At 33.1% G+C, this 144,179-nt stretch overlaps 7 protein-coding genes and 4 pseudogenes across 9 annotated transcripts; 3 read left to right on the top strand and 8 right to left on the bottom strand.

The window, feature by feature from the left end:
- Positions 1-2,361: 2,361 nt before the first annotated feature.
- On the bottom strand, positions 2,362-2,931 carry LOC110815838 (uncharacterized). Its single transcript, XM_022043795.1, has one exon. It carries the CDS (start codon positions 2,929-2,931, stop codon positions 2,362-2,364), a length of 570 nt encoding a protein of 189 aa, XP_021899487.1.
- A 5,780-nt stretch (positions 2,932-8,711) lies between these two features.
- LOC110815839 (transcriptional regulator SUPERMAN-like) lies at positions 8,712-9,846 on the bottom strand. Its single transcript, XM_088214651.1, has 2 exons — positions 9,263-9,846; positions 8,712-9,133 (listed from the first exon to the last, which is right to left on the bottom strand). Exons 1-2 carry the CDS (start codon positions 9,537-9,539, stop codon positions 8,886-8,888), a joined length of 525 nt encoding a protein of 174 aa, XP_088070777.1. The 5' UTR covers positions 9,540-9,846; the 3' UTR covers positions 8,712-8,885.
- A 14,690-nt stretch (positions 9,847-24,536) lies between these two features.
- Positions 24,537-26,297, bottom strand: LOC110815840 (serine/threonine-protein kinase BLUS1 pseudogene; annotated as a pseudogene).
- A 1,106-nt stretch (positions 26,298-27,403) lies between these two features.
- Positions 27,404-28,996, top strand: LOC110815841 (serine/threonine-protein kinase BLUS1-like). Its single transcript, XM_022043798.2, has one exon. The coding sequence runs from the start codon at positions 27,564-27,566 to the stop codon at positions 28,743-28,745; it is 1,182 nt and encodes a 393-aa protein (XP_021899490.2). The 5' UTR covers positions 27,404-27,563; the 3' UTR covers positions 28,746-28,996.
- Positions 28,997-37,885: 8,889 nt separating this feature from the next.
- Positions 37,886-39,516, bottom strand: LOC110815902 (serine/threonine-protein kinase BLUS1 pseudogene; annotated as a pseudogene).
- Positions 39,517-48,676: 9,160 nt separating this feature from the next.
- Positions 48,677-50,307, bottom strand: LOC110815843 (serine/threonine-protein kinase BLUS1 pseudogene; annotated as a pseudogene).
- A 3,430-nt stretch (positions 50,308-53,737) lies between these two features.
- LOC110815878 (serine/threonine-protein kinase BLUS1 pseudogene) lies at positions 53,738-55,904 on the bottom strand (annotated as a pseudogene).
- A 1,488-nt stretch (positions 55,905-57,392) lies between these two features.
- On the bottom strand, positions 57,393-65,264 carry LOC110815844 (quillaic acid 3-O-glycosyltransferase CSL1-like). The gene is given in 7 exon segments (XM_022043800.2): positions 57,393-57,908; positions 58,012-58,359; positions 58,473-58,636; positions 61,043-61,142; positions 61,234-61,446; positions 61,527-61,658; positions 64,707-65,264. Coding segments are annotated over 7 exon segments (2,031 nt in total).
- A 10,922-nt stretch (positions 65,265-76,186) lies between these two features.
- Positions 76,187-85,689, bottom strand: LOC110815816 (FHA domain-containing protein At4g14490). The gene is made up of 2 exons (XM_022043769.2): positions 84,368-85,689; positions 76,187-76,658 (listed from the first exon to the last, which is right to left on the bottom strand). Exon 1 carries the CDS (start codon positions 85,582-85,584, stop codon positions 84,391-84,393), a length of 1,194 nt encoding a protein of 397 aa, XP_021899461.1. The 5' UTR covers positions 85,585-85,689; the 3' UTR covers positions 76,187-76,658; positions 84,368-84,390.
- A 5,411-nt stretch (positions 85,690-91,100) lies between these two features.
- On the top strand, positions 91,101-104,208 carry LOC110815845 (TNF receptor-associated factor homolog 1a-like). 3 transcript variants are annotated; one of them, XM_088215218.1, is made up of 13 exons: positions 91,101-91,237; positions 92,188-92,410; positions 93,363-93,474; positions 94,740-94,828; positions 94,924-94,992; positions 95,068-95,197; positions 95,352-95,510; positions 96,509-96,857; positions 98,946-99,058; positions 100,060-100,210; positions 101,463-101,935; positions 102,016-102,214; positions 102,666-104,208. In XM_088215218.1, exons 2-13 carry the CDS (start codon positions 92,233-92,235, stop codon positions 104,037-104,039), a joined length of 3,396 nt encoding a protein of 1,131 aa, XP_088071344.1. In that variant the 5' UTR covers positions 91,101-91,237; positions 92,188-92,232; the 3' UTR covers positions 104,040-104,208. The 3 variants fall into 3 exon arrangements, with proteins under 3 accessions (XP_088071344.1, XP_088071342.1, XP_088071343.1); XM_088215216.1 differs by lacking the exon at positions 91,101-91,237 and adding an exon at positions 91,254-91,443; XM_088215217.1 differs by lacking the exon at positions 91,101-91,237 and adding an exon at positions 91,891-92,047.
- Positions 104,209-126,466: 22,258 nt separating this feature from the next.
- LOC110815873 (Tetratricopeptide repeat (TPR)-like superfamily protein) lies at positions 126,467-142,763 on the top strand. The gene is made up of 8 exons (XM_088215215.1): positions 126,467-126,762; positions 138,865-138,958; positions 139,030-139,080; positions 139,185-139,358; positions 139,497-139,676; positions 139,920-140,039; positions 141,374-141,507; positions 142,131-142,763. The coding sequence occupies exons 1-8, from the start codon at positions 126,614-126,616 to the stop codon at positions 142,201-142,203; spliced, it is 975 nt and encodes a 324-aa protein (XP_088071341.1). The 5' UTR covers positions 126,467-126,613; the 3' UTR covers positions 142,204-142,763.
- Positions 142,764-144,179: the final 1,416 nt, after the last annotated feature.

Raw genomic sequence — 144,179 nt, 5'->3', positions numbered from 1 at the left:
GAGGTTATTTATACCCATCTGCTTTTGATCTGGATCGTCCATCGCTTTTGATCTGGACCGTCAGATCGCGATTAAATAGGGAGTGAATCTGTACCGTTCATCTTGATTCAATCTGGGCTGTCCGTGCGCGATTCAATCTGAGCCGTCTATGTGCGCAGGAACGGACCTCAGCCGTTCGATCGCGGACATGCGGATCGCCCACGTGGCTCCCCCTCGCATGGCCTCTCGCGTTAATGCCTCTGCCACTTGGCACGTTCTGATTGGTCGGGGCTGCTGACCGGACATCCGACGTAGTGTAATTTTTTTAAATTACGTTTTGACCCCTGGTTTTTAATTTTTTTTTCAAAAATATTTTCAAAACCCAAATTTTTACTCATTTTTTTCAAAATTATTTTTAATTTAATCATTATCGAATTTTTTCCATTTTTTTATTAAAATAAAATAAATAATAATTATATTAAAAAAATAAAAAAAAATAAGAAAAAATAAAATGTTGGGTGTTACAAGATATATGTGTAGATTATTATTATTGTTATTGTTACAAGGAGATTAATAATATGTGTTACGTCCATAATATAGTTCAAAAACAAATGGAACTCTTAACAGGAACTTATCAGCCATTCGCACACTAGCAGTAGCTGGTACGCGTGACTAGAAAACATGAACAAACCTATAGAGACTGTGAAGCAAAACATAAGAAGGTGCATATTTTTGGCCACAAATATATACAGAAATAAAATAAAATATATATCCTTGTATATGATGAGTACAATAATGTCTCTCACTTCTTAATTTTTTTTATCTTATGATTTTTTTTAAAAGATAATTTTAAAATAAAATAATTAACGAAATAACTAACATAAATTATTATGATTTATTTTCCAACCATTTTTTTACATATATTAATTAAGACATTGTTAAATCATCAGTCTTCTTAATTTACTAGTAATTTTGCTTGATCAAAATGATAACACTTCAAAGCTTATAGCACATGGAATTGATGTCGATGAATTTATTAATATATTAGATTTTAATTACTTTAGATAACTTAGTAAATAATTAATTAGTTAGGCAAAATAATTCTAGAAAACTAAACACTGTGTAAATTATCTGATTATTATTAATACCAGTTTGATGAAGTCAGAGGTTTAATTGAAAAGGGACATCGCACATGGAATTGGTGAAAACAATTCAGAGAAAAAGAAAAGGAAAAGGAAAAATATATTTGTAGCATATATAATGGGAAAGTAATCCCAAGCATATCTGCACTTTCTCCAAATAAACACCATATCCGCCTCACTGCAATCCCATTTTTAGCATATATATTATCCACATTAGTTCTAAATTAACCCCTCTATATATATTAAAACCAACAGATTAAAGCATATATACATACATACATATAATATATAACAGAAATATGTTAAAAGAACGAACCATTCCTATGGTTAATCTATTATTATTATTGTTAAATACTATTAGTACTATGAGCTAGGGAGGATTTACATGCAACATTAAGATATATATATATATACACATATATCTACCTAGTTCAGTAATTAGGGTTTTCTTGAACAAGAACTGAAATTTTGAAAGAACAAAACAAAGAAATATGAAAATATAAAGAAGGAAATAGAAATCCTGCAGTACACCTGTTATATTTAAATCTGAAGCATTATCTTTAATTTATAATTTGCATTCAAAAGAGATGCATTGTTAAGAAGTACTGATATATAGAGAGAAAAAAGAAATTGCATGAAACTCTTTACAGAAAAAATGTTAGAAATATGATATTAACTAAAGCTATGAAGTACATATATATATATATATATGCATGAAATTCTTAAGTACAATTCGTAGAAATAAATCAATAGACATAATTAAGCTAATTAGATGTATACAAATACATAGATCCCCTGCTGGTTTTAATTTGGCTTCTATTATAATCTATATATATATATATGTATATATACATACACACACATCACATTAATGGACATACCTCGGATGAGCTCAAGAAATTGCTATGTCTCTACTTTGTACAAGAATTCTGTTAGACTGATCATATGTAAGAAACAAGCACTATATACTTTTCTTTAATTTTTTTCTTAACCATGCATCTGCAGGCTTCAATCTCAAATATACATATAGAATATCCATAAGAATATATATATATATATATATCTACTGCATGCTTTACTTCATAAACAAATTCCACTTTTGCCTCATCAATCAAATATATCTACCATACCTTCAATTAAACTGGCACCGATTTCATCTCTGTAAAACCGAAACATATATTTTATTCGTGCCATCTATATATATATATATATGAAGTGGTCATGATTAGTGGACAGATTCTCAAGGATCATGACCGAGTCGAAGCTCCAAATCCAAATCATCTTCTTGCATAATTCCCCTCGCTACTTGATCATTGTAAGGCTGATAATTGGAACCTAGCTGCAAACTCAAATTAGAGCCCCAACGCTGTTCATTCAGGCTGGAATTAGAATCGTTTGACGTTTGTGCTCCCAAAAACTTACGATCGGTATTTTCAACATGTGGATGGTTAGGGCTAGAAAAAGGAGGCTGAAAATACATGTTGTAATTCCTTTGACCCTCAAGAACTGGTGGGTAGTTTTTTGTGGCGTATTCAGTTGAAAATGAAGTACAACTAGGGTTTGTGTGATCATCGGTGCTGCGTCTGGTGGAAATTAGTGAAGAAGAATTAGCAGTGGTTTGCTTCGCCTTGGCTCTATCTTTACGGTGAATGTTCATGTGGCCGCCTAAGGCCTGCGCGTTGGTGAAGCCTCTCTTGCAAAAGGTGCACTCATAGGAGCGTCTTGTTGCAGGACTACCCGCCATCTCTTCCTTCAGATTATCATTCCCCTCACTCGAATAATCCGGGCTTTCTTCTCTCCCTGAATCCATTATACACCAGATTGTTTTCTTTTCCAAATGGCTAAGAAGAATTCTAATTTCTTAGTAGAAAAAGATTTAAAAATAAGATGAAAGATGATGACGAGTACAGAGAAAAACAAATGGGGTATTAGAGAAGGGTTATATAGATAGGAGAAGGTGTATATGTGGGATTCAGAAAAAGACGATTACAAGACATTGTGACTTAGGATTAAGGGTTTATTAACTATTTTGTCTTTTTTCTTAAGGATTTTTCCCTTGGAATCGGCTCTTTGATGTATCCATTTCTTCTTTTTTTTTTTCTTCTCTCTCTCTACCAATTTTAATATACTTATAACTTACATATGCAATGATCATCTAGTCATTAGCTTAAAAAATGTCTTCTCTTGAATAAAATTTGTTAACCTTCATGTTATGCAAATACATACATCTTTCACGAGTGTGAAACCATTTTTCACATGTCACATCAACATTCTCATGAATTAATTCTCATGTTTAGAGATGTGTGTAAGTACTCCAAAATGGTAATGGTGTACATCATTAGTTTGATTTTTTTAAGATGTGAACACAAAATCTCACATTGATGAAGGAGATATCTTTGCTGCAGGCACAATTGTTTGAGAGATATTGTCTTCTTTCCTAGGTTTAAGGTTTCCAAAAACAAGGAAATCAATTATGATTCTCCATATTTTCGAAATATACCCATTAAGTAATTCGTTTGTTTATATTGTATACCCTTTTTTCTTTTTGTGAAATTGAAAGAGAGAGAGAGAGAGAGAGAGAGAGAGAGAGAGAGAGATACAATTATATGGTCTGCGGGACGTAGTATGAACGGATTGATTTCATGCTTATTTTTAGCAAGTTTTTTAAAAAAGTATATACATATATGTACATGCATATTACTATCTCTAACTCAACTGACGCATGCTAGCTAGCTACTTAATTTTTAGTGTCCTATATGCATATAAATATTTCATATCTGCACAATATACCTTAATATAATTCTTTTTCATTTGACATAAATTAATTAAGCTAGCGCAAATACATGAGTTACTTTTGCTCTACCTTAATTAATATATATGTACGTAATCAAATTGATGAAAGTCCCGAAAAAAAAAAAAAAAAGAAGCACCAAAAGGGTGGGTATAGTTGATGAAGAAGAGAACAAATTGATGTAACACAAACTAGTACATTTGTTTAATAAATAATATGTCAAGAATCACAAACATACCATATGTCTTCTAGTGTAGAAATTGATTATGTGATTATATAAATATTAGCTGGTTAATTATAATCAATATATATATTTGGTTCCATAGACGGCCAACATTCAGGACGCGTTTTGACAAGACTCAGCAGCTTTGACTGTGTCTTTGAAAAAGTCTTGTTCGTGGGAACCTTCCTTGAAGATAAATTGTAATTGCAGCTTAATACACATAATTAATGTCAATTAATTATGTGATGAATGTAAGAAAGGCGTCAATGACAACAACGCAAGTGCTGTACTTTCTTAGTTATACCCATTGAGCTGCTAGTTCATTTTTTTGGTTCCTACGATTTGTACCCAGAAATCAAGACTCATTAATTTACTTCCTTATACACACACACACACACACATATATATATATAAGAATACTTGGTTAGCTTAGCTTAGCTTTGAGCCATATTTTGATGTTGAAGTAAGGAGGTCCATGTCCACAAAGCCCAATTAATGCATCACTTTTTTCTTCATTCCTTTTACAGATTTATTTATAAATACACAAGTTTTGGGCCTGGATTTGTGTAGCATGAAAATTTCAAAGCTATTCTTTGTTTTAGTTTCTAAATTTTGTACGTATTTATGTATGTTCTCATTTATCAGATTCAATATATAAAAATTTTATATTTGTGAAATAACAAAAACATAATTATAACAGTTTTTTTTTCTTTTCTTTTTGGTTGATTAGAAGGGTTGTTTGTACTAAGTTTTCTCATTTTTCTTTAGGTTTATTTAATCATTAATAAAATTTTAAGATCTTTACCTGATCTAAAAAATAAAAATAAAAACTAAAAAACGATTTTATATTACAATAAGTAAAAAATGATGAGTAGAATAATACAAATTATAAGCAAAAAATAGTCTATATATACATATGTAAATATATATGATGCTATTCCATTGAGTCTTAATACTATCAACCAACTCTCGTCTATGACACGAATGTATATATATTCGCTAAAGGATATTTCAAATAATAAATAGTATATATAAGTGAACGTATGGATGGGGCCAGTGACTAGGTGCTTTGCAAGGTAAATAATGACAGATTATAGGAATCTGATTCATTGTAAAAATTTGGAGGGTTTAACTAGAATGTATTTTTATAGTTGAGCAATCTATTTTAGTGTTAAGATCTAAGATTTAAGATTATGAATAGTATGACGTATCACATTTTAATGTCTGATTAAATTCACGCCTTAAAATTTTAGTATATTGCTGTTTGATATTCGAGGTGCTCCTAAATTCTCTTATGCAATTGTTCTTCCCAACTATTTCCATTCAAGTAATTAAAGTATTGAACAGAAATACCTATTTTAGTATACGAAAAAAATTAAAAATTATTTTTATTGCTTAAATTAAATATAATTATATAATTTTATTCTATTAAGTAATTAAAAATATTGTTGAAAGTTTATGTAACAAAGTATTGGAAGAAAAAAATTAAAAAAATACACAAAAAATAGCTAAAACATAAGTTAAAAACTAAAAAAAAAGGGATAATGACACATAAAAATGGGATATGTCTCTCGTGTATTTATTGCCCTTATTATGAACACTTAATCCGTAGCTAATAACAATCTCTTCTTTTATATGGAACTCTTTATGTTCAATAATTATTCTCTAATCTTGGGATGTGAATCAAGACTAGTTATAGTCTATAATCATGTTACATTACTGCTTAATTTCTAACTTTATATTGTGATTAACTAGAATGATAAAATATGTATTTTATTCATGTTGTAACATTAACACATGTGCATAGGTGCATGTAAAACCTCCAAATTATAACAAAAGTATATTTGTAATTTCCAACTTCTCTATCCAATTATTTCTTTATGGAACACAAATCAAATCAGTATAGTAGATGAGAAATCATTTCCAAACATCAAGCATTATATTTAGAAGCTTTTCTTTTGGGTTAGCTTTTAATTTATAATCCATCAACTTACTCTGTAAAAGAAAGATAAATAACTATTACATAATTTACATTCCCCTCAAGACTAGATTACAAACAAGAGATAAAAAAAAAAAAAAAGCAATGTCATGCCGGCCAGAATATGTGGCATCTAACCATAATTGATTAAATGAATGAAATATTCTATTCACAGTAGTTGATCAAAGTGAATACAACATAGAAAGTAATTCTCACTAATTAATTAACAGCTAAAAAACTGTGTGGTTTAATCATTGTCATAGAGAGGGAAAATTTTTAGGAAAGAGGAGAAGGTAAATCACGAAATAGAAAGCATGATGATCTAATTAATGCTCCATTTATCAAGAATATAAATAGATACAGTTGAATGATGGGTTTTAGATGGGACTACTAATATTAATTAATAATTAAATAGTAATTAATTAAAGCAGAAATAATGAAAATTGAAAGGACAAAAGAGGAGGTTTGTGTAAGTATATGGTAAGTGTTTGTGCTGAGGATGTTGGCATTTTAGGAAAGGATTGCGGTGTCTATTCACTGTAATTGTTGAACTGACCAAAACATCTCATTCCTTTTAAGGAAAACCCATCATACCATTTGACGCCCAGACATTGTCGGGAACATGCAAACCATCAGATTTTCGGGAACAGCTCCGAAGACCCACCAAAAATATATTAAAATAAACATGAAGGCAGGCCAGAAATTTCCTCGATCACTTCCCATTACTCTAATATATATATATATATATATATATAATTGACATGCCAATCCAAATATATGTGTGTGTATATACTGTTCCTTGCGTATACTATTTTGTGAACAGAGAAATAACGTGGGTAAATTGATATTTTTTTATTAAAAAAATTGATGAATTAATATAAATGTTCTAATTGTGTATCTTTTTACTAATATAAGTATGGTATTCATACTAATTTCAACTTTAATTTATTTATAAAATTATTGACTTGTAGTATAGTCAATTATTTCAAGATTTTAAATTGATACAAAATAACATATAAGTTATTATTTCTAACTTGACATGAATCATAAAAATTATTTACATTTATTGCTGTATATATAAATATTTTTGGACCTAGGGGTGTTAAGGGTGTAATTTTTAATTTTCCAAATTCATCAATTGATTTGTTTTTTTGTTATTTGATCACAAGCACACAAAAAAAGTGTCATAATTCTATAAATTCAGTCTCGTATTAAATAGTGAATCGTAGTTTAATTAACAAATATATTATTCATACAGTAAAAATTTTTTTCACGTGTAAGTTCATGAAAATTAAAGTGTGAATTTCTTTTTGAGATTAATATTTTTTATAAAAATTGTATAGTAAAATTTAAACTCTAAAATTATAATTTTATCAGTATAATAAATAATAAATATAATTATTTTTATGAAAAACTTAAGTTAACAAAAAAGTTCCTATTTATTATTATTTATAAACTAGCATCCTATAGTATCCGTTTATTTTCCTCTACAATACTGTGTTCTTTTGCTAGTCGTGCTAAAAATAAATAATAGAAATCAAGAATATAGATATATATTTTGAGTGGAAACACAATATAGGTAAAAAGGTTGATTATCGACATGTAAATATATATATATATATATATATATATATGCATATTCTTTATACATATGTATATAACCAGAGGCGGAATTAGCCATTTTAGTGTTGATATAAATCTTGTGAATAAATCATTTCAGTAGTATATATATGATATGAGATATTAAGAGTACATGCAAGCAGTTGCTTTTGAGTTCAGAAGATTGCACTTGCATGGCAACTTTAATTACCATTAAATATTGTTCTTTTGTAACTACATGCACCATAAATTGATTTATATATAAACAAGTAATTGAAAGGACGATATTATGGGCTACATCCCATGATCAGCTGCTTCGCGTTGGGACTTGTTTCCCAATAATTATCTGATACCAGATTGTCAACACACATTATTATAACGCCATATTAATAGATGAATAGAAAATGACTTCTCAAGAAAAGTATGAAACTAGACAATTTTCTTTTCTCTTTTCGTGGATCTTGTTTTCATTTCTTTTCTTTCTAATTAATCAAGTAATCTGCTGCAAACCAATCTGCAGAACTGTGATTTTTGCCCTCCAATCACAATGCTTTTCTATCTAATTAATCAAGTGTTTGTATATATATGTCCTCTTCAGGACCGGGAAGGGAAGGGGTGGTGGAAGGTGAAGAATAAGATTTTTTTCTATCTTTCACTTCCTCTTTGTCGGAAATATATATTTTCAGTTGACACTCACATGTATGTTTGCTATATGTATATATAATAATAATAATATTTGAAAAGTTTTTCTTTCTTTGAGAAGAAACAATGAAGACTAAGACTAAGGGTTTAACGGTTTTAACCCAGCAAGTTCTTCTCACCAATAACATTATTGATAGCTACTTAAAAGAAAGAAAAGTAATATATATATATAGATATATATATGTATTCAATGACCATTAATAAAAGCAATTTGAACGTAAATCTAGGATTTATCATGATCGCTGAAATTTTAAAAGAAAAAAAAGTAAAGACAGTCATAAATGATGCAGTAATCCAGATGACATTACTCTTTTCTTACGAAAATATTATATATATAACAACTAGATCACAAATAGTACTTAAGCATAATCTAAAATCTAAACACAATTACCACAATCAGAAACATACATGCTTATTACTATTGTAATTAACCTACTGAGTGAGGAAGCATTTTTCATCCAATGTGGCTGACTAGTAACCCAATCGGAGCTCTAAATCCAGATCTTCCTTTGAATCAGTAAGCAGGCCAATTTCTAAGTCCAACCTAACAATCTCACCCTTTTTTAGAACATCGCAGCCATCTTGTATGAAACCATGAAGTTCTTTGACCTCAAAAAAGGATTTTGCAGTTTTCGTCTTTGTTAAATCTGAGCCTTCTGGCCCCAGAGGATCAGCCTTGAGTGAACCATCCATGAACCATGCCCTTCCAGTAGGTGCAACTGATGATAAAGAAGAAAGAGGAGGGGAAACCAAGGAAGGCAATGTGCGAGTAAATGGAGGACAACGCAAGGAAGAGGAGGATGAATTAGGGTTAGGGATAAGATTAAGGTTAAGAAAAGTGTACTGACCATCCTCAGAAGGTGATTGTCTAAGTCTGGCTCTATCTCTCCTATGAACATTCATGTGACCTCCAAGAGCTTGAGCAGACTTAAATTCCCTCTTACAGAAGCTACAGGTGTAGGATCTTGGCGGCCATGAAAATCCACCAAGATAATCATCATCTTCATCGCTCCGGTTGTTGCAGATCCATGAATCCATAGGCTCGTTGATGTTGTTTTGGTTGTTGTTGCAGGATCTGATGGCTTTACTACAAACACTCTTGTCATTAAAGCTGTTCCTCTCCATGGGTTCTCTATTTGGGGTCGGTGTCACCTAAGAAGATCAAAAGAAGATACTAACATTCTAGCGCATTTCATATCGTTGAATCAACGTATAAACAAGGAAGAACAAAAACCAAGAGTTCATTCATATTTATGTGTGTGTATATATACATAAGAGTGGTGAGAGAGAAAGCGAAGAGAAAGAATCTGACATGAAAAATGTGGTGATGATTATAAAGAGTCTGATTTTGGTGCCTCTGAAAGGAGAGAATTAAATAAGTGTTGCAGCATATATATATGTGCGTGTGTATATATATGCACACACACAAACACACAATCAGATTCTAAACCTTGAAGCTTGAAATTAAGTCCCATGTGGGAGACTACCCCTATAAAAATATCCCATACTTCCGCTGACTACTTAGCACATTTAGATTCTTGTTCTGACAGGACTAAAACCACCATTTTGCCAAATGAAACTGCATATACGGCATCATTATTAATTATTGGTTAGCCATACATTACTATGAATATATATGGTTATAGATATATGCGTAGTAATAATTACAATTAGCATATCTAACTATCTAATTGTAATTATATGTATCTATCAAAAAGTATGTGTAAGAGTTCCTTCACATCTCTAAAACTCCATCTAAAATTTTTATATTTAACTTTTGAAGGAATTAAAAACTTACTTAGCTCGGCACTGGTCTACTAGTCTTTGATCAAGGATTAGCAACGGTAAAAAAGAAAAAAAAAAAACTATCTTCTGCACTTTAGGATTAATCAATATCAAAGCTAACTCCAACCTCAATAAAAACAAGTTAAAAATAGCTAAAAAAGAAAAAAAAACAGGAGATATTCGATGGGCCAATGAAAATTCACAATCATTATTGATTAAAGGTTAAAAAACCAGGTGATTAATTAATGAGGTATATTGAAAGTGTTGTACATGTCATCATGGTCATAAAACCGAACCACTACACTACTGGACAAGTAGTACTACTACTACAATAAATATGCTCTCCTACAAAATTGACATGCATGCATGATAAAGTAAAATCAAGTCTCAAGAACTTGTGGTATCAATAATTTCAGAATGGTTGAACTTATACGTTTTGTGGTTGAACAGACTTCACTACTTTCAACTCAGAATAACTTCACAGTCTCCATGTTTGGCAGTTCTTCTATATTTTTTGTTTGCAAGGGTGTGTAAACAAAAGCATGCAGCTGGGGATATTTAGGGAAATTATTTTTCTTGACATTTTTAGGTTCTATCATATTAAATCTAGATTAAGTTCTTTTAACCTTTATTATAACATAGTCATGTGGTCAATTGGATATTCATACTTTTTTAAGGTCGTGCATATATTATATGTTGCAACTTCACTTAATTTTTTTTTTTTTTAAATGAAAACATTTGTATATATAATATAAATCATTTATATTTATTTTAATAGGACTATTACCAATCTAGACAGCAACATAATCGGAAAGTTGGAGTAGAAGTGGTCAATTTGAAATTTGAGTAAGAGACATTAAAAAATGTTAATCACTTGCCCTATGGTGATAGCTAACTAATTAAGGTATACGAATTCTAACTATAATAATGTATGAGTGCAACATATATAATCTCGTAAGAGGTATAAAAATTCATATTACAAGCTATAATTGAGCAAAAGAGAACTAAATATATCTAAAATGAAAATTAAAATAAAATGAAAGCAAAAATGAAAGTAGATTTCTATTCTCAAAATTATTCTTTTTCTCATTCCATGTCTTATTCCTGTCACATTGTAAAAAATTAATTTGAACCATTTCTTATTAATTTGAACTATAATATCATATTAAAATTATAAAGAAGTCACAAAAAGCTAAATGAATTTTTTTGTACTTTTTTAATAATCTCAACATGTTATACAATGCTCATATTTATACATGTAAATGTGAAAACTATTATACAGTTAGATAGTCATAGAGTTTGAATTTAATTATGGTAGAAGAGTTGCAATTTAAATAACTTAAGCGAACAAATATATACTATAAAAGAGTCTTGTTTTATGACAAAAATACTATATGAGGATGACACTTAGATTAGAAAGAATTGCTGGGAATCTGAAAAATAGGGTTATGTTTTTACAGCTACGACAATCTCTGTCATAAGCGTGCATGTAAATATCATTTTGCTTCTCCATTTCTAAACATGATCCATTATGATTATGATAAATAATATAATTTATTTTGTACTAATATTAACATCCTTGTTATATGTTCGCATATTAAAGATGTATCTTAAGATATCTTTTATAGAATGACTATTTAGAATATCTATTTTGATGGCCCATTTCGAACTCAATGATAGCACTTAGGTAATTTGTCAATTTAGAAATAAACACTCATAAGATTCTTCCTTAGAGTTACAATAAGGAAAAATATTTTTGTTATACTCTTTGTAGATTTCTAGAAGGCTATATGTTAATAACCTCCATTAGGGAATTTTATGTCTCTCCATAATTTTAGATTTCACTATTCTAGAGAGCTTGCATATTCACTCTTGTTGTTACAAGAAAATAAATGGTAGCTAGACTATAGGTACAATCAAGATTGTACTTTCCTTTAGTTGCTAAAGTCTAGATCCATTTATCTAATTGTTCTTAATAGATAACTTTATTTTATATATTTCAATGATAGTTTGATTATTGAATGCTTTTGTAACAATTCGAACTCCAATATCGGTGGGTACAAATGCTAACACAATATTTTCAACTAGTGAAACAAATAAATATTAAATATATAATGTAACTACACTTTAAAACACATCTCTTGTGATATAATAATTATTTGTTTACAATAACTGAGACATCTAAATTAGTTTATAATATTAAAATAAAAATTAATAAAGTTTTCTTCGTCACCTTCTATTAATCTTGAACTTGTTTTTCACCCCATCTGACCTGGATGAGGGTAAATTGGAGTGAATTTCACGAGTTCAGTAGCAAAAAAGATTCTATGACGTAAACTTACGTACATACATTCACGTAATATATAAAATATAATAATATTTGTAAAAACCCAAAACTAAAAGGGAATAAATTATAAATTGAATACGGAAACGAAATAATAGAGTTAGAATTTTTATTCTTTACACAATAATTTAGAATATCTAGTAGGGCTACCGGAATAACCATTTTAAAAAAATAAACAAATAAATCAAGAAATAAATGAAAAGTAAATAATTAGGTATCCTAAGATGACCTTTATTAGCATTTGAAGGGAGTACGGGTGGTGAACTATTCACAACTCCCTTATCGATTAGGATCTGGATCTTGATCCTCTTGATCTGAAATGATTAATGAAAGGGAGTTAGACTAGCATAGTAAGAATATCACACTACTCACCGATACAGAAATAAAGATTGGTAAAAATCATAAAAACAACTAATGGAGCTCTTAATTTAAGTAAATTCATTTATCATAAGTAAAATAGTTTATTGCATACTTACCGTTTGTGAGATTTATAAAACCGACCTATAGAGATAATAGCTCAACAATATCATAATCTCATATTCAAGTAAGCAAATATAACAATTTTTTTTTATTTGCCTACTGGTATCCATAAGGGTCCATAGATATGTCCCATTACGCGTGAACCCATATTAAAACTTGTCAACTAACCGACAGTCCCCATACCTCGTTTAGTATGAGTGCAAAAAATACCATCTCTCAATACCCCGTCTGTGAAATGGACCGTCTCCATACTCCATTTGGTATGAGTATCAAAAATACCATCCCTCAATACCTCGTCCGGTATGAGAAAAAAATGGGTCGTCTCCATACCCTGTCCAGTATGAGTGCCAAAAATATCAATCATCGATACTCCATCTGGAATGAGGCAACGTTCACGGTAGGGTTTCTTATGTACCCAGTTCGTCCATTATCTCCCAAGATATCTAGTAAGGCTGCCATTCATTCATTCACTTAATCAAATAATTATCATTTACATTCAATTTTTAGTTTTACAATTTAAGTGTAAATCACGCAATCAATTAAAATATGAAAAATAATAATAAATAACCGGTTCTGACTCCATTAATAACCTGTAATTAATTATCAAAAATTTTAAATTTAATAAAATACCGTATTATTTATAATTAGACTTCAATTCCACAACAGAGAATAAGGTGAGGAATTCTTATACGAATCGATGTCTGAAACACTAAACTTTCAGCTGTGCCTACTAGCGGTCCCCAAGTTTTTTAAATTTTTATGCGAATATTGAAAACGCTTCACGTACCTAAAAATATCCCAAAAAATCCAAAATTGGTGTTAAAACTCTTTTCAGGTCAATTTTGGAATTCTTGCACAGCAGCATCGTCGTGTTCTGGTGACGGCACCGCTTCTCGCGGTGGTGATTTGCCTTGAACTGGTTGTTTTTTCTCAGTTTTGGTAGGTTTTGGCCAATTTTATATCCATTAATGCGAAAAAATACGTTAGGGGGCATCGGTTGGCCCAAAAAAATCAAAAAAATAAAAACTTACCAGTGGCATAATTTTTCGGTGTGGCGGATCTGCCTGCTCACCTTCGCAGTTGGACATTTTTCTTCGGTCAACCTGTTGAAAGTAGAATGGTGAATACAATGGTGGAAAAATTGCACTAAATGGAAATAAGGAAGGGGCTAATCGGAGGCGATTTTTAGTTCATTCTACGACGACGTCGCCGGGCTTTACCCGCAGTTTTTAGATCATCTAACAATCCTTTTGCTCTGATTTGGCCATTGGGGTGTTCAAAATAAAATTTCAAGTGAATGAGAGAACTTTTACCTTTTTTGGCGGTCGGAGGTGGCTCCGGCGAGGCGACAGGTGGCGGTCGGCTCCCTTCTCCGGCGACTAGTTCTTTTTCTCCGACGGGGAATTGGTGGCTAGGGTTAAGGTTTGGTGTGAAGTGAGATATTTATACCTGTCTCTCTTAAATCTGGGTCTCGGTCCATTCACCATCTTCAAGAATATCTAGTAAGCCTACTATTCATTCATTCACTTAATAAAATAATTATAGTTTACATTTATATTTCAGTTTCATAATTTAACTTCAAATCACACAATCAATTAAAATAGGACAAACAGTAATAAATAATTGGTTCCGGCTCCATTAGTAACCTGTAATTAATTATTAAAGTTTTTTAAATTTCATAAAATATCGTATTACTTATAATTAGACTTCAATTCTGTAACAGAGAATAAAGTGAGAGATTCTTATACGAATTGGTATCTGAAACACTAAACTTTCAGTTGTGTCTACTAGTGGTCGCCACGTTTCCTAAATTTTTCTGCAGAGATTGAAACATGCTTTACAACCTAAAAATACCAAAAAAAATCTAAAATTAGTGTTAAAATTCTTTTCCGGTCAATTTTGAAATTTCGGCGCAACGGCACTGCCGCTTGCGACAATGATTTGCCTCGGACTAGCTATTTTTAGGCATTTTTGGCTAGTTTCAGCCGGTTTTATACTCATTTTTACAAGAAAATTCGTTAGGGGGGCCTCGGTTAGCCTAAAAAAGTCGAAAAAAAAACTTACAAGCGGCATAATTTTTTAGTGTGGCGGCTCCGCCAGCTCACTTTTGCGGCTAAGTATTTTTCTTCAGTCAACTTGTAGAAAATAGAATGGTGAATACAATGGTAGAAAAATTGTACGAACCGAAAAACGTAAAGGGGCCCATCGGAGGTAATTTTTTATTTTTTTCGCAGCGGCATTGCCAGGCTTTGCCCACAGTTTTTGGGTCATCCAATGATCCTTTTACTCCGATTTGGCTATGGAGGTGTTCAAAATTAAATTTCGAGCGAATAGAAAATTTTTTACCTTCTTTGGCAGTCAGAGGTGGATCCAACGTGACGGTCGGCGGCGATCGGCTCCCTTCTTCGGTGGGGGACTGGCGGCTAGAGTTTGGGTTCGGTATTAAGTGAGATATTTATACCCGTCTTGCTTAAATCTGGGCGTCCGTCCGTTCACCATCTCCCAAGATATCCAGTAAGGCTACCAATCATTCATTAACTTAATCAAGCAATTTTCGTTTACATTTAATTTCTAGTTTTACAATTTAACTGTAAATTATGCACTCAGTTAAAACAGTACAAATAGTAATAAATAACCGATTCCGCATCCATTAGTAACCTGTAATTAATTATCAAAATTTTTTAAATTTCGTAAAATACCGTATTATTTATAATTAGACATTAATTCTATAACAGAAAATAAGGTGATGGATTCTTATACGAAGTGGTGTTCGAAACACTAAACTTTTAGCTGTGCCTACTGGCGGTCCACAGATTTCCTAAATTTTTCTGCGGAGATTGAAACACGCTTCACGTATCTAAAAATACCCCAAAAAAATCTATAATTAGTGTTAAAACTCTTTTTCAAGCAATTTTAGAATTTCAGCACGGCGGCACCGCTGTGCTCGGGCGATGGCACTGCCGTTTGCGACGGTGGTTTTCCTCGGACTGGCCGTTTTTTTGTAAGTTTTTACCAGTTTTTGCTGGTTTTATACCCATCACTGTGAGAAAATATGTTATGGAGTTTCGGTTGGTCGAAAAAAGTTAAAAAATAAAAACTTATCCGCGATAGAATTTGTTGGTACGGCAGCTCCACTGGCTCACCTTCATGGTTATGTGTTTTTTTTTTCAGTCAACCTGTGAAAAAACGGTGAATACAATGGTGAAAAAATAGAACAAAACGGGAATCGGAAAGGGACTCATCGGAGGCAATTTTTAGTTTCTCCTGCGAAAGCGCTGTCGGGCTTTACCCACAATTTCTGGTGTATCCACCTATCTTTTTGCTCCGATTTGGCCATAGGGGTGTTCAAAATTAAATTTCGAGTGAGTAGAAGAATTTTTACCTTTTTTGACTATCGAAGGTGGCTTAGGCGCGACGGTCGGCTCCCTTCTCCGGCGACTGGTTCTTCTTCTCTGGCGGGGGGCTGACGGTTAGTGTAAAGTGAGATATTTATATCCATCTCCCTTAAATCTGTGCCTCAGTCTGTTCATTGTCTCTCAGGATATTTAGTATGACTACTATTCATTCATTCACTTAATCATGCAATTCCCATTTACATTTAATTTTTTATTTTACAATTTAACTGTAAATTATACAATAAGTTAAAACATGACAAAAAGTAATAAATAACCGGTTCCGACTCCATTAGTAACCTGTAATTAATTAATGAAGTTTTCAAAATAGTACAAAATAATAGGTGAGGAATTCTTACACGAATCGGTGTTCGAAACACTAAATTTTCAGCTGTGCGTACTGGCAGTTCTCGAGTTTTCTAAATTTTTATGCGGATATTAAAACATGCTTTACGTACCTAAAAATATCCCAAAAAATCTAAAATTAGTATTAAAACTCTTTTTGAGCCAATTTCAGAATTCCAGCATGGTGGCACCGCGGTGCTCGGGCGATGACACCACTGTCCGTAGCGGTGGTTTGCCTTGAACTGGTGTTTTTCGGCCAGTTTGAACCGATTTCGACGAAATTTATACTTATCCCTACGAGAAAATACATTAGAGGGACTTGGTTGGCCGAAAAAAGTTGAAAAACAAAAACTTACCGGCGGTGAAATTTTTCGGTACAGTGGCCTCGTCAGCTCACCTTTGTGTTTTTGTGTTTTTATTCGGTCAACTTGTAGAAAATAGAATGGTGAATAAAATGGTAAAAAAAATCATACGAAACAAGAATCGGAAAGGGGTTCATCGGAGGCAATTTTTAGTTTTTTCTGCAGTGATGCTGCCGGTCTTTACCCATGATTTTTGGCTCATTCGTCGATTGTTTTACTCCAATTTGGCAATGGGGTGTTCAAAATTAAATTTCGAGTGAATGTGAGAATTTTTACCTTTTTTGGCGGTCAGAGGTGACTCCGGTGCGGCAGGGGCGACGATCGGCTCCCTTCTTCGGCGACTGGTTATTCTTCTCCGGTGGGGGGCTGGTGGCTAGGGTTAGGATTCAATGTGAAGTGAGATATTTATACCCGTCTCCCTTAAATTTGGGCCGTGCATTACGTCTGATATCGATCGTCTGATCGCGTTTAAAGAGAAAACGAATATGCACCGTTCTCGCAATTTGATATGGTCTGTACGATCGCATTTAAAGAGAGAACGAATCTATGTCGTTCGTTGTGTTTAATCGTGACCGTTCGATCGCACCTTAGGAGAGAACGGATCTGGATCGTCCATGCGCGCGAGAACAAATCTGAGCCGTCTGATCACGGATACGTGGATTGCCAGCATGGCCTCCCGCGTGGCACCGAGTCAGCGCGCCTTGCCACGCAGCGCACTCTGGTTCATCGAGCTTCTAACTAAGCGGTCTTACATGGCATATTTTTTTTTAAAATTATGTTTTGACCCTCAGTTTCTAATTTTTCTTTCAAAAATACATATCGAACCTAAATTTTTATCCATTTTTCTTAAAATAATTTTCAATTTTATCCTCTACCTATTTTTTTTCCTAATTTTAAATTAAAGAAAAATTTATAAATTTAAAATTATTTTTTTATATACTTTTTTAATTTTAAAATTAATCTCGGACTAAATTTCGAGGCCGTGTATTACAATATTTATAATTAAGAAAATATTAAACAAAACATCACAATTGAGGTACACAATAAAACAAATGGAGGAGAGGCAAAAATGATCTCCCCATCGCGTGAATATAACACACAATCTCATATTGGTCACAACAGTTGTGATTTGCTAGGTGACTTACTCATAAATACCAACCACGTTTGGATTAGATTTCAAACACTATCCATGTGCAGGTTCACTATATTCGCTGAACTTCAACCACACACATACCATCCCCTTCTCGATTAAGACTAAACGAGAATGTATATAAGGTTCTTGCACTCCACACTCTTTCCAAATCTCTCTTATTTCTAACTCACTTAGTTCACACTTAAGATTTTAATTTCTATGCATAATTAAACATAAACACATACACACACAAAACACACGACATCATCATAAACATAAGAGTTATGCATTTTAAATCACTTTCTGAATTATCCTGTAATAGATCACAAAACAAGCACAAGATCTTTAGACTCTTCACACAACTGTAATAGATCACACAGCAAGTACAATGCATCATACATCTGCACCAGATCACACAGCAAGTGTAGTGTACGTAAATTCTATACACACACACACACTGGTTATACATTTCACATGTATAGCATATGTATACATATTAATACACACATATATAAATATTATAATATAGACATGTACCCTTACTATATGTCTCACACAAAATATATATTTATATTTACACACATACAATCTCTATCAACACATACACACATTCATACTTTAACACGTATACACAATCACATGCAGCATACCATATATATTTATATTTATTCACATATTTTTTCTTATAAGTTATGTTCTTATCAATTCATATTTCATCTATCATATATTTTTATATATATACATATACATACGTAACAACGTAGATATATATATACACTATATAAATACGCACAAATACAAATTAGACACTAATTATATTCATATTATATTACACATATATTTAAACATTTATATATAATGCACTATACATGTACACATTTACATAAATATATAATTTATATAAATGTGTACGGAATATACATAACTCTTATCTATGTTGTAATCGGAAAAGCTTTGAGAATCTTTTTTAGCTCGATTTACGATCATCTCACAAATTCGAATACTATTTAGATAATTTTTCTTATTTATAATAGAAAATACATATATTAAATTATAAATAATTGTAGAAACTATATTACGTGAAATTAGAATTGAATTTTACCTTGTGACACGCGGTCTCAGTCACCAATGTCACCATGCACCATTACTTGCATGTCACTGAATATACCACGCGTGTTGTCGCATGTGACGCACCACCATTATATTTGGTCGCCACACTTCCATTTTTTCTTCCTTCATTTTTTTCTTTTTTTCTCATTTTTTTTCCTTTTCTTTCTTTCGTTTTTTTTTTCTTTTTTTTCTTCTTTTTTTCCCCTTCTTTTTCCCTTTTTTTTCTTATTCTTCCTCCTTTCCTGCAGCTTTTTTTTTTTTTTCTTTCTTTTCTCTTCTTTTTTTTCCTTTTTCGTTTTTTCTTCTTCTTCCTCCTTTCTCGCAGCTTCTCTTCCCTTTTTTTTTCTTCTTTCTTTTTTTTTCTTCTTCTTCTCTCTCTTTTTCTCTCTCTACCTAACCATGACTCTTCTCTTTCTTCTTCTCCTTTTTCTTCCGGTCACGCACCACCACATCGCACAACCCGTGCAACCTTCCTCCTCTTTCTTTCTCATTCAGTTGCGGTGTTGTGCAACACCACGCGACCCATTTCCTCTCTGGATCTCCCTCGCCGTTCCCTTTCTTGGTCGCGACCTTTATCTCTCACTCCTCCCTCTCTCTTCTAGCCACTTGACCCTCTCTTTTCTCTCTGTTTTATTTTATTTTATTATATTATATATATACACACATATATATGTATATGTACATATAACTAGACCTCTTCTTTTGCTTCCAGAGGCGTGTATGCCTCTAGCCTATTCTTTTTTTTGTTTTCTTTTTTTTCTCTTTTTTTTAATTAATTATATATAGATTTTATTATTATAATTTTTTTCTTTTATACCCAACTGGGTATTACAACTTTATCTAGTTGATGCTCATATCATTTTATTATAATATGATCAATAAGTTAGTTTACTAGAATACTACTAGAACTATCTTTAGGTACAGGGACAAGTCCATCTAAGCTAGGAATATAAAGTTCCTTCTAAATTAAGATAGAATCTTAATTACCAATATGAATAAATGATATTTTTCTAATTATATCTCTAATTTTTATAAGACCTTTTTAGGAAAAAGAATTTCCTCTACCCCTTAGTATAGAGTGGAAATTGGCTTGTTTAAATACTTAGCTTTACTTCACTTTACCAAAGGTCATTTCTAATCATTAATCAGTTCCAAATCAATTTGCCAACTAATGCCATATTAAAACATTTTCATGAAAGTTAAACCTCGGAGAGATCGAGGTTTATGAAAATTAGACCAGCTAATCGGAGTAAATCTCCTATTATTCAATTCTTTGTAATTTCACCAAAATCTCGTCGTTAGTTCATCTATATTATCTTAGATTTTTTAGGGAATGATAAATGTAAACAAGTTTTAAGAGGGAATAGAGTTTATGATTAACTTGATTAAAGTAGACATGCTAACATATGAAAGTAACTTACCCTTCCATTCTACAAGCTATGATTTAAATTTGGTTATAAGTCTCTCAAAAGTTTCTTATGTGACTCTACTCTGGAATAATGGGAGACCCAGATACTTTATTTCACTTATAGCATCTTTCAACTTAATAATTCTTTTAAAAGCTTTTTGCTCTTTTTTCTTAATATTTTTGCTGAATATGATAGAAGACTTATGTATTTTCAATTTCTAACCTAACTAGCCACTTGATTGTTCCATACTCTTCATAATTTCTTATAGTTTCTTTTGATTGCAATGACAAAAGATGATTAAATTATCTAGAAATGAAAGATGGGTTACTGAAGTTACATTTCTATCGACCTTAATTCATATGCTAGACTATTGCTCTAGGATCTATTGGCAAGTAAACTAGTAATGAACGTTGGTGTCTACCGCAACAAGATATGCGCAAGATAAATTGTGATGCGTCAGTTAGCATGAGCTAGTGCACAAGTTAAAATGTGGTGTGTAGAGATAACGATAATGTTAATATATTTGTTGGAATGAGGCGGGTGCCAACCTCGAGGACAATTAAAATTGTTGAAGCATAAGTTATGGTGGATGGGATGCAAATTGATACTAGCCTAGGTCTCACATAGATTCATGTTAAGGGAGATTCATAGCATGTTGTTAACCTTTTAAGTTCTCATTTAGCCTTTAACTCTAAGATTAGGTTGCTTGTCGAAGATTTTATTTTTTTTAAAGTTGTTATTATGTTTTGGTCTCAATATCTTGGATTGGTAGAGGTTATAATACAAATGCCCATACCTTTGTATAAAGAACTTTTTGCAAATCCCCATGTTAATTACATTGTACATGATAGTTTCAATAACTTGGATTGCATGATAGTTCTAAACCTGTGTAATTAAATGATGTTGCACCATTTTTCCCTCAAAAAATAAAATATATATGTATTAATTGAATATTTTTTATGTATTAGAGAAAGTTTCAAAAAGTAATTTCTATCTCTTATAATTAAACAAATATTATCTTGTCAAATTTATTACAAAAAGAATTAGATTTACTACATTCAATCAATATTTATTAATTATATTTTGATATTTTGAATGAATGATAAGATCAGAATAATTTTCATAAAATTTGATCTTAATATAATAATTTTCATAGAATTTGATCTTACTCTATAATTTTTGGTATAAAATTTGATATAGAGTTCCAAATTATTTTTAAAATTATAATATAACAACATCATCGTATTGCATATAAGTTCCCATACTACCAATAATAACAATTTACTAAGAAATAAACAAACAAACAAACAAACAAACAAAGTGACTAAAGAATAGTATATTTATAATATAGTTAAATAAATTACTAAGACTATATTTGATTAAGAAAATCCATCGATGTTTTTTGTTATGCAAATAAATAAAGTTATTCTCTAGAGAACCAACAAGATCATTCCTCTATTAAATTTAAATCAAAATTTTTTAAAGTAAAGAAAGTAATTGGATTATCAGTAGAAAGTTAGATAAGTTCATTTTGATCTATAAGAAAAATAATATGAACAAAAAAGAAAAAACATTAAATTAAAAAATAGTAAGAAATGTAAAGTTTATTGATTTTTTTTAGGAAAAATATTCACTCATGAAACTAGTAATTGCAAAGTTTATTGATTTCATAAGTTTGGTTATCTTGAAATTTAAATTAATAAGTAAAAACAATTTTTAATGAATTTTCACAAAACATTAGCATTTATTTAACACGCAAATAGTATTTAAAAATATAAAATTTCTATTAAAAATTAAATATAATAATACCGTGAAACAAATAGCTTGCAAGTATTTTTCTTCTTTCCTAAGTTTCATTAATATAATAAAAAAAAATAGATATATATTTAATAATAAATATTAGTAGCCCCAAAGAAATCCTAATGTGGATCTCAAATTGACCGCAAAAAGCGTCTGCTTATACAATGGCACTTTGTCCTTAACGGAATGCTATCAATGAATGAGGGGACTAAGTGCAATTATTTCTTGAACTACTGCAAATTAGTTAGTATAATTTAGTTTCACTTTTAAAATTAAACATATTTATTAAATTAGAGTATTTAAAATGAGTTAAAAAAATTAGTAGAAGATAAAATTAAAATTATATAATCACATAAAGTGCGATAAAAGTCGACAAACACCAAAATACATAATTAATTACATAATTTTGTCAATAATCAATTATACATATTATTTCTTTAAATGATAAGTGAATTTATTTTGAATTTCCATAACATATATCATAAACTTACAAAAAAAGAATTAACAAAACCATGTTATGTAATTCAGTTACTTATCCTTGAAACGCATAAAAAATCATGACTTTCAATAAAATATATATATATATAAAATATCTTTTTATTTAGTTACATATAGCATATTGTAAGTCATCAATTTGCATCTTTAAATGACGTAATTATATAATTTTATTACATCTAAGATTATAAATTTATTTGTTTCAATAAAGCAGACGAGGGAGGGGATTGAGAAATGTCAGAAGAAGAAGAAGATGAATGTTATTTGAAAAGAAAGATTGATTGGTTGGTATTTTCTAGTGAAAAATAGGGTAAGCTAAGGGAGATAGACAAAAGATACTGCCCCATTTAGCCAAGATCTATTGAAAAACCTATCGCCCAATTAACTGACTTCATCCCATGCTAAATATGGTCTTCATTTTATGTGGTTATACAGCCCAAATTGCAGGGTTTACCCGCAGTGTAACACGTTGCCGTCTCTTCCACTCTTAGGTTTTTTTTCTTATAGAAATTTGAAACCCACCATTACAATCTCAGTTGGGCTTTTATTAATTTTTATATTATACATATATATATATATATATATGTAGCATTTTCTAATTGCTCTACGTTTATATAATTGCTTTATCACGTAGGCTTTTTTCTCTCTTGATGATAAAACATTCTATCAACTTACTAAGAGAAGACAGACCGACCCATCCATCAATCTAAACTAATCATTTCACAGATTAATGTCTTAAAAAGGATGCACTACTTTTTGGGTATTACGAAGGTGAGATTTGCAGTTGGAGGTTTTTAATGGTTGTGCTTAATTTTAAAGACTGACGTCTAAGTCTGAGCCTCAGCTCATGATCCTGATTTTTCTAAAGATTAATTTGTGTATTTTTTTAAAAAAAAAAAAATTGTTGAAATGTATAATATGTAATTATATTAAATTATAGTTATGACAATTTTATTCTTGAAATTTTGAAATTAACAAAAAATTATGTTTGTGGAAGATAAATAATATAGTCTCTAGGAAATAACATAGGTTAATGAAATATATTTATATTCTTCTCAGTATTTTATCTTATAGGATTTAAACTATAATTATACGGTCTCCTATAAAACTAAATTATTACCAAATGAACTTGAAATTTCATATTATCTTAATTTAATAAAATTTCATTCTTTCCTAACTGAATTTATGAAAGTAGTTATTTTGTTGCTAACAGAATAACTATTTGTTGTCTCAGTTTGTTTGTTTGTTTGTTTTTTATTTTTATTTTTTTGTTTTGGGTAATTTATCTCAATAAAGTCAATCTTTAAAATAAAAAACGTAACTCAAGAGTGAAATAATAATCTCAATAAGTCAAGAAGCCCATGGCTTTTGACCAATATCAAAACTAGATGGCCCATTGTTAAACTTCAATTTTAAGCCCAATCACAATTGTTCAAAAAAGGCAACTAGAAAACAAGAGCTCCGAAAATTTTGTGTAATCTCTGATTTGATATAGTCCTCTGTAATCAAAAGTCTTATTCCAAATCTTGTGTAATCAACCAAGATCGACATCCTGAACTAGAAAAAGAAAAAACTAATTTTGATTGTCGAAGAAAAAACAAAAGTTTCAAGTACTACTGGTTGATTCATTTGCAGTAGCAGACATCTGAATCTCGAGAAATTCCTTTTCCATCTCCAAAGCAAAGGTTGTTTCCTTCTCAAACTCCAATTCAATCTTCAACCTCTCTAATCGAGAGGAAAGTACATTAAGTAGATGCGTAAGCTGTTCCTCTCTGATTCTGCTTCCTATCATGCTTTCTAACATTTGTCTCTGATCCTCCAAACTTGCCATCAGTCCCGTTAAACCCCTCATCAGTATTTCTTTATTAACACCGATGCGTAATTCAGTCCCACTAACTGCTCTCTCGCTTCTTCCTTCCTCCTCAATCTCAATATTTTCCGGCACCTTCAAATCATCCACCGGCTCACTTCCCTCAGTCCTTTCTTGGACGAAATCCTCATCGTCCCTTGACTCTTTTGCGAATACTGGGTCGAGCTCCAACCCTTTTTTATTAAAATTCCACCCAATTATTCTTCTTTCGTTGATGGATGGACTCAGTGAATCGTCCTCGTCTTCTCGGTAATCACCAATTCGGTACATGGCCTTCATTTCTTGGAACCGTTCTTCGACGCTAGGCAATTTACTCAGCAAGTTGCACACGAGAAAACCTGCGCCTCTGCAGTTCTTGAAGAAAGAATGCTTCAAGAGCTTATCTGCAGTGGGTCTCTTTTCGGGATCTTGATCAAGACACGAAGCCACCATTTTCTTGAAAGCATTCGAGAACTTCTTGTCTGTCGCGTTCCTTGCTTGATCCCAGAAAGGAAACCGCTTGTTTATGTTGACGGGCAAAGACTGTGAAGACAGAGGAGGTCGTCCATGAGCTAATTCCAGAGCCGTTATGCCAAAAGACCAAATGTCAGCCTTGAAACTGTATCCAGTTTGTATAACCTCAGGCGCAATCCAGTATGGCATCCCGGCCACATCAGTGAATACCATGGACGAAGAAGGCAAGACCAAGGACGAAGTGCCCGACTCGTAAATTGAAGCGGAGACGCTGAAACCAGCGAGCTTGACGGACCCATTTGCGTCCACAAGAATGTTACCGGCCTTGATGTCTCTGTGCAGGTCGCCTTGGTTGTGCAAATGACGCAATGCGTTAAGGGTTTCTTTCAGGACTATTGCAATGCATTTCTCCGGTAGACCGTCCGGGAAGGAAGATGAAATGATGGAGTGGAGCGAACCAGAGGACATGAAGGGCATGACAACCCAAAGATGGCGATCAACGGTGAAAGAACAGAGAGCACTAAGGATATTGGGGTGCGAGAGAAGGGACATGGTCCTGGTTTCACGTGGAATGTCGTCGAGATCAGCTCGAGATCGATCGAGATCAATGGCCTTGACGGCAAGCACAGTTGAGTCCAATGGCAAGCATTTGGCTTTGTAAACCTTGGCACTGGCGCCCACGCCAATTTCGTGGAGGATCTCGTATGCATCTGGGTCTAGTGGGTATTCAGACTTCTTGCGCTCTTCTACTTCTCGATGAGCAATATCTGCAATTCTTGATTTTCTAGAGCACATGGATTAAGGGAGATAAGGTTGAGGATGAAGTCGAAGAGAGAAAAAGAAAAGTGGGAGGGGAAGATAGTATTGTAGTCAGTGATATATCGACGATGCATGAAATGGCAATTGGGCACCAAAATATATAGGAAAAAAAATTAGTTATATGTATGTTAAAGTAGTTATATATTATTTAACAGTTTTTTTTTTTAAATAAATTTTTATTGATCATCTACCTATCGTATCAAAAAGTTAGTTATCGATTAGTTATTTAGTTTAAGTTTTAAAGAAATCAAGAGATTGAAAAAAATAGTCTGTAAGAAAAAGTGTCTCAACCACAAGCTCCCAAAGTTCATGCACTATAAGATCTTTGAATTATTTGAAAAGGGTTGAGACTTGTCATTTTAACATTAACTTTATTAATGTTTATAATATCTATATAAATCTTAAAAATTATATAAGTAAAAAAATTTATACTACAATTTTTCTGAGTTACTCATATGTAGAAGTAGAGGAACATAAGATGATAGAATTTTTTTACGGAATAAAAACGCGATGATTAGGTATATAAAAACGAATGAAAAGTTTAAATACGATTAAATAAAATAAAATGAAGAACTACTGGAAAAATAAGAAAATAATATAATAAATTTGAAACTAAAATTGAAACTCTAATTTAAAAGAGAAAGAAAATTTTAAAATTACGATTGGAATTCTAATTTAAAAGAGAAGTATAATATAAACTTAAATTTTAATAGTTTGAAAATAAAAATTTAAATGGACTTAAATATACAAAATTTTATTAGTTTATATTTTGAAGCTTAAATATATATATTACAAGAAAAAAAAAATCGAATGTGTTAAGTTCAAATGATTGAAACATAATGAGTTTACTATGGTAAAGAAAATAATAAGATTTTAATAAATTTATAGTAAAATATAAATTTAAATAAATATATTATTAATTAATTTTTATCTATTTAAATAAAATTAAAAAAATATTCTTATTTATTGAGAGCTTGTCGTTGAGACGCTTTTTCTTAAAGATTCTTTTTTTTTTTTTTTTTTTCAATCTCTTGATTTCTTTAAGATTTTAACTGAATAACTGGAAAACAACTAACTATTTGATATATTGATATATAGATAAACAGTAAAAAGTTAAAAAATTATTAAATAATATATAACTACTTTCTCTGCATATAAAATTTTCTTCTATATATTTGGTAACCATAGCCAATTGCCATTCACATGCATCCTCTTACGATCTCTCGATATAAATACTATCTTCCCCTCCCAAAGCTCAAAAAAGATCCCCACTTTTCTTTTTCTCTGTTCGACTTCAATCCTCAACCTTATCTCCCCTAATCCATCTTCTCCAAAAGATCAAGAATTGCAGTTATGGCTCATCAAGAACTAGAAGACCCCAAGAAGATTGAATACCCACTAGACCTAGATGCATACGATATCCTCCACGAAATTGGCGTGGGCGTCAGTGCCAAGGTTTACAAAGCAATTTGCTTGCCATTGGACTCAACTGTGGTTGCCATCAAGGCCATTGATCTGGTTCGATCTCGAACTCATCTTGACTACATTAGACGTGAAACAAAGACCATGTCCCTTCACTCCCACCCCAATATCCTCGACGTTCTGTGTTGTTTCACCGTTGATCGCCATCTTTGGGTTGTCATGCCCTTCATGTCCTCCGGTTCCCTCCACTCGATCATTTCTTCTTCCTTCCCCGACGGTCTACCGGAGCAATGCATTGCAATAGTCCTGAAAGAAACCCTTAACGCATTGTCTTATTTCCACAACCAGGGCTGCTTACACAGAGACATCAAGGCCGGGAACATTCTTGTGGACGGAAATGGGTCTGTCAAGCTCGCTGATTTCGGCGTCTCCTCCTCAATTTACGAGTCGGACTATTCGTTCTCAGCATTGCCGTCTTCCGCTGATGTGGCCTGGGTGCCTTACTGGATTGCGCCTGAGGTTATACACTCGCAAACTGGATACAATCTCAAGGCTGAAATTTGGTCTTTTGGCATAACGGCGCTCGAATTAGCTCATGGAAGACCTCCTCTGTCTCGTTTTCTGCCTTCAAAGTCTTTGGTCGTCAACATAACCAAGCGGTTTCCTTTCTCGGATCACGCAAGGAGCAAGACTGGCAAGGAGTTCTCAAAGGCTTTCAGGAACATGGTGGCTTCGTGTCTTAATCAAGATCCAGCCAAGAGACCAACTGCAGATAAGCTCTTGAAGCATTCCTTCTTCAAGAACTGCAGAGGCGCAGATTTCCTCGTGAAAAACTTGCTAAGTGGATTGCCTAGCGTCGAAAAACGGCTCAAGGATATGAAGGCTTCGTACAGAGTTGGTGATCGCCTTGTAGATGAGGACGATTCACTGATTCCAATCACCGAAGAAAGAAGAATAAGTGGTTGGAACTTCGATGAAGAAGGGTTCAAGCTCGACCCAGTATTCCCAACAGAGTCAGGGGACGATGACGATTTCATCCAAATTAGTATTGAGGGAAGTGAGTCGGTGGATGATTGGAAGGAACCAGAACTTTGCTTTTATAGAGACAGATGATAGGAAGCATGATTGGAATTGTGAGCAGAGAGGAACAGCTTATGCATCAACTTAATGAACTTCGCTTTGGAGATGGAACTGCAAATGCATCAACCAGTAGTGCTTGAACTTTCGTTTTTCTTCGATAATCACAATTTGTTTTTTCTTTTTCAAAGTCAGTATGTGAATCATTGTTGATTAGACGAAATTTGAAATAAGACTTCGATTACAGAGGAGTATATTACATCAGACATCAGAGATTCTCATTTTCATTTTTTCCATTTTCGGTGCTCTTCTTCTCTAGTTGTTTTTAGCTGTGTGCGCATTTGATGGGCTACTTTTTGAGAGACCAGATTAAGAAGTTTAACCGTGGGCTTTCTTGACTTAGCCAGCTACTAAATTATCCCCCATCCAACCCAGTATTTATGAAATTATTATTTTACTTTGAGTTATGTTATTTTTAAAGATTCACTTTATTGAGATAAATTCACATGCAGTTCAATTATCGAAGAATAAATTTTATCAAAAAATTATGAAAATGAAGATAATATGAAATTTCAAGTTTAGTTGATAATAATTTGGTTTTATAGGAGAATATATAATTCAATTTATAACCATTAACGTATTACAATAATAAATTCTTCTTCTTTTACCACCGGTTACTTGGTCTTTTAGTATTTAGATGTGCGTCATAATTTTTAAATATCTTATGTGTCTGTCTTCGATTTTAGCCTTTAGTTGCATTTAGTGGATTATATGGTTATATACAATAAAATATTATTTTAATTTTCAATATATATATATATATATAGTTATAAGTTGTTTTCTAATAATTAAAATAAATACCTGTAATTAAATTTAGTGGTTTGATACATGCACATTTAAATTTTCTTAGCCAGCGTTTAGGTTTTGAACTATCCAGATTCCATCAACATTGTAGATATGCATGCATGCAATGAAATAAATAAAGAGAATTGCTCCTACTTTATATATGTTATAATAATTTAAGTTCACACTTGAATGATATTGATATAATTATGGATGGAAGTTTTCTCTATATAATTGTCTTATTTTATTGAATTGAATTTAGGATATAGGCATATTGTCATCTAGCATATACCGATGTGAGCATGGGTAGGCCAAAATGTAGCGCCTCAACTCAATAAGAAAGCGCAAATATACTCATACTATTTTTCATACAATAAGCCCACAAGTCATATAAATGCACAGCTCAAACATTTAATACAAAATCTAACATCTCATATGATATATACAATAGTTATATATACAAAATATAATATTAAAATTTAAGGTTTAACAAAATAGAACGAAAAATTTGAAAATATGAACAAAATATACATGAATTGGAACCCTTTCACAAGTTCTACTCATTCGGCAACGGTACTGATTCTTCTTTCTCATCTGAAAAATATCAAAGTAAAATTTAATGAAATTCACCAAATCAATAAGTATTCTCATTCTTCCAAAATCTAGATCAGACATCATGCAAAAATACACAATATAAGATAAATGTAGTAGTAATATTTTTAATATAAAATTTATTTATAATTTTCACTATTTTTTACCAGAATTTACTTCTTCAATACAAATGTTTCTGACATTATAATTTTACATGTTTCTGACCGAATTTCTCAATTACACTCGAATATCATTTATGGTCTCGAAATATCACCACAAACACTCAAAAGAACATATATACACTTGAAATGTCATTTCTAAGGTTTTATCGCGCGATACCATTTATATCATCGTCGAGGAGAGGCAAAATAGATCCTCTCATCACGTGGATAACATACACATAAAATCTCACATTAGCCATAACAGTTGTGTTTGCTGGGTGACCCACGTTCACAAACACTTATTCACGTCTGAACTAGGTTTCAAACTCTATCCATGTGCAGGTTTACCATACCTGTTGAACTTTAGCCACATATTCCTCTCCTTGATTAAGACTAAACGAAAAATATATCCAGGATCCACACACTAGTCACTCACTTTCGCTCCTTTTCCAATTCCTTATTTATTTCCCTTTTATTCTATTTTCCTTTAAATATATTTAAGTTAATTTGTTTTGTAACCATAATTAATTCATTTTCTACTTTTATTTATTTTCTTACGTTGTTTTCTTTTTTCAACCTTTCACTTTATTGGTGGTTTTTTTTCATTTATAAATTTTATTCCTTATCATACATTCAAACATTTATCAGTTCTTAAATTTTTTGGTTTCCATCTCCTTATGATTTTCAAACAAGTTAAGGCTCATTCGTCATATGTCACATGGTCAAATGAAACCATGTCCAATGATACAAAGACAAGAAAATTGAGTGTCCCAAACTCTTTCCTAGAAGTTCCCACTGCCGGAAGATGTCCAAGTTCTGTTCTTCATCAAGGAATCAAGTCAGTATCTGTTATCTACTAAAATACACACAAATTAAAGAATACACATGTATAGGCTCTTAAAATCCTAATTCGAGTTTGGAATGAGGAAATACTTACCAAAGTTCCTCAAATAGATTGTATTCCATTTGATCGACAGCCTATAATCACAATACATAAACATAATCCGATTTAATTGACGAAAATAAATTTACTAATAGTGGCCGTTTTGAGTAATTACCAACAACAAGCTCGTTCTTTGGTATTCGACGAGCCACCACTTTAGTTTCCTACGTAGGTGTGAGCGATTTATTTTTTAAAATCTATACGTATACACATAAATACGTATTATCATCCATATTTACTAAAATTTCACAACAAAAAAGAAAACCGAAGGTCACCTAATTCGGTTTGGGTGCTGTGAAGGCCGGAACAACCTTAAGTTTTCATATTTATACCACCGGAGATGATTTTTGGTTTTTTTGAGAAGACTCTCACACTCACTGTGGCGAGGTGAGCACTCTAGCTCCTGAAACCTGCACACACACACACATATTAATACCCATTTCCATTAAGAACTCATGCTGAAAAGGAAAAAAAAACTCACTTGGTTCAGGTTCGGTGCCTAAAAAATCTGAAACAGCCTCAGGTTCGATTCATAGCTTTGGGAGAATGGTCTCCTTGGTTCCCCAAGAGCACTCCTCCCTTACTGCAACAGTTAGGTGATTTGGTTTCACACCTACAGCCGGTTAGAGTGAAATACGAAAAGGGAATCTTGAAAAAATGGAAAGGGACGAAACTTACTTGTTTTCGGAACTCCGGCGTCGCGTACAACACAGCTTCAGAATCCACTAGCAATGCGACGTTTCTTGGTCACGGTTCCCTTCCACCTCCGCTATACGTCTCCTTCCTCTTCGGACTCGTTTCCTTCTCTCATTCTTGTTCCCTTGCTCGTCTCTCTCTCTCTCTCTCTCTCTCTCTCTCTCTATCTCGGGCGGTGTTCTCTTCTTTTCCTCGGCCCGACCCTCACTCAACTCGGCTTGCTCTCTCACCCACTCGACTCATCTCTCATCCTCTCTCATTTTCAGCTCTCATTTGCTGAATGAAGAGAAAAATCCTAATTTATTTCTCTAAATACCAATTTTCCTAGCTATCCGATCTTGCAAGATTCAATCTAGGCCTTTTAAGCAGGTGTGATTTCAAGCTGTCGGGTCTCTCAAATAGTGCGATCTTGACCGTCTATTTCTTGATTTCTCTTTGCCCCTCTTCCATTCTTATTTAATTAGGCATTTGACCCTTTTTTTCCCACACATTTTTATTTAGGTCCTTAAAATTTATAAAAAATTCTTAATTTTTAAAATTTCTTTTATTTAAACCCTAAGTTCTAATTTAATTTATTTTATTATAAAATGAAAGTTTTTTTATTTATTTATTTACACATCTTCTATTGGGGACTGTATATTACACAAAAAAAATTTCATAGACCCAAATCGCACCTCGCAAGTTAGTGCCTGTCTGTGGGAGGAAGAGAATCGCAAGCTAAAAGATTCCCACAAAGAGTAGGAATCCCAAAGGACGCCTATTGCCATGCAGACGCAGGTAACATGCACGCGCACGAAACAGAGAAGCCTAACGCGCGTAGGCTAGCCTATAAGAGCATTTGCATGCGCACGCGCATGCAGGGATAGCAAACAAGCACTTGCACTTGCGAGAAAGGAGAATTTAGCCATGAAAAAGGAAAATATTTTTCCCGTGAGTTCCATTCTAAAGAGGAAAGTATTTTGGCCCTTGCTTGTTTCCTAATCCAGATCATTACCAAGGCCTATCCATGAATGTACGCGGAAGTGATTTTAAAGCCCACATGACAACCCGCAAGCTTGAGGATACTCGCAGCTTTAACAAGAGATTCAATTTAGCCCAAGAAGAATCAAGATACAATCCTCTTGGCCTGATCAAGGGTGATTTTTAATTTTATATTTTTATCATTTTCTATTTTTATTTTATATTAAAAATAAATTAATTATTTTAATTAATTTAGTAAAAAAATGAGAGTATATTAATTTTATATATTATTTTTAGGATTTACTTATTTTACTTCATTTGTTATTTTTGTAAACTCTTCATAATTATATAAGAGGATTAGAAAAATAATCCTCCTTTCAATTTTTAATTTATATCTATTCGAAAGTTGTCAAGTTTTATTATTATCATATGGATCATGGCCTTGATCCCCCTTGGCATGCATCACACATGCAACCATGTGTGATTCACACATGTGACTGTATGGATAGGGACAAAAAGAAGTTCACCCATTGCAAAAGGAAACTTCTTCCCAATTGGGATCTTCTCTTAATAATTTTGAAGAATTTGAGTCTCACTTGGTAGAACAGTCACAATAAAGCAAGGAGAAGCCATGGGAGTTACAATTTATACTTTTATAGGAAGAAGACTTGACAAAAGAGGATAAAGTAAAGAAGCTCAATCTCCCCCAAGTGAGAGTTTGTAACGGCCCCAGAAATTTAAATGAAATGTATGTATTAAAAATCTCAAATGCGAAAGCGTAATAAAAATTTGATTAACATCCCTTACACAATAACCAAAACGTACTCAAAACATGAAGGAACAAACTAACTAAAAGAGATACTCGAAATAAGAACTATAAATATAACTATGAAGTCTTTAGGCGTCCCATTCGCCGTCTTCGTGCGGAACGGGCTCGGGAACGACGTCTTCCTGATCTGAAATGGTTAAATAAGGAATGAGCTACACCAGTTCAGTAAAGACAACACTATCTCACCGCCACGGAAGTAAATGTGGGTAGAAAATAAAAATGACCAATGGAGCATAATTTATAACGAACTCGTTTATTAACATAAAAACCTTTACTGTCCACTTACCTCAGTGAGATCCATGAAAATAACATATGAAAGCAATAACATTATCATCATCATGAAATCATATAGACTTTATAATATAACACTTACCATGCCTTTGTATTTCAATCATTGAACAACATATTTTCCTCTTTTACCAGCCTACTAGTATTCATGGGGATCCATAAGGGGTCCCTGCTACCCGTGAACCATTAACATTAATAATCTGATTCCAGAGCCGTCTTCCTACCTCGTCTGGTATAGGCGCCAAAACCATGAATCTCAATACCCCGTCCGGTATGAGGGTGAAACGGGCCGTCCCCATACCCCGTCCGGTATGGGTACCAAAACACATAAGGTTTCCATACCCCGTCCAGTATGAGAGACCACGTTCCCAATAGGTTCCTTACGGACCCAGTCCGTCCACCATCTTCTAGGATATCTAGTCAGGCTGTCCACATTATCTATCTTATTGATCTCAATCATCCAATCATACACAACATGTAAACCAGTAATTGACACCAAACAAGACAACACAGTATCGGGTTCACCATAATACAAACCATAATAAAAGAAACCATAATTCATGCATACGAGACCATAACATAATTACATCAAACATCATGTTACATTTAATACTGAAAATTAGATCAAACAACAACAGACCAACACTGTATCAGACTCGAGCTCTATTAGCAACCTCAATCAATTATACATCTATAAAGTCTTAAAATACCGTTTAATTATTTATTAAGCTTTAATACCGTGATAGAAAATAGGGTGATGGGTCCTTACTTGTTTCGGAGTCTGAAATTGACTCTACAGTGCGCTTACGGGCTGTCCCTAATTTTCTTTAATTTTTCTCGAAAAACTGAAATGCACTACTGGTACCTGCACGTGTCCCAAAAAATTCTAAATCAGACCTAGAGCCCCTTTCGGCCAATATCAAAATTCAGGTCGCCGTGCTCCGGCGACGTCGCTCGCGGCGGCGATCCACATCGAATTGGCCATTTTCGACTGAATTCGGCCACATTTGCATCGGTCCCTGCGATAAAACAACCCTAGGACCCTCGGGGGGCAAAAAAATCACGAAAAATCGAGACTTACCGGCGGCGGTGCTCTCGGGTGCGGCGACTCTTCCAACGGCGGGTGGCGGAGACCGGCTCCTCCGGCGTCTGGTTCTTCTTCTCTGGCGAGGCACTGGCGGCTAGGGTTTTGTGGTCAGGTGTGGGTGGGGTTATTTAGACCCTTTGCCTTTTAATCTCAACCATCCATCAAGATTAAATCTAGACCGTCCGATCACGATTTAATTGGGATTAAATCTGGACCATCCGATCACGATTTAATTGGGATTAAATCTGGACCGTACATCGCGATGCAATCTGGGACGTCCGTATGCGTGAATCTGGGTCGTCCGTGCTCACGTTTGATCTGGACCGTCCGTGCGTGCGGGAACGGATCTGTGCCGTCTGATCGCGCGCACGCGGATCGCCCACGTGGCCCGTCCCGTGTCAGCGTTTCTTTACCACGCGGCATGTCTTGGTTGACCGGGGCTACTGACCGGGCCGCTGACGTGGGTGCTGACGTTGTACAACTTTTCTAAATTGCGTTTTGACCATCGGTTTCCGATTTTCTTTTCAAAAACACCCTCATAATCTAAATTTTTACCCTTTTTTTTTTCTCAAAATCAATTTCAATTAAATCCAAATAATATTTTTACTAAATTTTATTATTATTATTATTTTTATTTTTATTAAATTAAATTAAATAAAAATCTAAAAAATTCAAATATAAAAATAAATAAATAAATAAAAATAATAAGAATAAAATTAAAAATACTTGGGTGTTACTGAGTTCCATCCTGATGAGGAAACTCCTACCCACCAACTTCACCTTCAAAAAAAGATCAAGAAGACTTCCTTTAAAATCAAATTCCAACGAAAAGAAAGAGATTTATGTGGCCACGGAGTCTAATTCAAAAGGAAGAGTTCTTTCACAAAGAAAGACAATTCAAGCACATGGAGAATTCGGCCAAGAGTCAAGGTTCCTAACCAAATTCTTCCACTCCCTTCCTATGCCAACAATGAGTATTTTTTAGTAAGGACTCTTCGAGGAAATTAATTATTTAATTCAAGGACAAGCTAAGTACAACATAAATACTTCAATCTGAATGGGACACTTTGATTGATTCAAGAAAGATGAATTTACGTTTTAATTAAAGTTTAATTATTTTAATTATCATATTAATGTTTCATAGATTAATTTAAATTAAGAAATTTAATTAGAATTTTATTTTTTGAGTTTCATTCAAAAATATAAGGTGACCACCACCCTTCAATTGTAATCGAATTTTGAGATCAATAAAAACTATTTAAGTTTGCCTTACCATTTGCTATTGTGAGTTCTCTTTGACAAGTTGTTTTAAACCATCTTGTTGAGTGAAGGATTGATTATATTTATTAAGGTAACCTCTTATGACGTTTTATCAATTTTCTTTCTTGAGTTGATTTTAACTTATCAAGATAATTTTTATGATATTTTACTCAATTTAATTTATCCCAATTAACTTAATTCACAATCATAACATGATTATTAGGTTAAGTAGGGAGAATTTATTTAGAAATTTAAAATTTCTATTAATGATGTCATATGCAGAGTTTTTAATAGCATTATTGATCATGAATTCGAGATCATGTACTTGAGGCTCAAATTATATGAGTTATCAAATGCATTTTGACAACCAAGAATCGATTGTTCTAAGACATGACTTGGTTATATTTTCCTCTAATTAAGTGATTCCATTTTCATATTCTTTCTTTTATATTTTCTTGAATTTTCTATTAAAACCAAAACATAACTTTTTTCATTAAAATTGAGGACATTAAAGAAAGAGAAAAAGTGTCTTTGTGATGGTAGAGACTTGATTGATGCTAAGAAAATAAGGAGGGTACAGCCTTGGGTGCAAAACATTATTAGTGAAGTAGGTAGAAGAGGCAAAATATAGGGAATTTGACTCAAAATATAATAATCATATGACTAAATAAATTGAAGGAGATTAATAAAAAAGTAATCATAGCAAAGGGTAGAATTGAGTGCCAAGCTAGGGATAGAAGGATAAGTCTCAAATGCCTTTGGGTTAAAGTGGAGAGATACGGATTTCAACATTCTTTTTGGTGTTTACCTCTAATTCTACATTTTCGAAGAATCTAAATCAATATATATATATAATTATTATAAGATAATAACATTATAATTTATTAAAATTCATACACTATAAGATTTGTGAATTATTTGAAATGGGTTGAGAGTCGTCCTCTTTAACATTAACCTTATTAATACTCATAATATTTATATGAATCTCCAAACTTTCAGAAATTATAAGAGTTGAAAATTTTAGTCTACAGCTTCTTGAACTGCTGATATATGAAAATAGAGGAAGATGAGATGGTAGAATTCTTTCACGAAAAGAGAATGTAGGACTTAGCTATATAAAGAAGAATGAGAAGCTTGGGTAATTGAATGAAGCATAATGAAGAACTATTAAAGAAGAAGAAAATTAAAGAAAAAATTTAAATTGGAGTTGAACCCCTAATTTAAAAAGAAAAATATGACATGAATTTAAAATTCAAATAGGTTGAAAAAAAAATCTAATGGAACTTAAATATATATAAAATTTTATTAGTCTAGATTAATGAGCTTAAATAGATAGATCACAAAAAAATCGAATGAGTTCAATTCAAATAACTGAAATATAATGGACTTACTAGGTTTAAAAGAAGAATAGATCATTATTTAATTTGTAGTAATAGATAACAGTATAATTTGACTCAATTCTTCACAAAAAGTAGCCTATCAAACGCACATACAGTTAAAAACAACTAGAAAAGAGGAGCACCGAAAATTTTTTGTAATCTCTGATGTGATATACTCCTATGTAATCAAAGTTCTATTACAAATCTTGTGTAATCAACCAGGATCGACATACTGAATTAGAAAAAGGAAAAAACAAATTGTGATTATCGAAGAAAAAGAAAAGTTCGACTACTACTGGTTGATGCATTTGCAGTAGCAGACATCTGAATCTCGAGAAATTTCAGTTTCATCTCCAAAGCTGAGTTTCTTTCCCTCTCAAACTCCAATTCCATCTTCAACCTCTCAATTCCAAAGCAAAGATCATTAAGTTGATGCATAAGCTGTTCCTAATTCTGTCTATTAACACCAATGTCTGATTCCGTTTCACCAACCTCACTCCCGCTACTTGCTCTCTCGCTTGTTCCTTCCTCCTCAATCACAACACGTCCTGAAAAATTCTCTCCTGGTTCCTTCCGATCATCCACCGACTCACTTCCTTCAGTCGTATCTTGGATGATGAAATTGTTTTCATCATCCCTTGACTCTGCTGCATGTACTGGGTCGAGAACCAACCTTTCTTTATTGAAATTCCACCCACTTATTTTTCTTTCTTCGATGACTAGACTCAGTGGATCGACCTCTTCTAGCACATTACCATCTCTGTACAAGACCTCCATCGCTTTGAACCGATCTTCGATGCTAAGTAATCCACTCAGCAAGTTTTCCGCAAGGAAATCTGCGCCTCCGCAGTTCTTGAAGAAAGAATGCTTCAAGAGCTTATCTACAGTGGGTCTCTTGGCGGGATCTTGATTGAGACACGAAGCCACCATGTTTCTGAAAGCCTCTGAGAACTCCTTGTCAGTCGTGGTCCTTGTTATATCCCAGAAGGGAAACCGCTTGGTTATGTTGATGACCAAAGACTTTGAGGGCGGCAGACGAGACAGAGGAGGTTGTCCATGAGCTAATTCCAGCGCCGTTATGCCAAAAGACCAAATGTCCGCCTTGAAACTGTGTCCAGTTTGCGAGTGTATAAACTCAGGCGCAATCCAGTAAGGCTTAGACGCCGAGGCTGAGGACGAAGAGTCCAACTCGTAAATTGAGGCGGAGACACCGAAATCAGCGAGCTTGACCGACCCATTTCCGTCCACAAGAATGTTTCCTGGCTTGATGTCTCTGTGTAGGTAGCCCTGGTTGTGCAAACAACACAATGCGTTAAGGGTTTCTTTCAGGAATATTGCGATGCATTGCTCTGGTAGACCGTCGGTGAATGAAGAAGAAATGATGGACTGGAGCGAACCGAGGGACATGTAGGGCATGACAACCCAAAGATGGCGATCAACGGTGAAACAACAGAGAGCACTGAGGATATTAGGGTGGGAAAGAAGGGACATGGTCTTGGTTTCCCGTCGAATGTTGTTGAGAACAGCTTGAGATCGATCGAGATCAATGGCCTTGATGGCGACCACAGTTGAGTCCAATGGCAAGCAAATGACTTTGTAAACCTTGACACTGACGCTCTCGCCAATTTCATATAGGATCTTGTATAACTTTGAGTCGAGTGGGAATTCAATCTTCTTGGGGTCTTCTATTTCTTGATGAGGCATGATAACAATTCTTGATTTTTCAGAGAAGATGGCTATGGGTACCAAATATATAGAAGAAAAATTTTATATGCAGAGAAAGTAGTTACATATTCTTGAACCGTTTTTCCTTTTTGTTATTTATTCACAACCCAAGAGTTAGTTGTTCAGTTAAAATTAAAAAAAAAAAAAATTCAAGAGATTGAAAAAAAAATCTTTAAGAATAAGTGCCTCAACTACAAGCACCGAATAAATAAGAATATATATTTTTTTAATTTTATCTAAATATATAATATTATATTATTTATCTGTTATCATAAATTCAGAATTCATTATTTTATTTAACCTACTAGGTTCATTTTGTTTCAATCATTTGAACTAAACTCATTTGATTTCTTTTTTTTTTTTTGATAATGTATATATTTAAGCGATTATATATATATATATATATATATTTAAATTCATTTAAATTTTTATTTTCAGGTTATTGGAATTTAAACTCATGTCCTATTTTTCTTTTAAATTAGAATTTTTATTCAAATTTCGAATTTTTTATTTCTTTTAAATTAAATTTTTAGTTCTAATTTCATATTTATTTTTTTATTTTCTTCTTTTTCAATAATTTTTATAGTAGTCAGAATCTTATATTTATCATTATATAGTCGAATCTTTCATTCTTCTTCCGTAAAAAAATTCTCGCATCTCATGTTAGTAACTTAAGAAGCTGTAGAGTAAATTTTTTAGTTGTTATGCATTTTGAGATTTTAAAGATTTATATGGATATTATGAATATCAATAGAGTTAAATGTTAAAAGGGTAATTTCTCAACCTATGTGTTAAACAATTGAGAGACCTTGTAGTGCATAAATTTTGATAAACTATAATATTCTTATTTATAATAATTTTATATATCCATTATTTATTTAATTAAAATCTTGCAGATTTTAAGAAATTGAAAAAAAATTATAAAAAATTATTCAATTACCAACTTTCAATAACTAAGAACTCCTTATTAATTTTATCTAAATGATGGAAATTAATTAGTAATATATTTTTTAAAAGAAATAAGTAAATATTGTATTATTATCTATTACTATAAATTTAATAACAATCTATTCTTTCTTTTAACCTAATAAGTCCATTATGTTTCAACCATTTGAATTAAACTCATTCGACTCTTTTTAAGATCTATATATTTAAGCACATTAATATAGACTAGTAAGATTTTTAAATTAAGATTTCAGCTACAATTTTAAATTTGTTTTTTCATTTTCTTCTTATTCAATAGTTCTTGATATGCTTTATTTAGAAGTAGTGAGTCTCTTATTCTTCTTTATATAGATAAGTATCTCATTCTTCTTTCTTGAAGAAATTCTACAATCTCATATTCCTCTACTTTTAAAGCTTCAGAGTAAATCTTTCAACTCTAATAATTTTTTATCTTTTGAAAAAAAAAATATATATATATATATATATATATATATATATATTATGAGTATCAATAAGGTTAACGTTAAAATGATAATTCTACACCTATTTCAAACAATCCACATATCTTATAGTGCAATGAACTTTGATAAATTATATTGTAATTACTTATAATAATTATATATATATATTAATTTAGGTTCTTCGAAAATGTAGGATTTGAGGTAAACACCAAAAAAAATGAACTTTGCATTGTCCATTGAAATCCATATCTCTCTGCTAAAACCTAGAGGCCTTTGAGACTTCCCCCTCTATCCTTGGGTCGGTCCTCATTTCTACCCCCTCTGCTATGATTAATTCATTAATCTCCTTCAATCTATTTAATAATATGATTACTACTTTTGAATCAAATTCCCTCTATTTTTGTTTCTTTTTATTTTCTCAGCTTCAATCAAGTTTAAGTTGTTGCAAAGATATTTTTGCTCTTTTTCTTGTTTCTTCCATTTAAGTAAAAAAGATTATGTTTTAATTTTAATTGAGAATCAAAGAAAATATAAAAGGAAAAATATGAAAATGGAATCACTTAATGGAATGAATTTGAAAAATTAGAGGAAAATATAATAAATCATGTCTTGGAATATAAGATTTTTGTTTGTCGAAATGTAAAGGTCCGAAACTTAAATGAAGTGAATTTATAATTTAAATACGGAAGCGAATAATAATATTAGGGTTTACATTCCTTACAAAATAAATTAAAATGCCCAATAGAATTACGAGAATATCACAACTACAATGACTCATAAAAAAGAGCAAATAAATAATTTAAAACAAATAGATAAATGTCCTAAAGATTAACCTCCACTAGCCCTTGAAGGGGTCCGGGAGGTAAACTACTCACAACCTTCTTGTTGATCGAGATCTTGATCTTGGTTCTCTTGATCTGAAATTGTTAATAGAAAAGTGAGCTACACTAACCCAGTAAGAATATCACGCTAGTCACTGACACAGAAAACAAAGGTTGGTAAAAATTATAAAAAAACTAATGTACCCTTTAATTTAAGTAAATTCAATTATCATGAAAAAAACTGTTTATTTCATACTTACCGTTACGAGTTTTTCAAAAATCAACCTATGAAAACCAATATCTATACAACTTTTCAATTTCATGCACAAGTAAACAAGAAACAATAATTTTTCTTTCTTTTCTGCATAATAGTGCCCCTAGGGGTCCGTAGGGATGTCCGCTACGTGTGAAACAAATATCCAAATTTATCAATTAACCGGTCATCCCCATGCCCTGTCCGATAATGAGCACCAAACATTCAATCACCTCGATACCTCGTCCGGTATGAGGGTAAATCATATCCCCTAAACTCTTCCGGTACTGGTCTTTCTGGTCTCGTCCAACTGAGATAATGTTCACGGTAGGGTTCCCTATATACTGGGCTCATTTGCCCTTTCTTAGGATACCCAGTAAGCCTTTCACATAAAGATCTCCATCAATAAAACGAATACCAAACGCATACCAACCTCTCATATCATGTTCACATATTACTTAAACGGTATTTACGCAAAAAATATAATTTCATACCTTAATAATCAAGAAACGTACTTAGGGCCTTTATTTCAACTTAGTCAATCAGAGAAGAATTACATTCAGGCAATCAATAACGAGAAAATAATTAAATATGATCATTTAAATCATACGGCGAAATAATAAGCGATTTAGCCAGTACAGAAAAATAAATAGCCACATAGAGGAGCTTAAAACAATCGTACACTAACCAATTTTTCAGCAAAACTAGTGACCTGTAATTATTATTAGGGTTTTTTTAAATTTTACAAAACACACAACTATCAACTATTAAGTCTTCATTTATCGTAACAGGGAATAAGGTGAGGAATCCTTACTTGTATCAGTGTTTCGAGATGTTATGCTGTCTATTACGCGTCCTAATGGGTCTCGAGTTTCCTGAATTTTTCTGTGAAAATCCAAAATACTCGTCAAAAAATTAAAAATATCCTAAAATCCCCAAATCGGTGTCGAAAATCCTTTTTGGTCAATTTTAAGGTTCCGGTACAGTAGCCTACCGTGCTCCGGCGCTGGCTACGCTGCCCACGATAGCAGTTCACCTCAACTTATCCAATTTTGGCCAATTTTACACATACCCCTGTAGAAAAATATGTTAGGGGGCTTTGGTTAGCCAAAAATTACAAAAAAAAACCAAACCTACCGCCGGGGGAGTCTTTGGGTGCAGCGGCTCCGCCAATTCTCCTTCGCAGCTAGGGTTTCTTATTTAACTAACCTGCACATAAAAGAATAGTGAACACAATAGTCAAAAAATTATGTAAAACGGGAAACGAGAAGGGGCTCATCGGAGGAGTTTTACAGTTTCAGCCGTCGCGACTCTGCCATGCTTTGCCCGTGATTTTTGGCTAACCCACCGTCCTTTTTTATCCGATATGTCATGGAGAGACTCAGAATCAAATTTCGAGCAGGTATGAGAGAATTTTACATTTTTCACTAGTCAGCAGTGGCTCTAGTGCAGCGGCGGCTGGGGGTCGATCTCCTTCTCTAGCAGCTGGCCCTTCTTATATGGTGAAGGCAAGGTTGATGGGGTTAGGATCCCATGCGACACGATATTTTTATACTCATCCCGCATCGATCTGGACCATCTATTCGCTTGACGTGGAGTAAGGAAAGTCGTCCGATAGTTGCCTATTTAGGCCGATTGCGCTGGTAAATCTGGACCATACATCGCAGTTGATCTCGTCCATCCAATCGCACCTAAGGAGGGAACGAATCTAAGTGTTCACGCGCACGAGATCGAACTTGAGATATGGCACCAATGTCAGCGTGTTTTGTCATATGGCATGTTCTGCTTCGTCGAAATTGTTGACTGGATCGTCCCACATAGCTGAATTTTTTTTTTGTGTATTTTGACCCCGTATTTTTAATTTTTCTTTCAAAAATACCATACAAACTCAAATTTTTACCACTTTTTCCAAAATTACTTTCAATTACCTCCTCAACATAATTTTTCTCAAATAATTTAATAAAATTAAATTAAAATAATATTATTAATTATTTTGATCATACAAAAATTGATCCCAAGTTAAATTTCAGGTCCAGGTATTACAACTCTTCTCCCTTAAGAAAACATTTCATACTTACCATTACGAATTTTTCAAAAATCAACTTATGAAAACCAATATCCATACAACTTTTCAATCTCACGCACAAGTGACAAAGAAACGACAATTTTCCTTTTTTTCCTGCTTACTGGTGCCCTTGGGGGTCTATAGAGATATCCCTCTACGCGTGAACCAAATATTCGAATTTATCAACTAAATAATATAACTTCATACCTTAATGACCAAGAAACATACTTAGGGTCTGTATTTTTAACTCAATCAATTAGATAAAAATTAGAATCAGGCAATCAATAACAAAAAAGTAATTAAATGTAATAATTTAAATCATATAGTAAAACAATAAACAATTTTAGGCAGTACAGAAAAATAAATAGCTACATAGACGAGCTTAAGACAATTATACACCAGTTTTTCGGCTCCACTAGTGACCTATAATTATTATTAGAATTTTTTTACTTTTTACCAAACACACAGTTATCAATTATTAAGCCTTCATTTGTCATAATATGGAATAGGGTGAGAGATCATTATTTGGATCGGTGTTTCGAGATGTCCCGCTGTCTACTAGACCTCTTAACGAGTCTCGAGTTTCCTGAATTTTTTTATAGAATCCAAAATACTCGTCACATAACTAAAAGTATCTTAAAACCCCAAATCAGTGTCGAAAACCTCTTTTTGGCAAATTGTAAGGTTCCAGCACAGCGGCATTGCCGTGCTCCGACGCTGACTCCACTGCCAACGGCGGTAGTTTGCCTCAACCTGGCTAGTTTTAGCCGGTTTTGCATGTACTCTTACAAAAAAACTAGTTAAGGGGCCTTAGTTAACCAGAAATCACAAAAAAATGAACCTAGTGGCAGGGGCATCTCCAGGTGCAGCGGCTCCGCCGGTTCTCCTTCGCGGCTAGGGTTTCTTCTTCAGCTAACCTACACAGAAAAGAACAATGAATACAATGGTCGAAAAATTGCATGAAACGGAAAATGGGAAGAGACTCATCGGAGAGATTTTAAGGTTTTGGCTGCGGCAGCTCTACCGGGTTTTACCTACGATTTTTAGCTCACTCATCACCCCTTTTACTCCGATATGGCCATGAGAGGACTCGGAATCGAATTCTTTGTGGGTATGAGAGAATTTTACCTTTTTGGTAGTCGGCGGTAGCTCTGGTGCGGCGGCAGCTAGAGGTTGGTCTCTTTCTCCGACAGTTGGTCTTTCTTCTCCGGCGAGGGTAGGGCGGCTGGGGTTAGAGTTCTCATGCGATGCGATATTTTTATACTCATCCCGCACCGATCTGGGTCGTCCATTCGCGTCAACATGGGTGGAAAAGAAAGAGTCGTCCAATCGTTGTCTATTTAGGTCAATTGCATGGACAAATCTAGACCGTTCATCGTGATTGATCTCGTGTATCCAATCATGCCTAAAGAGGGAACGAATCTAAGTCGTTTACGTGCACATAATAAAACTTGAGTCGTCAGATTGCTGGGCACGTGGATCGCCCGCGTGGCCTCCTTGGTGGTGCCGATGTCAGTGTGTTTTTCCATGCGGTGTGTTCCAGTTTATTGGTGCTGCTGACTGGGCCATCCCATGTGGCCGAATTTGTTTTCTCATTTTAACCCTCAATTTTCAATTTTTCTTTCAAAAACATCATTCGAACGCAAAGTTTTACCTATTTTTCCTAAGATTACTTTTAAATACGTCCTTAACCTATTTTTTCTCAAATAATTTAATAAAATTAAATTAAAATAATATTGTTAATTACTTTTATCACATGAAAATTGATCCCCGATCAAATTTCGGGTCTGGATATTACACGAAATACACTTGATAGCTTGCAAGATCTAAGGCTCAAGTATGTACTAAAGGACAATATGCCTATATTCTAAATTCATATGAGTACAATAAGGCAATTAAATAGAGAAAAATTTCATTCATAACTATATCAATATTATAACGGCCCGAAACTGAAAATGAGATAAAGACATGAATTGAATGCGGAAGTGAAATAATAGAGTTTAGGGTTTACATTCTTTACATAATAATTTAGAATGTCCAATAGGGTTACGGTAATGTCTCCTAAAAGAACAAACGAAAATCAAAAAAATAAACAAAAAATAAATAATTGAGCATCCTAAGACGACCTTCACTAGCTTTTGAAGGAGTGCAGGTGGTGAACTATTTACAACCTTCTTAGTGATCGGGATATGAGTCTTGGTCATCTTGATCTAAAATAGTTAATGAAGGGGTGAGCTACACTAACTCAATAAGAATATCACACTACTCACCGATACAGAAAATGAAGGTTGGTAAAAATAATAAAAAACAACTAATGGAGCTCTTAATTTAAGTAAATTCATTTATCATAAGTAAAATCATTTATTATATATTTACCGTTGCAAGATTTTCAAAACCAACCTATAAAGACAATAGCACAACAACATCATAATCTCATATTCAAGTAAGTAAAAATAATAATTTTTTCTTTTTATTTACCTACTGGTATCCATAGAGGTCTAAAGGGGTGTCTCACTATGTGTGAACCAACATTCAACTTTATCAACCAACCGGTCGTCCCATACCCTGTCGAGTATAAGCGTCCAAAATACCATCCCTCAATACCCCGTCTAGTATGAGGGTGAAACAAGCTATCCCTATACCCCGTTCGATATGAGTGCTAAAAATACCAATCTTCGATACTCCGTCTGGTATAGGGCAATATTCACGATAGGGTTCCCTATGTACCCAGTTCATCCACCATCTATCAAGATATCCAGTAAGGCTAATATTCATTTATTCACTTAATCAATCAATTTTTTATTTATATTTAATTTTCAGTTTTACAATTTAACCGTTAATCAACGCAAGACAAATAATACACGCATCAAGAAAACACAACTGAATCATTTTATTAATTCCAGTATATTATCATGCATTGAAAGCTGTAAAATCAAACAATCGGTTAAACTGGACAATAATAATAAATAACTGGTTCTGACTTCATAAATTACCTGTAATTAATTCTCGAAATTTTCTAAATTATACAAAATACCGTATTATTGATAATTAGACATCAATTCTATAACAGAAAATAAGGTGATGGATTCTTACCCGAATCGGTGTTCGAAATAGTGAACTTTTTACTGCACCTACTGGCAGTCCCCAGATTTTTTGAATTTTTCTGCGGAGATAAAAACACGCTTAACGTACCTAAAAATACCCTAAAAAACTCAAAATCGGCGTTAAAAATATTTTTCAGCCAATTTCGAAATTCCGGCACGGTGGCACCGCCGTGCTCCGGCGATGGTCGGCTCCATTCTTCGGCAACTGGTTCTCCTTTTCTGGCGGGAGGCTGACGGCTAGGGTTTATGTTCGGTGTGAAGTGAGATATTTATACTCGTCTCCCTTAAATCTGGATCATTCATCATATTTGATCTCGACCGTCTGATCGCGTTTAAAGATGAAATGAATCTGAACTGTTCATCGCGATTTGATCTCGACCGTACGATCGCGTGTAATGATGAAACGAATCTGGGTCGTTCATCGCGTTTAATCGCGACCGTCTGATCGCACCTGAGGAGGGAACGGATCAAGACCATCCACATGCACGGGAATGCATCCGGACCATCCGATCGTGGGTACATGAATTGCCAGTGTGCTCTCCTGCGTGGCATTGAGTCAGCGTACCTTGCCACGCGGCGTGCTCCAGTTCGTCGAGGTTACTGACTAGGCAGTCCTACATAGTGCATTTTTTCTTTAATTGTGTTTTGACATCTAATTTCTAATTTTTCTTTCAAAAATACCCTTTGACCCCAAATTTTTATCCATTTTTTTCAAAATTATTTTCAATTTTATCATCTATCTATTTTTTTCTAATTTTACATTAAATAAAAATTTAAAAATTATATTTTTATATATATATTTTTTTAAAAAATTAATTTCAGACTAAATTTCGAACCTAATTATTACAAATATAGTTCAAATATGAACTTAAATTATTAGAACATATATAAAGTATGAGCAGTTCTCTTTATTTCACTCAAAACCTAAAAGCTCTGAAAGCCAATACTAAGTCTGAGCCTCAGCTCATGATCCTGATTTTTCTAAAGATTAATTTGTATATTTTAAAAAAAAAAAAAATTGTTGAAATGTATAATATGTAATTATATTAAATTATAGTTATGACAATTTTATTCTTGAAATTTTGAAATTAACAAAAAATTATGTTTGTGGAAGATAAATAATATAGTCTCTAGGAAATAACATAGGTTAATGAAATATATTTATATTCTTCTCACTAATTCGTATAGTATTTTATCTTATAGGATTTAAACTATAATTATACGGTCTCCTATAAAACTAAATTATTACCAAATGAACTTGAAATTTCATATTATCTTAATTTAATAAAATTTCATTCTTTCCTAACTGAATTTATGAAAGTAGTTATTTTGTTGCTAACAGAATAACTATTTGTTGTCTCAGTTTGTTTGTTTGTTTGTTTTTTATTTTTATTTTTTTGTTTTGGGTAATTTATCTCAATAAAGTCAATCTTTAAAATAAAAAACGTAACTCAAGAGTGAAATAATAATCTCAATAAGTCAAGAAGCCCATGGCTTTTGACCAATATCAAAACTAGATGGCCCATTGTTAAACTTCAATTTTAAGCCCAATCACAATTGTTCAAAAAAGGCAACTAGAAAACAAGAGCTCCGAAAATTTTGTGTAATCTCTGATTTGATATAGTCCTCTGTAATCAAAAGTCTTATTCCAAATCTTGTGTAATCAACCAAGATCGACATCCTGAACTAGAAAAAGAAAAAACTAATTTTGATTGTCGAAGAAAAAACAAAAGTTTCAAGTACTACTGGTTGATTCATTTGCAGTAGCAGACATCTGAATCTCGAGAAATTCCTTTTCCATCTCCAAAGTAAAGGTTGTTTCCTTCTCAAACTCCAATTCAATCTTCAACCTCTCTAATCGAGAGGAAAGTACATTAAGTAGATGCGTAAGCTGTTCCTCTCTGATTCTGCTTCCTATCATGCTTTCTAACATTTGTCTCTGATCCTCCAAACTTGCCATCAGTCCCGTTAAACCCCTCATCAGTATTTCTTTATTAACACCGATGCGTAATTCAGTCCCACTAACTGCTCTCTCGCTTCTTCCTTCCTCCTCAATCTCAATATTTTCCGGCACCTTCAAATCATCCACCGGCTCACTTCCCTCAGTCCTTTCTTGGACGAAATCCTCATCGTCCCTTGACTCTTTTGCGAATACTGGGTCGAGCTCCAACCCTTTTTTATTAAAATTCCACCCAATTATTCTTCTTTCGTTGATGGATGGACTCAGTGAATCGTCCTCGTCTTCTCGGTAATCACCAATTCGGTACATGGCCTTCATTTCTTGGAACCGTTCTTCGACGCTAGGCAATTTACTCAGCAAGTTGCACACGAGAAAACCTGCGCCTCTGCAGTTCTTGAAGAAAGAATGCTTCAAGAGCTTATCTGCAGTGGGTCTCTTTTCGGGATCTTGATCAAGACACGAAGCCACCATTTTCTTGAAAGCATTCGAGAACTTCTTGTCTGTCGCGTTCCTTGCTTGATCCCAGAAAGGAAACCGCTTGTTTATGTTGACGGGCAAAGACTGTGAAGACAGAGGAGGTCGTCCATGAGCTAATTCCAGAGCCGTTATGCCAAAAGACCAAATGTCAGCCTTGAAACTGTATCCAGTTTGTATAACCTCAGGCGCAATCCAGTATGGCATCCCGGCCACATCAGTGAATACCATGGACGAAGAAGGCAAGACCAAGGACGAAGTGCCCGACTCGTAAATTGAAGCGGAGACGCTGAAACCAGCGAGCTTGACGGACCCATTTGCGTCCACAAGAATGTTACCGGCCTTGATGTCTCTGTGCAGGTCGCCTTGGTTGTGCAAATGACGCAATGCGTTAAGGGTTTCTTTCAGGACTATTGCAATGCATTTCTCCGGTAGACCGTCCGGGAAGGAAGATGAAATGATGGAGTGGAGCGAACCAGAGGACATGAAGGGCATGACAACCCAAAGATGGCGATCAACGGTGAAAGAACAGAGAGCACTAAGGATATTGGGGTGCGAGAGAAGGGACATGGTCCTGGTTTCACGTGGAATGTCGTCGAGATCAGCTCGAGATCGATCGAGATCAATGGCCTTGACGGCAAGCACAGTTGAGTCCAATGGCAAGCATTTGGCTAGTGGGTATTCAGACTTCTTGCGCTCTTCTACTTCTCGATGAGCAATATCTGCAATTCTTGATCTTTCAGAGAAGGTGGGTTAGAGGAGATTGAAGACGAAGAGAGAAAAAGAAAAGTGGGGATCTAGGCGGTTTTTTTTCTTGAGCGTTGGGAGGGGAAGATAGTATTATATAGTCGGTGATGTATAGAAAGACCGTTAATGGCAATTGGCTTTATTGGCTACGGCTGCCAAATTAGTTATATATTATATATTCAATTAAAATTAGTTATATATTATTTATATAGAAGAAAGCTTTATGCGCAGGGTGAATTAGTAATATAAATAAATATATATATATATTTGTTTGTTATTTATCTATATATTCAGTCCATTATCGAAAAGTTCATCATCCATCTTTCATTTAATTAATTTTTTTTTTTTAAAAAAAAAAAAAGAGATTGAAAAAAATCTTTATAAAAAATGTCACAACTACAAGCGCCCAATAAATATAATTTTATCTAAATGTAGGAAAATTAATTAATAATATATATTTAAACTAAATAAATAAATAAATACTATACTATTATTTGTTATTATAAATTCATTAAGAATCCATTCTTTTCTTTAACCTAATAAGTCCATTATGTTTTACCCATTTGAATTAAATTCATTCAATTTTTTATTACCTATCTATTTAAGTTCATTACTATAAACTAATAAATTTTTTTTTTATATTTTAGTTCCATTCAAATTTTTATTTTCAGCCTACTGGTATTTTAAGTTCATGTCATATTTCTCTTTTAAATTAGGGTTTTAACTCCAATTTCAAATTTGTTCTTTCATTTTCTTCTTCTTCTATACTTTTTCATTAAATCTCTCATTTTTCTTTATAGAGTCGAATCTGTAACGGCTCTGAAATTTAAATGAAGATGTATGTATTAAAAATTTTAAATGCGGAAGTGTAATAAAAAAATTTGATTAACATCCCTTACACAATAACAAAAAACGTACTCAAAACATAAAAGAATAAGCTAATTAAAAAAGATACTCGAAACAAAAACTATAAATAGAACTATAAAGTCTTTAGGCGTCTAACTCACCGTCTTCCTGCGGAATGGGCTCGGGAACCCCGTCTTCCTGATCTGAAATGGTTAAATAAGGAATGAACTACACTAGCCCAGTAAAGACATCACACTATCTCACTGTCACAAGAGTAAAGGTCGGTAGAAAACAAAAACAACCAATGGAGCATAATTTATAACAAACTCATTTATTAACATAAAAACCTTTACTGTCCACTTACCTCGGTGAGATTCGTAAAAATAACATATGAAAACAATAACATCATAACCATCATAAAATCATATCGACTTTGTAACAGAACACATATCATACTTTTGCACTTCAATAATCAGACAATAAATTTCCTCTTTTACCAGCCTACTAGTATCCATAGGGATGCATAGGGGGTCCCCGCAACACGTGAACCATTAACATTAATAACCTGATTCCAAGGCCGTCCCCATACCCCGTCCGGTATGAGGGTGAAACGGGTCGTCCCCATACCCCGTCCGATATGGGCACCAAAACACATAAGGTCTCCATACCCCGTCCGGTATGAGAGACCACGTTCCTGGTAGGGTTCCCTACGGACCCGGTCCGTCCACCATCTCCCAGGATATCTAGTCAGGCTGTCCACATTATCCATTTATCAATTCATATAACTTTTTTGCCATTTTCCTTGGTCTCAATCATTCAATCATACACAAACATGTAAATCAGTAATTGACACCAAACAAAACAATACAGTATCGGGTTCACCATAATACAAACCATAATAAAAAAAATCATGATTCATGCATACGAGACCATAAAATAAATACATCAAATATCATATTGCATTTAATACTGAAAAATAGATCAAAAAACAACTGACCAACAATGTATCATATTCGGGCTCCATTGGCAACCTCAATCAATTATACATATCTATAAAGTCATAAAATACCGTTTAATTATTTATTAAGTTTTAATGTTGTGATAGGAGGTAGGGTGAGAGATCCTTACTTGTTTTGGGGTCTGAAATCGGCTCTACAGTGCATCTATAGGTTGTCCCTAAATTCCCTAAATTTTCTCCGAAAAACTGAAACGCATTACCGGTACCTACACGTGTCCCAAAAAATTCCAAATCAGACCTAGGGCCTCTTTTGGCCAATATTGGAATTCCGGCACGGCGGCTTCGCCGTGCTCCGGCGACGGCGCCGCCGCCTGCGGTGGTGATCCGCCTTGGGTTGGCCGTTTTCGGTCAAATTCGGCCAAACTTGCATTGGTCCCTGCGATAAAACAACCCTAGGGCCCTCGGTGGGCCAAAAAATTACAAAAAACCGAGACTTACCGGCGGCGGTACTCTCGGGTGCGGCGGCTTCTCCGGCGCAGCGTTTTGATGTTTTGCTCCAGTCAACCTGTAGAGAAAAGGACGGTGATCACAGTGGTATAAAAATTGCATCGAACGGAGACCGAGAAGGGCCTCATTGGAGGAAAAAATAGAGAGAAGTCGCGGCGGCGCCGCTGGACTTCGGCAGTGTTTTCCGGTCGATTGGCCAGTGGTTGGCTCTGGTTTGACTATAGGCGGATTTAGTATCGAAAAACGAGCCAGAGGGAGAAAATTTACCTCAATTGGCGGTCGAAAAATGCTCCGGTGCAGCGGCAGGTGGCGGCGGGTGGCGGTGGCCAGCTCCTCCGGCGTCTGGTTCTTCTTCTCTGGCGAGGCTGGCGGCTAGGGTTTGTGGTGGGGTGTGGGTGGGGTTATTTATACCCTTCCCTTTTTAATCTCAACCGTCCATCAAGTTTTAATCAAGACCGTCTGATCGCGATTTATTTGCGGAGTGCAGGAAACTCCTGGGTAGATATGCAGATTTCGTATGGGTCTACTGTGGGGATATGAGTAACGGCACTAAACATAAGGATAGGCAGCATTACAGATTCTAGGATGTTATTTTTAATATGCTATATAAATTTTTTTGTTTGTTGGTTTATGCAGAGCATTCCATACTAAAGTGGAGACGACTGTAGTATGATGAAGTAACATGTAGAGAAAAAGAAATAGTTTATTCATAGATGAGATACAACTTTGGAATAAAAATGTTTTACAATAAATTCCAAGAAAATAAGAATAAAAGATGAGATGACAACTAATCTCGAGCATACGGGTTGTCACAGAATCCATTTAGTAAAATTAATGGTTTATTCTTAATTTTTACAATGGTTATAAATTTAATTATACATTCTCCCATAAAACTAAATTATTATCAACTGAACCTGAAATTTCATATTCTCTTAATTTTTATAATTTTTTAATAAAATTTTATTCTTTTGTAATTGAACTGCATGTGAATTTACAGGTAACTTTATGGAAGAAGTTGTTTTATTATTCACAGAATTAGTTTTTGCTGTCTCAGTAATTTTTTTTTCCCATTTATCTCAATAAAGTCAATCTTAAAAAAAAAAAAAAAAAGAAAGAAAACATAACTCAAAGTAAAATAATAGTTTTATAAATATTGGGTCGGATGGGGGATTATTTAGTAGCTGGTTCAGTCCAGAAGCCTAACTAATGGCCCATGCTTCTGACCAAGAACAAAGCTAGGTGGCCCATGGTTAACTTCTTAATCTGGTCTCTCAATTTTAAGCCCAATCATAACACAATTGTTCACAAAAGTGGCCCACCAAATGCGCACACAGCTAAAAACAACTAGAATAGAAGAGCACCGAAAATGGAAAAAATGAAAATGAGAATCTCTAATCTGATATACTCCTACGTAATCGAAGTCTTGTCGATCCACTCAACTCAAATGATCTCTTTGTCCTTCGGATGATCCACTAGAAGTCTTGTTCTTCATCAATGATCCACATACTGAATTAGAAAAGGAAAAAGGAAAACAAAGTTCAAGTACTACTGGTTGATGCATTTGCTGTAGCAGACGTCTGAATCTTGAGAAATTCTAGTTCCATCTCCAAAGCAAAGTTTCTCTCCCTCTCAAACTCTAATTCCGTCTTCAGCTTCTCAATTACTTGCATAAGCTGTTCCTCTCTGCTCATAACTTCGCCCCCAAACATTCCAATCATGCTTCCTACCATCTGTCTCTGCTCCTCCAAACTTGTTATCAGTCCCGTCAAACGCCTCACCATTAGTTCTCCATCCACACCAGTGCGTAATTCAGTCTCACCAACCTCACTCCCACTAATTTCTCTTTCGCTTCGTCCTTCCTCCTCAACCTCAACACCTCTTGATAAAATCCCTTCTGGCTCTTTCCAATCATCCACCGTCTCACTTCCCTCAATCATTTCTTGGATGATTGTCTCGCCCCCAAAACGAACCTTTTTCACTACGTCATCGTCCCTTGACTCTGTTGGAAATACTGGGTCGAGCTCGAACCCTTCTTCATCGAAGTTCCAACCACTAATTCTTCTTTCTTTGATGATTGGACTCAGTGAATCGCCCTCATCTTCTGGGTGATCACCAATTTTGTACAAGGCCTTAATCTCTTTGAACCGTTCTTCTACGCTAGGCAATCCACTCAGCAAGTTTCTTACTAGGAAATCTGCGCCTCTGCAGTTCTTGAAGAAAGAATGCTTCAAGAGCTTATCTGCGGTGGGTCTCTTGGCGGGATCTTGATTAAGACACGAGGCCACTATGCTCTTGAAAGCCTTTGAGAACTTCTTGTCAGTCTTGCTCCTTGCGTAATCCGAGAAAGGAAACCGCTTGGTTATGTTGATGATCAAAGACTTTGAAGGAGGCAAATGAGACAGAGGAGGTCGTCCATGAGCTAATTCCAGTGCTGTTATGCCAAAAGACCAAATGTCCGCCTTGAAACTGTATCCAGTGTGCGAGTGTATAACTTCAGGCGCCATCCAGTAAGGCGTCCCGGTCACATCAGTGAATACCATGGACGAAGACGACAAGGCTGAGGACGAAGAGTCCGACTCGTAAATTGAGGCGGAGACGCCGAAATCAGCGAGCTTGACGGACCCATTTCCGTCCACAAGAATGTTACCGGCCTTGATGTCTCTGTGTAGGCAGCCCTGGTTGTGGAAATAACTCAACGCGTTAAGGGCTTCTTTCAGGACTACTGCGATGCATTGCTCTGATAGACCGTCGGGGAAGGAAGAAGAAATAATGGACTGGAGGGAACCGGAGGACATGAAGGGCATGACAACCCAAAGATGGCGATCAACGGTGAAACAACAGAGAGCACTGAGGATATTGGGGTGGGAGAGAAGGGACATGGTCTTGGTTTCACGTCGAATGTTGTCGAGATCAGCTCGAGATCGATCAAGATCAATGGCCTTGATGGCAACCACAGTTGAGTCCAATGGCAAGCAAATGGCTTTGTAAACCTTGGCACTGACGCCCACGCCAATTTCATGGAGGATCTTGTATGCATTTGGGTCGAGTGGGTATTGAATCTTCTTCGGGTCTTCTAGTTCCTGATGAGCCATGAATGCAATTCTTGATTTTTGGAGACGATGGATTAGGGGAGATAAGGTTGAGAATTGAAGACAGAGAGAAAAAGAAAAGTGGGGATCTAGGCGGTTTTCTTGTGAGCTTTGGGAGGGGAAGATAGTATTATGTAGTCGGTGATATATCGAGAGATCGTAAGAGGATGCATGTGAATGGCAATTGGCTTGATGGCTATGGATACCAAATATATAGAAGAAAATTTTATATGTCGGGTAACTTAGTTATATATTATCTAAATTTATAGAAACTAATTAGAAATATATTTTTTTAAAACAAATAAATATCCATTGTATTATTTATCTGTTACTATAAATTCATTAAGAATTTATTCTTTTCTATAACATAGTAAATCCATTATTTTTAACCATTTGAACTAAGGGTATTAAACTTTTTTTTTAATGATGTGTATATTTAAAATAATTAATATAGACTAATAAAATTATATATATATATATAAATTCATCCAAATTTTTATTTTTAACATATTGGAATTTTAAACTTATGTCCTATTTCCCTTTTAAATTGGGGTTTCTACTCCAATTTCGAATTTTCTTTTCTTTTCTAAATTAAAATTTTAACTCTAATTTCAAATTTAATTTTTCATTTTTTTCTTCAGTAGTTCTTTATTTTGTTTCATTTAACAATAGTCGAGTCTCTCATTCTTCTTTATATAGTCAAGTCTCTCTTTTTTTTTGTGAAAGAATTTCACATATTAATAACTCATAGAAATTGCAGAGTAAATATTTTTTTTCTTATATTTTTTAAGATTTTAAATATTCATATGGATATTGTGAGTATTAATAAGATTAATATTAAAAAAGTGTCTTATTTTAAATAATTCACAGATCTTGTAGTCATGAACTTTAATAAATTATAACATCTTTATATTATTATAATTATATATATTAATAAGATTATTGGAGAAAGTAAAATCAAAAGTAAACACCAAAAAGAGATTAACATCGCATTGTCCATGAAATATGTGTCTCTCTACTAAAACTCAAAGACCTTTAAGGCTTATCACTCTACTATGATTACTTCATTAATCTCTTTCAATTTATTTGATAATCTAATTACTTCATTTTAGTTAAATTCACCTCGTTTTTTCCTCTTTTACCTGCTTCATTAACAATCATCTGCACCCGATCTCTTTATATATAAATATATATATATATATTTTATCTCAACTTTATTTTAATTTCTGTCGTAGTAAAGGCACTTCTGTTTTTTATCTGATTTCTTCTATTTCGATGAAAATGACTACATTTTGATTTTAACCGAGAACAAAAAAGAAATAAAATAAAGAATATGAAAATAAGAACACTTGATGGAGTGAATTTGAAAAATTAGAGGAAAATATAACAAGCCATATCTTGAAACAAGTGATTCTTACTTATCGAAATGCACTTGATTGCTTGCAGGATAAGAGGCTCAAAGGTATATGCCGAAGGACAATATACCCAGATTCTAAATTTAGATCATTACAACAATGCATTAAATGGAGAAAATTTCCATCCATAAGATCAATATGATTCAAGTATGGACTTAAACTATTAGAACATAAATAAAGTAGGAGCAATTATTTTATATTTATTCCATTACATGTTTATCTACAATGTTGATAGAATGTGGATAGTTGAAAACCTGAAAGCTACTGAAGCTAAGGCTAAGAAAATGAGAGAAAGTAGAAAAGAAATATAATAACAGAAGGTGGTATACGACCCCTATACTTCTTTATCACCGAACCTTCAATGACTGGGTAATTCACCACCAATATGTAAAATGAGATCAAAACTTGACCCAACGTTTCATGCCTTCTTCTTTCCACAATAACTCTACAATTCCTCCACAAAGTGATCAAGTTCAATATCATTAGTAGGACAACTGGAGCAAGTAATCGACTTGATACTTGAAAATTGAATTTACTCTTTTAGTATAAACTCACTTATTCCTCGTCTGCAACTTTATTTGTTGGCACAAAACTTGCTTCCTTTATGCTCAAACACTTCAAAACTCCGTCTAATAATCCAAACGTGCATGCCGTAATTGACTTTATCATTCAAATCTTCTGTTCATTCCACCATGTTTGTGTGGTGCCTTTGCTAGAGACAACCTCCTCTAAATGTTTCAACAAAGAACCCATGAAAATAAATGCAAACACTGATACCCAGAAGTCCCAAACCTAATCCAGAATATAAGAACACACAATTAGAGGTTGCGAATACGTTTAGTAACATATATATATACACACACACACATATATAGGTTTTATATGGTGTCCTTACTTTGGGATACACTGCAATGGCATTCAAAAGACATAGTTGGGGCACTGTGGCCAGGCACCATAAGGATAAAGAATAAAAAGGCTTGAGTGACAAGTATGCATAGCACATGGTCTGAAGTATAGACATTTTTGATAGGCCATAGATGAGAGGACAGAACTTTGAGAGAGTCACTTCAACTAGCCCAGAATTCCATCTTGTGCCTTGAACCAATGTGTCATTCAAATATGTGGTAGAGCTACCCAAGAATGCTGCCCTCTCTGGATTACAGAAGATGGATTTCCACCCTTTGTAGTGTAAAATAAACTTGGTTAAGTAATCTTCAACAACCAAGTTATAAAAGAAACACACCTTCATTTTAGCAGGGAAAAAGAAATACTTGAACCATATTGTGATGGTGTAAATATATACAATGTAAATTTAATATACTATATATTTCAATAACATGAAACTAGCAAGCTTACCTGTTTATTCCATTGTGTGTGTCCCTCGTATGTGCAGGAGGCTACAAACTGGGATTCTTGTATAGATATTGATTGATCATTACTAGATTGATTTATGCAGCGAAGCGAGTTGATAAATGCATTTGATTGACCAAAAGATTGTCTCAATTGAACAAGATCATAATCTGGATTACAATTAATTTATAAGATCACTAACATCACGAAATGAATTCTCTGAAAGAAACACGAGAAATGAGAAAAGTAAAGAAAAATATAAGTATCTAGCATCTACTCGCAATCTTCTTGCGGATCAGGCTCGGGAACCAGATCCTCTTAATCTGAAATGGTTAAATAAAGGATGAGCTACACTATACTACCGGTACAGAAACAAATGTTGGTAGAAAATAAAAACAACTAATTGAGCACTAAATTTAAACTAATACATTTATTAAAAATAAAATCATTTACCCATCACATACCATTGGAAAATTTATGAAAATAAATTATAGAAGCAATAATATCATACATATCACAATTTCATACACGATCAGCAACATAGAACATATCATAAATTCACATTCATTAACAATAACTAAATCATAATCGCCTCTCGTTTCACCAGTCTACTAGTATCCATGGGAATCTATAGGAGTGTCTCTGCTATACATGAACCATTTCCTTTAACAATCTTAATTACAGAGTCATCCCCATACCCCGTCGGTATAAGCGCCAAAGATATTAAACTTCAATACCCCGTCCAATATGAGGGTGAAGCGGGTCATCCCCATACCCCGTCCGATATGAGCACCAAATGATCAAGTCTCCATACTCCGTCCAGTATGAGACAACGTTCATAGTAGGGCTCCCCATGAACTCGATCCATCCACCATCTCCTAGGATATCTAGTGAGGCTGTCATCTTATCTGTTTATTAGATCACACCCTTTTCCTGTTTTTCCTTAGTTTCCGTTACCAAATCAAACATAATTACACAAACAAATAAACATGCATCCGGTAATGCAATCATATCTTAGATCCCAAAATCAAATAATGGTCAAGTAAGACAATAATACATGCATTTAAACCATAAAATAGATAAACCAAAAATCATCATACTTTTAGACTGCAAAATCAATCAACAGAGAATAATGTCTAGTTCGAGCTTCATTAGCAATCCGTAATTAATTATACACATCTATTTAATTTATATAAAATATTGTATTATTATTTATTCAACCTTCAATTCTTTGATAAGAAATAGGGTGAGGGGTCCTTACTTGATTTGACGCAGAAAAGCTAAATGGTTTACTACGTCTACGGGCGATCCCTAGATTCCCTGTATTTTTCTTCAGGAACTGAAACGCGCTTACGGTACCTACAAATATCCCAAATAACCCAAAAAAATCAGTCTCATGGCCTACTCAGCCAATTTCAAAAATCCGGCACAGCTGCTCCGTCGTGCTCCGGCAGTGGTCCGCTTCAGGTTGCCCGTTTTCGGTCGAATTCAGTCGATTTTACACTGATTCCTCCGAGCACACATGCTAAAGGGCCTCGGTGGGTTAAAAAAATATAAAAAACTGAAACTCACCGACAGTAGGACTCTCCGGTGCGGCGGCTCCTCCGGCTCACGTTGCGGTTGGGTGTTTCGCTTCGGTCAACCTGTAGAGAGGAAAACAGTGATCACAACGGTCAAAAAATTACATGAAACAGGAATTGGGAATGGCCTCATCGAAGGCGGTTTGTGAAATTTCCCGCGGCAACGCCGCCAGGCTTCGGCGGCGTTTTTTGGTCAATTAGCCGGTTCTTTCACTCCAATTTGGCCATGGGTGGGTTTAAAATTGAATTTCGTGCAAAATGGAAAACTTTTACCTTTTTTAGTGGTCGGAAAAGGTTCCGGTGTGGCGGCGGGTGGCGGCGGCCGGCTCCTTGGCGGCTGGGTTGTCTTCTCCGGGGAGGGGTTCTGGCGGCTAGGGTTAGGGTTTGGGTGCGGATGGAGTTATTTATATCCATCCGCTTTTGATCTGGGTCATCCATCGCTTTTGATCTAAATCGTCCGATCGTAATTAAATAGGGAGTGAATCTGGACCGTTCATCGCGATTCAATCCGGGTCGTCCGTGCGCGTGGGAACGGACCTTAGCCGTTCGATCGCGCGCACGCGGATCGCCCACGTGGCTCCCCCCGCGTGGCCTCCCACATCAACGCCTCTGCCACTTGGCGCATCCTGGTTGGTCTGGGCTGTTGACCGGACGTCTAACGTAGAGCAATTTTTTAAATTACGTTTTGACCCCCGATTTTCGATTTTTCTTTCAAAAATACTCCCAGAACCCAAATTTTCACTCTTTTTTTTCAAAATTATTTTCAATTTAATTCTTAACAAATTTTTACCCTTTTTCATTAAATTAAATTAAATAAATAAATAACTATATTTTAAAAAATAAAAATAGAAATAAAAACAAATGTTGGGTGTTACATTGTTAATGAAGAAACATGAGACAGAGCAGAAAAAAATTAAAATAATTCCAAATTAGTTTGCTGAAAGAAGTTTGGTTCACACTAATAATTAGCTAATATTATTAATCAATATATTAAACCTATCTGTGAGATATCAGCATATAGAGCTTCTCTCTTCATATAAAATCTAGTACCAGACAACATAGGTCCTTGAAGTCCATCCATGTCAGGCCATCGTACCTTTAAAGGTAATACCAAAACTTGGGTTAAACCATGAATCATTATATGCATGATAATTTAATGTACATATATATATATATATATATTATACCACAAATATGTTTCTCAATTGGCTGTCATAAATATCATTTGCACTGATGTTATGAAATTTTTGGGGGAGCTTAACAAAGGTTAAGGAGGAAGAGAGATTTGGATCAAGGTGGAAGCACATTGCTCGTAATGCAGATTTGGGATCATTACAATACATGTCGCAGTCTAACACCAATATGTATGGCGAGTTGCTTATGACGCCAGAAACTCTTAGCTGCAAAAAAAAACAATCTTAATAAAAAGGGATAAGGAAGAAGGTGATTGAGGTGGAGAGAAAATGAGAGAGAGAAGTACGAGAACGTTAAGTGCACCAGCTTTGAAATGGTGTGAGTGAGTTGGTCTCTTCTCGCAAGAAACATAAACAAGAAGCGGCATCTCAACTTCCTTAATACTATCTGCTGCTTTATCAGATTCCTCGGGCATCACCTACCATAAAATTTCAAGTTTGATCATAATATAATATAATATAATATATATAATTTTCACTTATACTTTATTTGTTAAGAATTAATTTATAAATTATAATATAATTAATTAGTTTGTTAGTCATTGAAATTCATAAATTAAAATCTATATATTCTTTGGTTTGTTAGTAGTTATATGTTACAAATTAGATTTATTATGTTTATTGGTGGTTATAATTAATTCTAATATTTGTAATAATGTTTATAAATAGTCATGTACTTAAAACTTTTTTATAAGAACCACAATAAAAAAACTTAAGTATTCTCATTAGTCTCTCTAATCTCTTCCTCCTATCTCCAACAAAGTGGTATCAAAACTTAATTTCTTGTGAAAATTCTAGAGAGATAGCTAGTAATAATCTATTTTCTTTTCAATTTCCTCGTCTTATAAAAAAAACTATGAGAGTTAGTGTTTTCGTATGAAAATCATACTTGGCTCATAAGATGTGTAGGATATTATAGAAAATAACTTTACTCCACCCAAAGATGAAGAATCCTTAGCTTAAAATAAGAATAATATTTTTTGCAAAAATAAAGAAAAAGAATCAACAAGCCCTTGCACTCATCCATCAAGGTTTGGATGAATCTATATTTCTAAAGATGGTTGATGCTACCAATGGAAAGTAAGCTGGGGAGATTTTGAAGAATTCCTTCCAAGGAGTTGACAAGGCAAAGAAGGTGCGACTTCAAACTTTACGAAGCGAGTTTGAAGCTTTGCAAATAAAGGATGTTGAATCCATTTTAGATTTTTGCTCAAAGATAAAGTCTATAATAAGCCAAATGAGGAGATATGGTGAGATGATAAAAGATGTTCATGTGGTGCAGAAAATTCTTCGATCATTGCCACCAAAACTCGACTATGTGTCTTGTGCCATTAAAGAATCAAATGACCTAGACACTTTGACATTTGAGCAATTAGAGGGATCTCTACAAGCTCATGAAGACAAAATAAAGAGAAAATAATAAGAGCCTCTGAAATAAGTTCTCAAATCAAAGACCTCTTTGAATGATGGTGGAAAGTAAAGAGGACGAGGAAAAGGTAGAGGACGTGATCATGGTCAAACATTTAAAAGAAATGAAACTCAAGATGATGTCAATAATGAATACAAAAGTCAACTGTCAAATAGAGGCCGAGGAAGAGGAAGAGAAGAGGTAATTATAGAAATTCTAACAAATTAAATATTGAATGTTACAATCGCTACAGATATGGACATTATGCTTGGGAATGTCTTAACACTTCAAATGAGAATGAGGAACAAGCCAAGTTTGTTAAAGATAAACAAGATGAGGAAGAAACAACTTTATTGCTAGCATGTAAAGAGGGAGATAGTGATACCCATAGTTCATGGTACTTGGATAATGGAGCAAGCAGTCACATGTGGGGCAATAAAAAAAAATTTGTGGAGCTTGATGAAAAGATTAATGGCAATGTTTCTTTTGGAGACTCTTCAAAAATTCAAATTCAAGGGAAATGTACAATTTTAATATCTTCAAAAATGATGGACATGTATTTATTACTAATGTTTACTATGTGCCAAAATTAAAAAGTAATATTTTAAGTTTGGGTCAACTTCTTAAAAATAGATACGAAATTCAAATGAAAGATTATTGTCTTTGTCTTGGAGATCAAAGTGTTAATTTGATTGTTAATATGCATATGTCAAAAAATAGAATGTTTATCTTGAATCTCAAAATTACTGAACAAGATGTTTGAAGACTAGTTTGGAAGATAAAGCATGGTGCTGACATATGAAATTTGGCCATTTGAACTTTGGTGCACTCAAGGCGATGGGAGAAGAAAAAATGGTGAAATGGATGCCATTAATCAACTATCCTAATCAATTATGTGAAACATGTCTACTTGAAAAGCATTCAAGAAGGAATTTCCCAAAAGAAGATACTAGAAGAGCAACCAAGTTACTTCAATTTACGCATGCACGTCGATGTGTGTGGGCCAGTCAATCCACTCTCATTTGATAAAAATAAATATTTTTTACTATTTATTGATGATTTTAGTAGGAAGACTTACGTATATTTTTTAAAGCAAAAATCAAATTTTTTGTTGTTTTTAAAATTTTTAAAGCTCTTATAGAAAAAAATTGTAGTTGTGAAATAAAATTTATAAATTATTGTTTAAATTCTTAAACATTTAGAATAAATTAAATTTTTAGAGTATTTTCTATTACAAAATAATCTCAAAATTTTTATTTTTTTAAAAAAATTACTAAAGCTATTAAGTTAAAAAATTATTTAAAAAAAATCAGCATGGGTCTCTTCTGGTTCTTTCTCTCTATCTTCATCTATCCTCTCTCTTTCTGCCTTTATTACTATCTCTCCATCTTATCTCCCTTCGTATCACTCTTTCTCTCTACTCACAAACTCCTCAACACCTATGTGCATCTATGTTTGTGGAATGGAGGCCAAGAATTGGGGGCTAGTGATTTGAGGCTGTTGGTGGCATATCGATGAGGTTGCTCGCGTGCACGGTTAGTCTGAGAAATCATTATCTATCCACAACATCGAATGTCATTGCAGCAGAGTCAAATATCAAGTTTCGGCTTTGATAGAATCGGCCCATCCGGTTAGTTGATGATGAAACCATTGACTGTAGTTTGAGATTGACACTGAATCGCATGGGCAGGGGAAGACAGAGGAGGTGAGAAGTTAGTTTGAAAAAGAAAGGTTTTAAGATATATATGGGGAATGTGTGCAATTCTATATTTTGAGTGAGGATAATTTTGAGATTTTAAATTTATATTTTAAATGTTTAGTTACAAAAATATTTTTAAAATAAAAAAAAATTGTAATAAAAGAGTAGGTCAAACATGATATTAAACTTTTACGATAATCTTTACATATGTTATTAATTTGATGCTGAAATGTTTTAAAAATTGTTATTTCCATATGTTATTAATTTAAAAAATAAAATCTAAAATAAATAAATTGATTAACCTTGATGGATGAACTAGAAAGAAATCACATTAAATATTAATCACTGAAACAAGCAAACCTTGACGTTATCTATTTCTTCCTTCAAACTGTTGAGTTCTTTGAAGATCAACATCGTCATCATCACCAACGCCATGATCATCGTTGCAACTGGAAACCAAGACCACGCAAATAACCAAGCCTGTCTCGTACCATGCAGAGTAACCGCAGAGCCCCAATCATCCGAGAGATAAACAGACAATTTGTGCGGTGGGTAATCCAATGCCATAGCCGACAGCACAGTGTTCATCACCTCAACTGGTGGCTCTCTCTCGGGATCTGCCGTGCATACCAGCACGCCGATAGCCGGTAGGTTCTTGTTGTTTTCCTGGAAATTTTCCGGGAAAGTTGTGCGGGAAACAGGTCTCCATAGATAGGCCTGGTTTAGTAGCCAGAGGAGAGAGAGCAAGAGCTGTGATGCGAAAACGAGGAGGTGTGGTATGGAGATGGGATTATGAAGGGAGGAGAATCTGTAATAGATTATTCCGGTTATAGCTATGGAGTGGAGAAGAGAATATGAGCGGTTGACTACGGCAGATGGGTTATTGACGTTGCAGAGATGGAGAGGAGCTGACTCCATTTTAATTTGCATAATGCCTTCACCTTTCGGATTGCGGCGCTCAAGCCACCGCTCAAAACTTCTCCCCAGAATGACGGGGGCACGAAATTGTTGCCTGTACTATTTTATTTTATTTTTTTTTCAGTTTGAAAAAAATATATTTGAATATGAAATAAATAGAAAAAAAAATAATACTATTTACGAAAAATGACACATTTTCCTGCACTTTTACTCGAACAAATCACCTGAAGCTTAAACACAAACTGTTGCATATCAACTTTTATGAGCTTGTAGTCTCCTCCATAAGTGAGCCTGAAAAAGAGGAAACACTTGTACTGAACAATGTATTAGTTAATTATAATAATGATTGGATAATAGAATCTAAATACTCTTTTATCATATGACATACAATAAATGAAAATTCTGGAGCCCATTAAAGTGTAGAGGCAATAACTAAAAAATATTTTTCACCTGCTCGTGCTCAAGATGAAGAAGAATTTTTTACCAGCAACACAACTAACATATAACTAACATCCTCAAGTAAGGGAATGGTGTTTTAACCCAACTATAGGAAATATACATAACCTTAATGCTAATCAATTCACCAATCATGAAAGGAATAATGTTACAATTTGTCTATATAATGTCAATCCAAACAACTTACTCATACAAGACTTGGTAAAATGAGAGAGTTGATTTATGGCAAGCGTGTTGGAATAAAAAAATTCTTTTCAAATTCGTAAATCTGTAAAACTAAACATATAATCTCATACTAAACTAACGATAAATAAAAGCGGAAGCATACCTGAATCCATCGCAGAAGAATTATTTGCGTCCGGTGGTAGAATCTTTCGAATCAACACAATGCCTAAAAAATTAGTTTTTTTCTAATTACGGAATTTCATAAAAATAAAATGGCAACCTCGTGATTCGGGGACCATAATCGTTTTTCATATCGACAAACTTTTTTAATTCTCATTTCACCCATCATAAAATAAGAATATTACAAAAATTATATTTGCACATTACAAACTCATATTTATACCCGATATATTAAAGTTCAATATTATTTAGACATATTTGATCACTTTTAAACGAACTTATTAAATTGATAGTATGATACGCATACCAAGATCCACATTAAATGTACATGTTAGAAAAAAATCAAATAGTCTCACACTTGGGTTTTATGTGATACCTTAATTATGCGTTAAACAATCATAGAAGCACTCAAAACTATGTTATCAATACTTGCATCACCAAGCAATCCCGTTCATCAATCACAAAGACATAGGATCAAAGCGGCTTCACCACAGCAAAGATAACTAAACCCTTTAATGGTCACGTATATCAGTATAACCGAATGATATGAATTAAACATGTATGTGCAACATAAAAATTACATGCTATATGATCTAACCATGCCTATTTCCAACTAGTCTTACCTTAAACTTAGTGAGATCAATTGTAAAAAAATTTATAGATAATATATATGAACAAAACCAAAACACAAAGACTGAAATGAAACCATATATATACATAAACAAAACCAAAGTACAAAGTATATGATATGTCTTACAAAATAAATACAACTATGGTACAAGACTCTCACTGAAACTATACATCATTTAGGAATATAATACTCATATGAGCAGTGTGCTTATGAAAGACCTTAGGTGTTAATCCCTTAGTGAGCGGATCTACAATCATAGAGTTTGTTCCAATGTGTTCTATCGATATCTACTTACTCTAAACTCTTTCTTTAACAACGAGAAACTTGATATCTATATCCTTTGACTTTGTTGAGCTCCTATTGTTATTGGAATACATAACTGCAGATTTATTGTCATAAAATATATTTAATAGTCCTTCAATGCCATTAACAATATGTAATCCAATGACAAAATTTTGCAACCATATTTTGTGATTGAATGCCTCATAACAAGCTACAAACTATGCTGCTATAATAGAAGAGGTTACAAGTGTTTATTTAGCACTTTTCTAGGAAATAGCTCCACCAGCAAGCAAGTAAATATGGTTTAATGTAAATTTTCTACTGTCTTGACATTTGGTAAAATCAGAATCAAAATAACTAATGATCTCTAACTAATCTGACCTCCTATATGTGAGCATATAACTTTTTATTCTCTGTAAATACTGCATGACACGTTTAACTGCTTTCCAATTATCTATACCTAAATTGCTTAAATCTACCTAACATCCCAACAATCAATGCAATATCTGGACACGTATAAACCTGTGCATACATAAGATTCCCTACAACATAAGCATAAGGAATATTTTACATCTCTATAATCTATGAATTTTTCTTAGGGCATTAACTTAGAGTAAACTTATCTACTTTAAACACAAGGGAGTCACTTGGTTTACAATCCTGCATGGTAAACCTTTTAAGAACCTTTTCAATATAATTTTTTTGTGATAATCCAAGAATATTTCGAAAACGATCCCAGTGTATCTAGATCTCTAATACAAAAGAGGTTTTCCCAAGATCTTTCATCTCAAATTTTTTTATCATAAATCTCTTAGTTTCATACAATAAGCCTATATCGCTACTAGCAAATAGTATGTCGTTGACATATAAAACTAGAAAAATATATTTACTCTCACTAAACTTATGGTATACACAATCTTTCACTAAATTCATCTCAAAACTAAATGAGATGGCGACTTGATGAAATTTGTGATATCATTGACAGGAAGTCTACTTAAGTTCATAGATGGATTTTTTTTAGTTTGCAAACTATTTGCTGTGCATCTTTGGATACAAAGTTTTCTAGTTACACCATATAAATCATCTTATCAATGTCACCATTGAGAAATATTGTCTTAACATTCATCTAATGTAACTCAAGATCAAATGTGTCACTAAAGCTATTATAGTCCTAAAAGAGTCCTTCGATAAAATTGGAGAGAAAATCTCTTTATAATCGATGACTTCTTTTTGTGTAAAGCCTTTAGCGACAAGACAGGCCCTGTACCTCTCCACATTACCTTTCGAATCCCTCTTGATTTTATGTATTTATTTACAACCAATGGGTTTTGCATCTTTAGGCAATGGGATAAGATCCCAAACATCATTGTCTTTCATGAATTTTATCTTTTTATTCATGACATCAATCCATTTTTGAGAGTTAGAACTTTCTATGGCTTGACGGAAGTTGATAGGATCATTTTCTACCATACCAATGTCAAACTCATATTCTTTGAGATGTACAATATAATCATATGGAATTACACTTCTCCTCTCTCTAATGGATCTTTTTAGTGACATAAAATCTTGAGGATGTGAAATTTGTACTTCAAGGACAATTTTCTAAATAGGAACGGGAGATACTATGACATTGTCTTGATTTGAAGTTGCTTTTTAAACAATACTATGTATAAAAATATGATCTTGATCATTGTCCATAGCAACTGAGGGAATAGGAATATCAATCCATTCCTCTTCAAATATAAGGTCTCGAACTCTTTCTCCCCTACAAACTCAATATCTTCAAAGAACTGAGCATTTTTCGTCTCAAAAATTATCTTAATAGTGGGATCATAAAATTTATAATCCCTGAATCATTCAGAATAACCAACAAAATAGCAACTAACAATTCTAGAGTTCAATTTCTTTTCTTGTAACCTGTAAGGTCTAACCTCAACTAGACATCCCATATGTGTAAATATCTCGAACTAGACTTCTTGCTCGTCCAAAGCTTAGAAGGGGTCTTTGTAGTCATTTTAATTGGAACTTTGTTGAATAAATATGTTGCAGTTTTTAATGCTTCTCCCCATAGTGATTCAGGTAAGGCATAATGATTAATCATACTCCTCACCATATCTCTAAGTGTTTTGTTTCACCTTTCAGCAACACCATTCATGTTAGGAGAACCTGACATGGTATACTATGGGATGATACTGCACTCCTCTAGGAAGCGAGCAAATGGCCATGGACACTATTCACCTGAAACGTCATATCTACTATAGTATTCACTACCATGGTCAGATCCAACAGCCTTAATCCTTTTGTTGAATTGGTTATCAGCTTTTGCTTTAAAATTCTTAAACACATCTAGGAACTGAGACCTTTCATGAATGAGATATAGGTAATTATATCTAGAATTATCATTTATGAACGTTATGAAATATTATTGACCATTCTAAGAAACTGTAAGGATCGGTGCACAAATATCTGTATGAATGAATTCTTATACATCCATAGCCATGTTGGCACCTAATTTCTTTATATTTATATGTTTCTCCTTGATACAATAGACACATTTATAAAAATCTATAAAATTAAGGAGATCTAGAATTCCATCTAACACAAGTCTCTATATTCTCATTTGAGAGATGTGACCTAATCTCTTATGCCATACTAAAGCGGAATCGCCTTGGTTAATTTTTTTTTTATACCTCTTATACCAGCATACAATGATTCATTATAAGAAGCAGTTGTATCTAGTAAATAAAAATTATCATACGTTGATAAAGAACCTGAACCAACCATATTTGAATTAAGAAAAAAACTAAATTTTTCATTTTTAAATGAACCTAAATAACCAAATTTGTTCAATACAGAAACAGAAATCATATTCCAGATAAATGATGGTATAATAAAAGTCCCTTCTAAATCCAAATAAAATTCAGTCCTTAACAATAATCTAAATTTATCAATTGCTTCCACTTCGACTGGTTTGCCATCGCCCACATAAATAAATCAGACACCATCACTTGACTTGCGGCAATAGAGGCAACTCTGCATAGACACACTAATATGAGTTGCGACACCAAAATCTATCCAACAAGTGTGTGTAATTAACCTCAAAACAAACAAAATTAAGAATTATGCATTTCTTTATGCGTCACGCATGATTATTAGCGCATTGCTTCTTCTAGTGTCCTAGAGTTTTACAGAGAAACAAACATTTTTTTTCTTAACCTTTTATTGCTTCTTTTGTTGTACTGGAATCGCAACATATTTATTTATGTTCTTTTTCTTGTTGCTATTATCCTTTGAAATCACTACTAACTTAGAACTCTTTGTATGATCAGACTTTAACTTTTTTTCTTCCTCAACACAATATGAAATTAACTCATTGAGAGTCTATGATTCCTGCTGACCATAGTATTTCTCCTTAAAATTATTGAATTGTGGAGGAAAGAGATCAAAATAATGTATAATAACATTTTGTCTGATATATCTAGACTAAGTTCCCCAAGCTTAACTTAAATATTAGACATCTCCTTGATGTACTCTTTTATGTTTCCTTTTTCGTTATATTTCATAGAAACAAGAGTCGACAAAAGTGTAAAAGAGTTTGTATCTTTCAACATTGGGATGTAATCAATATTCGCAGTGATATTTTTAACGGTAGAGTGAACTAAACAGAGAATATATAAAACTAAAGTAATTAATACTAACGTAGAACTATAAATCATAAAATTTAATAATAAATTTTAAATAAAGATATATTATCATCTCAAGATACCGAACACTCCATTAACACTCTATCTTTGGACAAAATATTAACTTATAAGTTGTACTGTAACGACCCAGAAGTTGAAAGGAAATAAATTATAAATTGAATGCGGAAGCAAAATAATAGTGTTAGGGTTTACATTCTTTACACAATAATTCAGAATATCTAATTGGTCTATGGAAATTACTCTTTTAAAAGAACAACGAAAAATTAAAGAAATAAATAGAAAGTAAACAACTGGACATCTTATTCGCAACCTTCTTGTGGATCAGAATCTGGATCTTGGTCTTCTTGATCTGAAATGGTTGATAAAAGAGTGAACTACACTACCCCAGTAAGAATGTCACACTACTCACTGATACATAAATGAAGGTTGGTAAAAATCATGAAAATAACTAGTATAGCTCTTAATTTAAGTAAATTCATTTACCATAAGTAAAATCATTTATTGTACACTTACCGTAGTGAAATTTCTAAAACTGATCTATAGAGGTAATAGCACAAACAATATCATAATCTCATTTTTTATTAACCAAGACGACAATTTTCCCTTTTTATCTGATTATGGTATCTATGGGGGTCTATAGGGATGCCTCCACTATGCGTGAACCCTTATTCAACATTGTCAACTAACCGGTCGTCCTCATACCCCGTCCAATATGAACGCCAAAAATACCATCCTTCAATATCTCGTCCAGTATGAGAGTGAAACGGGTTGTCCTCATACCCCGTCCGATATAAATTTCAAAATACCAATCCTCGATAACTCGTCCGATATGAGGCAACGTTCACGATAGGGTCCCCTATGCACCTAGTCCGTCCACCATCTCCCAAGATATCTAGTAAGACTACCATTCATTCATTCACTTAATGAAACAATTTTTCATTTATATTTAATTTCTAATTTCACAATTTAACTGTAAATCACGCAAAACAAGCAATACATGCATCAAGAAAATACAACTGAATCATCTTACCAACTCCAGCGTATTGTCATACATTTAAAATTGTAAAATCAATCAATCAGTTGAAACATGATAAACAGTAATAAATAACCGATTTTGCCTCTATTAGTAATATGTGATTAATTATCAAAAAAATTTAAATTGTACAAAATAACACATTATTTATAATTAAACTTCAATTTCATAATACGGAATAGGGTGAGGGATTCTTACACGAATCAGTATCTGAACACTAAACTTTCAGCTGCACCTACTGGCGGTCCCCGAGTTCCCTAAATTTTCCTTCAAAGATTAAGATATGCTCCAAGTATCTAAAATATCCTAAAAAATCCAAAACCAATATTAAAACTCTTTTCCGACCAATGTTGGAATTTCGGCACGGTGGCACTGTCGTGGTCCAGTGAGGGCACTGTTGCCCGCGGCGGCAGTTTGCCTCGAACTGGCTGTTTTCAGCCAGTTTCGACCAATTTTATACTTATCCCTGCAAGAAAATACGTTAAGGGATCTCGATTAGCCGAAAAAATTAAAAAACAGAAACTTACCGATGGCGGAGTTTTCTGGTGCGACGACTCCGCCAGCTCATCTTCGCGGTTTGGTGTTTTTTTTAGTCAACCAGTGGGAAACAGAATGGCAAATACAATGGTGGAAAAATCGCATGAAATAAGAATCGAGAGGGACCTCATCAGATGCGATTTTTTATTTTTCTCGCGGCGGTACCATTGGGCTTTACCTGTAATTTTCAGCTCATCTGTTAATCATTTTACTTCGATTTGGCTATGAGAGTGTTCAAAATCAAATTTCGAACGAAAAAAAAACTTTTTTACCTTTTTTGGCGATCGAATGTGGCTCTGGAGCGGCGGCGGGCTCCCTTCTCCGGCAACTGGTTCTTCTTCTTCGACGAGGGGCTGACGGCTAGGGTTAGGGTTTGGTGTGAAATGAGGTATTTATATCCATCTCTCTTTAATTTAGGTCATCCATCGCGTTTGATCTCCACCATCCTATCACGTTTAAATAAAAAATAAATCTGAACCATTCATCACAATTTGATTTTGACCATACGATCGCGTCTGATGAGAGAACGGATCCAGACCGTCTACGCGTGTAGGAACAAATCCGGACCGTCCGATTGCAGGCACGTGGATTGCCAGCGTGGCCTCCCGCATGGCACCCCGTCAGCGTGCCTTGCCACGCGGCGTGCTCTAGTTCATCGAGACTACTGACTGGACGATCCTAAGTAGCACATTTTCTTAAATTGCATTTTGACATCTAGTTTCTGATTTTTCTTTCAAAAACACTCCCATAACCCAAATTTTCACTCTTTTTTCCCAAATTTGTTTTTAGTTTCATCATCCACCTATTTTTTCTAATTTTTAAATTAAATAAAAAGTTCATAAATTAAAAATATATATTTTATACGTTAATTTTAAATTTTTTAAAATTAATTGCGAGGATTACATGTACCCTATAGCAGTAATTAAATGCAAACAGTAAAAATACATCAAATAATAAACCTTCCTTTTGGGCCGATTTAAAATTCACATGTTATACTGAATAAGTGTTTCATATTCATTACCACAAAAATGGAATGCAATAATATTAAATATTAATTTTTCTTTAAACCGATTAACATTTACATAAATTACATTCATATAACTGTTTATATTATGAAATAAATAAATTATTCATAAGAGATGTCACTTTAGTAATATGTTGTATAAATTAATTTATTTCAATATGTACATGCACATACTAATATTAAAATTAAAAATTAAAATTAAATTTAAACTGAATTAGAAAAAAAAATCAACTACAAAATGAACAAAAATACCTTCAAAAAAACTCCTCTCTTTTGGTCAAAAACTAACTGTTGATCGGTCAATTATTGATCATTGTCGGTCAACTCGTTGATTGGGTTGGGTCTCTCCTTTTTTTCCTTCTTTTCTTCATTTTCTTTATTTTCTTCCTTTCTTTTCTTCTTGTGGACCAAACCCACATAACTTAAATTAAAACACAAAAATAAAACTCAATAACCCAAAACCTTTTTTTTTCTTTCTTCTTCTTCTTCCTCATGCAGCCTGTAACGGCTGCTTAATAAATTCTACAGTAACGGTTGGAAATTTTCAGCCATTAACGCACGAGATTCGGCAACCGAAACTCATACATAACTGTCGGGTTTTATTCTTCATGCAGTGGCGGTCAACTGCTTCTTTTCTTTTTTGTTTTTCTACTTCATATATATATATATATATATATATACATCCTTAATATATATACACATATGTAATACTTAACTTCTTCATATATATACATATATATATATATTTAATTTTCTGCATATATATCTCTAATATTCATATATATATTTCTAATCCTTATAGATATATATATATATTTGTTTTGCATATATTTCTACATATATATATATATATGTATGAATTTAGGTAAATAAAAATAAAATATAAAATCCAAAATCCAAAATTACAAAATAAAAAAAAAAAAATTCGTAAAAATCCAATACGAGAAATGTTCTGATACTAAATGTTATAATAAAATTTTTTAAAAAATCCGTAAATCTGTAAAACTAAACATAAAATCTCGTACTAAATTAATGAGAAATATAAGTAAAAACATATATGAATTCATCGCGGAAGAATTATTTGCGTCTGGCAATAGGATCTTTTGAAACAATATAGTATCTTGAAACTAGTTTTTTTCTACTGACGGGATTTTAAAAAAATAAAATGGCAACTTTGTTATTTGGGAACCATAATTCCCTTTTATATCGACAAACTTTTGTAATTCTTATTTTATCTATCATAAATTGAGAATATTACAAAAATAATATTTATACATTACATGCTCATATTTAAATCCAATGCATTAAGTTCTCATATTGTTTAACCATATTTGATTACTTTTAAACGAGTTCATTAAATTGATAGTTTGATACACATTCAAAGATCTACACTAAGTCCACATGTTAAAAAAAATCCAACACTCATAAGAATAAGTGATAAATCTAATTAATAAATTAGATTCTTCTTAAATAGATAAAAAAATGTGTCAAATATGATTATTTTGTTCTCTTTTATATTATTTTTTTTTATTAGAAGATAAATATTAATCTTGAGCTAATTCAACTCAACTATATGTTTAAGGAGTATAAGAAATTAGGAAACAATGGATAGATGTGTTGTTGGTGTTTGATCTTCTAAGTCCAAAAAAGAAAGAAAATATTAATCTTGTTTGTGTTTGCCTTATCAAGGAGTTATATAGTCAAAAAAGATACATCCAATACTAGGTATATCATTTCTTGCATCTTTAAGCTTTATATCTATTTTTTTACACATATATCTTTTAGATGATTTATTAAGTAGAATATGTAAATTGTTTTTTGTTCGAATGAATTGAAAATGATGTTATATTGTTTTGTGTTTCTTATATTGAAATTGAATGTGATGCATGATCATTAAAGCGATGTGATACTGTGAAGTGGACCTATTATACTTATGTGAAATCTCAAATAAATTAAGAATATGACTATAGTATAAAACCTCATGACACGATTAGTAGACATAGTATAGTGAAATGTGTATTGTGCACTACAAAAATGAGAATATCAAAAGTCAAATTTGGCTATTGTCTGCTAGTTAAACTCTTTACTCAAAAAATAAGTTAGATCTCTTTTTTCCGCACTGATTAATTTAGTGGTTTTGCATGATGTTATATGGCTTTGAAATTTTTATATGATATTTGTTTATTATGTGGTGATGATGATAATGAACATAGGATCTGAATACTCATAATCATTTTGCATGTTCTCAAGACTTTAAAAAAAGGCGAAAATGAATTATTTTGTGTGAGAAATTGGAAATGAAATGGGCAGCCTCTTTTGGCCCAAACTTTGAAAATTAATTTGCCTAATTGAAACAAGCCGAAGGTAAAAATGTATGTGAAAATTGTCTTTAGAATTTCATGGGAATACCCCAGGGAACTATTGAAGGAGCAGCAAGAAGGCATTAATTAATTGCGCTTCCCTCCCCTTGGGTTTTACTTCATTTTTTATCTTGGATGTATTTCAAATCTTTCCTTCTTTTTTTATTTGTAAATAATCTAAAAATAATTAAAGATTGTAGAAGACATTAATTTTAATTTTAATACAATTTATAAATAAAAAAATTAATGAAGTTTTTAAATATATCAGTTTTAATTTTATTTATCTTGATTTTGACAAATATTCTTAACTAAACAATTTAAACTTCAATAAACAAGTAGCGTAATTAGGATATGCTTCCCTAATTGTTCAATAAAATTTTAGTTAGAAATTTTTTAAAAAAATTTAATCACACATTTTAAATTTTAGTAAAAGCTTTTTAACTTTAATTGATCCAATAGAAGTTAAATTGAATATTTTAAATTTTAATAAAATTTTATATAGTTGCAACCCCTAGTTGTTACTTCAGCAATATATAAATGTCCATGTATGCATATATAATAAATGGATTAAACAAATTTATTGCTAAACAGGAATTACGACCAAATAGTAAGAGAGTTGATATTAAACAAATTCAGCACAAATTTGGGCCTTGGATATGTAATTCTCAAACAAATGGCTATTATATCTTAAGCTCTATCAATTAGCTTCAAGCAATGGAATCATCTAATAAAACAAGGCCCTTTACAACGGAATCATCTAATGGAATCATACAGTGAGTGGCTGTTAACTACTGGAAGATCGCATGGCAATCTTTTTACAATGGAATCATCTGAACCCTAGAATCATAAAACAAGGCCCTCTACAATGTATGGCACTAAACAGGAATAGAAGGAAAGAAATGCTTGTCCGGTTCGGAGGAAGAAAGTACCAGCAATTTAATCCTCAAATATAGTTGGCTCTGTACAATTAGCTTTACATGCACTCTTTCAGCTGAGACAAGCTAGATTCAGAGGCCGGATTTCTGCAAAATCATTGAACAGAGTATAAAATGAAACAGGGATATTATCCAAACATAAAAAGAGCACAATCACTAGGAGCGAAAAATTAGTAGTTGAAGTCAATCTATTTTGGGTTACATATGCATCAATCAATCACAAAGACCCCATTTGCAGCAGACATGACTACAATATTGATAAAAATATACAACAGGCCACCATCATGTCCAAAAGTAATTAGCATGTTATTACCCATCTAAATGTTCAATCATGTTGAGATCTTGAAACTGTGTACAATAACAGCGTGAATGATCCACTAGATTGACAATGAACTAGACAATACGTCATTCATGATAGATTCATGGTTTCAACATGATTGAACACTGAGATGGATATGCAGCTTTTTGACATACAATATCTTTCAGGAATATTGCAACTGGTCAGGATGTTTATAAGTTTAAGTATGAACAGGAGAAGTATACGGACAACAGAAGGATTGACGGAAAGACAGATCTATAGAGAAATTATTAAGATTATGTCACATGCTTCATATAAGGTCCATCATAATTGTGCTGTCAACTGAAGGGGATTTTTAAGTTAATGTCAGAAACAAACAATAGACATTTTGAAAGAAAAGATCATGCTAATATCACCAAATAATCCAATTCCCAATCTTCTACATCAGGAAAGTAACCAAGAGCCATTCCGAAATTTGAAAAAGGGCAAGTAATCAGGAAAACAAACAGTTAGACAACATCACACAAGAGGCCATCAACATAACAAATCAATCAGACTGCTAACATTCTGCAGAGGTGATTGACGAGCCATGGCCAAGTTTCTCTATTGGTCAAGATTGGCACCATGATTATCAATCAAATCGAATAGGACAAGGCACCTAGTTATGATAGTTCAGTAAAATTATCCCCATTCTCATGTCTGGAAAATTGCCTACATTCTAGAGCTTAATTCACATAGCATAAGACAGGCTAATCTTGTACTGGTGCTGAAGAAAATTGAGGAAAAAATATTCTGCTTCTTTTTTTGATGAATGATTTACACATATATATACAAATCTATTACTTCTAACAGCCTAACAAATTTTGGAGAAATTCTAACAAAATTCTAGTTTGAGGAAGAAATTTGTTAGTGATACCCTCCATGTACAGCACATAACAGCTGTAAATAAACATATTTAATCCTAATTTATTCTTCTAATTATTTTATTTTCTACACTCCCTCTCAATCAAGTTTACGTATATGTTGAGTAAACCTATATTGGATATTATGTCATCAAAGGTTCTCTTGGGAAGAGCTTTACTTAGAATATCTGCGATCTGTTGATTCGTTGGAATGTACATCAAAATTATAGTCCCATCTTCCAATTTCTCTCTAATGAAATGACAATCGATCTCCACATGTTTAGTTCTATCATGATGTACTAGATTTTTTGTCATACTAATTGCTGATTGGTTGTCGCACCGTACTTTCACAGGCATATTATTGAGAACTTTTAATTATTCAAGTATTCTCTTCAACCATACACCTTCACAAATATTATGAGCAAGCGCTTTAAATTCATATTTTACACTGCTGTAAGACACAACAGACTGTTTCTTATTTCTCCAGGTAACCAAGTTACCCAAACATAGATACAATATCTTGATGTAGATCTCCTATCATCTTTAGAACCTGCCCAATCTGCATCCGTGTAGATTTCAATACCCCTTCTGTCTATCTTCTGAAAGAATAACCCTTATCCTGGAGTCTTCTTGAGATACCTCAGAATCTCATACACAGCACTCATGTGATCTTCAGTTGGCTAATACATGAACTGACTTACTGTACTTACTGCAAAACTGATGTCTGGTCTTGTGTGAGCCAAGTAAATAAGTTTCCCAACAAGTCTTTGGTATCTCCCTTTGTCAACTATTTTATCACTGATTCTGAATCCAAATTTGATGACTGAATCCATAAGGGTGTCAGCAGGCTTGCTTCCTAGCATCTCAGTCTCTTTTAGGAGATCCAGAATGTACTTTCGTTGAAAAATTGAAATCCCCTTTTTTGATCTACCCACTTCCATATCGAAGAAGTATTTTAGTACCCCAAGATCTTTTATTTCAAATTCTTTGCGCAGGAATTCTTTAAGTTTCTGAATCTCCTCAAAGTGATCTCCTGTAAGAATGATATTATCAACATATACAATCAAAAGAGCTTTCTTACCTGATATGCAGTGTTTGACGAACAATGTATAGTCGTATTGACATTATTCGTATCCTTTATGTTTTACAGCTCTTATGAATCTGTCAAACCATGCTCTTGAAGATTGTTTTAGGTCATAGAGTGATTTCTTCAATATATACATTTTCTGAAAATTGTCAATTAATTCGAACCCTGGTGGTATATTCATATACACCTCTTTTTTCAAATCACCATTAAAGAATGTATTCTTTACATCTAATTGACACAGTGGCCAGTTAAGATTAGATGTAAGTGAGAGGAGTACCCGAATAGTATTGTGCTTGGCAACTGGTGCAAACGTCTTCTGATAGTCTACGCCATATAATTGTGTATAGTCTTTGGCTACCAGGCGGGTCTTAAACCGGTTCACACTCCCATCTGAATTATATTTGATTGTAAAGACTCATTTGCATCCCATTTGACGCTTTCCTGGAGGAAGATCAGTTAGTTTCCATGTCTCATTCTTTTCAAGTGCCTTGATCTCATTTAGGACAGCTAACTTCCATTCTGGAATTTCCAAGACTTCATGTATTGTTCTGGGTTCAAGTGAGATGCTGTCTATCCTGCACATAAAAGCATGATGTTCCGAGGATAATTTGTCCAATGAAACATAGTCCTGTATAGGATATTTCGTGCATGTTCGAGTACCCTTCCTCAAAGCAATAGGAATATCAAAATCAACGGAATTAAGAGTTGGTACAGAGATTATGTTACCTGGATCAGTTGTGGATTCATGACAGTGCTTGAATGATTCAGGTGTTTTTCCTTTGTTTCTTCTTGTATAGACACGTAACTCACTCGTTGCAGGTAATATGCTTTGTGTAACTAGTTTTGGTTTTGATTTCTCTTGTGAGGTTTCAGGTTCAGTCTCCAGAGAAGGTTTGTCCGGTGATGGATTTTGTGGGTAGAGAGGAGGTACACTTATATCCCACAACTGATATTTCTGAGTGAATGTCTCCCCCTGAATGTCAGTAGTGGGATAAAACGGTTAATTCTCAAAAAATGTGATGTCCATAGTATTATAAAACCGACGGATTTTCGGAACTAAATATTTTTATCCTTTTTGATTTACTGAGTACCCAACAAAAATACACTTTATTGCTCTTGGGTCTAATTTCTCACGAAAATGTTTATGAATGTGGACATATGCTAAACAACTAAAAACTTTAAGTGGCAAAGTGTTTAAGATGTGTGAATCAGGAAAGATTTTTGAGAGGATAGTGTACAGTGATTGAAACTGTAGGATAAGAGAGGGCATCCGATTTTGGTACATGAGTGGTGAACATGAGAGATCTGGCAACCTCAAGGATATGTCTGTTTTTACTTTCGGCTGTACCATTTTGCTGTGGAGTATGAACACAGGAATTTTGATGAATAATGCCATGTTCAGTAAAGTATTTTTCAAGAGTATTTTCAAAATATTCACAAGCATTGTCGGATTTCAATATTTGGATGGTAGCATGAAATTGAGTTCGAATCATTGTATGGAATTTTTTAAATAGGGATCCCACTTCAGATTTTTCCTTCATGAGAAATATCCAAATAATTCTTGTATAGTCATCGATACAAACCACCTAGTTTCGGAAACGTTGGAAACCCTAAAAGGGCCCCAAACATCACTGTAAATTAATGCAAATGGTTTAAACGGTTTATATGGTAGGCTAGGGAATGAACTTCGAGTATGTTTAGAAAACTGGCAAATTTCACACTGTAATGAAACTGAATCTTTTCCTTTAAATAGTAGTGGTAACATCTTTTTCAAGTACATGAAGTTTGAATGTCACAACATAATATTATGGTCATTATTTTCGGAAATAGAAACAGAGTTTTCACATACTGCATTGTGAGCTTGTCTTTTAAAAGTGTTGACTTGAAGCAAATATAATCCTAAGTTCATCCTAGCACTACCAATCGTCCTCCCCGAGTCCAAATCCTGAAAATTACACATATTATAAACAAATTTCGCAGCACATTTCAAATCTTCACATAATTTGCTGACAGACAACAAATTACAATCCAAATTTGGACATGGAGAACTGAACAGAGAGTCAAATTTGGAAACAAATTTACAGAGTCTATTCCTGTCATTTTTGAGAGAGAACCATCTGCAATTCTAATTGAAATATTTTCTTCACATCTTCTGTAATTTTGGAACATTAAGAAATCGCCACTCATATGATCAGATGCTCCAGAGTCTAGCATCCACACCTGTCCTTTTTCTGAAAAAAAAAGATAAGTCATGAATATGACCTTTGTGTGCCACAGAGGCACTGACTGGGAGAGATTTCTTGGACAAAATACGTTGGAGGACTTCCAACTGCTCAGGGGTAAATGGGTCTTTTCCCATCTCATCAAAAATTACTTCCTCAGCCATCACGTGGTTTCCTTGAAGCTTGCTGAAGGTCTCTGCTTTCGACGTTTTCCACTCACCCGAAGGTGGTTTCTGATCACTTGGCTAACCGTGAAGCTTTCAGCAACGTTCCCGAGTGTGCCCTAGCTTCCAACAGTGGTCACACCAGGGCCTTGTCTTCTTCGTTCGACTGTCAATCGCTCGGGTTGTGAGAGCTGAAGAATTTTCAATCAGGTGCGGTTAGTCATTCTCTCCCATCATGATCTTCCGACGACTCTCCTCGCATCGAACCTCAGAAAACACTTCTTGAAGACTCGGCAAAGGTTTGGTGCTCAGAACACGTCTCCGAATTGCGTCGAGATTTTTGTTTAACCCTAGCAGGAACTTGAAGACCCGCTTTTCTTCTACGAAAGCTCTGAAGTTTTTCACGTTCTTGGGGCAGTTCCAGCGACACTCCTCGAAGGCGTCCATCTGTTGCCAACTTCGACTAAGGATACTGTAATACTGGGTGACACTGAGTTCTCCTTGCCGAAGGCCATGAAGAGTTGACTCGATTTCGAATATTGCAGAGGTATTTTGCTTGCTAGAGTAGAGTTCCTGTGCTACCTTCCAGATTTAGTGAGCAGTTTCGTAGAGAAGGAAATTCTCTCCGATTTTAGGGGTCATTAAAGTGATAAGCCAGGACATGACCATACTGTCTTCGATCTCCTAGGTTTGTGCATTTGCGTCGGACGCTGGAGGAGGCACAAGCTCGCCAGTAAGGTGCCCATAATGCCCCCTTTCGCAAATGAAGAGACGGACATACGACAACCATTGAAGGAAGTTGCTGCCATCGAGTTTATGTCCTATGATACAAGATGACGGTAGCTCACTCACAACTCTGTTTATTGCTGTGTGGTGATAAGAACCAAAGGAAATTTCTGGTGGAGAGGATGGAAGCTCACCTGAGGCCATTTCTGATTACAGCTCAGCAGGGTTTGATTTCTTCTTGAATCAGGTATGCTCTAATACCATGAAGAAAATTGAGAGGAAAAAATATTCTGCTTCTTTTTCTTGATGAATGATTTACACATATATACAAATCTACTACTTTTAACAGCCTAACAAATTCTGGAGAAATCCTAACAAAATTATGATTTGAGGAAGAAATTTGTTGACGATACCCTCCATGTACATAACAGCTGTAAATAAACATATTTAATCCTAATTTATTCTTCTAATTATTTTATTTTCTACAGGTGCACTCTGACAGCAACGTATAGTGGCACTTAAGCAAGCATTGACAAAACATATTCATCTAAAAGAAAAATAACTTAACAAAATATACAATAATACTATGTATGAAATTCCTTATGGATCCTCCATCTTTTTCATCCTTTTGGCACTATTAGCAAACAAAGATTATTTATGGTAATCCAAAAAGGCCCCAGGAAACAGACCGTAGATCATTTTGCTAGTCCATGTATCTCATTTAATAAACAAACTCCAGGAAACCACTAAATTAAGCATCTCTAAAGTAATTTTATTGCTTTCCCCGGGAAAGCTTCTGTAAATAAAATAAATATTCAGATTTTAATTTCCTCCAAGGGAAATGCTAAAAAAAAGATGATGCATATCTTTTGTTTATTTTCGTCTAAGAGAACTTGGATTCAGTTATCTTATTGCAGTCAGGGCAGCTTGTAAACTCAGTCAATTAAATGGAAAAATTACACCAGTATTCAGTATTAACATTCAGTCAATCAGCAAGAACTGAAAGAAAAAATTGTTAAGGAATACAATTATATCAAATTAGAAAGTATCTTACCACTGTTTTTTTAGATAAACAAAGTATCTTGCCACTTGATTTCGCTAATAAGAGAATAACATCTTAATGGAATATTTAGCTCAAAAGTTTCTTGGTTATTTAACCCAAGAATATTCGATGCAGCCTGAGGAACGGAATGGAAAAAGGATAAGGGAGCAGGTAACTAACTTCTACTGGCTGGACAACTTATACAGAATATATTCAGACAATGAAAGAGGAGAGATTGCTCAAAAGTTTTTTCTTTTAAAACATCACAGACTGAATAGCAAATGAGGAAGCAAACACAACAACATGTGGATCATGAACTCCAAACTTTAATGACCATGTAGCAGCACGGGTGCTGATCAAGCACATTGCATCTTTTTCTTTAAAGGAACAAACAAAGAAATCAAAATACAAGAATTTAACATGAAATCCTTTTGAAAATGAAGGTAGGTCCCAAAAAAGTAAGTTAAAAACGAGCAATCATGCTTCCAGCCTCATATGGATGTCATAGAGATCTTTGTGGAAAATCACAGCAAGCGGAACTTTTCAGATGCATTAGTAATGGTAAACTACTTACATATTAGGGAGAACGGCTTAAAAGTCAAAGAGAACTTTTCCTTCACAAACAGTAAAAGTAGTTTTAACTATAAAACAATGTAATTTAAGAACAAATGAAAACTATTCTCTTTATCGTTGCCTATGAACTAACCAAAGAAACGTAAAATGATAAACATGTTTGTGAAGTAAGAATAACTTGGAAAGGAAAGAACTAACCAGCATATAAATAAAGATGGTAAGAACCACATTTCATTATTTTTCAGTCTGAGAAACCACTAAGGGGACATCATCCAGTAGAAGATTTACCATCAACCACATCAAGAGAGGTAGTTCAATTATAGCATAAAGATAGTTCCCCAAAAAGTTCTATACCTCTAATTATGATCATCAACTATACATGAGAAAGTAAATCAAAGTCCCTAGTAATTTCAGCATATTGTATAAGTTACCTGGAAGATTCAGTTATAATAGATAATAGCAACCCTATTTTGAATGTTGCAGTGCTATCTTTTAAATATGCAAAACAGAAATCTATTCTCTTAAATATGTAAATTAGAAACTAAGTAATAACAACAGAATGTCAAAGGACTCAAAACAACTAGATGCCAGCAATTAACGACCGTTAGAAAAGGTGGAGGACATCACCTTGTACAGTAACATTTAATTGATTTATATGGAAGTTAATCTTTAAGGAAGCAAATGCTGTTCTACAGAATGCGTTAATCATTAAGGAAAATATAAAAAAATTTAAAGACATGTATATGCTAAAGAGAGGCTAGAGAGTTTTGAGTGCTATTTACCGTAAGAACTGAAGTTTTCCTGTCTAATCAACGGCAACAGGCATTTTCCCCTTCTTCTGCTCTATTATGTACTCTCGAACTCGTTCCGTTTTTCTTCTCATCCCTTCAATCATCTCCTCCGTGGAATCAATTATCTGCTTTGGCAAATTAACCTCCATGTAATCAAACCACTCTCCCAGTGTCATCTTCTCCAAATCCACCCCCACCCTCCCATCAACATTTTCAGCAGAACGACTCCCCTTATCCACTTTATCACTATTCTCCAGAACATTACAATTGTCTTCGTTCTCCAACTTATCACTAGTCTCCTTAGCCTCACAATTAGGACTGTCCTCTACCTTACCAGTATCGTAAACCTCAAATTCACCTCCATCCCGGAGCTTATGGCCGCTCCCACTCGCAGTCCCTTTACAGTCCCCTCCTAACCTCAAATCATCCATCTTCTCCTTAACTTCCTCGTCAATTTGAGCTTCTTCGCCCAAATGGCCCTCTTTTGTATCCACGGCATCAGTTCGAGTACTCTCAGGTGGCTCTTCCTGTAAATTCTTCCTCTTGCTCCCACGTCCAGGCCTGTTCTTAGGGTGAATTCCCGATTTTCCACAATCCAAACTCAAACCTTCACCAAGCTCAATCTTCCTGCTGCGCGTAAGTCTTGAATTAATTCTCTTCTCAACTTGGTCATCCAGATTTCCCACTTTGTCAAAATCCTCAACAATCTCGCTCTTCAAAACCCTACCCTTCCTCGTCAATTTTTCCACATTCTCACTCTCTGTGCTTTCCTTCAAAATCCTACCCTTCCTCGGCAATTTTTCCACATTCTTACCCTCTGTGCTTTCCTTCAAATCACGACCATGGCGCCGGGGATTCCGCCGGGGCTTGCAAGGCTGGTCATGCTCGCGAAACTCAACGAGGATGGAGGTAAACTCGCCGAGCTTAATAATGTCACCGTTGCAGAGCTCGAAGGGAGTGTCAGGAGGTACAGCGGCGGAGTTGAGGATTGTTCCATTTGAGGATCCGAGATCTTGGAGGAGCCATTTTCCTGATTCGGACCCAATCTGGATATGCTTGCAGGAGATGCCGGCATCCTTTATGGTAAGGTTGTTCCCCTTGACGACCCGCCCGATTCGTACCGTGGATCCGGATTTATACTCTAACGCTTCACCTTCACGTGGCCCCTGCACGATTACTAGCTTCAGCAGTGGCGACTGCGAATCCATTGTGGCTGTTAGAGAGGATGGAAGGAAGGAAGGAGGAATAACGGTAGTTTTGCGAGCAGCAAAAACAGAGAAGAGCTGAGAGCATAAAACCGCCAGTTTAAAGTGTGTTTTTCTCTTTTTGAAAAATTCAATTACAAATATGACATTTATTATAATTTACTCTCGAATATTTTTTGTTACAAGTTTTTAATATTTTTTATTTATTTTAAAAGTAAATATCTCCATCATTTAACCCAAAAAAAAAAGTGATAAAATAATTAAATTATGTATGAAAATTTTAGTTTGAATATGCTGAATTTTAGGCTGTTGAGTACTTTTCTAATGTTCCTAACCCATTTCCCTTTTCTTTTTCTTCATCCATACCCTTGTCTTTCTTTTTCTCTTATTTTTCATTTTTTCCCATATTTATTTTCTTTTCATTCACACCCCTAAATGGTTCTCTTCTTTTTTTATTTCATTTTATTTTTATTTTTTTCTTTGTTTTTTGCTTTTGTGACCAAAACATTTAACAAAATTAACATAAAAGATCATATATAAATTAGAATTTAAAATATTAACGAGTGAACCCTCGGCCAAATGAGATAATCATCAGGTTGTTTGCTTTTGATAATATTAAGCTAGGTTTAAATTAAGACTTTGCCTTTATTATTTATGACTGTATGTACCTTTTCTTATATTATTTATCTTTTTTTTTTACTTATGAGCTTGTGTATATATCAATATAAAAATTATAGTTTGGATCAAATTTATAGCAATCATGCACATGTATATATGTTGTAGTTTCGTATTACAAGTATATTTTTTTCTTAACAAATAGTTTCAAGGAGAATAGTGATTTGTTAGGATGATTGTGCTATAGATATGAAGATTGAGCCATAGTTTTAAGGAGAATAAAAAAAAAAATTCTAGAGCCGGTCTAAAGGTTAAACCAAATGAAAAAATGATGGACCAAACTAAATTCAGTTAAAAGGTTGATCCGAACTAATCCTCCAATTTTATTATGAACTGGTTCAATTCACACTCCTTTCAGTTGTCTAACCTGTCCAAAGTTAAATGACCATTTAGTAAAATTACTAAGTATAAGGTGTTTGTGAAAAATTCACAAAGAAAGAAGTGGTCTGAAATTCAGGTTGAGGTAAAAAAATTTGTTTTAAAAAGTGATCGTTTTCTTTAAAACCAATTATCTTACTTCTTCAAAAGTAATCAAACTTTCAAAATTGATGTGTATATATATATATATGTAAAGTCTCACAAAATGTCTAAGTATTCAACAATGATTGAACAATATAACTTTCAAATAGGGATGAGTTTTTGTGTGTGAACATCATTGGGAATAAGGATGTTATCATGAGGAGGGTACTATCAAGCCCTAACTAGTAGTACTTAGAATTTGTTTCAATTAATTAGTTATATATTAGTTCAATTTTTTTTTATAAAAGTTGTTGATTGAATGAATTTTGTAATTGAAAAAATAAGAATGAAATTTAAAATTTCTCCCTACAACAATTCCTCTTTTCTCTTCAATTTTTTCTACTCTTTATTTCTCCTAAATCCTAATTCTTTTCTCATCTCCGTATATATGTTGGGTTTTGGGTTCTCTCCTATTAAAAAAAATCCAAATCATTTTTTAGCCCACTTATTTTTAGCTCATTAAGGTTATTAGTTTTTTTTTTGTATACCACTTTAACCCTAATGAATAATATAAAAATAAATTTTCAGCCACCAAAAAGTTAGAGAACAAAAAAAGAAAATTTTTGTTGAAAAAATTACATCTAGCGTGTTTTGTTTCTTTCTACGATCAGTGGAAATCGATTTTGAACAGTTGAATTTCCGATACTTTTAGTTTGAAGTTATTGTTCATGTTTTTCTTTCTTATACCAATTAATTTGACTTTCTCCGATGATCGAATGGTCATTTGTGGTCTAATGATACAGAAATTTGGTGAGCATGTTTGGGATAAGTTATTGTTTAATCTGAACGATGAAGATCAAATTTGAACAATTAAAACGCGTCCGTTTCGCATGAACAGTAGCTATTTTGGTTATATTTATCCATTCTCTTGTTTATCTCTTGTTGTTTGGTTGATTAGTTGTTGAGTATTTATTTGAGGATTATAGTAGTTGCTTATTGTTATTGTAAACATTAGTTTTTATAGTATAGCTCTTTTTTACTTGGATCAGGAGAGATCTCGTAGTTTTTATCATTTATATTGAAGGAGTTTGTCATGTTAAAAATTTAAAAATAGTCTTTGAGCATCTTGGAACAGATTTTATCATATTTATTTTAGTTAAATTTTTACTTAGTTTTCATTAATCATAGATTCATTCAAGTATTTCTTTACAATATATTCCTTTTATTTTCATAACATTTCTTTTTCTTCTTCCTCTGTTTCTTCCAAATCAGAACAAGATACTAACAAAAAAGCTAGCACATAACTCTTTAATTGTTGTGAGTATCAATGACTTAACATATCATTAAATAGAGTGTATCTTATAAAATTATTAAATTTGTGTGATATTAACTATCTAAAATAACTATGTTACCATATGCACTCAAGTTTAATCAATTAAATCAATTAAGATTGTTTAACAAGATAAAGAAATGAACAAAAAAAGAACATCATTTTTACAGTATTATGAATACGTATTACATTATTAACAATTAATTTTATAAGAGTTTCTCGTAGAAAAAAAATTATTGTTCAAAATCTAATACAAGTATTGTGAAAATTAAGAAATTTATTGTCATTATATTTAAGTCAATGTATTAAAATTCAGTTACTTATGACTTATAAGAATTATGATAAACACTATTTTTTTAGTTATATAAAAATAATCATAAAAATAATTAAAATTGTAGAATAATAACATCCAAATCGAAAGTGGATTGCTCCAACCTGTCTTAACTTAGTAATAACAAGCTATAAGTATTGTAATAACAAAACTTAAATATTGAGTTAACAAAAAATCACTTGAATAGGGTGAAAATTGGCTTCCTTTCTAAATGAGAAAGTTTGTATTAACAAAACAAAACCGTATAGCTCAAGGTCTTTTAGTGTGTCAAACACAAAATTTAAAATTGTTAGTATAATGAATATGCTATTTTTAGTTATTACTTGTTAAGAAATGATTTATCTAATTACGAAAACAATTAAAATCTTTATGCGAAAAATAAATAATTTTGTTAGCATATCCTAACTTCATTAAAAAAAAAAGAGTACTTTTGGGAGGTACTAAAGAATCTATATTTTAGATGGCTAGAAACCATGCAAACACACTTTATAGATAAGTGAATATACAAAACAAACCATTTGAACATGATATACAAAGAAATTTTTTTTTTCTTATCTTGACTTTGCAAATCGAATTTATCGATTTCTCTTGACTTTGTTATTCTCTTTCTATATAAAATTATAATTATGATTTAACAAGCAATAATGTATAAGAAATGGTCTTTCTATATAAAATTATGGTTACATGATTTAACAAGCAATAATGTATAAGAAATGGGAGTGGACCTTTCTTTATGGGTATTATAGAGTAACTCATTTTACAATATGTAATTAACTAATTGGTCATATTAACTTTTAAATATTGCATGATAGTTGATACATATTGTGTACTTAAATAGACTAAAAAATATATAGCTTAAATTAATATACAATTGATTTAAGTTTTATTTAAAATCTAACTATTTTACTCCAGATAAGATATATTATAAAAAAATTTCCTATTCTAATCTCTTAAATTTTCGTTTCTTTTGTTATTTCTGACATTTTTTATCTCATTTATTAGAGATTTAATTAATTTTTAATTATTTCAAATTTCAATTAAAAATAAATAATTTAAGATTTCTAGAAATTTGTATATTACTTATAATATTTTACTTGCTTTTAAGTGTTTTTAAATAAGTTTTTTATACAGAAAGGAATTCTAATATCTTTTTTATTGTATTTTTTTGGGTAAAAATATCTAATTTTATTATCAGTTTTCATTTTTAATAACAGTTTTATAGTATATTTATTTTTTTAACAATATTAAGATGCATTTTTTAATAAAGTAGAGTAAAAAATTAGGAATTTTATTAATCATTTGGTATTTGCGAAGAGAAAAAGAATATAATAACTAATATATAAATGTTTGAAATATATTTTATCATTAGATAATAATGTTTATTATTATATTTACAATAAATTAATTTTAATTTACAATATGATTTATCTTTTAAATAAAGATTAATAATCATTTCATTTATTGAACTCTATGATTTATACAAAATAATTGAAGAAAATAGAGAAACCGTGTAAGATAAGAAAAATTTGTGCTAAAGTCTTAACTAAATATAAATAAAAATTTATTTATCAATCAATAAATTAATAGTAAGTATCTTATCTTTTTAGAATTAATAATAAAAAGTTCAACAAATACTTATTTTTTAAGTAGATAAAATATATAAGATAATGCCTCAATTATAAATATAAAAATATAATTAATGTAACTACAATAATATAACAGTTAAGTTTATGTAATTTTTGAACAAATTATTACATTTTTTACAAATCGATCAACGTAAAAATAATATCAAAAACAGAAACTGATTCTTTTTATAAAGCATGATAAAAATGACAATTAGGTAAACTCACTAGAAATTGAAAAAGCTTATTTAAGTTTTTTGGAGCAAAACTAAACCTATATATTTAAACCAAATTTTTAACATTGATATATCCTCAATAATCAATTATAATATTGAGTTCTCTAAGTTGTTATTATTTATTGATATGACAATTTTTAAATTGCTCTTTACAGTTGTATTATTATTTTTTTAGACAGTAATCACTATCAACATATTGATTAAGGGTTATTCAATTATTATATTCATATTTATTTTTTTTTTATTGTTGCTATAAGACTTTTATATTTGTATTTTTGAATAAACAGATTAATAAATATTTTGTTATTAAAAAGGAAACGAATCCTAAACTAAAATAATATATGATATTAAACTATTTTAGTCATTAAACTAAAATAACAACTATTTGATAAAATTTTAAATATTATATGAATAAAACTAAATATTAAAATTTGTATATAATTAAATTTATCACGAAAAATTATTTTTTAAATAAAATATATATTTATTTATAAACTCAAGATATAAAAGATGATTAAAATAGAGAATCATTGATTCAATCCCTTAATAGAGGTTTCATGAGTTATGAATAGTAGATATATTATTATGATTTGTTTATTTATATAAATTCGATGAAAATATTAAATATAAAAAAAATAAAAATTAAGAAAAAGATAGTAGTGAAGACCCGCAATATGTATATTATTATTAACTAATAGATCTGTTTTTAAAATCTCAAAACAAAACGTTCATATTTACACCGACCTATTTCTTCATATATAAAAAATAAAGAAGTGAAGGGATCTCTCCTCATATTTTCAACTTTTGCCCTTCTAATATTATTAAGACCTAACCAGCTTGATTTATTTTTGTTTTTATTTTGAAATTAAGGAAAAAAGAAAAGAAAAAGGAAATTAGAGAGAGGAGAGGAGAGGAGAGGAGAAGAGAGGAGCTAACAAGCCTGAGCCACCCTCCTCTTTCCATATCTTCTCCTTCCCATCTACACGGTTTCTTTAAAATATTAGTAAGGAAAAATATCATAAAATTGAATTTCCATTTTAGTTAATTAAATCAATTTTTATTTTTCGACCTTGCCTTGGCTCTCTCTCTCTCTTTCTCTTTGCTGCTTCTTCGACCTCTTTCTCTCTCTCCTGTATCCCATCTCTCTAAATTCCCAAGACCTGCCGTAACCTATTTCACAACAACCGTCTCTGCTCTTTCTTGTTCCAGGTTCGTCTAACCGCGTTTGATCTGTGCCATGTCCTTTCAGCTTCTCAATCATGTCCATTCTCTCTTGTTTTCTTGACGTTTTTTTCTAGGGTTTGATTTTTGATCGGGGTTTATGAGGGGAGTCTGGTTAGCGATCTTCCTTGTCTCCTCGCCGATTATTTTGCCTTTTATCGGTTTGCGTTTCATGCAATTGGGTTTTTCGATATGGTTTGGATTTTTCAGGATTTCTTGTTTATTGTTTATTCGGACTTGATTGTCCCTTTGTTTGGATGAGATGGGTTTCCATCCTTGAAATTTTGGTTTCGGGGTTTATTGCTAATTGGATTTTGGGATTTGGGTTTTTGTTGAATGGAATTATTAATATTGATTAATGACAGGTTAGGATTTCACTTTGCCAAAAAATTGTTTTTTTTTTTTACGTTTTGAATACATTATTGTTATATCTAATTAGCAGCATCCTATCCAAATTGTGAGATGTGGATCAGTTGAGCTATTATTCTAGTTTCACCAGATCCCCAATCGGTGGATAGCTGCTAATCAAATATCAGTTTGTGCTGATTTCATCTTAGTAGCCAAATGGGGTGTTTCTTGAAGTAGTCTACTTGTATGTTGTAATCAGATGACCTTTGATAATAACGCTGCTTGTATTCTCGGATTCTCTTTTTTTAAAAAAAAAAAATTCGCGTTAAAGAGTTGTCATGCGGGTATTTGACCGTTATCTGCTGTGGGTTTCTTCTTGAACAGCAAGTGGACTTGCAAAGTGTGGAGGAAGAAGCTCTGGAGTGGGAAATGGCTGGGGTTGTGAATGAGGACGCTGGAGTTGGAAGGTCTTCTGGGGGGATTTCAAGTGGGCAGCGCTGCCAATCAGGAGAAGCATTGGCAGAATGGCGGTCTTCTGAGCAGGTGGAAAATGGAACGCCATCCACTTCGCCTCCCTACTGGGACACTGATGACGATGATGATGGTGGTATGTGTGTGTTTGAACTTTTACTCCACTATTTAGGCAACACTTTATGGTTCTTCCGACTGTATATGATCCTTTGTTTCTTGCTTAATTAATTTTGTAAACGGGATGCACCAGGTTTAATCTCAATGAGTGGCTCTTCGTCTTGATTTTTGAAGCTTGTAGGCATTTGGACCCTGAAGATGTTTTTTTGCATGACCTTTATCACACACATTCTTCTTTTTATTAGTTACACAAGAATAATCCTTTGAAAAGATACTAATGATAGTTATTAATACTCAGGCACTTTGTTCTATGGGTATTTTGACTGTTAATTTTGTCATGTCAATCATTTCTTTTAGTTAGTTCTCATACTTGCATAAAGTTTCTTTCAGCTTATTGATATGTCTATAACTCTTCAATTTATTGTGGCTTTTATTGTACTCCTGAGTGACCTTCACCTGTTTTTTTTTTTTTAATTGAAATAGGCATGACCTTCACCTGTCGACTTCTTTAAAATCATCCTTAGTGTAAGAACTTCCATGATCGCTTTTAGGATGGTTTAAAACTTTTCATTTACTTTTATTTATAAATGAACTTTTTGAAGAAGAAATTGATGGTCAATTTTTTATATTGCTGTTTTTTCCCAATTAAAAGGTGCCTTGCTTTTTTTTTTTTTGTCTTTGTTTCTTCATTTTCTTAAATACTTTTATTTGATTTCATCAAGAGAAGGCATGTGTACAAATAGAAAAGATAACTTATAACGTGGAAGGTGCAATTAAATGGTGATTATCCTGTCTTTTTCACATGATATATGTCTATTGAAGTTTACTATTTCTTGTTTAAATTATCTATCTTTTTAGCAAGATATAATTTGAATCTCCTCATTGAAGTTTTGGATTTTGCTTTCTGTTTCCTTGTTAGTGTAACGAACTCTTCATGTCAATCTTCTGACATTGAGTTCATGACTTTATAGGGCCAAAGCCTTCGGAATTATTTGGAAAATATACATGGAAGATAGAGAAATTTTCACAGATTAATAAAAGAGAACTTCGCAGTAGTGCATTTGAGGTTGGCGGCTATAAATGGTAAGCAGTTGTTTGTGATTGGTTTGAAATGTGTGCTATCTACTTTCTAACTCCCTTAAGTTTTATTTATGAGTTCTTAGTTGCATTCTTCATATCATTGTCAACCTATACACAATATATTAGAACAGAATATTTATCTTGGTGTATGTGTCTCCTTGTGCCTGTGTCCTGTGTTTTTTTTAAATTTTTTTTGTTTACACATGTCTATATGTATGTATATCTATGAGGGTGTTATAAAGTTTCTGGCATCATTTTCCTTCTATGTTCATAGTATGTTTTTCTGCACACACAAAATATGTGCTGACATTCATAACATCAAAACATTAAGTCAAAGATCAATCTTTTCAATATTTTTTAAATCTTAGGTGCGTTTTTATAATTGCGTCATCTATTCTGTATGGTATATTTTTGCGGTGCATGAGTATTCTGTTGGTGAATAATCAAGTTCTTTAACACAAAGGCATGTTCTAATTCACAATTGAATAGCTCAAGATGAACAGTTCATTATGAGACTGATTTCGTCGAGCTTCTGTCTCCCAACTTGTAGAAATAGCTTTGTCCTTTCTTCCATAAATTTAGAAAAATATTTTATGTTTCAATGCCTTTTTCTTTTGTATAAGGTGCATCAAAATTAATATAGTTAATATTTATAAGGTTTGGTCCAAATTCTGAGTGGTTTGCATTGGCATAAACTTTCTTTTCTACTTTGTTGTGAGTTTTATTGTCAAAGTTGAGAGGATAAAATACTTATGAAACTCTGTTTTGATGATTTTTGAGAAGAAAATTAGAGAAAGCTAAAGGGAGGATTTGTTGGAACGATCCAAACTCTCCTCTGAATCCTTGTTTATTCAACCCTTAAATTGAGAGGCTTGAAGGATTATTAAGAATTTTTTGGAGTTAAATTTGTTAAATAGTCCACTCTATATGCAAGAGAACTGCTAACGTACTAATAGTCATTGTTATTTTTCTCATACTAGTTAAATTTGTATTTTGTCATGCCAAACCAAACAGGATAGAATCAAAACTTCTTTTGCTCTCTTTATTTAAAATCAAAGTTCAACGAGGTTTCATTAAAACCTCATTTACTATACTCTGCTTTCCTCTAATTTACTTTAAAAACCTGTACCTTTTATCCAGTCTGTGTATGTATTTTCAACTGATAGTTTATGTTATAGCCATGATCTTATATTGGATTTTCAAATTCATTGGATGATGATACTTTTGCTGCTTATGTTGCATTATCTAACGCTTGCTATGAATTACAGGTACATCTTAATTTATCCACAAGGTTGTGACGTTTGCAACCATCTTTCCCTGTTTCTGTGTGTTGCAAATCATGATAAACTGCTTCCAGGTTTGATTTTATTAATGGATGCTAATAGCTTCAGGCTTTATGTTTTCTTTATCTGTTCTTGTAATCATATGCTTTCTCTTTTGTCTTTGAGACAGGCTGGAGTCATTTTGCACAATTCACAATAGCTGTGGTGAATAAAGATCCGAAGAAATCCAAATATTCAGGTGGTGTGTCAAATGTTAGTTCTGTTGTATTAACAAAATTCTTAATATTTGAATCACTAAACGCTAGTTTTGCAGATACTCTACATCGGTTCTGGAAGAAAGAGCATGACTGGGGATGGAAAAAATTTATGGAGCTATCCAAAGTATTTGATGGTTTCATAGATGCTGACACTCTTATAATAAAAGCTCAAGTTCAAGTCATCAGGTATTAGTTTATTGATTTTAAAAAAAATTTCTAGTGTGTTTTTTATGCTGCTTTGTCCTTGGATGGTCTTCTGTTTCACATTCTGTCAGTCTTCCCAAGGGTATCTATCTTTCTCCGTTATCATCAAATCTAATATCTATGACTTTTGTTGTAGGGAGAAAGCAGACAGGCCATTTCGTTGCCTTGACTGTCAGTATAGGAGGGAACTTGTTAGAGTATATTTGACAAATGTAGAGCAAATTTGCCGCCGTTTTGTGGAGGAGAGACGAAGCAAACTTGGGAGGTTGATAGAGGATAAAGCTAGGTGGTCAAGGTATTGTAACCATTTTCTTTAAGAATGATAATTCCAAAATGAAAGAGATGTATTTCGAAGTTATGATGTTTCTAGGGGTTTTGGTATGATGTTATAGTATGTTATGCGGTTCTTTCTCATATCTTGACATAAGACAAGGTGTTGCTGGTCTTTTCAGTTATGATATTTTGGTGTTTTAGATTATTTTTGCAGATAACATTTATTATTTCCATTTCAAATTTTTGTATACCCTGTTTTTTTGCATGAGTAGTTGGGGTGTTCCGTGTTTTAGACTCCGTGGACTTACAGAGAAAACTAGCTGAATTAGAAGACTACTTCTTTGGTTTTCCGCTTTGAGGCCTATTTTGAATGTATTAGAAGGACACTTATTTACTTTTCTGTCTTAAGACCTATTTTGAATGGAGGTAAGAGCTCATTAGAGAGAGTTCAATGATCTCAAGAGTGTAAGAAACTCATAATCTTTGAAAGAAATTATGCTTATCTCCCCCATTCTCACTATATTGAGTTTATAAATTCATTAGAAAGAAAAGGAGCTTTAGGAATTATGCACTATATGCTAGGTACCCACCCAGTAATAATAAAAGACCAACTCACACATGACAATCTTAAGAAACTGCTAAACTGTGTGACCTAACTGCATAAATCTATATTGCCCGTGAAATTGCACAAGAAATTAAACACCAGAAGCTGTACTACCTAATTTAACTGCATAAACAAAACTAAGCATGACTGTTGTCAACTGCCCTTACTGAATGCTCCTCACTAGCTGGTTGAGGACTCATAATTGTGGAATCAATTGTTTATCTCAAAAAAAAATTGTGACTCAATTGTGTTGCTTGAGTGTGCATTGTGCTGCACAGTTTAACAGTTTGCTTGCTATCTAGGAGTAATATAGCTTTACTTGCAGTCAGCAAAGCAATTATTGTCAACAATCTTCTTTTAAAAGAAAAAGAAAAGAAAAAATGTTTTTTGACACATGCTGTTTGCAATGGTTGCAGCTTCTGTTCATTCTGGTTGGGCATTGACCAAAATGCGAGGCGCCGTATGTCTAGGGAGAAAACAGATGTGATTCTGAAAGTAGTTGTGAAGCACTTTTTCATAGAGAAGGAAGTCACATCCACTTTGGTAATGGATTCCTTGTATAGCGGATTGAAGGCTCTTGAAGGGCAGAATAAGAGCAAAAAAGGTAGGGCACGGATATTAGATTCTGAAGAAATGACAGCTCCTATTGTTCGTGTGGAGAAAGATATATTTGTACTGGTGGATGATGTACTACTGCTGCTAGAGAGGGCTGCCTTGGAACCTTTACCTCCAAAAGATGAGAAGGGCCCACAAAATCGTACAAAGGTGAGTATGGAGTTAGATCATTTGTTTTGCTCAATCTCAATGGTCTACCATATACATAAATCTTTATAGCATGATTCTGGAATGATGCATGGGAGCATTCTACGTGTTTGCAATTGTTTTTTGTTCTGTTGTTTAGTTTTGGATCACCAAAGGGGTATAGTCGTCATATGTTTATTGGGACAAACTCGTAGCATGAGAGTTATGCCAGAGGCTGACATAGAAGATTTTGAGAATATCTAGATAAGAACTGGGAAACTGAAAAGTGTTATTGAAAGTCTCTGATATTATCAGGTTTATCAAGTGATTTTAAACACTTCTTGGTGAATGTTTGTTTATTGGCTGAGTTGGGTTGTTCTCCTTCCTTCTAACTTCTCCTATTTCTTTATGTCCAATTGAGTTTCTTCTTATCATTGGATTCTGCGGAGTATCTATACCAATAAGAAAGGAGGTTCGTAAATTTAAATTAGCCACTAGGCTACAGTTCATACAAACCTATATCTAAAGAAGGCTTCCAGTCCAAGCTTTCCTTCTATACAAAATTCCTGCACTTTTTATGACCTTATTTATTTCATGAAGCATGAAAGCAATCAAGTAACCATCAAGTATTGGCAGTGGCAGGGACGGTAGCTAGTGGTACAATGATGTGGAGTTTTGTTGGTAGGAGAGCATTTGAGGGGATTGATTGTGTTATAAAAGTAGGGATAGATGGTTACACTTTTTGGTTCTTCAATTTTGGGACATGACATTTATAGGTGGGATGATTTTGGGAATGTTATTGACTTACTGAGATGTAAAAATGCATATGGGTGACACACCCTTGGTAGACATTAATATATTATTCATGCTTTTCTATCTTAAAAAAATGATGTTGAGTTTGGTAGTAGGATGACTATGGTAGTATTCAGAATAATAAGAGTGTTAACAGTGGTGGAACCAGATTGGTAATAGTGGGTTGTCAGTTGTAATTGTTGTGGTAAAATGTTTGTCATGGCATTCTCAAAAAAGAAAAAGAATTTTTGTTATTGCATGTGGTATGCTAGCAGTTGAGGTAGTGAACGAGTTGGTAGTGTTGGGTAGTAATACGGGATTGGGTTGGAGAACTTTCCCTTGTGGGGTGAATTATATTTTCTGATAAGAGGTGGTGGGATTTTGGAAATGGTAATGGTGGGTTGTCAGTTGTAGTTGTAGGATTTTTGTTATAGCATGTGTCTAGCAGTTGCGCTAGTGGAAAATTTGGCAGTCTTACATGGTTGCAATGTAGATCGGGGTTCTGCTGCATAGAGTTTTTGTCATTTTGAACTGGAGAACTCTTTGTCGCTGGAGTAAATTGTGTTTTCTGATACTGAAGGTTCATTCTTTTTTTTTTTTTTTGAGAAAACAAAAATGAACAATCTTTTGGTGTCAGCAAATGCAATTTACTCCACCAAAGGGTTGTTCTCATTCCTCAAGTGAGATAAACTAAATGGTTATTCTTCTATTGTTTCCATTTCATCAATTGACACACTTTCATATCAGTTTCTGATTTAAGTGGGTTCCTAGTTGGCATCTATAAGCATATGTCAGCAGCCACTCTAAAGAATGCTCTGAATGAGGCACATTGAGAGAGCAAACAAAAAGGGTTCAGGTCTTTTAGACATATAAATTTCAGATTGGATCTTGGAAATTCTTTTAGTTTGTTTCTTGAGTACTCTTAAGAGGTTCTCTGCAGAAGATTATTCAATAGATTAAACTGATTTCAGATAGATCCTAGTCCATCATCTTGTCTCTTGTTGGAGTTGATTTAAGATGAGTTCTATTTGGAGCTCCCAGCTTTTATCTGGAGTCCTTATGGTGGTTGTACAACTAAAATATCAAAAATTTTCCTTACTTCTTGGAACCTCTAGGATTAATTTGAGCCCTTATACATATATCTTTAATATTTTCCCCTTGCTACTTCTAGATCGTTGCATATAATTTACTCATACTTATGATTCCCAGTGATGTGTATGATTGTGTGTTTGCATGATGAATTTTATTCCTTTCCATCATGTTTTAATACTAATGATACAAAATTACAAATGGTGTGGCAACCCTTTCCCTTGTATGCAGGACGGAAATTCTGGGGATGACTTTAACAAGGAAGGCGTTGAACGTGATGAAAGGCGTCTCACAGAACTGGGCCGAAGGACTGTGGAAATATTTGTCCTTGCCCATATATTTAGGTATTACATGTTTGATCACCGTGTGTTAATTATGAGCTTTTTTCTTTGCTTCCTAAAATGTTTGTTCTTTCCAGATACATGTATATTCAAGAATAAAGTGATTCAAGGATTAAATATTTTTGAATGTTACAAAACTAAAAATTGTGTTCTAAAAATTTCTTGCATGCAATCTAACTGTTTTATTGGATGTTCACATGTTGTTGAGGTGCCTCTATAAATAAGTTTGTGCTTGAATAGGCGGTGACATGCCGTTTGTTGTGATGGGTTTCATGAGGGAAATTTCTTAGGAAATATTGGTTGCAGATTCCATAAGGAAAATTGCTTATACGATTAAGTCCAAGAAGGTTTTAGGAGAAAATTATAGTACTGTAAATCATGAGCGTGTCTCTTTTCAGGTTGTGGGATCCTCAGTGTTTTACTTTGTCGGTGCAGTGTAGAAACTGTCGAAAGTCATGTACACGATGTACGCATCTTAAAAAGCGATCAGAGAGAAAAAGAAAAAGAACTAGAAGATTTTAATGTAGTTTGCAGCCATTCCTACTCCACAGAGTTGTGGAAAAATTTTCACCGTATGATAAATCGTCTCTTACACTAGAGCTTTCACCGTATATAGTGAAAGGAGAAAACCCAGATTTACGAGAATGCCCCTTGTGATAGAAACCTCTGAATATGAGTCATAACTCAAAAGAAACTATGATATTTGTTTAATGTGTTGGCTTTAAGGCTTTTACCTAGTAGTCTGGCAAGTAGGATACAAGTTGGAAGTTTTGGAAATTAAAATTATATCTTCCACCTGTTCTGGTTGTAGGAACAAGGGATTTATCATAAATGGAAACTATAGATACATCATATTGGTAAATAGCAGAGAGCTATTATTTGACTTAGTTACTGTATGGATGTAGCATTTCAATCACTTTTTTCTTTCCTCGATAGCACAGTGTTGTTTCTTACATGCTCCTTGCTCCCTTAGATAAACTTACCTTTCAGTCCTTTTTATGCAGCAATAAAATTGAAGTTGCATATCAAGAAGCAATTGCTTTGAAAAGACAGGAGGAGCTCATTCGCGAAGAGGAGGCAGCATGGCTGGCTGAGAGTGAACAGAGGGCAAAACGAGGAGCAAATGACAAGGAGAAGAAATCTAAGAAAAAACAGGTACTATATTTTAACTTGAGTTCCAAATGTCATGGCTGAAATAAAAAAGTTAGATGATGTGTATCAAATTTTGTATGAAATACAGTAACAAATAGATAAATCTTCTCTTGCCTGAGCATGTTAATTCAATGGCATATTTGCTCCTATGTTACCCTTTACAAGCCATATGGGTCTGCCAAAAAAGAAAAAAGGATAAAACCTTCTGTCTCTTTTTTTGCTCTCTTTAATAACTTATTGCCATCATCTTAGCATCTTTTGTTAATACTAAAGAGGAATGAACATGAAAATGCTGAATGCAACTAAAGGAGCATCTTGTCCAATGAAAAAGTATGGAGGTTGAGAAGATATAAGATAAATCTTTTCTGGGTAGTTCTTCACATTGAGGAGCTATATTTAATTTTGTTTGGAAAGAGTGTTATGTGATTTTAATTATATAAAAGATTGCATAACTAACATTTGGATTGAGTGTGGATCTTTATATGTATTTCCTTTTCCTGTCTTTCTTTTACATGAGCTGATACAACACTCTCCTTTATACTTAATCAGAAAATGGAAGTTTTCTAGTTTTAGTATGATAGTACAAAAAAGAATTATAATGATACATTTGTTAACCATGCTGATAATTGAGCTTAAAATCGATTTCCCTTTATAAAGTACTAACCTCTACCAGTTAGTTAAACAAGTTATGACCATGATGGCTGGGGAGATAGTCACGTTGGATCTTCTTCTAGCAAAGAAACTTATATTGATGAGTGTGTTGTTTATGCATGCGTTGACTGATATGTGACCAGTGGCGAGGAAAGGACTATTTGGACTCTGGGATTAAAGATTGTTATTTTACCTTTTTAGTTATCTTGCAATAATCTTTATCTCAAAAAAGAGTTATCAGGCAATAATCTTCTTGACTATTTGGTCTTTGTCTACTGCTTTATGAGAATAATCTTGTGACTTGGTGATCCGACTGTGTCAATACACCATAAGGTTTTGGATGTGTGTTCATCATACCGACTTTTGTTTTTTATTCTTAAGACTATATATGTACATGTCTTGTCTACCTTGTTTCCATGTGGATCACTTTGCTGTTCTGTTTGTATATCACCAATCTTCCTGCAAAAGGTCCCCCACCATATAGTGTGTTTATATTTGTGATCACAACCTGGGTGGAGATATAGCCAGCAGGAGAAAAGGTTCCTCCTGCCTCCCTCACAAACAGGAAGCTGATACATTTTCTGTCGTTTCATCTGCACCATAGGGTAAACAAAAACGGAACAACAGGAAAAGCAAGGATAAAGGGAAGGAGGAAAGGATGAGTGGAGCAGTACAAGACAGGCTTCTTGCAGAAAACCCCATTGACGAGAAAAGTGATAACATTAGTGAGGGAGTCCAACCTGTGCTTGAGAAGCCTGACAGGCTTGAGGATGTTTCTGATGTGTCTGATTCAGTTGATGGTGCTGCTGAAACAATTCAGCTTGATTCAGAAGACAGGGATGCTAGCCCTGTTAATTGGGATACTGACGCATCTGAAGTCCATCCTCCAACAGAAGCCAGCAGCAGTGTGATTAGTGGTTTATTGTCTGTTCCAAATGGAGTAGCTGACAAAAAGAGTCCATCTCAAATGGATGATAGTTCCTCAACATGCTCTACAGACTCAGTCCCATCAGTAATACTGAATGGACCTTACAAGGGGAGCTTTTCAAGCTACCAAAATAAAAAATCACCTGGCAGGTGAAGATACACCTACATTTCTTCTTTATGCTACTGACCATATAAGGTACTTAATTTGTTTGTTTCTTTTGGCTTTGCAGAGGAAAGACCCCCCGGACTAAGACAACTTCTGATGGCCATAGTTCGCCAAATGAAATGGATAATCAGCCTTCAAGGCCTGCAACAGATGCAGTGGATCAAAATGATGCGTCTGAAAGTAGCAAGGCTGGTGAATCTGAATCTGAGGCTGTTGTTTCCTTGCAAGATACGAAAAAGTTGCCTGAGAAGCATGTTGTTAAGGTGGGATTGCTTAATTGTCTTTAGTGTTCGTACATTATTTTTTATTTCATAAAAAAGTATCTTTCTGTTCTTTTTAAATGGTTGACAGTGAATTTCCAGGGTGTTTCAGCTTTTGAATCCATACTTTTGACTTTGTATTAGCTTTCTCTTCCAATCCGTTATATAAGACAATTTCTTACTGATTGTTTGGTGTTTGGTAAGAATGCTCTCAATCCTTCTTTTTTTTTCTTTTATTTTGTTAGTTTTTCTTGTTTAGAGGTGGCAAGTTAAAGGATCAAATTTTGAGCAGAACTGTCAGTTGCAATTTACGGATTGCCCCAATCAAGTGACTAAAATCATTTAGATGTTTTATTCTTAATTTGGTTGGCTTTTTGAAATTGCTGAAGCTTTTAGACCTTTTTCTACTGTATATTGTTAATGAATATGCCATAATGGAGATCTTCCTGTGCAGGAAGAAGTTATGATGCAAAAGAAAATGAGCATCAGAGACCCAGTTGATATGGAACGGCCAAAAGAGAGGACGGCTGCTGTATCATCCTCTCCCATAAGCCCTCCCAGAAACATATCATCCACTGTTCAATTGAAGTCAGAGTACAAGGCTTCGACTGTGGATCTGGCTCCAGTTAGGAAAGCATCTCCCAGCAGCCCACAGCAGACTGAGCAAGCAACATGTTTGAGTATTCCATCTCAAAATGTGGGGTCATCCAAATCTGAAACCCAAAAGACTTCAGCTCCTAAATTGGCTGAAAAACCTGTTACACAGCCAGTTCCTGTAATGTCAAGGCCATCTAGTGCTCCTCTAATCCCTGGTCCTCGGCCAGCTGCTCCAGTTGTTTCTATCATTCAAACAGCTCCACTACTTGCTCGTTCTGTGAGTGCAGCTGGTCGGTTGGGTCCTGATCCCTCGCCCTCTACCCAAAGCTTTGTTCCCCAGTCTTACAGAAATGCCATAGTTGGTAATCCTATTGGTTCCTCTGGTTACACTCACCATAACCCCCCAAGTTCAGGAGTGAACCAATCACCAGCATATTCACAACAGTCTGCGTTGGTTTCCACGCCAGTGTTCTTATCCCAGAATTCGGAGAGGATAGAGCCAAACACGGTCCAGTCAGGCTTTCCTTTTGGCATGGTTAACCGAGATGTCTTACAGAGTGGACCCCAGTGGGTGGACAGTCCTCAGAGGGATACAAGTAGAAACTTGCATTCTGATCCTTCTTCCCTGCTTGATGATATTCAAAAGCTAGACTTGTACAACTCTATGCATACTGTATCCCATGAGCACGTTTCTGCTGATCTTCCAGCATGTACATCTGGGCGGCAGATGCAGGGTGTGTTGGGAGATGAATTCCCCCACCTTGACATCATCAATGACTTGCTTGATGATGAACATGGTGTTGGCAGGGCATCTAGGGCAAGCACTAGTGTCTTCCAGTCATTCACCAATGGGCCACATCTGCTAAATCGGCAGTATTCATTTCCTGGGGAAGTTGGCATTTCAGGTGAGGTAGGACCTTCGTCTGCTTCGTGCAGGTTTGAAAGGACAAGAAGTTACCATGATGATGCATTTCAGAGGGCTTATAGCTCTTCTGGGAACCTTTTTGAGTCAGTTAGGGAGTTTATTCCTCAAACAGCTACTCTACCCTACGCTAATGGGCAAATAGATGGGTTGATACCAAGCCACTGGCAAATGACTGGTTCTGATATGACCCTACTTGGCATGAGGAATGGTGATGGTGATGGTTATCCATATTTTAGTCCAGAGTATTCAAATTTGGCTTGTGGTGTCAATGGCTATACTGTATTCCGACCTTCAAATGGACATTGAAGCGAACAGAAAAAGTAGAGGGTCGTTTGCCAATTGCCATTGTAATAATATTAAGCGAGGAAATTGTTGGGTCTCAGATTTGGAGTGAGGTTGTAATCGTTTCATAAGAAAACATTTTGTAAAGAGTGTTTTTGCTTTCTACAATTTAGTCTTTTCAGTCATTTAGCAATGAGGCTTTCTAAGTACCTTTTTTGAAGTGGGTGTTACTGGTTGGAATAGTGGGAAATTTGACCCACTTAAAATTGCCTCTGCGGCGTGCTATGGTTGCTCTTTTGGGATGGCTTTCCCCCGTTTACTGTTTTGGTAAAACGTCAATAGGATTCGAGTCAAAGACGTCTGCCTTCACAATTAGGTAAAGCAGGTTGATAATGGAGCGAATTGCTCCTTGGGAAGTCTAAGCTGGCTCCTAAGTAATTTGTGTCAACAAAAAAAAATAAATATATATATATATATATATATAGTTTGCTGTTTAACGTGAGATTTTTTTAGCTAAAAGATTTTCTGAAAATTCAAAACTTATTTGACCAAATTATCTCTTAATAAAATATATGATAAAATTGTCAGTTTTGACATACCGAATCTACCTGCACATTTCCATCGTTATTTACAGAAGTGCGCTCGGTTGCAATGAACTATTTGACTGTGTATTAATGTTCAGGTTGGTCTTCGTATATAGAGGGGTTGTTTGCAGAGGGGTTTGCTAATTTGAGAATTCAATCTTTTACCCTCCACTCCTCCAAAGACTTGTCTTCTACTGTTTAAGATCAATGTATATCTTTGTTAATATTTTTTTTGAACTCTTAAAATATATTTTTTTTGTTGTCTCAGTTCTGAATTGTTGTTTTCTTATTTTGGTTACGCATGCATGTTCTAGGTCGTCTTCTATTTTAAACACACATTATTTTTCGTGGGTAGTGTGCCAGAATTTCATCTATTTGGCCCCTCCTAAATTAAATTTTGGCTACTCGTTTAGTTTCTCCCTTCAATGTTTTCTTTTTCCCTTTCAGTAATTTTCATTAGCAATAATTTCTATCATCAAGCCATCAGTATTGTATCAACATCTGAAATCTCTCTAAAGCTTAATTCTCAACCTTTTACAACTTTGAATTCATATTTAATAGTCTCTGTTTAAATCTCTCTATTTAATCATTAAACATAGCTAACACAATAAGTTACTGTTACGTGTTGCACTCGATCTAATATGAAATGAACACCATTACCCTTTTGAAAGCTGAAGTCTAATTTGGGTTTTGACTAGTTTTTATTGAAACGTTTGTGGTCAAATAAAATATGCCCATCAAATGTCAACTATTAAACCTGAATTGATTTCCAAATCCACATCCCCAATTTCAATACGCAATTTTAATCTAATAAATTAACAATACCTAGCCATCAGTCTTCTGAGTCAGAATCCACTTCGAAAGACTATTAAGCTATTGGTTATCTGACCTCTGGTCGTATTAATAAACAAAAGAAAAAGAAATTGCACTTCATTAATTTTCTCCCATCCATGCGTCTTGTTGATGCCAAACAGTCAAAAGAAATCTACAATATGGTGGGATACAAAAAATAAAAGTTTAATCAATATAATCGGATCATATTTAGCATTTCATTTAGTTGTTGGAATTACATTTACAGAACTTTATAATTTGTATCATTACAAAGAATGAAAAAAAGGAAAAAAAAAAACTGTATATCATGTGTATGTTCCAAGAGATAATCTCATGATCACCCTCTGGCTATAAATATACAGCAAATGATGTGATTAACAATAACAAAGAATAGAGGAATTTTTTTTTTATATATAAAAAGATTGAAACCGATATTGGAAAATGAAATCCAAACTCGAAATATTTTTTGTTGAGTTCAGAAATCAACGAGAGATCTAGTTAGCTATAGGTTTACTCATTGATTAGTAGCAGTACCGAATGGAACGATGAGATCGGGATAGGCGGGGGCGCCATTTCTCCGACGCAAAGGGACAGCGGAGTTGTGTCTTTCAGTGATAGGGCAGTCGGTTCCACCAGTGCCAGGAATGAAGGTGCAGCCAGAGGCACCTGAAGGTGGCACCTCACCCCTATGTAGAGACTGCGTGCTAAACACTTTGCTCCCCAACGCCGTGTCTTCAGCCAACATCCTACCCGCAGCCTTGTCATGTGATATTACCACAAGGAGAAGAGCTAACAAGAATGTGTTCGCAACTCTCATGGTTTAGGGGTTTGATGAATTTGGAAAAAGAAATAATAATATGATGATTTTCATGCATGGGTGGCTGTATCTATATATGTGTGTGTGTGGTGTTTCGAGAATTTTCCATCATTGTAATTTTAATTTGTTGAAAGCTTTTGACTGTTGACTCCCAGGTTTAATTATTTTTAATCATCATAATAATAAAAAATATTGTTCAAATATTGAACGGGTCATAGATAACCAGGAGAAGACCTCATATTAATTAATTAATAATAATAATAATAATAATAAGAAGGAAACAACAAGAGAGTTACTTGTGCAGGACGTTTTTCGTCATTAATTTGTCAACTCTTGATAAATATACTTATCGTAATCACTGAGTTAATTATGTATAAATTTATAAATGCATAAAGACATATACATATAATATATATATAATATTACTGGTCTTCAATCGTTGTTCTTCTTAACGTGGGATTTGGAGCTTGTGGTTTGCCGCGAAAGAAGTTTCTAGGAAATGAAGGTTTTTGTTGAATGTTTGAAACAATATTAGAAAGTAGTAAGTTGGTCAGCGATCATATGAACTCTTATCTAATCGGGAAAACAATATATCATGCTGTGTGTCATTCCATCACCAGCAACACCAAGTTTTGACGTGGTGTATATATAAATATAATTTGAATAATCAAACTCCATAAAAATCTGCAAAGACATAGTAGAATATTAATGTATCATGATATTTTTTCTACAAATTATTATCTAGTAAAAATTTTTAATATTTTTTAGAAACATAGTGTAAAACTATACATAAACGACATTACAAAAAAGGCGGAATCTAATTTTTTATTTTGACATTAGATAGAGTAAAATTTATATTTGTAAACATTTTTCTGAAATAATAAATTACTTTTGACACGACTATAATTGTTAGTTATTAATAATACATGTTTATAATATATTATAAAATTACATAAGAACAAGATTTTTTTTATAATTATTAAATACACAGCGATGCAAAATGTTTTTGTCTTCGATTTCTGAAAAAAAACTCAATGATTATTCATCTTGTGTTTTTGCTCTTAATTTTTTTTCATGTGTTTCAATTTTTGTTTCTCTTTTATGATGGCGTCAGTGTTAACAAAGTGAAAATTTTTATGTTTGTGCTAATTGTTCCATGGAGGGTGGATGATTAACTGGATATGGGTTTTGCTGGTTTCTGTGGATTGTCAGTGGAGGACTAAGACATATAGAGCACGTTTTTTTATTTTAGAATATATCAACCTTATAAATATGCTCTTGATTTGTGGTAAAAATATCAACTACATAATTGAATGAATAGTTATGTACTTTAAGATTTGAACTTTAAAAGTAAAGAGAAATTGTTCATCATGCCTAAATTCTCGATTAGGACATGCTTTTTTAAGAAACTCGATCTCACTTAGGATAACACATTATTCAAAAAATATGTATGTTTTTTTTAAAATTATCATCCACTAAAAATTATTTTCGTTCATTTATTTACAATTTCTCCATGTCCATGCTAAAAAACTCCATAACTGGTAGAACTTAAAGGTTGTTTTCAAATAACATTCGGAAAGTAGGTCATGAACAGTCTAGAACTTAAAGATTCAAGCTATGAGGGTTCTGGGTTTGCTGGAATTCCTAGACATGTAGAATCATGGATTGTTGAGGACACAAGGGCTTTAAAATTTAGTAAGACAATAACTTTTAAGGCTCCATGCAAAATTGACATTTTCAAAAAAAATATTCCCATTAATCATAAGAACAAACATTATATTATGTTTACTAGTCAGAAGTTATAAATCACTCAAAAAATGCTCCAAATTCTTAAAAATTAATGACATGGGGTACATTGCAATAAGGAAAAAGAAAGGAAAATGATAAGAAAAGCTAAATAGGAATCTAGATGTGATTGAGACCAATCCATGACAAGCCACCTCGCTATCTTTGCTACTCGCCCTCTCCACCCTTACCTTAACCTTTGACCCGAGATCCTTAATACATACAATCAAGATATTACATATCAGTTGGATTCAAGTATTGGGATAATGATCATGAAAAATGACAATTATGTTATTGAGAGTTATCTCTAATTTGTTCTGTCAATAAACATTGATTAATGATGTGGTAGATTTATCCAATAATAATAGACTTGTGTTCAGTAGATGATCTTGAAATAATTGAACTGCGAATATCTTCTAATTTTTATATCATTCCTATGGATAACAAGAACCATAGAAATATCAAAATTGAACAACGAGACATTCACTTCCAATTATGCATTTAATTAGATATGTCTATCTATTCAGTGCATAAGAAAAAGAATCAATTGAGTTCCTATCAAGAGTATATTTGATAATATAAAATGTGATTAAGAGTTCTTAATATTTTTAAAAGAAAATTATAGGAAATGAGTGAATTGTTTTACGAATAAAAAAGAAGCATGAGTTATCATAATTAAATAAAGAATATTTAGATTGAATGATATTTTTTAAAATGAGAAAGAAGAGTTAGATATCAAAATACTTTTTCTAAAACCATAAAGAAAAATTAAAGATTGAATGCTACCTATCTAGAATACAAAGGAGAGTCAGAGATTGAGTTTATATCAAGGGACTTGATAGAAAAAAGAAAATTGAATAAAAAGGAAAATAAAGAAAAGAGAGTTAAAAATAAGGTCCAATTACTATATTGATCCCTAAACTTTGGGTCATTATTCAATTTAGTCTTAAATAAAATTCTTGCATTGAATTCATTCTTGAAGTATCATATTTTTCTCAAATAAATAATCAGAAAAAACGACGTTGTATATTTTAATAGAAAAAACTTTAAATACTAAAACATGCTTGTGTGAGCTGAAAAATAAGTCTTAACAATTGGGAAAAAAACAAATCTTTTACCTAGCATGAAATGTAAACAACTAGAAGAAGAGAAAAATGAGCTAAAAATGCTTGAAGGCAAATGAGTGGAAGAAGAGAAAAGGTAAGTTCAAATCTTTCACCTTTATCTCTTTCCTTCTTTTAAATAGAAATATTTCCTCTCTCACCATGCAAATCAATAAGCTGATTCCACCAAAAAGTAAAGTAAAAAAAAGAAAGAAAAAAACCCTAATCTTGATGGGTATACCTAATTGTTTTGGTTTAAATTTGCCAAGTTTTTTTTTTCAGGTAATTTATTCCTTAAATACCTCCTTTCAATGACAAAACTCTTTAAGAAATTCATTTTTATGTAAAAATTAGCTCAAAGTGTCCAAAAATTCTCTTGATATTTCAATTTCTTCTAGATTTTGATTGCAAAAGAAAAGAATATCATTCCAAATTTATAAGAGAGAAATATATGGTCTTAAAGCTTCACAAAAACAACTTAAAATAAGCTCATTCCTTAAAGTAGTGTCAATCTCTACTTTGTTTCTTATACTATAAGAAATGTTTTAACCACACAACTTCTTGTATTGTTGTTCTATAAGCAACATATTTGGCTTCCATCATAAATAGTGCAACACATGTTTATTTCTTGCTACACTAAGAAAATTGTGGAATTTTCTATAATAAATATCATAATTTGTTTTACTTAATTCTCTTATGGTGGACCTTGTTTGGTATTTCGTTACAATTTAATGCAAATACTTAAGAATACTTTATTAATGACCCAATTAATTTATCATAACTCTTTCATACATACTTAGATAATAAAATTTTCCTTTTTCTAGATTGCTAATTTTCTATAAGCCAAGTTAGAACATAATATCACGTAGCTTAATAATAAATTAGCACATATATTCTGTTGGGTCTTGACATATTTTTTCATCTAATTGATTTTTGAAATTTGGCCAACGAGAGAATATTACATATTAATTGATTTGTGCAAAGAAAAAAAAAACGCATATTGTAAGAAAGATTAGTCATTACTTCACTTGATAAGAAATACAAAACTATTTTGAATGATGTTCTTTCCACTACTGATGTTATAATATTAGAATTAAGGTGCCAAAAATGTTTTTGCTTCTTAAATAAGAGCGTCAAAAGTGTACATCATGTATTACTACTTTTTACATGCTCGTGCAAGATTTGGTATAAGTGTCGTGACTGTTGGGAAGTATAAGTATCTCCTAAGTGAATAATAAAAATTTAAATAGAATTGCAGGATTTGTCCTTGGAGTGTTCTTATAGAAAATTTTAAATTATTATGTTATGTAATTATTATTTTTATTTAGCCATGGTGTTTGATAAAAAAGATATGTAAAAGAATAAATATGTGGGTTGTTTAGGAATAATTTGACTTAATGGTCTAAGTCAGTCTAACTTTTACTATAACGGCCCCAGAAATTTAGAATGAAATATGTGTATTAAAAATGTCAAATGCGGAAGCGTAATAAAAATTTTGATTAACATCCCTTACACTAAAACCAAAAACGCTGCTCAAAGTATAAAAGAACAAACTAACTAAAAGAGAAACTCGAAAATAAAAACTATAAATATAACTATGGAGTCTTTAGGCATCCCCTTCGCCGTCTTCCTGCGGTACGGGCTCGGGAACAATGTCTTTCTCATCTGAAATTGTTAAATAAGGAATGAGCTACACCAGCCCAGTAAAGACATCACACTATCTCACCACCACGGGGTAAAGGTGGGTAGAAAACACAAAAAGACCAATGGAGCATAATTTATAACAAATTCTTTTATCAATAATAAAATCCTTTACTGTCCACTTACCTCGGTGAGATCCATAAAACAACATACGAAAGCAATAACATTATCATCATCATGAAATCATATGAACTGTATAACATAATACTTACCACGCCTTTGCATTTCAATTATTACACAACATATTTTCCTCATTTACCAGCCTACTAGTATCCATGGGGATCCATAGGGGTCCCGCTACCCGTGAACCCTTAACATTTATAACCTGATTCCAAGGCCGTCCCCATACCCCGTCCGGTATGGGCGCCAAAACCACGAACCTCAATACCCCGTCCGGTATGAGGGTAAAACGGGTCGTCCCCATACCCCGTCCGGTATGAGAGACCACATTCCCGGTAGGGTTCCCCACGGACCCGGTCCGTCCACCATCTCCCAGGATATCTAGTCAGGCTGTCCACATTATCCACTATCAATTCACATAACATTTTTGACCTTTTTCTTGGTCTCAATCAACCAAACACACACAACATGTAAACCAGTAATTTATGCCAAACAAAACAACACACAACATCAGATTCTCAATCATTCAACCCATAGTCAATAGAACAGTGATATATGCACACGAAACTATGAAATGAAAACACCAGACATCATACTGCATTTAGAACTGTGAAATAGAACAAACAACAACTGACCGACAAATACACCATACTCGGACTCCATTAGCGACCTTAAATAATTTCACACATCTATTGATTCATGAAATACCGTTTTATCATTTATTGAACTTTAATACCGTGATAGGAAATAGAGTGAGGGGTCCTTAGTTGTTTCGGGGTCTGAATACGGCTCTACAGTGCGCCTACAGGCTGTCCCTAATTTTCTCTTAATTTTTTCCGGGGAGCTGAAACGCACTACTAGTACCTGCACGTGTCCCAAAAAATCTCAAATTAGACCTAGGGCCCCTTTCAGCCAATATCGCAATTCCGGCATGGCGGTTCCGCTGTGCTCCGGTGACGGCGCCACCGTTTACGGTGGCGATTCACCTCGGATAGGCCGTTTTCGACTGAATTCGGCCATACTTGCATCGGTCCCTGCGATAAAACAACCCTAGGGCCCTCAGTGGGCCGAAAAATTACGAAAAATCGAAACTTACCGGCGGCAGTGCTCTCGGGTGCGGCGGCTCCTCGGGCGTGAGTCGTATTTTGATGTTTGGCTCCGATCAACCTATAGAGAAAAGAACGGTGATCACAGTGGTATAAAATTTGCATCAAATGGAGGCCGGAAAGGGCCTCATCGGAGGCAAAAATCGAGGAGGGGCGCGGCACCGCCGTTGGGTTTCGGCTGAGTTTTCCGGCCGTTTGGCCGGTGGTTTGGCTCTGGTTTGGCCATAGGCGGACTCAGCGTCGAAAAATGAGCAAGGGAGAGAAAAATTACCTCGATCGGCGGTCAGAAACTTCCCCGATGCGGCGGCGGGTGGCGGCAGCCGGCTCCTCCGGCGTCTGGTTCTTCTTCTCCGGCGAGCACTGGCGGCTAGGGTTTCATTGGTCAGGTGTGGGTGGGGGTATTTATACCCTTTGCCTTTTAATCTTGACCGTCCATCAAGATTGAATCTGAACCGTTCGATCGCGATTTAATTAGGATTAAATCTGAACCGTTCATCGCGATGCAATCTGGGCCGTCCGTGCGCGTGAATCTGGACCGTCCGTGCGCGTGAATCTGGGTCGTCCGTGCGCACGTTTGATCTGGGCCGTCCGTGCACGTGGGAACGGATCTGGGCCGTCCGATCGCGCGCACACGGATCGCCCCCGTGGCCCGTCCCCTGGTTAGCGTGTCCTTGCCACGCGGTGCGTCCTGGTTGGCTGGGGCTGCTGACCGGGCCGCTGACGTGGCTGCTGACGTGGTGCTGACGTGGCACAACTTTTTTAAATTACGTTTTGACCCCCGGTTTCCGATTTTCTTTTCAAAAATACCCCCATAATCTAAATTTTCACCCCTTTTTCTCAAAATCAATTTCAGTTAAATTCAAATAATATTTTTATCTAATTTTATCATTATAATTATTTTTATTTTCATTGAATTAAATTAAATTAAATAAAAAAAAATAAAAAAAATAAAAAAAAATAAAATATTTATTTTCATTTGGATGTTACATTTTCTCTAACTGAGATTTAAGATTTTTAAGTATAAGTGATTCTTTGGGATAAAAGATATGACTCTTTTGTTTAATGAATTTAAAATATGGATTTGATAAAGAAGTTATATGAAGATAAATTTTAGCTATAACATGTGAATATCATTGATATTTGTTATTACATCCTTTTCAAATTCCAAGACCTGTTTCTTGTCCATGGGGATTCATTAAGGATCACATGCCTAGAAGGAATATATGGTTTTGAACCCACAATGAATCTCACATTAGCAATTGGGAATGGTCAGAGAATCAAGTTTTGAAAGGATATAGACTTGATGAAATATCACTCGATGAGTTGTTTAGGTTTATATTTAGTTTTTATGTATAATATTTATATTAAAATTATAAGTTATATTTGATATTAATATTATACTTATTTTATTTTAAAAATTATTATGTGAAATTCTGAGTCATGATTTTATAAATATACATATAATTGAAATTTATATATAATAATTTTAAAATATTTTATTCACTTGATAATATTATACTGACGATACAAGAGATGGTACAAGAATTTGACGGTATAATAATTAATAACATGGGTTAACAAGGGTTACTTCCCAAGTTAAAAAATTAAAAATAACATAAATAACAAAATTCAAACAAATAGGAAACATAAAGCCAAAAATAAAAAGCAGAAAATTTAAAGAATGAATGGTATTTGGTTACAATTATTTATTCCCAATACCACCAAAAATTATCCAGAGATATTATAGATTTCTTACTTTGGTCATAGTTTAGCTACTCTGCCTTTATCTTGTTCTCCACAGAACCTGCAAAAAGCTTCATACCATTGCCTGGATAAGTAGTCGGAGCGTGAATGAGACGGCCAGCAACATTCATCTCGTTCAATCGGCAAACACCACTGCCTCCAGGAATGTGTGAGCAAGGTGAACCATCGGATGGAGGCACGGGACCTCTTTGTAATAACTCAAACTCTGGAACATATTTCTTAAACAGTTGGTCTCCATGTAAAGGCCTTGTGGCTGCACAGAATTGAACTAATGTACCATAACTAAAAAGAATAGTTAGTGCAAACAAAAAAGTCAACAGGCTTCTTATGATATGAAACTCCATTTTCTTTTTCTTTTTTGTTAGTCTTTGGGCGAATGTCGAATTGAATTGCGAAGAGAATCTTGTGATGGAAATTTAAGTTTTATGAAGATTGTTTTGGAATGTGTTTGTATAAACGTTTTAATTAGTTTATATAGGAAGTGATATCTCTTGTTCTACTTGTGTTTTGTGTTTTCCTTTTTTTGTTTTTGGACTTTTTGACAAAAATGAAGTAAAAAGCTTGACTTGGACAAAACAAAATGAAATAATGTGGTCTAAAGTCTTAATCAAACACTTGGAAACATATGACTATTTAACACCATACTTTTTCTTCTTATGGACTTTGGAAGACCAATTACAATTTTCATGAGTTTTGGAAGGCACAAATTAAGTACTATTCCTTATTGACCAATAACAAATTTTATATTGTAATTAAATTTAAGTATAAAGTCTAATTAAAAATTCTATTGAAAGGCACAATTTTATTAGTTGAAGTGTTCTACTGAAATTAAAAAGTCTTGAGCATATTTTACTAACATTTTAAATTAAAAATTTTACAACTAATTATTTAATTAAAAATTCTATTAAATGTCACATTTATATTAATTAAAATTAATAAAAACCAAATGCATTGAATTCTAGATATAAATTTGAAGGATTAATCTTATAATATTTTAAACCATTGAGCAATGAAAAAAAGAAGCACCGAAGAAGATGTCGAGAATGTATTGGTAGGACACGGCATTCATTGTTTGAAATTTTGGAGAGGAAGTAAATAAATAACAATGATCAAAGTATGCCACACAGTAAAATTGTCAAACACGCATAATTCAAACATATATATATATATATACACGTATGTATGTGTAGTAGACACATTCAAAACTTATGACTTAATTATATATTGTTTTCTAGTACTCTTAATTGATAAATAACACAATTTTTAATTTAAATAAATAGTTAGTCTTTTTTAAATATATAATTATTTAAATTAATTAAATTTTACTTAACTATAACCTTGATTAGCTATTTTAATTTTAGTACAATTCTTGATTAGACAGATACAATGATTTTTAACCTAAATAAATTGTAAATTTGGGTAAATATATAATAATCAAAATTAATTATTCTTATAGTTTTAGATAAATTTAAATTATAATCAAACATATTTTAGATCTAAACAATAAGAAGTAAAATTATAATCTTAATATAAATAAATATAAATTATAATCAAATTTATCTTTTTTTTTTCTTACAAATTATTAATAAATAGTTAAAATTAGCATACTAAAATTAAAATTATTAATTATTTTAAGGTTAATATCTATGCTAATTAACTTCACTTACTTATATTAAAAGATTAGTTCATATAGAATTTTTTTTTAATTATTATATATCAAATTTTCTCTAGTGCTGTTCAATCGTCACACTACACGAATCTGATTCAGATTGTTTGAATTAAATACAGAATACGAGGTATATACAGCTTGAAATAAATTTTGAGTTTTCCTCAAAATAAATAATTAAAGTATATAATAAATAATAAATAATAAATAACCAATATAAATAAAATAATAAAGATAAATATCTATAGTATGGTTCTAATTAGACAGTTAAAATAATTTTTTGAATTAGATAGTTATTTTTGGGTATTATTTAAATCCTATATTTGTTGTTTTTTTTTTTCAACTATTGAAAATAAATCAAGCCTTCTTATTATTGAAATTATTAATTTATGTTTTCATTTAAAGTATGCATGATAAATATGTGGAATTTTTCAACTAAATAAATTAATGAATTAGTGTTATCTAATTTTTTATTAAAATTAAATATATTAAGAATTATTTAAAATTAAATACTGCGACCCGCTTGGGCTTATGGAGAGGGTTGGCCTTACATAATCCTTTATTTCACTTAATTATATTCGACCATTTTAAGCTGCAGGGTTATATTTTAATAAAATTTTTCTTTTACTTTTTTTTTTTATTTAAGAAAAACTTGTTTTACTTTAAAAAAAAAAAAAGAAAAATCATGACAATATGGAAATTTGGTGTTGGGTTTTTTTAGTTGTGCCAAAATTATGAATATATTTCTGATTGGTACTCACTGTTAACTCTTATATTTTTCAATTTATTGATTTTAGATTCATAGAAAATTTATATATATATATATATATATTAGGTGATATAAAGAATAATATAGATAAACATATCCTAACATATATACATATATTCCTTAATTATTTATGAAAAATTATCTATTATTATACTATTGGTAACACTTAAAATTTAATAAATAATTTAAAAATTCTCAGGTTTATTCGATCCAAACAACAGAAATTATAAGAAGAAAAAGTTGGTACATCCAATACAGGCATAGAAAAGAAGATTAGGACAACATGGTTGTTTGAGAAAGGTAATCATGAGCATCAATTTAAAACTAACATGTAGTATACGAGTGTGTGTGTGTATATATGTATGTATACATAAACTCACGTGTATTGAAAAATAAGAGGAGATTGACAATCAAAGGACTTTAAATAAAATGATTAGATTTTGAGGGAGACGATTAAACCAGTAAATTTAAAGGTGGAGGTGGCGAGTGATGGAAATAAATGCAGGACAATTAATGCAAATTAGGACCACGTTATATACATAAGTTGTTTCTAGATTCTTTCCACTACTTATTAATTTAAAATTGACTCTCGAAAAATAAAATAAAATAAAATTATTCACTTTTTATTTCGGTAATTTATTGATATCGATACTTTAATATTTCTGTAAAAATTAATATCAATTGTTTAAATAAAAAAATTATCTTTATTATAAATTAAAATTTAGAATTATTTTTATAAAGAAAACATAAATATTCTATTTTATTTACTCTATACACAAAATTAGAGGAAGAACAATAAATAATCACGAAAGAATTAATCAGTCATTCACTCACCTAAAAAGTTATAATAAAGTCACTCTCTGTAATGATGCCACTAAATATATAGCTAAGAGAAAAGATTACTGATTCTTCCTTGATTGTCATAAGCTTTCCCAAAGTCCTAAGTTATCAATGTTAATTTATTTCGAAAAATAAAATTATTAAAAGATCACATGATTCGTTATCGAAAGTACTATAAATATCTATAGTATTAAATTTAGTAACTAAGTGCACATTAAACTTGAATTATTTTTAAATGACATAAGCCAATGTTAAAATATTTTTGTGACTTTTGAGACTTTGCGCTTAGAAAAAAAAAATTTATCATATCTTATCAAAGATAAAATAGTTTTGGAGCTCTTAATTTAGAGTAAGTTTTAAATCAATCGAGTCAGTTACATCCTCATGAGACCTAACTTTCTGTTGACAAAATATTTCTTTAAAGCCAAATACGATTTACAATCATAAAATCTCATCAACCAAACCTGATTTGAATTATAAGAAACTCTAATAAAAGATCAAGATAAAAATAAATCCAACCATAGCTCTTTGGAAGCTTGCTTTATTTAGAAAAATCTTTTGAATTTTTCAAAAAGGAATGTAACTCAAAAAAAGACGGTCATAGGACTACACAAACTTGAGCATAAAGGATTAAAAACGTCTCTTATTAGAATACACATTTTTTTGCATAATTCTAATTTCAATGCTACCTTGCCCTATAATAGTTGCCACAGGAAGATTTCCACTTAGAAAGAGCAAGGTAACTCCATATAAAAGCTTCTAAAAGACAAAATGAGTTTTGACAACTAATTAGAAAGAATTTCTTTGCACTAACTAAAGGAAAAAATTGTCTTTTAAATATAGCTTTCAAATAATTGTCTTTGCAATTTAAGTTCACTATGGCTTTACTCAATTAAGACATGAAAGAGTCACAAACATCTCTCATATTTAAACAAGGGTCTTCTAAAGACCATATTCTAACTCAAGAAGAGTTCATCTAAATATAAAAAGACTCAATATTGATAAAAAGTATTTTAGAAACATATAATTTAAACATTTATCTTACCAAAAATAGAATAGAAATACAACATCAAGAAGGGGTGAGATCAAGCTTAGAGTTAATTTCCAAATAGTAAAAATAAATTTTAGTCTCTTTCGAAGTATGAGCTAGAAAAACTTTAAGAATAGTTTTAGTTTGAAACTATAACTTTCCTTCTAATAAAGTTCTTTTCTAAGCCAAAGCACCAACTTCATTTCAAAAGGACTTCATTTGAGATATCAAGCGACTCAGTTCTTAAGCTACCCTCCATGTTAGAATTGCAATAGACTTTTCAATTCATAAGTGAATAAGATTTTCTAAAACTCAAGCATGCTTGAAGGATATTCCTTTAAAAAATTTTAATTTTTTGCCTCACCATTATAAACATTTTTGAAGAAAGATACTACGAATCTTGGTGGATGAGAAAGAATAATCTAAAGCTTTGTGAGTCTCTCCCTCCATAGACATGAATCTTCCTTTCCAAAAATCAAACTTGTCTTTGAAATCTTCCACCGTTAAGAATCTAATAATATGCTAGATACATATTTGCCCCAAGGAAGGACCAAGATGCTGCATTTGAAGGGTTTGATTTTGTGATTAAAAAGATTTCGTTAGCAATTAATTTCTTCCGTAAAATACCTCTTTCAATGATAAAGCTTTAGAAAAGTTAATTTTTATGTCAAAAACCAGCTCCAAGTATCTGAACTTCTTTTGGTATTTTTTATTTTTTCCAAATTTGATTGCAGGAGATAAGAGTATCATTCCGAATTTATAGAGAAATTTATGGTGTCGAAGATTCACAATAACAACTTGAAATTCCCACTCCTTACTGTAGCATCAATCATACGCAACAAACCAGCAACAATTATCTACTTCACTTCACTTCTTGTACTCAAACGTAGCCTAAACTACATTCTCTACGTCCCTAATACATACATATACATATATATATATATATATATATGTATCATACCTTGGAATGTTTCAGTTCAACAAACCTAGGTATCTGATGATTACAAGATGGATATATAACACAACAGTAGATAAACAATATATGTTAGTGTCCTATAAGCAGCAAGAAATATGGCAGTTGGTGGTTTATATATTTAGTTAGATTTGATACAGATCAAAGTGATGAAGATGGAGAAGGTGTACGCAGAAGTGTTTTCATGAATTCATGGGCTAGAGAGTGCGACATCTTCCATGGTACCTGCCAGGAATAAAAGTGCAGGTGGAAGGCTGAGATGGTGGCACTGGAACTCTTTCGCTGACTTGGTAAGTAGCTGCATCTGGCGGATTCTTGTTTAAAAACTTTGATATTTCAACAGTTTTGAACACCAAAATTATCACCACCAATAACATCATCATCATCTCTGTCATCTTCATCCTAACTCTCCTCCTCTTCGTTATATTGATCAGTATACTCGCATGTGAGATGTTATGGGCACTCCAGTATTTATACTGTTTGGGAATGAAATAAATGTTCAAACGACCGACAACAGTGTCAAGTAACAAGTGCCGTTTCCAATGCTTTAATTAATCATAAGGTGAAAAAAAGAGGTAACTTGAAATAATGCTTGGGGATTTTATACATATATTTATATATATATATATAGTAGGATACAAATAACATAACTGGTTAAATTTCTTTTTCTTTTTTTTTTAAAGGGTAATGGCAGGTTTATTACATAATTTTCATTTTGCCTCAGTCAATTCCTTTTGTTCTCCTATGTAATTAGTATGATCAATTAATTTAATGTTATATCTAATGAGTTATTATATTTTTTTTTTCTTCACAAAGTATTGTTAAAGTATTCAGATTAGAATAATCAAGTTTATTAAATTGAAAAAGAATTAGGTAATACACATTTAACTTGAACTCAGAATTGAAACTATCATCACTTTTTTTTAAGGTGAAGGAAGTAATACTTGGAGGCTTACTTTCAAGCTTGCTACTTCTTAATATTCAAGTGAGAGTAGACCTACTTCATACTAAAATGCAAATAAAGATGAAAAAGTGCATATTCAGTTCATAAAACTATATAACTAAAGAGATATCAAGAATTGGAGAAGTAAAGCACAGAGAAGTTAAAAGGAAGTGAAGAACAACAGTCTCTTCCTTATCATTATCAACTAATTAATTGTAAACCAAATCCATTTCTTGTGAATTTAATAAGCTCTACATACACTTGTGCATTTCATTGTGGAATGGAGCAAGCCCCAAATAAAATCAGACTTTCTTGAAGTCTACCACGTGAAAATAATTTCATCTCAAAAGGTGACATGCATAAATATTTTAGAACTTATAATATTTAAATGCATACTAAAATTAATTATTTTAGATAGAGATTACTATTTTTTTTCATATTTACTATATAATTTTTAAATAAAATTTATTTATAATAAAAAAAAGAATAATTTATTGATATCATTAAATTTTATGTGGGGTTCACATGAATGTGAAAGACAAGAATAATGTATTAAAAAGTATTAAATTTTATGTGAGATTTACGTGAATATAAAAGAAAGAGAAAATTCACATACCGTACTAAACAATTTTACCTTTGATTCATGAATATGCTTGATAAGGTATCAAAATTCATTAAATTTTCATTCATCCCTTTTGAATGTTTTACTAGCTGTTGTAATGATTTTTTTCAATATTTCACATACCATTTCTCCAATTTTATGTCTTCACAGCACTCCCAAGTTGCCTTGAAGTTAATATATATAACAATTACTACAAGTAATTACCAAAAGTAACAAGGAAAATCCTATATGTAATGGCATAAATAGAGACACAAACAAAGTACATTAGGTGATAATTTATGTAGTTTAAAGATGGAAATAACTAGGTTACATTAATTCATAAAAAATTATCTTTTTTCAAAGTTAAAAAAAAAAAAATTAACAAATCCATAAATAATGAAGAACCATTTGCTTTACTTTTTTTTTTAAAAAAAAATAATAATTAAATACTTTATGTGGTGAAAACAAGATGTCATAAGGTTTTATTTTGAATTTTCTAATTAAGTGCCTTCTATACCTTTTAAAGTAGAGATGGTGGGTTGGATTGGGCGAGTATTGTGGGGCCCATTGGGTCCAGACCCAGAGGCAGCCTCATGTGCATCTCGGCTAGTGAGAGAATTAATTTAAAGTTTGACTTGGTGTGTATAAGTTTAACATACTTAATACGCTTATTATGATTTCTACACGAGCATTAATAATATTAATTCAATACACCACATGGTGATTTTGTGTTCATGAGATTTAATACAATAAACCACCACCTACGCTATGCAATAAATTATTGGATTACGACACTCCATACCACTGTATACACCAAACAATATTAAGGAATTATTTACTTTTTCAATTTTTCTTTTTTTTTTTTTTTAAGAGAAGTATTAGTTTTAAAATATATGTATGAGAATGTAATTTTTGAAAGTCGTTAATTTTAAATATTCATATCTAAAGTTTTAAAAATAAATATTCACAATTGATAAAATCCATTCGAATTTGAGCTTAGTGTAAAGATTTCAGCTGTGATCCTTACTTTGTTTGTAACTTTTTAGTTAGCTCGCTCTCCGTGCGTGTGTGTGTGTGTGTGTATATATTATATACAAGTGTAAAACTATTTCATCAATTTGCTAGAAAAATAATGTTCAATGTAGTTTTTTTTTTTAAATTTTCTTTCATTTGTATATTTAAATTTATTTATTATTTATATTTAATATGACAATTTAAAAAAACAAAAATGGAGTCAAGTACTATTAAGAGATTAAAATTTCATTCGTAACATAAAATTTCACTTGAGATATATAAATTTTATTAAATAAAAATAATATGCAAACATCACATCTAAATTTCGGATGTCTAAAAAATTTTTTGTTCGCAAAAAAATAACATAATATCATAAACACTAAATCTATTATTTTAAGTGCAAGATTAACCAAAAGGGTATGCAACCTTATCATTCATATTTACATATATGAGAATTTAGTAAATTAGAGAATAATTTATGTATATTTTAGAGAGTTTTAATTTTTTTAAAAAAAAACTTTAATAGTCTCTATATATATACATTTGATAAATTATTAGTGATGTACTCTCAATTAATTATTGTGGAATATTGTCTTGTCGCTTTTCCATTGTTGCCGCCTCTATTTCTCCTTCAGGTGGCAGTCGAGACTGATATGGTTTGTGTTTTATGGCTCTCTCTCACCAACTGATTTTACTTTTTTTTTTCTCTCTCTCTATATATATAACTATGATACCATTAGTTGAGAAAATAAATCTCAAATACCGCGCACAATCACAATAAAATAAAGTAGATAAAAAATAATACATAAAATTTAATATAATTCGACAATGTATCTATATTTACGGGCAAAACCGATAAAAAAATATTTTATTATGATTAATTGAAAGTGCATTATCAATATGTTAACAAACTTATATATAGAGAGACTATTAGAATTTTTTTCAAATTAAAACTCTTTAGGCTATACATATATTATTTTCTAAAATAAATACAAATTATTATCAAGATATACATAAAATATCTACTATAATCAACATCAAATATATTTCAGAATATAGATAAAATATCTCTAAAATTTAAGTCACATTAATATAGTATGTAAACTATTAAAATATTATTTAAAATTACTAATAGAGTTTCATCCTACAACATAAATTATTTGATTGATTAGGTCAAAAAAAGTATAAATTTGTCAAGTGCTTATCTCCATAAGATAGATATAAGGATGAATATATATATATATATATATGTGATGCATTTTACATGGATGTATGTCATGTACTATTGTGACAATCATGGTAAATTTATGTTGATGAGATTCCTATATGTAGATAAGATACTTATTGATTTTATTGTAAAGATAAAAATATTGAACTTATATATTTTTACAACTTATTTATAATTTTCAGCATTAAATAAGTAAATTATAATTACTAAATTCACTCATTGTAATATAAATTCTAATAAATATGAGATTCTAAAAAAAAAAAAAAAAAATTACTATAGAAGGACCACACTCGAGAGCATTAGCTTATATTTAATACTTGCTTTACTAGTGTTAAAAAAAAAAAAAAAGATAAAAGTTGGTTCATGTGTAATGATATCCAAGTTATTAACAAAATCATAGCTTAGTGAATATTTTTAACCCTTTTATTTAGTGACTTATTGGATAATGGAAGGAATCAAGTTACTTTCCAAAACTGATTTAAGAAGTGGTTACCATCATATTTGTATTAAGCTTATGAATAAATGTAAAAATAATATAAAGACAAAAAAAATGTTTTTACAAATTATCTAATGTTTCAAATGTTTTCATCATTTAATGAATAATATTTAACATTTTTTATTGATGGATTTATAATGATTTAGTTTAATAAATTTTAATTTATAATCACATTGAAAAAAAACATATGTAACATGAAGTATTAACAATTTTCTAGAAAAACGAGTGTTATATCAATCTAAAAAAATACAACTTTATGAAAACTCTACTAATCTTAAAGGAATATATGTTGAAAATTAAAAACAAATGTTATATGAAACTTATTATTAGAACTCGTATTCTTTCATGGACTTGCCATTTTTTCTATAGAAAAATCTAATTCCAACTTTTGTTAGCATTATGTCCCCCAACAACTCATTAATTAAAGAAAATGAAGCTTTTGGTTGATCAAATTAATAATTAAAACTTTAAAATGATTAAGAAAGAATTAGTTATCTTATCTATATTAACTCTAGTAATTTCCGAAAAATATTAAGTTCAAATATTATATGTTAATATTTAATCACATATCAGATTTTGTTTATGAAAAATAATTTTAATGTAACTCTCTCACGGTTGATTAGAAAAGAATTACCAAAAGAAATGTCATTTATTTTTACCAAAAAACTATTAAATAAGCGGAAAAAAGTACCATTTTCTTTTAAATCCTATTTCTTTTTTTTTTAAAATTTTTTCGTTCATCCTTAAGTTTCTACCTTTTTTTTTTATTTGCCGATAATTTTTTGTAAATATAATTTAAATTTTTTTTCTCATTTTTCTCCTATTTTGCTTTCTCATTTTCAATTATTTCGCTATTGAAAATTCAGGTTTCAGTTTTATTTATTTTTTATTTTACTCTATTTGTAAACTTTCTCTTCCCTTGTTTTTCAATTTTACTTCTCCCAATAGTTATGTTTTACTTTTTATACCATTTCATCGCATCTATCTTATTTGACATATGGCATTTTCATATATTCTTTTCTATTTTTAACTTTTATGTTCTTTTTTTGTAGTTTTAGGTGCCCATACCAAAATGGGCTTAAATGAGGCCCATGGACTCAGGCCCATATAAATCTCCAGCAGTCCAAATTGTATTAGTTATTATCAATTTATGTTATTAAAAAAAAAAAAGAAAAAATTTATTACCAGTTGATGACAATAATTCATAGGTGTTCCCACATTTTCTTATTATTTTCTAATGTGTTCTTCATTATTATTATTATTAATAACTAATATGAGTTTGGCAAACTTCTAGTTGATGTTAATTTAACCAAATAACTAGTACTTTTATTTGTTTTTCTTTCTCTTAATGTCTACTTACTATTATTATTAAACTAATAAAACTTTAGCCCATTTCTATTTTAATTTTTAAATTTCATTTTCTATATGTTATTTTTTTTTTAACTTTAGAATTATATCATTTAATTTTACATATTTCAATATTTTTCATCCCGCTTTTTTAATCATTATAATAAATAATTAGTAGATGAATATTTAAAAATTGTATGGACCAGTGATTTAAAATCTAAAAATTAGAAATAGATATAACAAAACTAAAACGATAAAATATAATATTAAATTTTTGGTTGAATAAATTCCAATTGCTGATTTTTTTAGGTGGCAACTTTCTATAAAAATTATTTAGTTTCATTCTTAGATCTTTTTTTGTACCTTTTATAATGATGCTGAATTTCACAAAACACAATGGTAAAAACTTAAAAGTCTTTATAAGTCTTGTTAGATAAATAAATTATTAAATGAGAGATTAGACTTTTAAATTGATTAACAATTAATGAAATATACGCTACAAAATACTTATTAATCTAAATATATATTGAAATATAAAAAATAGAATTGTAAAGTAACTGTAACTGTAATTTTTAAAGGTTAAAAATAATAAAATAAAAATATTTATGTATTACTATTTTCATCGCAAACATGATTATTAAACTCACAAATATAAACGATTCAACTTTGAATGAAAAATCTCGTATATTAATTATAATAAAAAATTATATAAAAGATGATTATTTAATCATCAAGTATTTTGGTAGAATTTAATAAAATAATAGTGCAACCATAAGATGTTCTAATCTTTTTCAATGATGGGTCCTATCTTAATAAGAAGACTATATTGGTTGATGTAATGATCATAAAAATGCTTAATCTTTATAATGTAATAACGAAGAAAATCATATAAATGTTTTAGGTACAATTTTCAACTTATCTCAAAGCTAAATTTTTCGTTGCTCGTTATGTTAAAAAAATATGAAAGAAGACTTGACAATTTTGTCGATAATATTATTTAAAAGAAATATAATAAAAAAATATTATAATAACATATTTTTAGCGAGATTGAGAATAATTATTAGTAGATTTCAATAACTCTAGTTGAAAACTAGATAATATCTTTTTATGAGAGAAAGTTGGGAGTTCAAATGGATTTCAACAAGCTTCAATACGTGTAAATAATATTTTTGCACACTGATTCTTGACCCTCCATATATGCTAATGAGTATTTAATTTTATATTATTTAATAAAAATAATAATTAAGAAAGCAGAAAATTTTCATTTGAAAATAAGTGTGTGTGTGTGTATATATATATATATATATATATTCTTGTGTTTTCTAAGAAGAGTACAATCAGTAATGATTATCAAATGTAATAATGTTGAAAAAGAAGAACACATACTGGAGGATGTGTATAAGTTGACGAGCTTTATGAACCTTTAATTCGGACAAGTAGTTTTTGCCTTGTAGTGATTATTTTTGATAGAGATTTAGACTCTTTTGTTAAGTTCAATTTGTAATTTTATGGATGCTAAATGTTACTAAAAGCGTATTTCTTCATTCAACTACGGGGATGATGATTCTTATTTTTTTTTGACGGTGATGATTCTCTTTTTAATTAAAAGTATCGATGAAATGGACGGTGATGATTATTCTTTTTGTTGGGGCGTGGAACTCAAACGCCAAAATCCAAATGGCCCAACACCCCTCCCCAATGGGCTCTACCATGCTTCCAGTTTGAGCTGTTAGAGAGAAACTTGATTGCATAAGATCGGAAGATCACACAGTACATACCCAAAGCGCAGGGTTTCCCCTCTCTCTCTCTCTCCCTAAACCCTAGTGACGCAAGGACAATCTGAACGTGTTTTACAGTGTTATTCCTTTTCTTGATTAACAATGACAGAAGCAGGTCCAGACTCCAAGGAGGAGGAGATGTCTTTGAAAGATAAAGGCAATGAATTCTTCAAAGCAGGGAACTACCTCAAAGCCGCTGCTCTCTATACTCAGGCCATCAAGCTTGACCCTTCTAATCCAACTCTTTATAGGTAATTCTTTCATTTTTCTCTTTGCGAAATCATACTTTGAACGTTCACTTGATTCATTTCAGTGGGTTTCTTCTTCGTTTGCGATTTACGTTCTTGGATCTTGATTTGGTACTTAGTCTTCATTGGATAAATCTTTTTTTTTTTCTTTAAGATTGTATTTCATGAGTGCTTGTTCTATTCCCTTCGGAAGTTTCTGCTGCCCAAAACTTTACGGGATTTAAATTTAAAATCTAAATTTATGTTATTATACAATCTTTCGTATGAGCAAATCAACATCTTCTATTTACATAATCATCGATTTTGTAAATATCCTATCTTGCCATTTATTATATTTTATTTTACTTATGGGATATTGGATTTTGGATTGTCTAGACCTATATGCTACCGATCTCGTTGGGGTTTGAATGTGCCAACTAAACAACCCCTTTCTCAAGTTAATATGCATTGCTTAATGTGAATATAAGCCAGAAGGATATTCCCTTCAAGAATGTTGATCTTAGCTCTTTGTTGTCACCTCCTTCAATATTGGATATTCTGTTATTAACAAATTCAAATATCATGGTAATGTATGCAAGCTAGCTCTGGTATCAACCTACATTACAGAGAATGGAGAAAATTTTGGACAATAGTCAGGGCAATAGTCAGAAAATGGATATTAGCCGATGACTGCAGAGGAAATATCGGGAAGAAACAAGTGAATAAGGAATAACAGGGAGAAGATAAGGAGTTCTTTGATCTCAAATCACATCAATTTTGTATTCAATAATGATAAAATCTCTCTAGAAATCATAATTAAGATGCTCTTATGGGCACCACTTACATTAGGAACTGAACACCCTATCCTACCTATAGTCCCAATAGAAACTAAATACAGTTCCCATAATACTTAAATTCCTAGAAACAACTAGTATTTCCTAAGTAATCTAAACAGTTATTCTTTTATCTCGAGAACTAAGATAGTTATGACAAAAAACATTCTAATATTAAATTCTTCCAATTTAGCTTATTCTCCATCACATGGAATTTACCATATTCTGTTTCTTTTTTGGAGAAATGAAGGACTATGGAGAATGTTGATTCCTTTTCTATTGGTAATAAAACACGAATTGATTAATACAAAAATATTTGAAGGGAAATTATGATGTTGTTCTAGTACGGGCAATATTAAGTCTTCACAACTTAGGAGCACTTGACTTACTTGACAACATTCAAAATTTTGCATTTTGGAAGACTAAATCTGAACCTTGTACTTTTCTAATATACATGCCGGCATAAGTCGTATATGAGATGGTTAATTTGATATCAAATAGTTCAGTCGAGCCTACTTGATAATGTAGAATATTATAGTAAATATGATCTTGAGATTATTAGTGTAGGACAAGTTTGATTGTTGCCTACAAAGTCATTAGTGTAACCTAGTTATGACACCTAGGGTTTTTGAGTGTGATTGAATCATTAAATCAAGATACTGATAAAATTCCTAGAGTAGTTTTTATTGTCTAGTAATGATCTCAACTGTAAGGTTACAGTTTGTGTAACCTTCCTTAAATAGGATTGGACCAAGAATTTTCCGAAGAATTGATAGCAAGAATAATACTACTAGGAAAAAGGCACTAGTATTGAGAATCTGGAAACTAATCATAAAGAGTTTACAAAACATAAATTAAATCCTAAAATAACTAATATGCTACTATGTATCATCAATCACCCCAGGTGGCGAAAAATGCTGTTTTTTCAAGTTGAAATTAGGGTTGAGCCACATGAGTTCAGCTTTCTTGGGATCCAATTGCAATTAGTATGAGGAAGCTCCTTTGGCTTCACTAGGAACTTGTGACAAGTACCCCTCCTTGTAAGACCTCTTGGTAATCGACAATATCTTATATCTCTTCTTTGAGTTTTCAAGTTACTAGTAAGAAAATAAGAATATCATCATCCAGAGTAGTAGCATCACGTCATTGATATTAATCAAATCTTCAACCTTCAATAATCTACTATTTCTCATATGTTCTGGTAAGTCAAGAACTTAAAAATTTTAGCTAGTTTTCTTGAGGATTTTAAAGGGCCACAATTCTTGGATCGAAGCTTCTTATAAACACCTGTCAGAAATCTTATAGGCTCGATTTGCACCATAACTATGCTTCCTTCAATAAAATCATCAACTCCTCTTTAAATCAACAAAAGGCCTTGTAGCTTTCATTTCCTTTGCTTTGACTTGGTGACCTTTTTTTTCAAACTCAACCAGGGGAAGAACAAGGTTCCAATCCGATCTCTAATGTGATTTTCAAGACAACAAGGAAGATGTCTCCAAAACTGCTATTGGTGATTTTAATTTGCTCATAAGTCTTTGGATAGGAGGATTTAGAGTACTTGAGTATAATGTTCAACATCCTCCACGATGTATGCCAAAAATTTCTTGCAAATTTTACATCAGAATCCAAGACCATGGACACTAGTAAGCCATGCAACTGGAGTTCTTCTTTGAATAGGAGTTTGGCCATGTTAGAAACGTCAAAAATCTTCAGACAAACACAAAATTCATTGCCATAAAAGTTGAATCCTTGCTTCTTGCTGTTTTCGTGAATCAAGTAAGGAATACATGCTTCTGTCTATCCAATGTTCGTGGGATATAGACAGGGGTGTGTACAACCATGTGTTGAGCTTCTTCCCTTCATAAATTTTACAAAGTTGGCATCTTATAATTGCTCTAGCCATATTATTTTTCTACTTGACTAATAAAGTTCATCTTCCATTATGACAATTGTATTATCTCTTTCAAAGTGACTCACTATCCCACTTAAATGTAATTTTAAGATTAATTCCTGTTGTGTTGACTTGTTGGTAAAAAAACATGGGTTCCTTTAGAATGGGCAACGTGGCCATCATGCAATAAAAAATTGGGATCATGTTTTCAAGTTACTAGGTTTTCGTGGATGATGCTAAAACCTTCAGAGATTTAATATTCTTTAATTAGATCAAATCCATTAGTTGGGCAGCCAGAGGTGTGGATCAATGTAGTTTGGGTCAATGTATATGCTGCTTGGTTCTCTATTCCTATTGTATATTTAATCATAAAAGAATATCTTACAAGAGAGCCACTTAACTGGGCATGTTGGTGGTTGAGTTTTTTCTAAGAGTTGATGTACTGAGGGTCCATTGGACATATTGGTACATATACTGTGAGTTGTCAGAAATGCTATTAAAATTATTTTCAATAAGAGTGTAAATAGCGTTGTAAGTATAAGATATTATATTAAATTTTATGTTATAGAGTTCATAATAGATGTTGAAATGATAAAAAGTGCATAACAATAAAAGAATTAATTATTGCAGTTATTTAAATAATATTATATGTAACAACTCGGAACTTAAAAGAAAATAAATTATAAATCGGTTGCGGAAGTGAAATAATAGCGTTAGGGTTTACATTCCCTACACAATAATTCAGAATACCCAATAGGAATATAAGAATGACCCTTATAAAAGAATAACGAAAAATTAAAGAAATAACTGGAAAGTAAACAATTGAACATCCTATTCGCAACCCTCTTGTGGATCGGGATTTGGATCTTGCTTCTCTTATCTGAAATGGTTAATGAAAGAGTGAGTTACACTAGTTTAGTAAGAATGTCGCACTACTCACCGATACAGAAATAAAGGTTGATAAAAATTATGAAAACAACTAATAGAGCTCTTAATTTAAGTAAATTTATTTATCATAAATAAAATCATTTATTATACATTTATCGTAACGAAAATTTTAAAAACCGATCTATAGAAGCAATACCACAACAATATCATATAATTTTCCCTTTTAACCAGCCTACTGGTATCCACGGGGGTCCATAGGGATGTTCCCATTACGCGTGAATTCTTATTCAACATTGTCAATTAACCGACCGTCCCCATACCCCGTCCGGTATGAGCGTCAAAAATACCATCACTCAATACCCTGTCCGGTATGAGAGTGAAACGGACCGTCTCCATAACCCGTTTGGTATGAGCGCCAAAATACCAATTCTCGATATCTCGTCCGGTATGAGATAACGTTCATGGTAGAGTTTCCTATGTACTCGGTCCGTCCACCATCTCTTAGAATATCCAGTAAGGCTACCATTCATTCATTTACTTAATCAAATGATTCTCCGTTTACATTTAATTTTCAGTTTCACAATTTAACCGTAAATCACACAAAATAAGTAATATATGCATCAAGAAAACACAACCTAATCATTTTATCAATTAAAATGGAGTTTGCACACCTAGTCCAAGGTGACATAACTGTATCAGAATATGCTCGAAAATTTCTAAAGTTGGGTCGGTATTCCCCTGAGAGCATGATGGATAAAGGCAGGAAGGCAAGAAAGTTCGAGTGGGGTCTCCATCCTGAGATCAGATAGTAGCTGTATGTGTTCGAGCTCAGTGCTTACTCGGCTGTTCTGGTCAAAGCACAGCTAGTGGAGAGGAATCTTCACATTTTCTCTCCAGTAGTAGGGAACCTTAGGCCATCGGTTTCACACTACAAATCAGCACCTACTGCACTTGTTCAACAAAATAAGAGACCTAAACCGATGGCTCAGGCTCCTCGTCAGATTCTAACAACAAGATGCAGTAGGACTTGCCAACACTGTGGCAAGGATCACGGGGACCGACCCTGCTATCGCCTCAACAATATTTACCGCATATGTGGGAGTGCCGAGCATTAGGCGAGGGAGTGCCTGAGGAATCAGAAATAGGCCGACCTCCTATTCAGGGCAGGTCTTACAACCTCACTCAGTAAGATGCAGAAACCAACTCAAACGTGATACATGGTCCGTACACTATCTGTAACCATCTTGCATATGTTTTGATTGATATTGGTGCCTCACATTTATTTGTTTCACATGCTTTTGCATCAGACTTGAATGTATTACCTGAAAGATTTGATTCTGTATTGTTTGTGTCTACTTCTGGGAGTAGGACACTACTGGGAGATGTTATATACAGAATCTGTATTCTAAATATAGCAGATAGGAAATTGAATGTGGACCTAATAGAGATTGACATGGGAGACTTTGATGTAATCTTAGGAATGAACTAGTTAGCGACGTATCACGCTACCATAGATTGTTTTCATAAAAAACTTGTATTCAACCCTCCTAATGAAGGATCATTCACAAATCAATAAAATTCTTTAAACATTATTTCCCTCATGACAATTTTTCCTATTATTATGTGCTTTAACTCGACTGTATTCTCTAACTAGGCAAACCTAAAAAAGAAATTTGTATTCAAGAAATTCTGGTAGTCCGAAACTTCCCGGATTAACTACCTGGACTGCTAGTTGATAGAGAAGTTGAATTCACTATAGATCTTCAGCCAGGCACCCAGCCTATTTCGGTTGCCTCTTACCGAATGAGTCGTGTTGAGATGGAGCAGCTGAGGAAACAGATCAATGAATTGCAGGATAGTGGATTCATCCGACATAGTGTGTCCCCTTGGGATACTTGTTCTTGATCGTGATCCTGTTCAGACCTCTGTAGTCAATACATAACCTCCAAAATAGATATGCGTTCAGGTTACCATCATGTAAAGATTAAGGCAGAAAACATTTCTAAAATAGCATTTCGAATCAGGTACAGACACTGTGAGTTTCTGGTCATGCCATTTGGACTAACTAACGCACCAGCTATCTTCATGGATTTGATGAACAAGGTTTTTAGACAATTCCTGACTCAATTTGTCATTATATTTATCGTTGATATCCTAATCTATTCAAAAAGTAGAGAGGAACACGCTCACCATCTGACTCAGATTTTGTAGGTTCTCAGAGAAAAGTTATATGCAAAACTGAGTAAGTGTAGGTTCTGGCTCAAACAGATTACCTTCATAAGGTTATCATATCAAGAGATGGAGTGTCAGTGAACCCCGAAAAAGTTGAGGCAGTGCTCGAATGGGAAAAATTAATCTCGATCAAGCAAATTCGTAGTTTTCTGGGAATGACAGGTTATTACCGCAAATTTGTGGAAGAATTTTCTTGTTTAGCTGCTCTTTTGACTCATCTCACAAAGGAGAATGTCAAGTTCGAGTGGAACGAAAACTGTGAAAGAAGTTTTTCAGAGGTAAAGAAGCGGTTGACTATAACACTTGTGTTAGCCTTGCCGAGCGGGACATGTGGATATACAATTTATAGTGATGCCTCCTACCTAAGGTTGGATTGTGTTCTAATGCAGCATGAGAAGGTCATAACTTATGAGTCCATGCAGTTGAAGAGTCATGAGAAAAACTATCCTACCAATGACTTAGAATTTGCCGCGATTATCCACGCTTTGAAGATTTAGTGCCATTACTTGTATAGGAAGACCCTTCAGATTTATATTGACCATAAGAGTGTGAAACACATATTCACTCAAAAGGATTCCAACATGCGTAAAAGAATATGGATAGAACTTCTCAAAAACTATGATTGCAACATCTTGTATCACTGAGGTAAGGGCAATGTGGTAGCCGACGCACTCAATAGAAAAAGTGCAGGTACATTAACTCACTTGATGGTTTCAGAATGCAGGGTAATAGGGACCGCACAACAAGTACGACTTCAGGATCTGAAGAGAGTCATATGTTTGACCCACCTGACTTTTCAACCTGAGTTGATATGGAAAATAAAGAAAGGTCAATCCGCCAATTCTACCCTAGCAGCTCTCAAGAAAGATGCAGAACAGGAAATAAGGTGAGGGATTTTTATTTGAATCGATGTTCGAAACGCTAAGCTTTCAGCTGCGCCTACTGACGGTCCTTGGGTTTTATGAAGTTTCTTTCGGAGATTAAAACACGCTCTAAGCATTTAGAAATATCCCAAAAAATTCAAAATCGGTATTAGAAATTTTTTTTTGCCAATTTTGGAATTTCGGCACGGCGGCGCCGCCGTGCTCTAGCGATGGCATCGCTGCCTGCAGCGACAGTTTTCTTCGAGCGGGCCGTTTTGGGCAGTTTCGGCCGGTTTTGTACTTATTCCTTCGAGAAAACACGTTAAGAGGTCTCGGTTGGCCCAAAAAATTCAAAAAACAGAGGCTTACCGAAGGCGGTTTCGTCGGCTCACATTTGCAGTTGGGTATTTTTTTTCAGTCAACCTATAAGAAATAAAATGTTGAATACAGTGGTAGAAAAATTGCACAAAACGGAAATTGGATAGGGTTTTATCGGAAGCGGTTTTTGACTTTTCCCACGGTAGCGGCGTCGAGGTTTACCCACGGTAGCGGCGTCGAGGTTTACCCACGGTTTCTGGTTTATCCGCCGATCATTTTATTCCGATTTGGTCATGAGTGTGTTCAAAATCAAATTTCGAGCGACTGAGAGAATTTTTACTTTTTTTGGTGATCGGAGGTAGCTCCGGCGCGACGGTGGTCGGCTTTCTTCTCGACGACTGGTTCTTCTTCTTCGGCCAGGGGGGGGGGGCCTGGCGGTTAGGGTTAGGATTAGGTGTGAAGTGAGGTATTTATATCCGTCTCCTTTTAATTTGGGTTGTCCATCACGTTTGATCTGGGCCGTCCGATCACGTTTAAATAGGAAATGAATCTGAACCGTATGATCGCGTTTAAAGAGTGAACGAATTTGGTCCATTCATCGCGTTTAATCGCGATTATCCGATTGCGTCTGAGGAGAGAACGGATCTGCACCGTCCATGTGCGCGGGAAAAAATCTGGACCGTCCGATCGCGAACATGCGGATCTCCAGTGTGGCCTCCCACGTGGCACCGCATTAGCGTGCTTCACCACGCGGTGTGTTCTGGTTTGTCGAGTCTGCTAACTGAGCGGTTCTATGTGGTACATCTTTTCTAAATTGTGTTTGACTTGCAGTTTTTGATTTTTCTTTCAAAAACACTCACAAAACTCAAATTTTCACCATTTTTTTCCAAAATTGTTTTTAATTTTATTTTCTACATATGTTTTCTTAATTTTTATATCAAATAAAAATTCATAAATAAAAAAATAAAATTTTATACATTAATTTTAAATTTTAAAAATTCATAAATAAAAAAATAAAATTTTATAAATTAATTAAGGGTATTACATTATATTTTCTTTAAAAAATTTATCGTAATTTAAGTTATTCTTGAAAATACTTTTTGATTTATGTTCAGTGTAATTTTAAATAAATCATTCTTTTTTAATTTTTAAAATAGAAAGTATTTAAACTTTTATAATAAATAGAAACATTTCTTAAAATTTGATAAAAAATGTAAAATTGTTAACATTTTTGTCTTAAACTTATTAAATTATAAATTATTAAAACATTTTTTTAAATAAAAAGTATGAAAAGCATACTATTATGAGCACCAAGGGGTGCAGCCCATTTACAAATATTTATAAATCAGTCACGCAACAAAAAAGTTTCTAAAGGCCTCCATTAACTGTGGATGTCGACCCATCAGCAAAAACTTTGGGGTCAAAACAATCAATTCTTAAGAACATCAAAACCCTTCACATCATCTATGCCATCAAAAGCCCTCTTGTCCCTTTCTTTTCACCAAAGACCCAAACCACCAAAGGGAATTGGTTTCTTAAGTTCATTCCATACAGCTAAGTGTATTTTCTTCTATCTTGCAGGTCACCTCATAGGAACTTGCATTGAATAGCCTCCAATTTCTTGGCAACACTAATTGGAATGGTCAGGATAGACAAATAGTAAATAGGTAAATTACTTAAAGTGCTTCTAACAAGAGTGAGTCTTCTTCCTTCTGAGAGTAAGCTCCTTTTCCACTCAGTAAGTCTCTGGTTAAACCTATTCACCTTTGGTTCTCAAGTCTTTGTTTCCTTATAGTTTGCTCCCAAAGGCATACCCAAATATCTGATAGGCGACTTTTTTTTTGAGATAAAAGTGTAGAGTATATCTGATAGGTAACTTGGCCACACTGCATTCCAGAACACTAGCCAAACCCTCCTGATCCTCCTGCCTGACTAACCAACTCAGACTTGGTCAAATTAATATTGAGCCATAAAACTGCCTGAAAACTTATAAGGACACATCTCAGATTAAGCAAAGCTTTCTTGTCCGGCTCACAAAACAATAGAGCATTGTCAGCAAAAAATAAATGTGTCACCTCCTCTCTCCTATCCCCCAACACCTACTCTTAAAAAATAAAACATTTTTATTTTCACATTCCAAAAGAAAAAATAAAACATAAATTAATAAATATACTCATTAAAACTATTAAAAATACTCATTAAAAATATTCTCGCTCTAGATAAGCGGATTAAAAGAGGCGGAGTTGTTTCGAAAATAGATGTTATTTATGTAATAGCGGTGAAGAAACTTGTAATCACATTCTTTTATGGTGCCCACTTGCCCACAGGCTCTGGAGTTTGTCTTATGGACTCTTGGGGTTGCCGTGGGTTATAGTAGGGTCAATCAAGTGGGAACTCTATGCTTGGGGTGGATTACAAAGGGAGGAGGAGGATATAGATTATATCTTTATCCATCTTCTGGGTCTTATAGAAAGAAAGGAACAAAAAGACTTTTGAGAGGGATTGAATTTAATCTCGACATATTTAAGGACACTTGATGTCAAAACCAAGTTATGTGATTAGGGGATCTGCTTTGTTCTAATGATGACTTTGGGAATAGATATTTTGACCAATTTGTAAATTCTTTTTATTCACGGGTACACCTCCTTGGTGCTCTTGAATATATAATTTTTTTACACTGAAAAAAATACAAGCTATATCCCAGAGATATCTATTTCTAGCTTTTGGTTTCACATTAATCAAAACTCGAAAACTAAAAACAAATATTTTTTTTACTTTAAAACACATTTGTCTTTTGGCATTTCATCAGACTCCTGATTTCTTATGATACAAATAAAAGCAGAAGCCTAGTCAAGCAGACACTTTAAGAACCTTGTTAGCATAATAGATAACAAATTTCTTGGGGAGCAAAGAATACACCAACAATGATGTGTTAGGATAACGACATAGAATTCCTTGTCAAATGTGGCATACCTATGCACTGTGTAATGTAGTACAAGTAATGGTAGAAGCACAGTTCTCCTACAATATGGAGGAATAGAGAGAAAATATGCGAAAGAGACTAGAAGATTAGATAGATTTAGGGAAATAGGGGATAAAGGTGAAGACCTAATATTCTAGTTTGTCTTCCAGCCATCTCACCAGTTGAATAGGTTTAACCTTTTCAAGATATCTTGTAAAACTTCAGAAGAGAGAATAAATCCCAGAGCACAACATTAATGGCACATTCCTTAAGGTTAATATGGAGCATTTTCAGGAGGAGAATTCGCATAACCTGTTGGAGCTGAAAGACATCCTTTGATATCAATTAGTGTAGGATGAATTTAAATTCATTTGCCTATAAGACATTTGGGTAACTTAAATATCACATCTTGATTCTTAACTATCAAATTTGAGGCTGATTAAATCACAGTCACAATACTGTGAAAATTCTAAACTATCAATTTGTTAAATAAGGACCTTAAAGTTGAGATTACAAAGATATTTATTACATCTTAAGTTATTTTTCTTAAATAGGATTAGACTAGGAATTTCCCAAAGTATAGATACTAACGTCAACACACCTAGGAGGTAAATACTAGTATTAAGAGTTGAAAAACTAATCATAAAGAACTCAGTAAAACGTAAATTAAACCATAGAGAATAAAAGAATAAACGAATTAATGAAAATGCCTTACAGCTGGAGTCACATCTCTCGCCAAAACATCTTGCCTGACAGCTTGTGACACCATCCACTTATTGGACTTCTTTGGATCTCTTGTAATAAAGTAAATCTGAAATTAACTAAATTGCTGCTGTGCGCCTCTAATACACCCCTTTCATGCCCTACAACTTTCATTTTCAGCGGTGAAGGATTAGAATCTTGTGAATTAAAATGCTTGCTGAAGCTAGTATCCAGATAAGTGTACATTCTGGCCTATGGTGATCCTTTCCTAGTTTTTGGATAAAGAATTGTCAATTTTATCTATATCTTACATTTTAATGTTAGCTTTCTTTTCTGGTAATGTGTCAAAAGGCCAAATGAAAGTGGTTTCATGAGAAGTAGCATACACTAGTAACAGTTACAGGTCTTTTTCACTAATTTGGCCATTTATCCCTCAAGGGAGTAGATGAATCGCCTTTTTAGCTATTTCCAAAAGATTTGGCTGTAATAATAGTGTGTATATATATATATATATATTTTTAAGGTTAGCTTGCTTTGATCACAAGAAAAGAAAAAGAGACTGATCTTGCTTTGCCTTATGCTTCTGAGGAGACTGATATATTCTTCTAAGTAATTCATTAAGAGATATTGGAGGGAAGGAGAGGAAGGGGGGGGGTGGGGTGGGGTGAAGGAATGGCAGGTTAATATTAATATGTTGGCGAATATCAACAATTGAGAGATTAACGAGTAAAAGAAAATTCTAAGCACTCTATCTTTCATGTTCTTAGACAGAAGCAATGACACACCTGTGTGGTGTCTCACTACGAGCACTTGATCAAGCATGAAATAATGGTTTTAGTTTTTCAGTCAGACAAATTTGGAAGGTTAAAACCCCTCCGAGAGTCGCTTTCTTCACGTGGGAGGCTGGGGTGCACTCTGACTATTGACAAATTGATGAGAATGGACAAGATTAGGTGAATGGTTGCTATCTCTGTAAAGGAGTTGAGGAGACTTGTAATCATGTTCTTCTATGGTTTCTAGTGGTTTAGAAGATTTGGATGATGGTTTATGGGTTTTCGGGCATCAATTAGGTGATGGTAGGCTCTGTTATAGATGAAATTTGGGCATAGAAGGATATTAGCGAGCGAAGGAAATATGTGGACCTCATTATGGTTACCATCTTTTGGGCGGTCTATCAAGAGAGAAATAGAAGAGTTTTTGAGGGGTTATATGAAGATATTGATTTTCACATGCCTTGGAATAGATGGTTTGGGCCTCTTTTTTTATTTTTTTTATATTTTGGCTCATCATCTTTACTCATGGGAGGATTTTGGGAACCTATTAACATATTGGTAGATTTGTAAATTCCTTGTACATGGGTTGACACCTCCTTGGTGCCGGTTTTTATTGATACTTTTATACTCATATTTCAACAAAAATATTTATATTTTTACGCAGCAACCGTGCAGCAGCCTTTTTGCATTTGGTTAAGCTTAACAAAGCTCTTGCTGATGCTGAGACGACAATCAAATTGAACCCCCAGTGGGAAAAGGTATTGATTTGCCCCATCCGTGCATTGTGCTTGGTGTACCTAAGCTTATGAACTGTCTTACGTATCTTCAGGGATATTTTAGGAAAGGATGCATATTAGAGGCAATGGAAAAATATGAGGATGTATGTATTCTTTCCTTTTTCTTCCCAAGTTCTTTAAAGTCCTAGACGAGGAGAAGATGTTGTTATTTCTTTCCCTGATAATTCATAATGGTCGGATGTTATAGGCATTAGCTGCTTTCCAAATTGCATTGCAATACAACTCGCAAAGTGCAGAAGTTTCAAGAAAGATCAAGAGGCTTTCCCAGATGGCGAAAGACAAAAAGCGAGCTCAAGAAGTGGAGAACTTGAGATCTCAAGTTGATATCGCAAAGCACCTGGCTACATTAAAATCTGAAATGGTGAGTTTGAGGACACAAGTTCCTCCTTCTAATGTTGATCTTTCCTAGTTTAATCTTATAAAAAAATTTCAATGTTCTCTATGTTTCTTTTTTTCAATTCTTGTGTTACGATGACTTTGATGATCTTTCTTTTTGCAGTCTGAAAAGTACGGATCTGAAGAATGCTGGAGAGACATGTTTTCTTTTGTCCTTGAAACAATGGAGACAGCTGTAAAGTTGTGGCATGATACATCACGAGTGGATCCTAGAGTCTACTTCTTACTTGACAAGGAGAAAACACAAACTGATAAATATGCCCCAGTTGTCAATATTGATAAGGTAAAGAACTGTTTATCGATTTCCTTGTACCAGATCTTTCTTTCATTTTTGTTTGATGATGTTTGGTTTATTAAATATTCTATTTGTTAAGATTAAAATTTGTAAAGTAACTATAAAGTAATTTTTAGCTCTTTATTCAGCTCCTGATTTCTTATTGTTGGTATGTATTCTGTTGCCTGCTCGTTCCCACCTTTGGTTAATTATCTCTATACAACAAATACTTATCTTGTGTTCGTTTTTCAGGCCTTTGAATCGCCTCACACACATAGCAATTGCTTCTCATTTCTCAGACAATACGCGGAGGATTCTGTTTCCAGAGCTGCTTGCTTGGTGACACCTAAAAGTATCATATCTTATCCACAGGTAATACGCTCTTCGTAAGTGTCATGAATTGCACTTATGTTCTCTAGAGTTGATGTTGGAAAATCACTGAATCTTCTGACTTGATATTAGGAAATTAATCTTGCTAAAGATACAGGATACAATTTAGGGAATTTCACTGATATGGAGATTTGATTTGATTTGCAATGATTATTCTGTTTTTTTATTGTAACAGCCATTTATCTTCATGTGTAATGTTAATTTCCAATGGACAAAAAAATTAGGTCTCTATCTAGACTGTAGATAGTAACTCTGGTTGTTGTGCAATTCCACTGTAATTGATGCAGGCTTCATACAAAATTGCTGCTACTGTCCTGCAGACCCTCGCAATCATATAGTCGGACATGGTGTTTATTTGGATGTTAAGAAATGCTTCTGGGATTAATTCTTTCTGGTTTATAAAGGCGATAAATATTGTTGGTCTCTTTAAAAATTGCTGCTACTATCCTGCAGACCCTGGCAATCATATAGTTGGACATGGTGTTTAGTTGGATGTTTAGAGATGCTTCTGAAATTAATTATTTCTGGCTTATAAAGGGCGATAAATATTGTTGGTCTCTTTAGTCAAAATGATTTGCATGGAAATTCAACACTACTTAGGTTGGCAAAGCCTATTTACTGCACTAAAGACTCAGTTTTAACTTCCCCGGAAGCCTAAATACATATGACAGCCAACACTGTCCTGAAGATTTAAAAAAGAAATTGTTTGCAATGTGTTTCCTGGAAGAAGTCTTAATTTGTTCACTGAGGTAAATGTCTGAGCAATTCATCATCTAATGAAAGCTTGGATATTACTGGCTTCAGTGATAGTATGAATTTTCTTAGAGATGGCATTGGATAGTTGAAGAGGTTGGATTAGGCTTTCGGGCTAGGCTGGTGTTATTTTTAACTAGCTTGAGTTTAACCATTTATTCTTGGGTTAGAAAACTTATTGTTTATTTTCTTTTAAGTAGGTTAATCTGCGAAAGCTGCTTAAAATATATGGCGAAATGTTGCCTAAAGTAAATTCAATCACTGCAAATAATTTCAATAATGTGATACTATTTAAAACCAAGATGTGATTTAAAATGATCAAAGTCCCTTAAATATGTGAACTTTGTGAAAATATTCTGATCTAATTCATCGGTTGAGGCCTCAGGCTGGGCTGGAAGTCTTGGTTGGGTCTGGTTTTACGTTTTTGTTGTGCTAGGTGGTCAGCTGATCCTCCAGTCCATTTGCCCCTGTTAGTTTGATTAGTTTTGGGAATGGAGGTTGTAGTACAAACAAACTCATTTTTTTAAATGAATAAGCTCTTATTTTTTAAATACTCTTTGCAGGTCTGGAAGGGGCAAGGATCAAGGAAGTGGAAACATGGGCAACATGATGGTTTCTTTGTTCAATTTGAGTCGCCTTCCCTTCGGAAACTCTGGTTTGTTCCTAGTTCCAACGAAAAGGGGAAAACATTGTGCAGGTTCTCTCTCTCTATCTCTCGCATCTATTATATATGTGTGAACCGTGCTCTGGTGCTGAAATTAATTAGAGGGTGGTAAATATCTCCTTGATGGAGCTTATACATGTGCCTTGAAGAAATAACATTTAAAAGGATTCTGTTTGTCCGGACGTTTGAATAGCCGTGCAGAATTCAGAAATTTTTTTTAGTTTCTTGAACCTGCTGGCAGGAGACACTCTGGACTCTGGTGTACCAGATTCACATGGAATGATGAACATAATGATCAAAACTTTATCTTGAAACTCTTGTTGCTTTACTGCCTCACTGTAATTTTTGCTCCCATAAACAGACATGTGTCAGTATGTTAGAACTTCTGTTATATTTTATTGACAATCTAGTCATTTTGTCAGTTTGAGTTAAATTTATGCAGTACGCTTGTCGCATTTACCATTCGTAATATTGTTAAAATTGTTCGATAACATATCAAACTGTGCTTTTTGTTTTGAGTGATTATATGCGCAAGTGTATGATTCTCCATGACATTTTTGTTTTTTCTCCAAACAGCACATGGAATATGATTCTCTGTAACATTTTTATTTGTTCTCCAAACAGCACATGGAATTTAAATGCTTGTATGATTTCAGGGACCCAGAAGTTCTGGATATCATTGTACATGAAGTGCTTCCTCGTCTTTTCAAAGAAAAATTGCTTTCATAGTGTCCCTTCTGACCTTTCTTGGAATTCATGAGGAAAATGGCTTGGCAGACAAAAACACAGGAGGGCAAGTCATTTGTTCAGATGAGGAAGTGGAGAACCCATGGCATGTGATTGGTTTGGTGACTTTCATTTATTAGGATGTGAGTTCCATCTGCTAGGACAATGGTCAAATATTTGCAGCAATGTGCTCCCCTGCATCATGGCACTTGCAAGATCATTTGAAATCCCTGTGGAGAATTTTGTGCAATTATTCTGGTGACTGAATTTATTTTGAAGGAATACTTGCTGTATGATTAGTTTTTATTGTAATGGAAGATAAGGAGAAATTTTGGGCCCTCAATAGGATAGCTGTCACTGTGCTGTCGTTGTAACTGTATGTAGGATTGCTCAATGTAGACCAACGTTAGTTTTCATGGTTTATGCTCCCAAGTTTTATCAGTTTTGTGCCACGCTAGTGAGTCATGATGAAAGGGAGAAAAAGATACTTGCAGTAATTTATGGCAATGGATATAGTTGTATATGGAAGTAATAATATGTCTCATGTTCAATTATTTAGATCACCCACATTCCTGATTATTTTGTTGCTGTACAGTACAGCATGAGTGTTTTCCTCCTCGTAGCTGCAATTCATGGATTATTTCCTCTGGCAGGTGACGGTGGTGATTCCCTTGGTTGGTCATGATCCCTTCCATCTGGTTTTGTCAAACTGCAGAAACTGATGTATCAGACACTATATCTCTGTATTCTTGAAGTGAATTATAAGATGATTATTTTGGTGCTTACCTTGCTGCATTACTTGAAAGAGAGAGGAGGAGAATAAGGAACAACAATTGGACAAATAGAGCGAATGGCTTCATTTTGTTCACCTAACTGAATACCAGAATGGCTTTCACCTGCTTCTCATTTATAGACACAAGATTGTTTTGGTGACATCCATTTGATTTCTTCCGGTCAAATTTCCATATAGAATATATTTAGTTACTTCTCCAAAATGTCTAAATATATTTATTTAAAGTTGGTAGGAAAACTGATATGAAATTGATTTTTCCTCTTCATCAGATGAAATATTTGTATCAGACAAAGTAGCTTTCAACAAGGAAAAGGCCAATTTTGTTGGATCTTGGCCTTTATTAGGCTATATGGTCAGCTGATTTTTTGAAATGGGTAACTTTGGTAATTAACGTTATGAGTTACTATATATCTAATGTTATTTATTTACCATAGAAACATAAAAATATTACCTATTTCTAAATATATTAAATTTTTAGATTATGATAGCATTTAGTCCTAATTAATTTAACATATTAAGGTGAAAGGTATATTTATTTACAATTATACATTAAAAAAATTTACTTCCTAAATAGTTCAAGAATGACTTGCTCTAAATTATTATTTTTTTTAAAAAAAAGTTTATGACTTTTCAAAAAGAAATGATATGACTTGGTCGTTAATTTTGTAATATTAGTTTGTCACAAATAATAAACAATTTAAAACTTCAAAAAATTAAAAAGAAGACTTCGACTATGTAGAAACATCAGAATAAATTCATGCGAAATTTATGCTTAAAAAATATCATTCCTTTTTAAGTACTGTTTTTTTTTTTTTATGCTCATTCTAGCTTTACTGGATTAATACCATGTTGATTTCTCAATTGGTTAACTTGATCACAACATGTACATTGTCACAAACCACATAATCAAATTTTGATAGTAAAGATCCAAGAATTTTCTGCACCACACGAACATCTTTCATCATTTCACCATACCTTTTTATTTGGGCCACTGCGGACTTTACTCTTGAGCAAAAAACTCAAATAATTTTAATATTATTCATTCGCAAAACTTTAAATTAATATGAAGAAATGTAGAGTCGTATATTCTTCACATTATCAATTCGATCTCCCAAACTTACTTTGCGTTGCTAGCATCAGCCACCTTTAAGAATATAGATCCATCCAAACCTTAATGGACTGGAGC

Source organism: Carica papaya, chromosome 3, assembly GCF_054855325.1.
Source record: "Carica papaya isolate Zhongbai chromosome 3, ASM5485532v1, whole genome shotgun sequence".
NCBI lineage: Eukaryota > Viridiplantae > Streptophyta > Magnoliopsida > Brassicales > Caricaceae > Carica > Carica papaya.
The sequence above is the reverse complement of the archived record's forward strand: the minus strand, read 5'-3'. Positions and strand labels throughout refer to the sequence as shown.

Excerpts from the sequence above, each read along its gene's own strand:
- LOC110815816 (XM_022043769.2), bottom strand. The coding sequence starts at position 85,584 with ATGGATTCGCAGTCGCCACTGCTGAAGCTAGTAATCGTGCAGGGGCCA.
- LOC110815841 (XM_022043798.2), top strand. The coding sequence starts at position 27,564 with ATGGCTCATCAAGAACTAGAAGACCCCAAGAAGATTGAATACCCACTA.
- LOC110815839 (XM_088214651.1), bottom strand. The coding sequence starts at position 9,539 with ATGGAGAGGAACAGCTTTAATGACAAGAGTGTTTGTAGTAAAGCCATC. Across the intron at positions 9,134-9,262 it reads ACAATCACCTTCTGAGGATG|TTGCACCTACTGGAAGGGCA; the intron begins GTCAGTACACTT and ends CTTTATCATCAG.
- LOC110815873 (XM_088215215.1), top strand. The coding sequence starts at position 126,614 with ATGACAGAAGCAGGTCCAGACTCCAAGGAGGAGGAGATGTCTTTGAAA. Across the intron at positions 138,959-139,029 it reads TGAACCCCCAGTGGGAAAAG|GGATATTTTAGGAAAGGATG; the intron begins GTATTGATTTGC and ends ACGTATCTTCAG. Across the intron at positions 139,677-139,919 it reads CAGTTGTCAATATTGATAAG|GCCTTTGAATCGCCTCACAC; the intron begins GTAAAGAACTGT and ends TTCGTTTTTCAG.
- LOC110815845 (XM_088215218.1), top strand. The coding sequence starts at position 92,233 with ATGGCTGGGGTTGTGAATGAGGACGCTGGAGTTGGAAGGTCTTCTGGG. Across the intron at positions 95,511-96,508 it reads GATAAAGCTAGGTGGTCAAG|CTTCTGTTCATTCTGGTTGG; the intron begins GTATTGTAACCA and ends CAATGGTTGCAG. Across the intron at positions 102,215-102,665 it reads CTGAGAAGCATGTTGTTAAG|GAAGAAGTTATGATGCAAAA; the intron begins GTGGGATTGCTT and ends CTTCCTGTGCAG.
- LOC110815838 (XM_022043795.1), bottom strand. The coding sequence starts at position 2,931 with ATGGATTCAGGGAGAGAAGAAAGCCCGGATTATTCGAGTGAGGGGAAT.